At 42.1% G+C, this 144,179-nt stretch overlaps 8 protein-coding genes across 9 annotated transcripts; 4 read left to right on the top strand and 4 right to left on the bottom strand.

Moving 5' to 3' along the window:
• Positions 1 to 34,514: 34,514 nt before the first annotated feature.
• LOC137914435 (5-hydroxytryptamine receptor 1A-alpha-like) lies at positions 34,515 to 35,786 on the bottom strand. Its single transcript, XM_068757985.1, has one exon. It carries the CDS (start codon positions 35,784 to 35,786, stop codon positions 34,515 to 34,517), a length of 1,272 nt encoding a protein of 423 aa, XP_068614086.1.
• An 8,015-nt stretch (positions 35,787 to 43,801) lies between these two features.
• Positions 43,802 to 50,190, top strand: LOC137914442 (regulator of G-protein signaling 7-binding protein A-like). The gene is made up of 6 exons (XM_068757993.1): positions 43,802 to 43,951; positions 45,324 to 45,490; positions 48,141 to 48,271; positions 48,630 to 48,774; positions 48,881 to 48,951; positions 50,099 to 50,190. The coding sequence occupies exons 1-6, from the start codon at positions 43,802 to 43,804 to the stop codon at positions 50,188 to 50,190; spliced, it is 756 nt and encodes a 251-aa protein (XP_068614094.1).
• Positions 50,191 to 51,805: 1,615 nt separating this feature from the next.
• On the bottom strand, positions 51,806 to 58,815 carry LOC137914437 (complement component C7-like). Its single transcript, XM_068757986.1, has 18 exons — positions 58,810 to 58,815; positions 57,537 to 57,598; positions 57,329 to 57,407; positions 57,092 to 57,233; positions 56,857 to 56,998; positions 56,213 to 56,351; positions 55,959 to 56,102; positions 55,590 to 55,833; positions 55,191 to 55,304; positions 54,916 to 55,070; positions 54,583 to 54,811; positions 53,934 to 54,105; positions 53,729 to 53,816; positions 53,227 to 53,359; positions 52,950 to 53,138; positions 52,600 to 52,699; positions 52,293 to 52,477; positions 51,806 to 52,201 (listed from the first exon to the last, which is right to left on the bottom strand). The coding sequence occupies exons 1-18, from the start codon at positions 58,813 to 58,815 to the stop codon at positions 52,017 to 52,019; spliced, it is 2,508 nt and encodes an 835-aa protein (XP_068614087.1). The 3' UTR covers positions 51,806 to 52,016.
• A 6,447-nt stretch (positions 58,816 to 65,262) lies between these two features.
• On the bottom strand, positions 65,263 to 75,442 carry LOC137914444 (PI-PLC X domain-containing protein 3). The gene is made up of 6 exons (XM_068757995.1): positions 75,340 to 75,442; positions 67,828 to 68,084; positions 67,461 to 67,634; positions 66,725 to 66,900; positions 66,201 to 66,302; positions 65,263 to 65,419 (listed from the first exon to the last, which is right to left on the bottom strand). The coding sequence occupies exons 1-6, from the start codon at positions 75,440 to 75,442 to the stop codon at positions 65,263 to 65,265; spliced, it is 969 nt and encodes a 322-aa protein (XP_068614096.1).
• A 3,149-nt stretch (positions 75,443 to 78,591) lies between these two features.
• LOC137914433 (succinyl-CoA:3-ketoacid coenzyme A transferase 1, mitochondrial-like) lies at positions 78,592 to 108,536 on the bottom strand. The gene is made up of 17 exons (XM_068757983.1): positions 108,432 to 108,536; positions 107,698 to 107,806; positions 107,036 to 107,126; positions 105,840 to 105,975; positions 105,090 to 105,239; positions 104,898 to 105,004; positions 103,674 to 103,734; positions 95,163 to 95,270; positions 94,888 to 95,002; positions 93,906 to 94,000; positions 93,364 to 93,412; positions 93,033 to 93,105; positions 91,869 to 91,944; positions 85,547 to 85,636; positions 84,513 to 84,593; positions 79,881 to 79,982; positions 78,592 to 79,776 (listed from the first exon to the last, which is right to left on the bottom strand). Exons 1-17 carry the CDS (start codon positions 108,534 to 108,536, stop codon positions 79,741 to 79,743), a joined length of 1,584 nt encoding a protein of 527 aa, XP_068614084.1. The 3' UTR covers positions 78,592 to 79,740.
• Positions 108,537 to 110,207: 1,671 nt separating this feature from the next.
• LOC137914439 (RAB7A-interacting MON1-CCZ1 complex subunit 1) lies at positions 110,208 to 113,314 on the top strand. The gene is made up of 6 exons (XM_068757988.1): positions 110,208 to 110,301; positions 110,893 to 111,002; positions 111,389 to 111,535; positions 111,862 to 111,993; positions 112,097 to 112,211; positions 112,300 to 113,314. Exons 1-6 carry the CDS (start codon positions 110,208 to 110,210, stop codon positions 112,533 to 112,535), a joined length of 834 nt encoding a protein of 277 aa, XP_068614089.1. The 3' UTR covers positions 112,536 to 113,314.
• A 195-nt stretch (positions 113,315 to 113,509) lies between these two features.
• On the top strand, positions 113,510 to 116,500 carry LOC137914441 (F-box only protein 4-like). 2 transcript variants are annotated; one of them, XM_068757991.1, is made up of 7 exons: positions 113,510 to 113,656; positions 114,057 to 114,322; positions 114,454 to 114,674; positions 115,256 to 115,331; positions 115,426 to 115,601; positions 115,726 to 115,946; positions 116,032 to 116,500. In XM_068757991.1, the coding sequence occupies exons 1-7, from the start codon at positions 113,510 to 113,512 to the stop codon at positions 116,125 to 116,127; spliced, it is 1,203 nt and encodes a 400-aa protein (XP_068614092.1). In that variant the 3' UTR covers positions 116,128 to 116,500. The 2 variants fall into 2 exon arrangements, with proteins under 2 accessions (XP_068614092.1, XP_068614093.1); XM_068757992.1 differs by having other exon boundaries at positions 113,525 to 113,656; positions 115,250 to 115,331.
• An 11,346-nt stretch (positions 116,501 to 127,846) lies between these two features.
• Positions 127,847 to 138,679, top strand: LOC137914443 (growth hormone receptor-like). The gene is made up of 9 exons (XM_068757994.1): positions 127,847 to 127,967; positions 134,306 to 134,435; positions 134,790 to 134,959; positions 135,278 to 135,459; positions 136,075 to 136,228; positions 136,320 to 136,410; positions 136,681 to 136,750; positions 137,591 to 137,808; positions 137,920 to 138,679. Exons 1-9 carry the CDS (start codon positions 127,856 to 127,858, stop codon positions 138,677 to 138,679), a joined length of 1,887 nt encoding a protein of 628 aa, XP_068614095.1. The 5' UTR covers positions 127,847 to 127,855.
• Positions 138,680 to 144,179: the final 5,500 nt, after the last annotated feature.

The following is a 144,179-nucleotide window of genomic DNA, read 5'->3' as shown; positions in this document are numbered from 1 at the left end:
ACACAGCCTGTCACCGATACTCTCCCGCTGCAGAAGCCCTAACACAATCGGAATGACAGGTAACCTCAAAAGCACAGAGAAGGAAAAGCACATTCTTCAAACAGAAGATTATACGCAGGTGTTTTATCTCTTATTATTTTGGAATAAGGTACGTAAGGAAATAGCTGTCAATAATAAAAACAGTATGAGAGGCTTGTAAGGAAAATGGAACAGATACTCCCAACAGCTGTCAAAGGCACTGCAGAGACATGATCAGTGTTGGGGTGCAAGTCATGCAGACTGGATCTGATATTAAAGAGTCGGTCTTCACCAGCTTCATCTAGTTAGCTGATTATCTTCTTTGAAGGAAGCCTCACACTTTAGTAAGGCGGAGGTGTCAGTATTTATTTGTGTGGATAAAGGAACACTGTTTAGAATAATCTCTTGTTTTCTTAACCTTCACATCCAGTTTAAGTAGAAAAAAGAGCATTTGGTACAGTTTGAATTATTTGTAATATTATATAATATACTATAATGTATTTATATTCTATGTTCCATATAAAAATTATTTCATTAACCCTTTATAGGGCGCTCATTGAAATGCATGTAGAAACTCAAATAATCAAAAATAGTCACTCTCCCCATAAAGGGTTAACAGAAATGACTATAGTCCAACAACTACGTAATAATTCTACAAATTTCAATCAACAATTTAAAGATTTTGGAGTTAAATTATCAGGTTTTACTGCTTGGAGAACTTTGTAACTTTGTCTCTGAAAGATGATAAAGTTATAATAAGTAAATAAATAAAGATATTAAAGACAGAATGTTATTTTCAGAATATCATTCATTCACATTCTCTGCTGCTTATCCTTTGCAGAGCCGCAAGGGGGCTGGATGAGGGGGCACCGTGGAAAAGGTGCCTGTTCATCATAGGGCTGGCACAATGAATAAAACAAACAAACATCCACACCCACGCTAATTCACAGACACTAATGCAGCTTCTTCTCTGCTTATTTTTGGAACATGGAGGACATGTCACAGACACAGAAAGGCTCTGGGGATTTCTGGATCCTTCTGGTTTTGAAGCGACTGCACACTTTACTGTGCCACCCAAGAGAACATTATGTTTTTGGATAATGTCCAGTCCAATCAGATCCTAGATCAGGTTAGTGCCAGACATTTCCCATCATGCCCTGAAGTTTCATACTAACTGAAGAGCGACTACTGTGTGTGTGTACAGTGCTTCAACCGCCTCATTAGATTAGCGTTGCTTATGTTTGCATGACATCGGAGCAAGTTGTAATGAAAGTAGTACAGAAACCTGCGTGCATTGTGTGGTGATTCAGTTTGTGCAGTTCTGGATCATTTAGCAGATATTTTAAGATGGTTTTGCATAAGAGCCTTGAGATGTTTGTGGCGTCATAAAAACCACAGCCAAAAAGGTATTCGGAATTTGGAAGATGCTCTTATTATTTTGGACAAGAACATCTTCCAAAAATTATGAGCAGAGCAACAGGTGATTAAAAAAATGCCCACCTGTCTTAAGTAATACATGTTCTGAAGTCTTCACTGGGGCCACAGCTCACAAGCGGAGGAAATAAAAAAATCATCCTTTGTGGGGGGGGGGGGGAAGGGTTAAATTAGTGTCAGTGTAAAATTAAATGGATGAAGCTATAAGTAGAAATTTATCTATTTTCCTGTTCCCACAAATAAACCTTTCAGGCGGACACTGTTATCATATCATCCCAGACATGATTGTGTAAAAGGATGGAATTCCGGAAGAGAAATAATCCAAAAGTAAATCAGGCCTAATCCCCTGAAATGTCTGGAGACAAATCATTGATAAGCAGTAGCTAAAAAGGAAAGTAGATAAGGCCTGCATCTAAAAAGACTACAACAGACCTTTATCAGTAGTATTATAAAACTAAAATGTACTCTTATCGGGGTATTCACTGTTTAATGGCACCCAGTGCAAGGTGAATAAAGGCAAAAGGAAAACGCAGAGCAGATAAAGCAGGAACAAATTTAAAGAAGGATTGCTTTGGGGAAGGTATTCATCTAAATTCAACACTGAGTGACTTTAAGCATAGAGATGAATGCTGAGAAAATGTTCTTCAATTAAGTGGCCAAAAACGGCAGGACATTATAATTTAGACCAAAAATATAGAAATATCACTCAAAACCTCGACTGTATATCGAGATCCTTCACAAACCTAAACTACATATTGATGTGGAACTTTTAACCCCCTGGAATAAAAATTATGGAGGCATATAATCAAATATCTGTCTATATTCTAGCCATGTTAAAATATACACATTTATTCACCGTGATGATTAGTTCTAACTGTAATTTTCGGTCACAAACTGTATTTGCTCTGAAATACTTTTTTGCGGGGAGTTGGAATCTGAAGACGTTTTCTTCAGATGATTCTTTTAAAATGGAGAAGATCTTTTTTGGCCAACAAAAAGAAGCATCAAGGTGCATCTTTCAAGCCTTTGAGTGTTTCTGCAGTGTGAAGCAGACTTTCCTCAGTTACCGTAAAAGCTGGGATGGTTAAAACCTTTCAATAGATGCGACCACACACACATATGCTGCACAACAAGCCTGATTCCACATGCAATAATGGAAACACGCAAGCAAAGCTGCCTTTGGACACACATTTGCATCAGAATGACATCTCCATGGCAATGTTCTACACACATATTTACATCCACAAGGTAATTTCCCTGGAGCATGGTTATCTGCAGGCCTTAAAAACACACAGCTACTGGAACACCTTACACAGCATGATAAAATTAAATCCCTTTCCATACAAAATCAATAATGGCTCGTGAGTTGTTCTGAACAAAAATTGAGCATTAGGTACATTAGTTTCATCTGCTGTGCTCTGCAGACGCGGGATTGAATTAGGCCACAGGAGTGTTCCAGTGTCCAGTCTGGTTTTTGATTATGGTTGGCTCGTGGTTGTAAGAATTGTTCCTAAAATCTATATTATTTGCTCTGTGTGTGTCGATTTCCGAGTGACAGATGACAAACTCCTCCAAAACAGGTCCGTGGTTGGAGTCCTCTTCGTGTAGCAGACTCACAACAATGCAATCATCTGCCAATTCAGGTATATGAACCTGTTCTCGTGCTCACTTTTGCACATTTATGTACAAAATATACAGCGGGGGGGGGGGGGGGGGGGGGAGAGAACACGGCCCTGATGAGTCTGTAGATGAATTATATGTCAGGCTGGATTAGAACGGCAGTTTAATTGCCCCATTACAGCCTCTGGGGTTGGATCGTATTGAGGCCTGAAGAAAACAGCAGCCAGGAGCGTGTCTTGTTTCCTTTTCGATGTTTCAGCAACATTCATCAGAGTGATTATTACTTTCTCTACAGTAAAATGGATGAGGATCGAGTGCCTGCTCGCTTTTTTCTCACACTGTGTTTTAACAAGCCTCTCAGAGGTTTTCATTACGATAGAAATGAGGGCAACTGGTCTAAAGTCATTAAGAGCTTTGGGACTGCTGCCTTCAGGCACAGTGATAACAAGAGCCTGCTTCCACAGGGTGGGCACATGCACGCCGTAAAAACAAAGACATGAAATGATTAGGGAGAAGATCGGACTCAGCCAGCTTACAAATGATTTCAGCAGATTGCCACTGACATCATCTTAACTGGGATTCTTGTTAAGCTTCTTCTCAATTCGGATGAAGCGGCTGTCGCTGTGTTTCCATGCAAGTTTGTTAATTTAATCTCCGAAGTCTAATCTGATCTGATCTCATTCAAACGTTGACGGCATGATTCCCGTCGCATTTGAACCGGTTTGATTTACGCTCCGCTTGATTATCCATATAACCGTCGATGGTTATTAACTGAATAGCAGTCACTAAATCCTCAGATAAAACTGTCAATGATTTAATAACATGGAGTTGATCACTTCTGTCTTGTTTCTGCTCATAATAAAGACACATCAGCCTCTTGACAGACGTTTGACAGTGTGGCTGAAGGTTCCCTGAAGTACCTGCTACTGGAACGTGCGATGAGAACAATGAGAGAGTGAAGTCAAGTGTAAAATCACCGACAAACACAAACATCCCTCCCTTTGTCCTCTCTATTATTTCTCTCTACTGGTGGCTGATTAATATCGGATAACAACATTGTCAGAATTTCTTTCCTCCCGGAAAAAATGGATCATATGGTTGCACTAATGCATTGCACACATTTATTTCCCCCACAATAGGCGTCCACAGCACGAATAGCATGTTAGAACCCCTTGCATTATTATCCCACTGTAATCACTGCACTTTGAAAAGAGAAACTTGGTCGCCCTGATGGAACAACTCACATTTTCCATCCCTTTTTATTATAAGGAGCAACGTGATAGCTTTCCTATTTCCTTGGGATAAAGAAAAGAGCCCCCCCCCCCCCAGCCCTCAGACGCTGATTGACAGACTGCCACAAAGGGGAAGGGTCCTCAGTAAAAGATTTATGGGTGTCCTGGAGCTACAGGATATGTATTACAAGACCCGATTACCTGTAGTTTCAATGTTACATTGTATGAGATTAACAAGTCGGGAGAGGTTTTGAGCAGCGCTGCTGTATGTTTGTGACATTATGGCTCTATATGGTGCCTGATTGATGTGATGTGCATTTCTCACACACAGCAGGGATGTCATTATCCCTGCAGTATGAACTCCGGTTTGTGGCATCTGGTTCTCTCACCTGGAAATCTGGGGATTCTGCTGGGATGGAACGTTTTTGAAAGAGATCTCAGATGTGCGTGGAATCTACTGGAGTTCATCTACAAGAAGAAATACAAACACATGAATAAGAAATTATCTAATTATCTAATTTAATGACAATTTATTTATTATTCAGTTGTACACTTTGGAGAAAAACAGTAAGAACAGAAACAGTTATTCTTTCCTCTAGGTCAGGAAATACATCCTTTATAAAACGCACACTCACCTCCCGTTTTACTTTTCAAAGTTTTTTTTTTACAAATATGATTACATGATATTAGTTTTTGTTATTTATTCGGATGGATGATTAAATATTACTTTCGTTGTTGTTTTTACTGCAACAGTAATGCGTTTCCCACTGTTCTGTGGGAATGCATGTGATCCACGTGTTGATTAATGTTCATTTGGCATACAAGTCCCATCTACCCCGCTACGTGTGAGCGACATTCTTTAGCCTCAATTAGCAGCAAAACTGGCCTTAAGTTCTCTGGCTGTATTTTCAATGCAATGATTCATCTCCACACCTCTACCTCTTCTCCTCCTCTTCCTCTCCACGCTGACGGCACTCTACAAGGCAAAGGCAGAAGTGGTAGTGAGTTTTTAGCGGGGAGTTCATTGGACAGTCATCTGTGATTCTGTGATGAGATGCAGAGGAAGAAGAAGGAGGGCTGCGATAAGAGGAGAGGCAATCTCAGAAGTGAATGCATTAAAAGCTGAAACACTTTGATGAAAGTTGTTAGATGCTATGAAATACATGACAATGAACGGCTCAGCAGTTGGAGCGCTTTGTTGATGACACTGTTGATGACACTACACAGTAGTGTCATCCTTGATGCATCTTTTCATGATGATGAAAACACATTCCCGCAAAGTGATTCCTTTATTTTTGGACCCTTGTTTTTAACCCTCTGCTACAATTTATAGTCAAATGATTGGAATATTTTTCAGGTTCAGATTCAAACTCTTTCTCATATAACTGAATTTGAAGAAGCTCGGCAGCCCTGTGGCAGCTGGCATTGCTCTCGGCAAAAACTGCCCTGATCTCACACACACACACACACCAGATCTTTTTTCCCTCCTCCTCTCCTGTCATGCATCATGTCTACTCAGGCACACATAATTCCCCTCATCAACATTCCCCTTTCATACTAACACAACAATCACGCACAGTGGAAAGACGGCAATTTGTCATTCTTGGTCAGCATGGAGTCGAATCAGCTTTCGAGGATTTAAGGAACAATCACAACCACTGAGGATGACACTTCAGTCCGAAGACACGCACTCTCTTGTGTTTTGTTTCTGTTCACCTCAACTCCCGGCATCTTTAAGACTGCATGTGCTATAAATAAAACGAGAGAGGTGAACATCCCATTTTAGCTACAATACACTCTTTAAAGGGTGCATAAACGGTGTGTGTGTGTGTGTGTGTGTGTGTGCGTGCGCTCCTGTTTGTGAACCGTGAAATTTTATATTGATTTTGAATTAGGCATATTCTCATGTTATCAACAGGAAGAGGAAGTGTCCATTTCCATGCTTCACAGAGGTGGAAATAAATGCTATGCTTATTATTAGAAATACATATGCAGGATGACTCACACACACACACACACACACACACACACACACAGCATGTAGGCCAGCACAGGTAGCAGTCATGTGGCTGGTGGGTAGAGGGATTCTCGGGAATCCATTTGGCATTGAAAGCTATTGAATTCTTATGCACAAGCAACAATACTTGAGCTGGATGTAGTAGAAGTATTGAGTCTTCCTCAGTTCGGCGATATTTGAATACATTTCTCTACGATCCAGACAATGTTGAACTGACAAAGCCAACACAGCTATAAAATGACACGGGATGCTGTGCATCAGGTTTCACACGCTCTGCATCTATGCTACATTCATTATGGCAGCTCCACGAGAGCGGAGCAAACAAAAGCAGAGATTCCACAGCCAACATTTAAAAGTACTTCCAGGTTTAAGATCATACATGGTTGCAGTTCCTAATTTAAACCTGCATGTTTGTCCAATGGCTTCTGCTCTGCTGTGGGATTTGGTTTGATGGTTTATTCTAGAAATGTATTCATCTTTAACTTTTTCATTACCTCCGCCAAGAAGGTTACGTTTTCGGTGGAGTCTCTCTTTCTGTATGTCTGTCTGTCAGCAACATGACTCAAAATGTTACAGACGGATCTTGATGAAAATTTCAGAAAATGTGGGGAATTTTTCCAGGAACAGGTGATTGCATTTTTGTGAGGTGCTTGGCGGAGGTCTGACCTCTCCGAGTGCTTTTCTAGATTTCTCTGGTCATTGTTGTAAATGCAAAACATCAGGAACACTCTGACTCAAAGATGAACCGGTTTGTCTCAAATGTCAAAATCCCTGATCATCTCACAAAATACACTTCTGTCTATATCCCGAGATATAATATCCCATTACAAACATACATACATGCATCCGATAGTGTTGATCATGGCACTTGGATATTTCCTCTAAACTACTAAACTGCATTCCTTCTGTGTTTATCGTTATGTTTTTGGAAACCACATTGCAGCCGAATGCCTATCAGAATAAATAAAGTCTCATTGTGCGCCGTGTTTTTGTCTCTTGCTGTCGGTGTCTGGCACAGCTGCTCCTTCAATTTCAGCAGCTGAACATGCTTCCACGGATGGGTGGGGGCTCGGTTCAGGATCACACCAGTGGGAACCCTGGGGGGTTCTTCTCAAAAATCATCACATTGCCTGCATAGTGCTGTTCTCTTATTGCTCTGAATTAAAAAGATAATTTATTTTTTACCTTATCGGACTTTTGGGTGTACACTTCTTTTTGCTTTTTGTTGTCTCTCAGGTTACGCTTACCAACAGGCTCCCTGAATTGTAACTGGACAAACAAGGAGTCACAGTAATGATGTGATACCTGTATATTCTGAATTATGTCCACTGCAGTTGAAGCATATTGCAGTTTCTTATATACATGACAGTCCAGAGTGTATGTTCAATCGCACCTTGTAAGAAATAATGGTGCAAACGTTCGTCTGAAATGAGCAGATCAATATCAGCTCAGGAGTCCCTTAAGATTGGATCTTGCTTTAGGAATACGATGATGCGTTTGGGATGGTGCATGGACTGTCAAAAGATGCCCACTGCATCATGACGGCGGGCTGTGAGTGAGTGAAGAGACCTTGAAAGTCTCGTCAGTCCATTTTACTCCCTGCCTTCTTCCTCCATTTTTAAGAAGCCACCAGATGCACACGCGGACACGGAATTTTCCTCACAGTCATCCGGACTAATGGTAATGGAAGCAGCCCCTGTCATTATCATTATCAGCCTGTGAGAGTCCGTGTGGTATTCCCACTCAACATTCTCCATCTGCACCGTTACCGAGGGCGAATCGAAGGAGAAGGCTCGAACCTCTTCCACCGCCGGCGGCTGATAGAGCACCTTTACTCTGAGCGGATTGAAGAGTTTGTTGGCATTCAGTGGAGCCAGGTGCAATTCCTGTCCACTGTGTTGGGCTCTTATTACTGCCGGTGATAAATGGTGGTGAAAAGACGTGCATTATGGTAAACACGGCATCACCTGCAGACTGTAAATGGTGTCTTTATGCTCGTGTGGCTGTGCAATGCTCCCGGGATAATGAACTGTAGCATTACTTCTTTCCATCAAGGAGTGACATATTTTGGTACTTGGTAAAAAAAACTAAAAGTTTATAACATGCCACTGATCTTTGTGAACGCATGCTGCAGCGATGGTGAGTATGATGGTTATGTTTCCCAGTTTCCTGACTCAGATATTTCGTGGAGCTGCACAGTAATGGACATTTTCAAGAACTTGCTGGTAAACATGCTGACAGTGATGATCTATTCTTCTCCTCCTCTTCCTCCTCCTCCTCCTCCTCCTGGTCCCGGGAACCTGGAGTCATTTATTACCCGTGATGCACTGTTTATTTTAAATGTGTTTTTATGCGTGCTTTAAACTGAATCTTTCAGATTTGAGCACCAGGACCTGTTCCCTCTGACTCACACACACGCACACGCACACACACAAACACACACACACACACACACCCCTTTCAAGTGGGTGTGAGACTCTGCATCAATCAACAGTGAGCATTCCGGTTCTAGCTTGTCTATTTAGTGTGTGCAGAAGTGTGTGAACACACAGCATCTACACCTGAAGCCCAAGCAACAGAGCTGCTTTAAAAAAATGAAACTCTAATAGTCACAGAAATGGGAACCACTAAACCGTTTACCACATGCGGTAGCACGAAGTGTGTGTGTGTGTGTGTGACAACAACGCCCTTTAATTTCAAGACAGTCACAAAAGCCAGCGTTAATGTTAATGTGCTTGCAGCGCCACTTTCCTGGCTCAAATGACAACCGCTGGTGCCAGACTGAGTGAAGTGGTGCAGCTGAGGATGTGCTCTGTCGTATGTGAGAACATGCGCCTCTTTCTCTTCATGATTTGCGTTGCTTTCATGCCGATGCATTTGGGTTTTTTTCCCAAATGAAAATTCAACTAATTTAGTAAACATCAGCAATTTCTTGTAGAATCTGTTGGATCGTTTCTTTTCAGATCATCAAAGCCCCGTAGCCATCGTCACGCAGCAGATGAACCCCGCTGTCCCGTCCTGGTGGCCCCCTGCTGCTCCCTCTCACCACGACCTCCTACTATGTGTGCCTCGACTGATCCCTAATGCACGAAAGGGTTTCCATAGAAAGGATGAATGGAATAGGAGTGAGAGAGGGATGACCAATGGAATTACAGAAGTGTTACATCTTCAGACTTACGTTTTCTCTTCTCTGGATGAAGGAACTCACAGCCAAAGACAACATGGTCATTTTGTCCTATATTTAGCGCCAATTCCATGCTATTGTGTTTCCAGTCTTAGGTGATGAATATTCATGCATCCATTTCTATAGACCCTATAATTTGGACTAGATTTTTTGAGTTTGTAGATTAGCAGTATTCTACCCACCTGAATATGTGCAGTCCTCTGAATCATATAATGACACCTGCTAGAGTAAACGGAATTCCTCCTTTCAACTTTTCTTTTTAGAATTTGAGCAGATGATGACTAAAGAGAAACACATTTTTGATTTGCTCGTCGCTAACCTTGGTGATTTACACTGTTTTGATCAAACAGCTTTTCCAGTTTTTAAGAATAAAAAAATCTATTTCCTCTTTCTTCTGGTATAATGTGCAGAATAGACCTTTGAGTATTTGACTACCCTCCAATTTATAAAGTTAAATAAAAATAGATAAGGCTATCATAAATGTAAAATGGTTTTCTCTCGGTTCCACTTTTACTGATGTGTGTGACGGATATAACCAAGATAAAGTAGATACACTTCACATATAATTCCTGTATCAAGGTTACATCTCCTAGATGTTGATTGACCTGATCCGTTTTGACTCGTGACAGTAGATGACATCTGTTTAATCTTTTAGTGACAAAACATTGTTGGCTTGTTTTGATTTAATCTTTTCATCTTAATTTGGAACTTTCCCAAAAGTATTCCCCTTTCCGGGAATTCATGGCCGTCATATTTAAGTCTGTTGTCTCAAATTACGCATTATATTCATGACAGGTTACCCACACAGCGTGAAAAACGCTGGCGGACCAACACCGGAAAAACAAGAACCAAGAAACTACCATGATGGACTCAGCTTACAGCCACAAGAGAGCAGGCAATAAACACTCAAGAGAACACAGCAACGTCAGAGGATGGAGAGGCGGCAACAGGAGACGAAGGCACAAGATGGCGCCATGGCAGGGTCATAATGAGCTGACAGGTGTGTCTCGTTGCGCTCTGCCGACGCCCTTGTGGCCGCGCCTATATAATAAAAATACTTGGAGACTGCATGCTGTTGGATAAAAAATGAGAAAAACAAGTAGAAATGTGCTGACTGACATGTTAATGTTGTCTAAGTTAAAAACCCTCGTACTGAATTCCTCTGAGCTTCAATACAGCCTCCTTAATCAGGCTGCCCTGTCGAGTTAACACATCCGGAGAACTTTCTATGAGTGATTAATGCTCCATGACTACATTTATTTTTATTTTTTTATTTAAGTCAGTAAAAAGTACAATGAACTTCTCTTGAACTTTTTCTGCATGTCACCTTTGCTCCTTACCCCAGACACTATAATTGAGGCTTTTAACCAGTTAAAAGTGTTATCTAATTGTAGCAGTCCCTGTGTCAGAGAGAGAGAGAGAGAGAGCCAAAGGGACATGATGATTAAATCTTTACTCAGGCACTTCATTTGTATTCAGGAAAGCGTGTACCTACTAAAAAGTGAGCCCCAGGTACTGTGGAAACGCAGCATGTACACAGTTGACTGCCATTGATCCCTATTGATGGTTTTTGCCAGGGCCTCTCGTACAGCAGATCCTCTTTTCCAGACAGATTTAGAGCTGAGGTTGTTGTCATGTGTCTGCGGGGGGGCGGTGAGATTTGTAGCTCCTGTAGAGTTTAGTGAATTATGCGTGAAATAATTTGCTGTGTGGGTCAGTAAGAAAAACAGACCTGTCAGGCACTGTCGACAGTCTATTTCTCTTTCTGAAGGATCGTATTTGCTTTCACTCACAGAGCTCAATGTGTCTGGACTTTAAGTATGTGTGTGTGTGTGTGTGTGTGTGTGTGTGTGTGTGTGTGTGTGACTTTTTCTGTATGAGCACTAACGCTGGTCGACTGTGGTGCCATTCAGTTGCAAAGATGAACCTGGAGATCTTTTTCAATTTAATTTCTAAACATAATAGACTTTTAACATTTGTGTTACATGTTGAGTGCCATTACCTCACGGATACAGATGCCCTCTTCTTTTGAATTACTGCAGAACTGACATGTAGCCAGAGTCGTAATTAATCTCATCCCTCTGGATTCTGACATGTCTCTCAGCCAACACATAAATCCTCATTTGTGGGGAACCGCATGCACTTGAGCACTGACACAGTGCAAATAAAAATGTGTTCTGTGTCTCAGCCGCCTTTAAATTATAGACCATCAACCGCCAAGAAATGTGACTCTGCCGCATGTGGCGAGATTTCCATCCCCCTGTTGTACGCTCAGATTTACAGCCTCTTGAATGTAATTTGTAATGATTAAGGCTATTTATTAGGCCCCTGACTGTCCTCTAATAATTAGATACTTTACAAGTCCAGCACATTCTGACAAGGTAAATTAAACCTCTGATTTCTCATCCTTCTCACTTTAATATCACTCGTATGTCACACACGGAGTGGAAGAACCAGGCCTTGTAAAAGAAATCTCTTACATTCATAATGTGTGTGATTTATTCATTCATCTTCTTGAAGATGAGCTGATAGTAATTTTCTCGTGCTAAATTATGAAAATATTTACTTTTAATTATAAGTCTAACACTACATTACAGGTCAAGTAACATCAGAATCAGAAGGTGTTTATTGCCATTGTCAATGAGGGTTCACAGTGAAGTTGTGCTACATGTAACAGTAATGACTAAGATACAAAAACATACAAGTTTACATATATAACAAGAATGCCCGAATGATTGTCCGTCTGTATGTGGCCCTGTGATGAACTGGAGACTTGTCCAGGGTGTACCCCGCCCTTAAGCGGTTAAGAAAATGAATTGTTATTATTATTATTAGTAGTAGTAATAGTAGTTGTACTAGTAGTAGTATGTCTCGAGACGTGCTCGTACGAGCCACACAGCATATGACAACTTAATGAGATATATTTCTCGTGCATCTGAAGGTCGACTCTCCTCTTAGATCTCTTAACATGTCCAGAACAGTGTTTGGTTTGGTTTTAATTGGATGGTAGTTTATCACTGTGACTCCTTCACACACTTTGACATCTACCTTTCTCATAGTTGGTGTGATACGCGGATGATCCCTGCTCTCTTAATTGATTGGGATTCATTTATTTTCTTCATTCCATCTCACACAAAAGCCAACACACTGGCGGTTTTACAAATGGCAAAATGAATCGGTGTCACTCGCTCTTATGAGATTATAATGAAGTGACTTTTATTCAGCCATGCCTTTCTGTCCACCCTTGCAGCATCCATCCCTGCTCTCTGACTTGTAAATGGCTTTATCCTTTTGGGCACACATTTTTTGTGTCCCAGTCAAATATGCAAATTAGCACACTTCTAATTGCACAGCATAAAACGTAATTATGTGGTGTAAAATGCTGAATCTGAAGCTTTTTTTGCTTTTAATCTATTCATTGAGAGTTTCTCATTAAAGGCATGAGGAAATCTGGAAACACTTAAGGCACAGATAGATCAGCATTTTCACGCAAAGATCTGAATCAAAAAGTAGGTCCTGCTGTTTGACTCTGGTTGGAATTACTCTTCCTGTTTTGCAAAATTAAAACACACTTAATTAATGCTCTGGCCGAGGGAAGAGGCAGCAGCGCACCTCCTCATTTCTGTTCCTCTCTGCATCGCTCGCTAAATATCTGTTTCTGTATCTCAACAACAAAGTCTCGGCTTTCATATCTCTGGCCTCCACTCGGAGGTGCCTGTGAAATTATTCTAGATGATCAATTTGAAGTTAATAGTCCTCCAAAAATAGTTGCTTTTCCCCGTTTGATACGGTCTGTTTTGATTTGAAACCTTTGATCATGTTGAGTGTATCAGTCTGCCCTAAAAGAAATCAGAGTGAATGGAAGCACAGAACAGAGTGGGAGCTCTTGAGTCAGAGATAGAGTTTTCCTAAAAAGCTTCCAGTGCAAACACCATGGCACAGAACAAAGGACAGACCCAGCCGTTTGAAGCTTGGCACAATCCCTCTTTCTTTCTTTTTTAACAATTGCAGACACACAGTATCCATCCCCATCGCCCCTTCCTCTCTCTTTTAAGAGAGAGGAAGATGAGCTTCATTTGGAAATTTATTGACATTGCCGTTTCAGTTTGTCACAACAATTTTCTTCTCTTTTACTCAGAAAAGAAAGCAGCAAAGATGAGACGACAGCTTTGTCTTTGAATTTGAAACAACTTCTTGTCTAACCTCTTAAGGTGAAACACAAGAAGGAGAAAAAATAATTCCCACAGATTGACTATTCCTATCTTTTGATTTCTTAATTTCTAACAGCATAGACTGCCAAAACAGAAGTTCAGGACAGACAAAAAGACAAATCTATCTGCTTCATCACCACCATGGATGTTTTTAATTACAGCCCACAACTAGGCTGCTAATGTTTCAGAGCCATGTTTTGATCATGCATTCAAAGATGCACCAACTTTTCAGAGAAAGGATCAATGGGTTGGGCAAAATTGACACATGGCCCCAGTCTGTCGCGCTCACAGACTGATGACTCACTCTCAGAATGATATTAAAAAATATTTTTTTTAGAAGAGATTAATATGCAATTGATTACAGCTGTATTTGCTCAAATGACGAGCAATTTGAATATCACCTTAGGCTATTTAAAATGACCTACAGTGCAGGTATTTAGGGCAAGGAGATGTTAAGATTACTTTTAATCATCAAACTATATTTGCAGCAATTTAATAAGACAAATTGAGTTTCGTGGGTATTAATCACAGGTTTATATATTTAGTTAGAATCTGTTTATGCACTTAAAAGTAATGACTGAATAATTATGTTGATTATCTTTTGAACTGATGCTGTCAATTACATGATGTAAAAGTATAAATAAGGTGTAATTTACTATTTAAAAGCAGGTATAGATATATATAATGCAATATATAATGAATTTAAATATTTATAAATATATTTTAGTATTTCTTGTGCTCAGTTTTTATTATTAATAGTATTGCCCACATCTTCTTGGTCTTCTATGCCTTCTAACTGCGACCAGAGTGCTAATTTCATTCCTTTCATGTAAATGTTGGAATGACAATAAAAGATTCCTTAATCACCACCGTATTGCATCATAAGGATGCAATACGGTTTTTGATGACGGCTTTAGCTTGAGTGATGGGATCTATCTACATGAACAGCCTTGTCTGCTAAGACATGTATGTTTTGCATATTGATGAAGAGTGGTTTTGTGCACAAGCAGCATTTATTTCAGCCAGATATTGATTTCTACATAAAGCTGAGTCATAGCCAGTCACAGCAGATTTGCTTATCACAGAGCGACTGTAGCTGCTTCTGTACAGAATATTAAGATGCATGTAAGCGCATTTAGTCGAATCAAGTTCTAAAAAGTAAATGCAATGTAAAATCACATGGTAAGTTCTACTAATAAAAGTTTACTTTTGCTGAACTTTCTGGAACAGTTTGCTTATCAATACAGTGCAGCCTGCATGCGTAACGAGGGAAAGGTTTGATTCTATGATTGAAGTGTTTGTTGAGATGTTTATTGCAAGGCCCTGGAAAAACTAGTGTGGCAGCAGACTGTAATCAAAAGGTGAAAAAAGGTGCTTGTTACCTGGGGGGCTGTGGATCTGAAGTCTGCACAAGATCAGAAAATGTATAATCCTTAAACCCAAATATACATGATTCTACAGTTACATGTCTGATTTTAAAACTTCACTTACATCCATCCAATCCTTCTTCAGTAACCACTTGTCTTTTTGAGTTTAATTAGGATTGATTATATTATTATATTTTCACCTTTCAGTTTGTTGATGCTGGCTTTTAATCCTCCTTGTCTCTTCAACCCTTCAAGCTTGTTTTCATACATGTTGCCCCTCTTAACCTTCACTTCTCAAACTCATCCGATCTTTCCTCCTAACTTTCCAAAAGTATCTCCACTTCCTCATCCTTCCTTTCCCCATTTTTCTCTCCATCTTTCCATCTGCCTTCAAGTGTGAAATGAGAGCACAGTGAGTTGACTTTGAGAGCAGAGGGGCTGAGAGCCAGTTGCTTGTCACAGCAGAATGATCTTAGCAGGTCCGCCTGACCCAAATCCCGAAACCCATCCTCCACCACAAATCCCGCCCCATGACCTCCAGCATACTCACACACTCCCATCCACACAACTCAGTTTATCACACAGAAAATCCTGTATTGACACATGGGCCATGGGTTAGCCGGTTATTGATCACAATCAAACCAATCACCCGGGTAGCTCGAGGAATCTCTGGTCCAGTAGACCTCACATCTCACTGAGTGTCCCCAATAAAGATTACAGTGAACAATGCATAAGCACACACACACACGAGCACACACATCCATGCACTCCCTCCATTTTCAAATTGGTTTACTCTCCTAACTGAAACTCCAATATTCTGACGCAAATTGATAACAAGGAGAAGTAATTGGATTTTAAGGAGAAACACTTTCCACCAAGGCTGTCACTGCTTTAAATTCATTACTTTAAAGCAATAATACATATCGATATGATGTGCTGACTTAACATGTAAAGTTATGAAACGTGAGGTTTGGTAGCAGAATCCTCGCGCCATGCTTCATTCTCCCCACCTGTTGTGCCTGAACAGCTAATCAATACCCATGCCCGAGGTCCCAAAGCCAAAATAATCAATCACACATGAATAGTTTATAATATTTGGCAGACTCTACATTGGGCTTTTTCACAGCATGTGGGTGTTGGTTTTGGCTTTTAAACACACATGCCCTGGGCCCCCGGCAGAGAGGACCGGTGTCAAAAGCTAATTTGCTCTGAGACGTTAGAATCAAAGAAATGAAAGATGGAAATAAAATAGAGCCTCGGCCTGAGAGCAGGAAAGAGCGCACGAGATAAGACTCTGCAGGTAATCTTTACCATCTCCTATTTGTTCCCTTATTGACCTTAAACGAGTCAAAGCGCTGCTGTGTGAAATGTGCAGCATGCTAAGTTCCAAATGGATTTTTCTTTGAACGGTAGTTTATTATCTTGTGCTAAACGACTAATATTAGTGGTGCCGTTAATTCTGAGGTATTTCCATGCCTATTACCTCACCCTTCGGTTCTTTATCCTCTGTTTCCACGTTCATTGTTTGTAGTTGAAGTTCGTTTGCGCTATCATTTTATCCTCCCCTCATTTTCTCCCCCCATTAATTTTTGAGAGCAATCCGGATACCCGTCTGGATACAAAAGAAATCCGGATTTTCCCATTTAGAGGCTTTTCCAAAAAGGTCTACAAGACAGTGGCGAGGCCAGCCATGATGGACGGCTTAGAGACAGTGGCTCTGAGGAAAAGACAGGAGGCGGAGCTAGAAGTGGTGGAGATGAAGATGCTGAGGTTCTCCTTGGGAGTGACCAGGATGGATAGGATTAGAAACGAGACAATAAGAGGGACAGTGAAGGTTAGATGTATTTTAGAGATAAGGTCAGAGAGGCGAGACCTCGATGGTTTGGACATGTCCAGAGGGGAGACGGGAACTATATCGGTAGAAGGATGCTGAGGATGGACCTGCCAGAGAACAGGGCTAGAGCCTGACAGATGTGTGTGTGTGTGTGTGTCTTCTACACCTGACAACTGCTGTTGGATGCCATCCAGTCTGGCCCTCTGTGTGTGTTTGTGTGGACAATGTGATGGCGAGACAGCACTGATGAAATAATAAGCAGACCTCATTTAAGGCTTGTTAAGGATTAATCATTCCGGATTTATTCAAAGTTGAGATTGACAGAAATGGCTTTTGCCACAAGAGTTCTGTGGTTTTCATGGTTGAGGAGCCAGATTGGGATTTAGATATGAGGACCCAGAATATATACCCAGTGGTTCTCATTGAGCAAAGTGTTTGGAGCTTTCTTGAGATTTAAATCCGACTTCAATCTGCGCCCAGAAATATTCTCCTGGAAATAAGAAACAGTCAATGTGAGTGACATCATTCACCTCCTGCAGGAATTCTTCCCTTCCCAACCCTTGGCAGAGTTATGGATTAAATGTTGGGCTGCAATTGTTGAACATACTATATGATGTAGATGCCTAGCTGTGTAAATCAGGACAATACAGCGGAGGAACCACCTCAGTAGCAGCTAATGTTATCAACCGGACAAAACTGTAAAGACAGTGACGCCCCCCAAAATAACACTCTGCTCTTTTTTTGTCTTGCTAGTGCTTTGTCAGGACGTTCATCCTGTCTTTGCCTTTTGTGGTGCATTGCAAGATATAATTAGTTTCACAATGCTGAAGAACAAATGATAGCATTAAAATAGAACTTGTATTTTTAGACCAAATACTCCACCACTGATGGAACCTCTTGTTTTTCCTCATACCTGTCAACCTTTTGACTCCGTCTGAGGTGCTGATTTGCAAATACTTCACATCTCCTTTGCTTCTTTCCAGCCTGTCTACAATTATTTTTCTTCCACTCAGTCCCATCTGATTTTGGCAGGACTTTGAGAATCTCAAGTAATCAGATGAGTCAGGACTTTGAGCCAGCTTTGGAAGGAAACTACGGCAGTAAAAAAAAAAAAATGGCAGCAAAGAGGGATGGCTCAGCAGCAAAGTTCAAAATGTATGAAAGCTGAGATGGAATTATGAGTTTAAGAAAGATATGTGATAAGTGAAGACAATTTGATAGGACCTGCTTTTCCCAAAGTCCCATGTGTTCATACCACAAAGCGCTTTCTGCAATTAAGCATGTTGTATAGCGCATCTTAATGAAGCCAAGGATCTCTGGCCTTTGGAAAGCCGCATTCTCAGAGTTAATCCGCTGTCTATTCTATGTTATCATAGAAGTTTATTCTTGACCTTGGAAACATTACATTTGGTTGAATGTTCTCATTAAGTGTTTGAGGTCATCGCCAAGATAGGGAAACTTTGCACCGACAGAAAACTGTTCTGATGTGACTGTATTCATGACATTCACCTGAACCGCAGATAAACTGATTGTGTTGATCTTACTTAGTACATTACACACATTATCACAGTACATCTGACCAAAGTAAAAAAATATCAGCCCCGGCGATGGTGGATGTTTTAAAAGCTGATTTTAAGCTTTGGTTTCAATGTGATGTGATAAATAAAAGAAACATGGAGAGCATCATTCATTGAAGTGAAAAAAAAAAAAGGTTTTCCTGGATATTCGCGAGCAGAGGGCTTTTAAAAGACTTTCCTGAAGCATCACTTTAATATTAGCTGTGCTGTTGCCTGAATTGTCTAACTGTGGCATGTTACCACATTGTTTGATAGGAATAACACAACGAACAAGAGCAGGAAGGATGTCTTGGTTCCGTATCATGTTATGTAACACTCATGGCCTATTTGTGTGAGCGAGAGACGTAGCGTTAGCATGCGATCTCTGGCTCCTCTTCTCACAATTCTGTTTCTGAGCTGGAGAGGAAGAACATAGACGATACAATGTGACAGGAAATGGGAGCCAAGAATATAAAAGTAATCCAAGATTACAGATGAGAGGAAGATGAGAAGATGACAGAGTCGTGGATTAGATGAAGGAACTGTTAAAGAAGCTTTCTCATGGGCGGAGAGGAACAGGGAGAGTGATGGTGGATGGGGGGCAGAACAAGGAACAATGGCGTCCTCCAGCCTCGTTTCGTTTGGGTGTCGGATACAGATTATCCTCTACGTATCAATTTATATATTGTGTGGGTGTGAGCCTCACATGCTGCACACTACGTACATGTATCCCTGATAGATGAACACATCCATGTGTTTGTGTCTCTTGCCACGCATACTTTTCTATATAGAACAGTCCAGGTGAAGTACGCCTCCATTATCTCTCCCGATGAGTCATTCTCTTCTGTCCTTTCTGTTATATCCACTTTACGAAGGATGTCTTCATGAACTCATGAACTCATTTGTCCCTTCCCGTTAGATTCTCCGTCTTTCATTTAAACTAACCAATAGTCTTGATCCGCCAGTCAAATCTGCATGTGATTTATGAATGAGCTGCCTTGCATGAAAATAGAAATACACTACACAGACACTAAAGACAGAACTAACGACTGAGTGTGTAGTTAAAAGGTATAGAAGACTCATTGTTGAGTCTCTGGGGAAGTATGAACTTCATGTACTCGTGAAACATTAGGTTATTTCCCTTCATAGTTAAATATAAACCAGTTTCAAAATATATACTGTAATCATCAGGTGTAGCTCCTCCATGAGCACGACGTTTTTTTATACACCCAGTAAATAATTAAAGAGCCTCTCTTTTCTCCAGAATACAAAAAATAAAGATTGCAAAGCACTGCTCACCGGTGAACGCTTTTCTTAATTTATATGCATTTGGATACCTTAAATTAAATACATAAAATACAGAACTTTGTCTAGCAGTTAACCAGACAAAACTAAGAAATACGTAACACATAAGCATGACCATATTTGTCTTTCCAAAAATAGATGTAACAATATTTTTCCCAACCCAGAGGGTTCCTGATAAGTAGTAGCAGATGATTAGTTTCATGTGCATGTGTGTGCAATGCATATAGTATGAGTGTGCATCTCCACGAACCAGCCATGGATTAAACATCAAAGGGATTGAGGATTAGAGGGCCTCAAATATAGATTTTTTTTAATAATATGTCACGCTGTAGCCTATAGCGGAGAGTGGAAGGGATCCTATGCGTTAATCATTAATCAGACATGGTTTATACATATTTGATACACATGGCTTTTCAGGATTTTAAGACTTCTACTTCAGATGTTTGATCCCCCGGAAAAAGATGATAGATACAAGCCAACACATCTGTATTTTCCATGAAAAAAATCTGGATTTTAAATAAATTATCAGAGCACTTGTATAAAAGTTTATGGGTTATTTTTGTGTTCTGACAATTACTTCATGGTGCTGGCTTTAAATGGTTAAATCTGTCTGAAATGCTATTGAACATAGAAAGCAGTTGAACGTTATAAAGAACTCTCACCCTGATGAAGAACATGAAGAACTTAGCTAGCGGATAAAGATGAAGAAGGCGGCGGCAGCTGTGAGGGTGAATTCAAAATAATCCAGGGAAGACGGAATTAATTAAATACCTGGAATCAAATTATCCATCAGAGCAGATCCAATTTGTATTAATTTTTTTATTGCACAGGCCTGAACTTGTCAAGAAGTGCTGAAGAACTGACCAAGCAGCTCTCCTTTATAATCCTGAAGCAGCATCATCATCTTCAGGCGGCTTTGGGTTTATTGTTTAACACGCCATCTCCGCCAACCGTTTGCACTCAGAGCTCTGTCTGTCTGTCTGTCTATCTGTCTGTCTGTCTGTGAATTCACCACCACTGATCACACAGCGGACCTCGGAGCAGAATTCAAACCTCCTAGGCCTGAAGTCGAGTTCAACCGAACTGAAAGGGCTACTCAGATGTGCTCCATAGACGGAGTCGATTTTATAGCAGTTTAACATGCAGAAAAAAATGACACAAATATTCACAGATAAATAATAACTAAATATACGAGCTGTACTAAATGGTTGTTTGTTTGAATATTAAACGGGGCAAGCCGTTGGGAACAGATGTAAATTACTGTGCACTGAACCAAAAGGCTTCATTTCAAAATTTTCTGGTCTATAAAAACTAGAATTTTTCCTTGTTTTATGGCTGAATAGTTCAGGTTTTTGTGTAATTATAAATAAGCAATACTGCTTTACTCTGCAATGAGTTCATCGTCCTGTGTGTAATTATACTCAATGAGTCATGAAAATTAAAACAGCTAGAGTCACTACTATGAGCTGTGAGATGTTTTCAACAATTATTACTTTCTAAATAATGAAAATACTACACGCACACACACACACACACACACACATTTGTAAATTATACCTGTTTGAACAGACTTCCCCAACACACTCTTAGACTTTAATTTCTGGTTGTATTTCTTTTGCGCTGACTCACCAAAGGTGATACATTACAGGAAGCAGAAGACGAATGCTGCAGATTCACACCTCACAACTTCACAGTCTCTGGAGCCCTTCTGCATATTTCATAATAAACTTTTCTACTGTCACCAAATATAACCTTGCTATTTTTCATGAACTGGTTATTGCCCATGCTTGCCCGACTCTATATGAGATACCCAAGCCTCCCAATTTAGGCCACAAAATTCATTTCAGTCAGTGAAGACTTGATTGCGCACTTGGTTTATGCACAATGTGCAACACCCGACGGGCCCACGGACGGATCCAAATATATGCCTTGCTTTTGACATGCAGGTAGAACAATTTGAATTTGATATCAGTTTATATTTTATTCTTTTACTACCTTTAATTTCTATACAGTTTGGCCAAATATTACTGCTTGATGTCCTTGACTCCACACACAAATGTGACTATGCTCTGCTGCATGGAAAGCAGATTGTAAAACATGCCTTGCCCTCCTGAGAGATTTTGTGACTTTCTTTCTTTCTGACTGACAAATAAAACCACAGAAGGGCTTCTTGTATGGCAAAGAGTTAGCATTGTCATTCAAGCGTGTGTTTTTACTGTAGATGCTGTAGAGATCCTGGTGAGCACAGTGGTGATCCAGCCAGATTCAGCTCTGAGTCATCACTGGTGTCATGATCCAGTGAGTAGTTTCATGCATTTGGTGTAATTGGAAAGTTATTTGACCTTTGACCAGATTTCTGGCTGCATCCTCTTTAAAAAAAGACTTTCCATATTGTACTAAGTATTGCCCCTTGGCAAATGGCAAATGACAAATAAATTAGGAATAGTTCTCTGCACCAGTTCCACTGAGCCACTTTCCAAATGCATTTTTCGCAAGTGTAAAACAACACTGAAAACGTATGTAGGGAACGGGATTGCAATAAATTTTTCATGGTTGAACTTTGAAGAAGAGTAACACATTTTGGTTATACTGAGATTGCAGCATCGTTGAGAATGAAAATATTCCTGCGATTGTTCACCTCCCTTGGTATAAAAAAAAATGAAAAGTGTGGCTCTTAACAGAGTAATGATGCCATCAAGTTCCAAATGCTAAAATGAAAATGTCATGATCATTGAACATCGATTGCTCTTACAGCTCCGATGTTCATTATGTGCACCTGTAATGCTAAGAACGCTGGTCGACCACACATCTGTGCTTCACACCAGAGCTCAATGGAGACATGGTGGACAGGGCTTAACTCATTTTGCATTCTCGAAGGACTAATTTAACACAAGCATGAGCAAGTAACTTAATTGATTGCAGCTTCACTGGCATCCTGCAAGTCCATGCAAGATGGCTAACTGTATAGTGTGTGCATACAGAAATCAATAGATATACTACTTAAGGATAGATATTGATAAATTGTTGCCAAATTGCTCAATGATGTCTATAATCTAAGAGGGAAGCAGTAGATGTTTCTTGAACATAAAAAACAATGTTGATGTTCAGCGGTATGGGCTTGTTTGTGTGCAACCACCTTTATTCTATTTTTTTAATTTTGATTTTTTTTTTTATAATTATTTATTTAGATAATCAATTAACTTGAATTGCAATGTACTTACTACTCTTTCCATAAATGATGTGTATATAGATCTACCGTTTCTTTATGTCAATTAATTACAATTCCTGTGGCCAATGCATTTAATGGATTGTTTTCTTGACTGTGGTTGTGCCACGTTGTCTACATGAGAGCTAATTCCAAATTATTTTTCCAGTTTTTAAAAATTGTCATGCCAATAAGTAAAATATTGTTTTTCTGAGTAGCTTGGAAATACTGTATAAACAAACATGACAAAAATAGAGATAGAGAGAACTTTGTTAATCACCTGGGAAGACTCCCTCAGGGAAAGGCAGGTTCCAGCAGCATTGGTTAGTGCAGGCTCGGAAGCACACAGAGTATCGAAGGTGGAAAACTTTCAAAATATAAATAAGCATACACATGGAATGTCTAGCAATAAATAAATATGTATGTGACTATTTACGGGCATGTGGTATATAATTAAATACGATACTGGGTATTAGCTACGGCTGTCTTCCTGTTTCTCCTCCTCCCCCTGAGTGAGGAGTTGTACAGAATGATGGCCTGAGGGACAAAGGAACTTTTCAGTCTATTGGTCCTTCGCTTGCAGTCTTGGGCTGAACAGGTTGCAGTGTGCAGAGGGTGACTGGAATTGTCCACGATGTTTTCTGCCACCGTCACCAACCACAAAGCCAGCCCGCTTTATCAGCTTTTCCAGCCTGGCCATGTCCTTTTTTTTGACCAAGCAAGGTCACCTGGATCCTATTTTAATTATGCGCTGTAGAGCAGTGCTCCATTGATTTTTGCAGGTCGTAGAACAAGCACTGTTTTGTGTGTTTGAACGCAATAGTTTTTCAGACCAGGCTGATGTGAGCTGTGGGTTTTTATAACTGATACATTTCATTATGCTTAATCGTGAGATTCAGTGCAGTTTTACCAATAACCCAAGCCTAAGAATCTCTCCCTGCCATTCGCACCATTTATTATGATTGTGTGACTGTGCATTTCAATGCTACAACACGCATCAAAGGCTTGCAACCAATATGCGCAGATACAGCTGTCGTCCTTACTCCTGGCCGACACACACAGCCGAGCATCGTTGCCTTTGTCCCTCATGAAATCCAGGCAATTTCAAGCAGAATGACTGCGTTTATGTAACCGCCTCTCACGCCCCTCGAGGTGTTGCCTGAAGCGGCTCCTTCTGGCTGAATAAGGCAAATCAGACGCCGTCCCCCACCTGTCCGATAAATGCCGTGGACCCAATTCTCTCGCTTTGCTGTTTTATGTTGTCGCCCGTCTTTGATGTCATCAGATAATTGCTCCTTTTAGAACTCAGAAAAGGCCACTCAACGCTTACGGGATAGAAGAGTAGCCATGGTGACAATCTTTGTTATTCCACACGGCAAACAACTGTTTATTGAACCGTGGAGGAGGAAAATGCTTTTGAGCGGAGATGCCGTACATCTGGGGGCCGAGGAGAAGAGAGGGAGACAGAGAGAGAGCAAATTAAATGGATAAAAGATGAGAGGAAAACGAGAAGGATTGTATCGTTGTGTGAGTGACAGAATGGTGCTCGAACAGTCCTAACATGGGGAGAAAGGAGGACGCGATGAGCGCTCAATGAGGCTGCTGCTCTAAAATTTAGAGTCTACAGAGATATCAATCAACCAAGCAGCTACACAACCAACCTACCAATCAAGGTGGAGATATTCTGTCACTTCCTTGGATGATGTTTCACAGGATTAAACCAGGAGCCAAAAACATTTTATGTTCTACAATGTCACAAAGTGACATCAAAACATTCTGATAAAATGCCTTGGCGATTATTTAATGCCGTCAATTCCATAATTCAGAACCAGTAGCAGAAAATTGAGATCACAAAGAGCCAAACCCAAGAATCAACTGAACCTCTTTGAGTTTGCTTGAAGATGTTTCAGCTTTCAACAAATTGACGTCGTATTTCATTTCCAGTCAGACACTGGATTGATGACTCTAATCTCCTTCGTACATATCGTCATAGGGACGGCATCTATTTTGCCGAGAGTTACAGTCAATAACACAATAAAGGCATTAGGTGTGCTCCTAAAGTTCAACTTGGAGCCATATACCTGTGAGGTGGTCATTCGTGTTCCTTGGTAAATGCACACCCCAACAAAGTGAGTGCCTTAATCCCGTCGCTCTGCATTGTCCCTCATCACCATCAGGCCTCTCTTTTCCACTATTAGATTCAATAAGTGATCTAAACTCCGCTATATCTCAAGGCACTTTGAATTTCCATCCTCTTCACACTTCAGTGCAGCAGCTCCCGTTTTGCAGTTATCACCAGTGGATATTACCAAATGTAATTATGGCACAAATTCACGAGCTGCTGTTTGACTTTGACTAGTTGCTGCTTAAACTTTATGATATGTCTTCAGTGAGATGAGAGTCAGGCAAAGTAATGCAATATTAATGCATATTAATGCATATTAATGCTGGAAGCATAGTTCCCAGCAGCGGCCTATGTTCTATGGGGCTGCTGTAATGAAGGTATGTGTACATGTACTGTATGATCAAAATGCTGAATCACTTCAAATGAGAATGTTGAAAGCAGTTCACAGGGAGGTCAGACTTAAGACGAGGTTACTTGGTGATTTTTTATTTTTAGGAGCGGTGAAAGAAGGGATGAACTGCATACATTCAATGTAAAACATGGCAGCCTTATCATGTGATATTGATCCCTGTCTACAGCTTTGTGAGATCAATCTGTCCACATTATGATTCTTGGAGGAATTTTCTTTCTACATGTTGAAAATAATCTCATTTTCAGTTGCTAATTCTGTAAGCTAACCCGAGACCTCCTCCCTCGTGTAGGAAGGACAGATGCACCTTCTTTAAACTGTCCTCCAAAACGAAATGATGGACAGATGGAAGAGGTTGAGGTGGATTGGCTGGTTGACACACACGATAGAGACAGCTGCTGGCTTTCTGCATCCTACTAAGAATAGAGGCAGCTTCTCTGAACCATGACGACACTCGACCCTCGACCTCAAACATATGCTTCCTCTTGTCTGAATAACAAAACATGTCCAAACTTTAACAACATGGTTATTTCAACCCTAAGCAAGACTAAGTCATGTGATTTTTAATGGTTGCCGAGAAAACTGATGTTGTCCTGCCAATAGTCAGATGAAAAGAATGTTGTGTTGTTCTTGCGGTTCCAAACTACGACATTTGTTGTCTAATATGAGGAGTTTAATGCACATTTTTTTATTTTAAAATATTGAATGCATAGAGGCTATCTTAGGCTGTTCAAGTTTTAAATTACTTTATAATGCAATTTAGGTTTTAGGCCATTCTTTATTGTCCAAATACAAAGCGGATGAGCGGGAGGGAGATTTGAGGATAGGCAGTGAAAGATCATCCAATAAGATGGCCTGAAGCAGAATACAAAGAGGGAGGATGAACAGAAGAGAATGATGGGAGATGTTGAGAATTTTAGGGAAACCAGAATAAAGTTGTTTTATGTATGCATATGTGTACTTTTCTAAACGTAACGAGAGCCAAATCCCTCCAAAAGTGTTGCTCTTCCCTCAGGCTTTACACGGTGAATACTTGTCAGTGAATTGTTCACACATGTTTTATAATGCCAGCCTATCCCTGTTGGATTAGACGAGGAGACTCCTTTAAGGTCCTGATGCTCTTGTTCAGAATGAGTGTTTTTAAGAGGTGAGAAAATGGTCTCTTAGCTGGCCGACAGTCGATCAGGTGTACCGATTTATTATGTCACTCTCTGCTGCCTCCACCCATTTTGTCATTGCCACTCAACCCATCTAAAACATGCCCATAATTCTCTTCAAAAAGAACAAGAATAATGTCACATTTAGCCCTTTTTCAAAACGGTATTATATGTAAAGGCCTTTCACATGAAAAGAAACCAATCAAAGAAGATGTGCGATTTTCAATTATCATATTCATGGAAGATCGAGAAACCTGTTTGCATAATTCATATTATTTGAAGCAGGCAATTTTATCACAATATACTTTCACTTTTTTTCTTAATTTTTTTTCTTCCTTTGTCAGAAAGCAAGGAGACCTTTGGATGAGGATTACACTCACTGGCAGGGATTCATCCCTCCCCTGAGGCGATGCATGACCTCAGAAGTGTCGCTATTCCAATTTACTGAAAGTGTTATATCTAATTTATTTAGACCTGCATGCAAGATTCATCTGATCATGGTTTTATTGATATAATGAAGGCTCTACAACATAAAATGCTGAATCCTTAACATCTCCTTGCATGCAATCATTTTGTATGTCACATTATGCAAATCAGGGTGGTTTAGCTTATTTGCTGATTTTGTTAGGATAAACATTCTAATGACATATTAATGACTTTGTAATAAAAGGCTTTTTATTTAACCCAAATAGTTAAACCACATATCAACACATTGTGCCGTGTTCATTGTGATGTCCTGTGCATTATATAAATTATTATATAACATAGAATCACAGCTAAAAATCATCAGTTGACCACTATAAATGTTCAAATGTCTAAATTAAGGCGTTGACAAAACTTCAAAGAGGTGCTAACATGACTTTAATGTTACTTTTTATCTTCAAAAATGTATTCATATCACTGCGTATCATTTAAAAATACGATTGAAATCAAAACCTACCTATTAGCACATCCGAAACGTAACAGTATGCAGTGCTGCTGCAGACATTAGATGACTCATGCTCTCAGGACTTTAATAACACTTTGGTTTGATTGTGAAATAAACTTATTCCTTTGGATTTAGTACAAGCACGACTTCAAACACTACCCAAAAGAATAAAAACCTTTGGTACAATGTCTTAGTCCAAAAGCTACACAGTAACCCCCCTACGATCTAGATTTCTTGTGTCAACAGTAGCAGAAAAATAGGGGTTTGAATTTCCACGGCTGAGATTTAGCATTTTGCTGTTTTCTCCTTCAAATGTGAACGCGCTGTGAAGGTTTTGTCATTTCTCAGTAACTGCGGTCATGACCCTTTCCTCTACGCTTCTGTCACCCCTTCCTCATGGTAATTGACAGGTTTAGCTGTGTTTGCTTCCTCTTCTTATCCACTGCTGTTGTTGTTGTTGTTGTTGTTTTTTATCCCTGTGGCCTTTAGCATCAACAATGCAGGACCGTATTCTGCAATGTTCTCCATCTTTTCCTCTTCAGGCGATGAAACAACATTCTGTTGCATCAAGGGTGCAGAACAATGTGATGATGAGAGCCAAGTCCACATTAAAGATGCATTTGATCCAAATCAGACAACCAGATCAGAGGAGTTCTTGCATCACATCGCATGTTGAGTGAGATGTAAATTTGACAGTAATTCACCTGCTGTTAATTTCAACCCATCACCCCGCAGATGAAGGAAGTAACAGAAGCACCACCCTACCAGCTGGCACAAGAGCCGACGCTATCAAATGTAAATCTAGAAAATTGCAACATTATCAGTGCTTTTCCATGTGCACGTGTGTGCACCAAAAACATGCATGCATATGCACAAACTGCCATCACAGCAGTTCATCTTCAAGCCCCGCAACATATTTTAAGACGGTGCAAGAGTAAGCGGTTCTGTAATGACATGCAGAATTTTGCACTAATTCTGCACACACTGCAATATATTTCTCCTGCTGCATAATTTATACTGAAAAAAGGTATATGTTGAAGACCGTACCATTTCCTATTTGCTCCTATGTGATATTTTTCTTTGCTTCTTATCTGTATTTTCTCACTCTAGCATTTTATGATTCAATTATGGCTCAACTTTCCCAGCTCTATAAGCAAAGACTACATCCTAAATCCTCCAAAAAACAAACATCTTTTTAGTTTTAAATGCTTTTAAGAAGAGCCTTATTGAGGTGAACAGGACTACAGTTCATTTGTAGCAAATATATTTATATTATATTATATATTAGTATATTACCATATAATATATACTAATTCGTCCGCCAGTGTCTGCCTTCCATTGGTGTTTATACACTGGTGGTGGTGGCTGATTAAACTGCTGACACAAAGAAGGCTGAAGAAGCTGATGATATGATGAAGCTGGTGAGTCTGCAAAGACACAAATAAACTAGAGGCACAGAGGCAATCTTTTTTTTTTAAGATAGCAACAAGATGATAGATAATGAAGGTGTGTCACTGAGCTATTGGTTAGATGATAGACGGTGATCAGAACAGCTGGTATCTTAGCTGACAGCCCCAGACAATGACAACAGGAAATTAAGACTGAGCATGCGTGGGAGGTGTAAATGATGTGAGAAATAAACTTTGACCTAAGCACACAAAGGAATAGTTTCATAAATGCTTATCTCTTTATTGCTCCTGCGCTGCTCCGTGTTCTTTAATGGTTCATATATTCCTTAAAAACATAAAATGACAAATAGAATGAATAGACTATGTAAGTGTTGCTGGGAAATACAGTCCCAATCATCATCCATTCATTCCACTCATTTTTCATGACTGCCTTTCCTTTGCAGGGTTGCTGTGGCTCCAGAGACCTTCCTCGCCGACACTGGGTGATAAACAGACACACAAAGTCAGACAGCACAACTAGTCACATTCACAAGCCAAGGGCCAAAACGTCCGGGATCGAACACTCACACAAAACAAACTAGAAAACGACAATCAGAGATTGCAGACCCTCGCCTCCAATAGACTATTCGATCTTGTGAGACAGTAAACGGGGCTTCCGGATCAGAGGGGCCAAACCTGCTCTAGCTTGCTGCTCCGGAATGTACTACAAGCCATCTTCTGGACTCTTTTTCCCATCATGCCATTCGTGTCCCTCCCTCTTAAAGTGGCAGTTTACAGCACAGGCACAATTCCAGATATAAAAATAATTCTAGAATCTGGATCCAGATCCGGATCAACGCCATTCTCGGGGAGGACCGAGCCACGGAGAGAACCTTGCTTGTGTAAAATTTTCAAGTCGATTGGGTTACTAGTTTTTGACTTATGCGCTCGGACAGACAAACAAACAAACAAACAGACAGACAAACAAACGCACCCAATTGCAATACCCTCGCCTCCTCTTCGGCGAGGGTAACAAACGCAAGCACGCACGCGCACACACACACACACACACTGTTTAAGCATTTTAACACTAATAGAAGTAGCCAGTGACAAACATGGCAAGTGGCACACAGCAGGAAAGGCGTACCGTCAGGCAAAGATGAAAATGTTTGTTTTTTCAATTGTACTTATTTCTTTACCAATTTTTAAATCATAAAGTCAGTGCAGTGAGTGACCGTGCTAGCTCTGAGGTAGCAGCAGCTAGCGAAGGAGAGGTGAGGCTTAACAAAGAAAATTAAAAGGTAACCACAGACAAGTACAAGTTTTCTTCTTCCCACTCCCTTTCAGGCTGAATTGGCTTATTACTTATTGTTTAAATGTGGCTCGTGCGATGTGGCACGGGTTGTTTTGTTTTGTGTGCTTTTGTCATTGCCTGAAATAAATACATACCTAACCTAACCTAACCTAACAATATTGTGTTCACTTCAAATTATAAAATATTATTGGAGTGCATCATAAAAGTATTTTATGTAAAGTTAAAAAAAAGGTGTTAAAATGACCAAATTCATTCCAATAACGTAGACTATCTTCTGCCAAACAGCCGTGCCTCTTTTCATGACATCTCACTCCTTCCCTTCTATCTCAATCTCCAGCTCCCTCAACAGAGTCTAAAGGGTCTCTCAACATTCAAGACGAGAGGTCACCTGGCAGGCTCGGCTGCTCAGAAAAATGGAACAAGACCAAAAGGTCAAGGGGCTCTGCCAGCCAGACAGCAAGTGGAGGGCTGCACTCATCTGACCTTTTTTTCTGTTGATGTTAACTGGGAAGTCTATGAGACTAGACAGAGGGGAGAGGAGAATTGCTCGGGGGACAGTGAGCGGCAGTAAGAAGGTGAAACTGGAAGGAAATGGGAGGCGCACAAAAAGAGAGATGGTGTGCAAAGACCGGTTGTGAGGAAAGGTGTGTTCTTCGTGGCTAACTTGACGCTGAAAGCCTCTTTGTTCTTCCTTAAAGTGGATGAAATACATTTTGAAATCTTTCCTTATCCCTTTTCTAAATCCAAGAACTACAGAGCCCACTATGGGACTGGGATTTAGGGCAGTACGTATGATCAATAATACTGAAAAGCAGATTTTGATCTGGATGCCTCCTAAACCCTTCCCTGTGGAGGTGTTCTAGGATTTTCTCCGAGCAGGAAGAGACCTCGGAGACGACACAGAACGGTTTAGAGGGATTACACATCCTGCACGGGAATCCTTCAGATTTAACCAAAATCATCTTCATCAGCATGCCATGCATGACTTACCCGCAGTGGTCTGTTCCTGCACTCGCTCATATACTCTTACTATATGTTAAATGGCACGGTCATAGGATCATAAGATAAAGCCCCCCGGCTGCTGTTAATACCACACGTATCAAATTGGCCTCCCTCAGAGGATTAGTTTGTGAACGATGATGCGTCAGTGAGTTCGTGTCTTCGGATGCATGGGGCTGTAGCGAGGCTGTGACAGAGACTGATGGCTGGTCCTTGGCGTCGGGGCTGCCGCTGCTCTGCTAATGCATGCATGCAAATACACCAAACAAACCAAACACACCTGGGCACACAGTTTGTGTATGATATCTGATAATCCCACACAGGCGAATAGATGTCCTCGGTGTTCCTTCATATAGCCACACTAAGGCACAGTTTGCACATAAACGTGGACAAAAACATACATTACATGCTGCTCTATGAGCAGACTGGATTCAGAGAACAGCAGCTTCCTATTCTCAAGCCTCAGGCCCTTTTCGCTTGGAAACGAATATTCTCTCAGTGGGAGTTCATGAAATATTTTTTTGGGTGCAAGCCTGAAGCCGACATGATATTTGGGCATAAAAAAATAATGTTCTCTCTCTCCTTTCCTTGTTTTTTTCTGTCTTTCTGTTTTTTTTGTTTTTGACTGTCCCAATGTAATTAAGTAAAGAAAGCCATACATTCGCTGCCACAAACCATACTGACCAGTTCCTCTTCCAGAGTCAGGCACAGGGCGGAGTCAGCATGAGGTAGACTAAAAACATGCAGCAGAGAATTGTACCAACAACATTCTGGCATTTAAACATTATAGAATTGTGAATAAATCAGTTGAAGGCGATTGTCTCTAATGCGTTTGATTGTTTGTGTTTGTTTGCTGTTTTCCTCAAACACATGATGCCTGCTCTCCATCAAAGCTGTGTGTGTGTGTGTGTGTGTTTGGATCAACCGACAACAAAGGAATGACACATGAGTTTCAAAATAAAGTCGACAGGAAAAATTTACCATATCTGAAGGCTCCAAACCCTCATTTCTCCACGGCAGAGGGAGCTTTCAGGAACCCTTCTTTCCTGCTTATCTCTCAGGCTCGGGTGGAGAAAGGGAAAGCCTCCGGCTGTGGGCTGTGACATCCTTGCAAAATAATAATAAAAAAAATAACACTGACAGATCAAAAAGACCCTCCAGTGGAAGGGGGCGGACCAGAAGCATCTGTTGTGCTGAGTGTTTAGTCGTCATTCCTATCTTCGTTTGTCCTCCTCCATTTGTCTTCTAACCCCATTTTTAACTTTTTCTGTTGAAACCTGAGCTCTACATTTTCACGTGACTGTTCTTTAATCTGCCGTCTTTACTATAGGTCTAATAATAAAGTTCTGTATTTACAATACCAGTAAAATTCTGAAGAGTTTCCAATTTGTTCAAACTTTTTATGTATGTATATATATATTTGTTTATGTATAAGCAAAATACTAGACATTTTTTCACAGGTTTAGGCCACAGGCTGGCGGAAAACATGTAATAAACCGTCCAATCCCATATTAGGAGTGTCATTTTATATAATCCTCTCCTCTCCTCTCGCTGGGTTTAAGTAGATGTTCACCACATTACACACACCCACCTACATAACATTTAAAAATCCCACAGTGGGTGGGATTAATATTGTCCTGCAATCCAAAACCTTTGATAAAATATAGTTCAAAGGAGGTCAGCTGCTTTGTAATCCCATATATCAGGCCCACATTGTAACGATTCTAATAGTCTTACACCCAATGTGACTCACAGCCGAAACACATGCTCCACCCTGCTCGGGAGTTTGCGTCACATCCTCGTCTGATCTTACGAGAACCCCTGAATTTGACCTACATGTTATAGGTATGAGACTAATTTTCCCTGAAGCCTTTTGAGTGCACCTTTTGATGCAGAGCGAAAGTGACCTGATGCAGAAAGGAAACCCTTGGCATGAAAAGATGGAGGGGTTTGAAGACTTCCTCCTCCCACAAGCATTTCTTCTTATTCTTAATGATCTGCTGTGACATTTGACATCAGTCCTATCTGACATGATCAGTTACATTTAATGAATCTGGGTTAAAGCTTTTAGAACTAAAATGAATGTTGGTTGTGAATTTCATTATTAAGCCCCGATCTAACCTCTGACTTTGATCTAGAAAGTGATTCTCTTTGACAATGTGCAAACCGGTCTGATCGGTTTTCTCCACTAACCATTTTGTTAGAAGACAATGAAAATGTTCAACCATTACCACATTAATACTTTATAATTTAATAATCTCAGTAAATTTGTTATTTTATATATTACACTTGTTTGCATGTTTTTTTCTCTTTGAATGTCTAAGCTTCTTTATTTATTATTATTTTGTGTGCGTGTTGGATTTGTTTGAAGGATAAAGCACAGTGAGACTGTTTCTATTGTGTGCTCTATTTCTCTGACTCTCTACCCCAGATGATTTTAATGTTACACATAGTAAATTTAGCATTGATTTATTTGATGCTAATGAGACAAGTTGTCTTCTCAAACATAAAAAGAAAGAAATATTTGATCCTCTCTTTTAATTCGTGTCTAAAGGAAGCTTACTTCCTCAGCTTGTTGTCTCAGATTTTCTCTCACACACAGGGGACAAACATAAATTAGAAAGATGAGATGGGGGGGCTGTAAGGTGAAAAGGGGAGGGAGGTGAGAATATAACACATCAGATGTAATACCAGGCTCCAATTAGAAGAGTTTGATGGATGGGCAGCATGGTTTATTTAAATATCCCATTTGTTTGTCTACATAATACATCATTAAGTCCTTATTAGTTACATGAAGGTGTATGATCAGACAAGTGGAGCTATTACTTTCCACAACAGGGCCCACGTTTTTGGCTCGTCCCTTAATTCACTGATGATGAATTTTCATTTTCTGAACAAGAATGGACTCGTGCTTCTTGATGACAAACTTTGATGTCCTTTATTGTTTCGGTGCTACAAAGCTCATGAAGTAGGAAGGAACCCCTGCGTGTCTCCTCTCATGGTAAAATGCGTGGAATCAGCACAGGACACGGCTCGCATGACACTACAATGATGGCTGCCGTGGCATATAGACTATATATACTGTAGCAACAACACTGAATAGACATGAGCTTGTACATTAAGAGTGAAAGTTCCGTCCCTGAATGCAAACTATGCTGAATAAATATGTACTTTGTTGTTGTTCCATAAAGTCCGTTTCCCCCGGTGTGACTACGGTCTGTGAAATTTGCATCTTAAAATCTTCTTGAAAGCACTTTGGAAGTCTTTGTTGAAATATGCGTAAATGATGGGGTTGAGGAGCGAGTTGGAGTAGCCCAGCCAGCTGATGACCGCGCCGAGCCAGTCGGGCATGTAGCAGTGGTCTGCGCAGAAAGGCAGCACCAGTGCGACGATGAAAAACGGCAGCCAGCAGAAAATAAAAGTTCCCATGATGATCCCCAGCGTTTTCACCGTTTTGCGTTCCCGAGCCAGCGCGATCTTCCTCTTCGCCCACGTGTTTTTGTCGTTGATGTTGTCGCAGCCGTGCGTCGAGGACTGAGGCGTGCTGGGCAGCGGCAGGTGCGTTTTTGAGTTGCTGATAACTTCGATGATCTCGAGCGACTCGCCCTCCTCTCCGTGCTTCACCGCGCCGTTTACGCACGGAGAGCTGGTTTTTGAATCGGCGCTACGCTTCCAGCCTTTGGCTTCTCCGTTCGTTTTCTTATGGAAGACGGCCGGTGACAAGGTCGAACTCTTGTCTGACACTTTTGCCGTCTCGGTTTTCTTGACAGTCTTTCGAATCCGAAACCGGGCAGCCCTGAATATCCGCCCGTACAGGACCAACATAAGAATAAGTGGGATGTAAAAAGCTCCAAATGTCGAGTAGATGGTGTAGCCCGGGTCCTGGCTGATGATGCAGGCGTCCGGCTTCGCTCTGTCTTCTGCGCTTCTCCAGCCTAACATAGGCGGAATAGAGACGGAGAAACCAATGAGCCAAGTTACGCAAATCAAGATCGCGGCTCGCCTCGGTGTCCGTTTATTTACATAGTCAATAGGGTCTGTTATGGCCCAGTACCTATCCAAGGCAATTGCGCACAGATGCAGGATGGACGATGTGCAACATAGTACATCCAAAGAGATGAATAAATCACAGATCTCCTGCCCCAGCGTCCACTTATTCAAAACCTGGTAGAGGGCTGCCATAGGCAGAACCAATACCGACACCATGAGGTCTGTCACGGCCAGAGATCCGATCAGATAGTTAGCCACGTTCTGGAGAGATCTCTCCAGGGCGATAGCGGCTACGACGCACGCGTTGCCAAATATGGAGCAGAGGATGAGGGCCCCCAGGAGCAAAGAGGTGATAATCTGGTAACTCAGCTCCAGATCTGGAAGAGACCCGGACCCCGTCCCGTTCTCACCCTGGTCCCAGCCGGCACCTACGCCTTCAGGGTGACCGCCGGTCGGGCTGCTGCCGTTGCTGCTTGTTGTTATAAAATCCATAATGCGTGCACGCTCAAAGCGCAACTTTACCAGAGCAGTTGGGGACACTCCGCCGGACAGATAAGCAGGACGCAGTCAGCCCCTCAGACTGCTGCTGCTGCGCGTTTTACCGGGGTCCATCGGAGTTACCGCGCTCCTGCAGCCGCTCTCAGGACGCATGACGCAGCCGTGTTTGTGAGCGTATGCGTGTGCGTGTGTGTTTGTGTGTGATTTAGCTGGTGTGTGTTGACAGCCAGGTGCGCTCACTGGTGCTGCGATCATCTGAGCTTGATGACGCCGTGAAGTCATTTATACCAGCTGCTTCGGGTACGTCAGACCGCGTGGAGGTCGCCCCGGAGTTTTGTGCCTCTGCTCTCCTCGCTGCTCCATTTTTCATCGCAGACAGCCGAGGAGGGTGCAGAGCGCTCCTCTCCCTGTTCTCTCGCACAGCAGGGTTGATATCAGTTTAGACTAAAACGATAAGTTGTAAGATTTTGAAAAGTAAGAGGAGCGGGGGGGGAGGGGGGGGGGGGGGGGAGTTGGAGAGCTACTCGACGTAACAGAGAAAATATTAAAAAATATATTTCTGAATTTAAAATTAAACGAGATGAAGATAATTTCATTGAAGACAAACGTTCATAAAATATTGAGAGATGTGCATTTCGAGTCGCAAAGGATAAAGCGGTAACGCGCACAGTGTTTGGAGGAAGGCTGATTTCAGCACCAGGGTCAGCTCCGCGGCATAACAGAGAGGAGAACTGCCGCCATCTGCTGTTCACAACGGGTACTGCTTGTGTGAAGCGAAGGAAGACGCTCTTTCTGGTGTGTGTGTGTGTGAGAGAGAGAGAGAGAGAGAGAGAGAGAGAGAGCGAGAGAGCAACTGTTGCTTTTTTCCGACATGGAATGAAAGCAACTGGTGGTGGAGAACAAACCTTTCTTTGCAGAGTGGTTTGCTTCAGGGTTTTCAGCGCTCTAGAATCTAGATTGGAGTTCGGAGGATAATTTGACAATATCTCAAATTGAATGGGAAAGACACACAAAAGTTACCTCTAAATTTCAGTTATAATATTCACAGTGAGGAGAAATGTTACTCCTAGTTTGGCGAAGTTATCATAACTAGTTGAGGATCATATTCAGTGTTAAAGATGCATGGATACATTACAATACATTACTCTTAAATCCATGCAAGTGCAGCTGCAGAAAACGCTGTTTCTTACTGTGCGTTATAATCAAAGTACTGTATTGCAGTACAAATAACTACAGAGTTTTGGCCAGAGAAAAGCTGACGCAGTGGGAGTAGACATCAGGGGGTAAAAAAAAGTGGCTCTGGCTTTTTCACTTTTTCACTAGCAGTGTGGTGTCTATAGATTCACACAAGACAATAGTGAGGCCATGAACTGCACACCTTTTGTGCAGGGGCTTACTGTGGAATGTCCCAGTGGGGTAACAGGGGTAGCACAGACCAGTCCAGTTAGCTGCACCACTCACCTCCTCTACACTGGAACAGTCCTCTCTCTTTAATAAAGAGCCTGAACCACGGCATCCGGGAGTTGGTGGCAGAGAGAATATCTATGGAAAGATGAGAGGGAAGACCGGGCTGCCTGGTTGAAACGGCATCAGATGCACTCTGCTGGCAACTCGGCAGCCTCGAGCGCACCGTCATGAGCACCGATGCAGGAGCCTCTGACGAGAATGACTCAGGCAGGCTTGAGGGTCACCGAACCGAAGCTGTTGGTGAAGAGAACAACAACAACAACAGGACTTACACGCCATGCTTAAAGGTGGTGAGACCAAGACTGAGGAGCGCAAATCCAGCTGGAGAAGGAAGATCGAACCGCATGGAGCAACTGGTGAGGCCTGCTTTACCAGGGAGGAAAGCGCACAGGAAGACCTGCAGCGTGGACAGCAGAGGAAGATTGAGAGAGGGAAACCAAGATAAGGACGAAATCAGGCTAAATGCTGAACATGTACCGGGAAGGGAAAGAGGAATGCTAAGGATGAGAAAGAACCGCCGAGGAAGAGGATGCAAGGAAAGCCTGTCGAGCAGTAGTTCTGACATCCAGTCAAACAGCACTTTGGAAGCTGGAGAAGGCTCAAACTCACATAGAGGGCAGACAGGTCTTAAATCTCAAAGTAATGGATGTGCCTCAACGAACGGAGCCAAAATGACCCCCCAACACCCTCGACCAACAATGCGAACCATGCCTTCCCCTTCAGTTCAAACCAGATCCACACCTCTGTCACCTCGGAGTCCTCCGCCGAAGATGACCACAGAAGATCAAGACCTCTGCTCCTTTCGGTCGCCCAGAGCAACATATTCATTCTGGGAAGAACTGAGCTCAGGAGGAGGAACTGAGCTATCTTCACAAAACCACCATCAGACACAGATTTTATCTCCCACCACCTTAGAACCAGGAGATGAAGACGAGGAGGAGGAGGAGGAGGAAAAAGAAGATGAGGATCTGGAAGAAGAAGAAGAAAGTGATGCTGTAATAGTGATAATGAATCAAACCGTGACTCCAGCATCAGTGCCGCCTTGTGTTCCTTTCGGAGAAGCGAGGATTAGTAAAAGAGAGAGGAACAGGATTAAGTGTCTGAGGAGGAGGCAGAGGAGAAGGGAGCGGTGGAGGGAAAGTCATCTCCAGGGGAGCAGACAGGTGAATCACACTTTCTCAAATGCCCACTTTTATGATGTCTATCAAATGCAAATCATTTATGAACTTTTCCAAAAATTTAATTTGTAATTATTATCACTTTTTTTTTTTTTTTACCATTTATCAAGTATTCATGTATTTCGCTGCAGTCTTTCTAAGTTAGCTCTACACATATGGATGACACATGGATGTTATGCCCTGGGGTTGATAATGATGGACCTGCATAACAGACCCATTTAAACCATATACATTTAAAAATGGGAGACTAATTTAAATAATAATGATAAAGCAAACGCCAGTATTGGGTGTGTTTGACATAAAATCACCAAAGAAGACAAGATGCATCTCTTTTTATCTGCATACATTTGGGCAATTTAACGTTTGCTTCATCTGGAGCCGTCTCAGCACCAAGCCCGTCTCAATAGCCTTTGTCTCTGTGGTTTCAAGTGGGCCGACATCTGAATTACTTGCACTACGAGGCTCGGGTGGAGAGCCCTCTAAAACCGTTAAAACCAGAGAGCAGATTCTATTTTCACTGACTTGCAGATCTGGCAGGTTGGATTTATTCTGTTTGTTGTTTTACTAATGAGTACCTAAAGCCTGATTAGTTCTGTGACATTACTATTACGCCACAGCAATAAGTAAAAAAAACTAACTCCAATCACTACAAATTCTTTTTTCAGAATCTTAAAATTATAGCAATGGATGATTATATTAATTGATGTACTAACTATTAGTTAAACTGGTTTGTAGTTTTGTCCTGTCTGATTAAATCTGGACGACAATGTCCTACTCCACTTCATACGGTGCACAACAGGTTAAAAAAAAAATGAAGCAGGTGTTGTTATCATGCAGTTTCCCATAGGAAGTGGTTGCATCCTGCATGATCCAAAGGTAATTAGTGCGGCATTGTTTACACCACCCAACTGCTCTCATTGCTGGTGCACATAAGATGGAAATAGGTCAATGTGTTGGGAAAAAAATCAAATTTGATTCTTTCAAAAAAAAACTTTAGATCAGCAAAGCAAAAGTTCCATTCATTTATAGTAAAGAGAAGAGGTTTTCTCCATGCCTGCAGAAAACGTCTCCGTGATAAAGAAATGGCACATGGGTTTATTTACGTGCACATTCTCCTGGGCAAAACGTCTGTCTTACAGTTGCAGCTTTGCAATGGGAGAACCTTGGTGCCAGCGGGTTAGTGGGAGGATTGCAGCCAAAGTTTTCTCCTTTGTGTTAAGAATGACACACCTTGGGAGGCAGGGCTGGTGCAACACCGAAGTCTCCGGGGCTCCCCCTGGTGAAAGAGTGGTAGTTCATGAGGAAGCACCTTAAGGCTGTTTTGAGACTGGAGCTTCAGACGCCAGTCCTTTGGGGTCTGCAGACGAAGGTCTGAGAAGGAAGTGAGGGGCTTTGGAGACTACTCTGTCAACTAGTTTTTGTACTTCATCTGTTACAAGTTGTATATATACAAGTGGTTGTAGATGTACCATGCATAATAGATTGAAAGGACATGTATATGCAACATAAAAATAATACGCATGGATTCCTATAGGGCAGCATTTTAGATCAGGGTTAGTTTCTCCCGCATGCATTACAGCAAGTAATGTTTAAGTTGGTCTCACTCTGATTGTGTTCATTGTTTTCAACGCCGCCTCCTCACACTTATCACACTGTGTTGGTGAGTGGCAATGACATTCACACTCATCAAATGGGGTGCAATAAAAAAAAAAACATATTCTCAAGAGGGCCACAAAAAGAAGACAATTTCACTTGCATTTATGACAATCTGGTGTGTAATGTATGCTCAGATCCTGAAGTGTGTGTGTGTGGGGGGGGGGGGGGGGGGGTGTTTGTGTGTGTTCTTCTGAACTCTTTTCTGTTAACCTTTTGCTCCATGCTGAGAAGTTGGCCCCTTCCACTTAGAAATGGGTTTGCATTCCGAAAAACATTTTACATTTTATTCTGTCAACGCGGCATCTTGATGTTTCCAAACACCACATGCATGTAGTCCGGTTGCGATGTAAAGTATTTAAGACAAGGTACATTTAAACAGATCTTAATATGTTATCTAAGATAGAATTAGAACTCATAACGCAGTCATATCGGCGACCCCCCTCCCCCACTCTGGCTTTTCTCTGCCTCAGAGTTCACCGGGGACCCTGTCCATCAGCAGCAGCGAGGATGAAGAGGACTCGGGTGCCGGGGACAGAGAAGGTTACATCTGTGCAGTGTGTTTGGATGTCTACTTCAGCCCGTACATGTGTCACCCCTGCAATCACATTTTCTGTGAACCCTGTCTAAGGACGCTGGCAAAGGACAGCCCCACTAACACCCCCTGCCCCCTCTGCAGAACCATCATCACACACGTCTTCTTCCAGAAGGGTGAGCTAACGGTGCACAAAGTGATTGTCGCACAATTCACCTGATTTGAAATACTCAATAAGCGCTTCTTCTGACGCTGCTCAGCCTCTACAAATCCTCACCAGAGAATATGTGTGCAAAGGGTGTCACTTTCCAGCCACATTCATATACACTTTCTTTTGTGACATCTGGGATGAGATTGTTTGGAGGGCCACAGCTGCAGGTGTCCCATAGGGAGAAGAGAATGCCTTTAGTTTGTCTCTGAGCAGATGAGTCACCCACACCTACTGCAGAAAAATCAACAGTAACCTGGACCTTATGTTGTATTTTCAGATGAAAATAAGAAATACTGTTTCTTCGGAGTGTAAAAAAAGAAGATGTATTTATATCAGAATGCCGCAGAAAAAGAAGCAATAGCCTTACGTATAACATCTCAACAAAACTATTGTTAAAACTGTGGGCATATCCTGCATGCATGAGGCTGAATGATGGTGGCTATGAAGGCTGCAGGCACACTAAGGGCTCTTGTGAAACATTAAGTAAGAAAGATTGTAGATTCTCATGTCGACTGCCAAAGGCAAGGTCACGTAAAAGCAGAGCAGGGAGAGAAGGAGGGAGGCTGCCGATGCTGCGTGAATTTGTTTTTTAAGGGACAGAAAGAGATGAAACAGTACCTGTCCAAGACCCAAACGTATGAGTGAAATGTCAACCTGTGATAATATTTGTATCCCCGCCTTTTTGACAGAGTTAAACCAAAGTGCAAGGACGGTTTTCCCTCAGGAATACCTCTCTCGAAAACAGAACTTCCAAAAAGCAAGTTGCGCGAAGTGGCCTCTCCCAAGCTGTCGAAAACTCTTTCGCATCTTTGGAGGCAAGTTTCCATAACGCACCATCTGTCTGTTTCAGAACCCGTTCATCTGTAAAAAATCACTGGAATACACATTTGAAACTCATCTTCCAAGTAAAATACATTTTACCTGTTACCTTTTAACAGTATTCGGAGTTGTTGGGACAGTAAGTCACAATAAGCACGTAAACGTAGAATGCAAGATTCTCCTGAAGTTGTTCCACCGTGTAAATTAGTCTCTGTTAGAATCCTCAGATTAATAGAGTAATTAAGAAGGGCCTGCAGAAATATTCTAACACCAGTGTTGATAGATTTGGATTCCTTTTTTGCTGAGTACAACTTGAATTAAAATGAAAAGATAAGATTCCTCATTTGTAATCCGACCCAGGCTTCCAGAGGCCACCCAGTCCCGTTCCTAGACGTCCGGCCCCCCACATAGCAGGATTCCATCTAGACGCCATGGACTTTCAAGATGACTCTCGAGGCTGGCGCCTCGACATGAACATGGTCATCATCTACATCTTTTCAGTCAACTGGGTCATAGGCTTCTTCATATTGTGCTTCATTTGCTACGTCTTCTACCCTTCTTCGTGACAGCTCTGCCTCAGATAACGGAGCAGCATGACAAGGAAAGGCTAAAGACTATTTTCATGGAGGGTAAATCTGAGCTGCATGGATGTAATGAGAAGACAATGCGGCGTGAATTCCGCGCAGTTGGGATGGCGTGCTGTGGTGAAAACAACAGCGGGACCAGCTTGTTGGCTCCCATTAATAAATGATTTAATTGGAGACATGTATAGGGGCATGCTTGGGAATGCAAGGTTCTCTGCTCCCTGTCTCCAAGTGATGCACATTAAATGCTGGTTGCAAAGATGTTTTGTATGGAGAGAAGCCCTACAATACTTCAGAATGAACACAAGTGTTAATCCCATTATAATAAAAACAAAAACAAATGAATAACATGTGATGAGTTTTAGGCGGATTTTTATGCGCCGTGAATAAAATGGAAGATTTTTCATCATTGAAGTTGATGCCATTTAGGCTAACACGTTCTGAGATGAAATAAGGACACTGATCAGTGTCCTCGAAGGACACCGGTGTCCCAGCAGGGACAGTTAACTATAACTAACTGGACAGTTTGAGGTCAAAATCAGTTACTTTTTTTGCGTGATGATTTTTGTCTTTGCAACATTTTGTTTTCTCAATGGTAGAGAGCTCAGAATTCTATCAAAGCCTCCCCTCTTCACATTAGACCTGATGCTCTTTGTAAACTATATTTAATACAACATTTAAAAGCATCCACCGGGATGTTGAACTAATCGATGATGCGCATTGGCTGCCAAAGGAGGCCAGTGGGTTTCATGGTTGGAAACCAACTGCTCCAGTCCTTTGGGTGCGCAGCGTTGCCATCTATTGAGCCACGTCGGGCCTGTAGCAGCAACTGCTTGTCTTGCGTCCTGCCTCTCCAAGGTTAGAGGCCCGCCCGACGCACTGGCATCCGCTCGAAGGAGCAGACGCAGGCGGGCTGGCATCACGACCGACACGCAGGAATGAAGTTTTCTTGAACAATCACACTTTCTTTGACACAGAGGTGTAGGTGCGGAGCGCAGAGGAGAAAACGATCGTTACCGTCCGTCTTTATTGGTGCTTAATGGAAACGCGTAAACATAAGAAATGGTTGCATTTGGAGAATATCAGTGAACGCGTCGGTCTTCTTCCGGCATCGGTGCGTCAGAGAAGACGCCTCAGCTAGCTGGACGCCGGGTTTGGGGCTGGGAAGTCTTCACTGCGCACCGTGCGCTGCTGCCGCTGGAGTGAAGGTGACTTGCGCCCCGTCGCAGTGAAGGCAATGCGGAGAGGAGTCGCAGGCGCTCATCCGGTGCTTCCGATGCGCGCTGAGGCTCGTCTGGGAAAAGATTTGCTCCGTCTCCCGCACTAGAGGGGAAGGAACGCGAGAGGGACAGACTGAGCAACAACCGTAATTGAGTTTCGACCCAGCCAGGAGTTTGGCGAAGGTAAATCGAGCGTAGACAGAAGAATAGGGTGAACAGTCGGTGCAGGGGTGGCGCGGAAGGAAGGAAGGAAGGGAAACGGTGGCGGACTTTGTGGGGTAATAAGACAAAAAAAAAAAAACCGTTCTGCATTAGGGCTGTTTTCTTAGTGGATGTGTATGCATGAGTTCTGCATCGAATGGGCGCAAAAACCGCCCCAGACCCGCTGGAAATCTCTTCCAGATCGGAAAGCCCCCTTCCCGAGACGCACAGAGGAGGGAGAGCACCGAAAGTACCCGCAAAGCCCAGCGCGCCGTGGCCGACTGCAGAATGGTAGGTTTGCGGCACGGCAATGCCCGCATGGTGCCTCTGATCGATGCTGCGTTATTCTCTAACCCTTCTTTGTCCTAAGACCGTCCAGCATCCCATGCATGAAGGATGCGCAGGCGACAGCTGTTAAAAAAAAAATACTATAAGCATAAAAATAGGCTTTGTGAATTTGCATCGCTTTATCGGCAGTGAAGCCAAGCAGATCGCCTCGGCGTGGACGTGGACGTGGACGTGGAGTGTGTGGTGAAAAGCTCCTGGTGGAGATTTGGGACTGATTTCTGAAATTCCGTGAATTGCACCATCGCCTCGGAGGCGTTCGCGCTGTTGGCGCACGAGTCCCGCGTTTTGACAGATGCAGGCAGGAATGCTCGTTTGTGCAGCTTCACGCTTTCATCCATCAGTGAACGTCATGGAGCCTCGCCGCCTGCCGACCACGAGCACGAGGCGGATGTTATGCCACGCAAGCTGCGCACACAATGCGTCTCAAGCTCACGCAAACATCCAGATTTAGTCTATTTGGGACCCATTAAAAAAATCTATTAATGAATATGCGCTATAACCGAGAACTAATTGATGGCAATGATTCATATTTTATCAGAGATCAATACGCTTTGGTGAACTCAATGTTTAAGTTGCGTCTAGTTGCACCAGCAGTGACGAATCATTTGTCCCCAGTGTGGAAAATAATCATCATAGTATTGCTCAGGGGTTTTGCTGGACGTCGAGCTGTGCTGGGCCACGTAGGCACCATCACTAAAACTCAAGTCATAAAATGTGTTTTACTTTCTCCGAAAAGAAGTACAGACAGAGATAAACGCGAAAAGAGATTTATCTTCATGAAAGTATTTATTTCGGCTTCTATTGTGGACATTATGTTTTGTAATGAAACCGTTATAGTGTGCATACAGAAATAACTACTAGTTATTCAACTATTGTGAAATTATATGCTTCTGCATTTCAGATTAAATATATCGTAAAAACATACCCAACACAAAGTCCAAACTCGTGTTCATTTTCTGAGTCTCTTACGCGTTCTATTGCTATGTGACATCACAACAACAAACATGTAAATAAAAATTATTAAAGTGATTATTTATGGTGGTGTAGTGGTAGGCTCCAGCAGACCCGTGACCCACAAAGTGGAGAAATGGCTTTTTTTAGCTATCATTTAAATCGCTTCATAAAAATGAAAACAAATCAAGTGAGATATTTTATTATTTGAGCCCCATTTAAAAGGGGTCTAGGTACACCCCTGGTAGTGCTGCCTGGCATTTTCTAATCTACTGCATTGACCACAAAAGGAACTTCTTTACAGGTTCTCTCCACTAGTTCTCTGGGAAATAATATATTTTTATGCTGTTTTAATGTGATGCAGATCGTCCAAGAGTTTAATACACTTGTGGCTCTGTACCGTGAACTGGTCATCTCAATCGGCGAAATCACCGCCGACTGTCCCTCTTTACGGGCCGAAATGCTGAAGACCCGAACCAAAGGCTGCGAAATGGCGAGAGCGGCACACCACAGCCTCTCCTTGATGTCAGGGTGAGTGGGTACACTGTCACGGTTGTGAAAATGAATGCCTTACAAATTTCTCTCAGGGCGTGCAAATGCAGCAAAAGGGGTGCGCTGCAAAAATGCTGCATCTAAAGTTCTAAAGTTTCAAATTTTACCTCACAAGCATCCCTTAGTTTAGGCTCATGTGTAAAGCCCTGTGTGCTACCTTCTAAAGAAATCACCCAGGACTGTGACAACAGTGAGAGAGGAATGGGGCGGGGGCGGGGGGGAGGTTGAGAAAACCGAATGAGATCAGCTTTCACTAACCACAATGTCTCTAATTGCTAAAGTAGGTGGGAAACTGCTGCACCGTGAATCAATCGCAGCGGCACACTGTAACTGACCACTTGCCATTAGCAGCAGTTTAAGATGTTCGTGTCTGAAGTGGAACGCTTCCCAGGATGAAAGGCCGGATAATGTGGAGCTGAGGAGGTGGATGTTGGGGTTTAAAATGCACTGGAAGTGTGGCGCCGGTGTCTGTGTTCGGTTACTGTTGAGAGCATTTAGATGCCAACATGCTTTGTTTGTTTTAATAGCTGATGTTGCGTGATCATCCCTGTTAGTTTGTTTGTTTGGCAACAAAATATCTTGAAAAGTTGTCAACAGGTTTAGATTGGATTATTGTGGGTGGATTTTAAGTCAGGTTGTGGATGCAGATTCTGGGTCTTTTTTTTTTTTTTTCACACAATGACACAATTGCATAAAGAATAATGGGCTAATCCAAACAGAAATAGCCAAGCAACGAACACTGACAAGCTCTCTCCCTTCGTCTTCCCTCTGAGGCCGACTGGTAAACAATTGTTACAGGATTTTGTTTTGACGTATGCTGGGAACTATTTTCCTATTGTTTGGGTTTTAGTGACAGTGGCGTTGGCGGCGGTTTGCCTTCTCTGAGTGCTTTCTCGTTGTTGGATGTTATTGTTTTCCACTTTGCACGATATTTATAACAATCTAAATCCTTGTTTTTCATCAACAAATATAATTGCAAAAATACTGTGTATTATGTGTCTCGTTTAGATTTAGGGTTTGGTTGAAGATTTGCGTTAAACATCAGTGATAGTAGCCTCACGTTCATTGGCTTGGCCTGCATCCTCCTATGACTATTGAATATAGAGATTTTCTAAAGCAGACTAAAACCAGGCACCAGGTTTACTCCGGCTAGCGCCCCCTTCTTGACCGACCTATGACATCACTGAATGCTGTCCCATTAAACTTTTCCCGTAATGTTTATAGGGATGGGCTCAGAATATTTCAGCTCTATCTTCTGTTTCCGGGCTCAACAATTATTCCACTTGCTATATCTGTGCCGCAGTTTAAGAATAAATATAGATTTCTGCGTACATAAACCATCTCTTACATGCATAATAAAAACAACCCATAAAGTATGGATCCTTTATACCAGCCACAATAGTGTCTGCTGCGTATTTCCTGTCACGTGCAAACATGAATCACACAATAACCTCTAAATAGATGCTTTTTAATAACAAGTCTCCTTTAATAGTAGCTCATTTCAATCTTTGGCGAGACAGTGCAGACCCATTATGCCCTTCCCTGTTCTATTTCTAATATGTATCTTGTAATTATAGAGCGAGATGCACTTATACACTTGCAGTGTATAAGTTCTTGAACTTCCTGCTGTTGATATAGAAATAGAAAGGGTGCAGCATCTTTAGAGGGAACTCAAAGTTCCCCGTGATAACAGCAATCACAGAATGCTACCCCGTTTAACAGGATAGCGCTGATGACAGCTGTGCTTCTGCGACACATCTATAGCAGGCAGCACTGTGACAAAACCAGGATCGGAAGAAGACCAAGCTCGCCTTTGGAACAGAAATGCAACGGCACGATTCGTGTGAGAAATATTCATACCAGGTGGAAGCTTCACGCCTTTCAAGCGCTGTCACTTTCACATGTGATATCACACCCACTGAACATCACCTGCTGCAGTTTCCCCTTGAACAACAGATATATGGATGTGAAGCTGCTGTGGTGTCGATCAGCTTTAATGTAATACACATTTATTGTTTAACGTATTAATTAAATAAATTACTGTTAGCTCATGATTAATGGAGACTCTCATTTAATGGTAGAATTCACATGTAGGAGAGAGGTGTAACACCACAAATTCCTCCAATCACAAATTAATTAATGAGTAATTATACTCATTCTGTGCAGGCAGTTGCCTCACAGCAAGAAGGCCATAGGTTCAAGTCTAACTTGTGGCCTTTCTGTGAGGCTTTTGAGTGTTCTCCCCGTGTCTGTGTGGGTTCTCTCCGGGTTCTCCGGCTTCTTCACACCGCCAAGAACATGCAAATTAGGCAAATTGGTTACACTAAATTGTCCATAGGTGTGAGTGTGTGTGTAAATGATTCTCTGCCTTTGTGTGGCCCTGCGATGAACTGGCGGCTTGTCCAGGGTGTACCCTGCCTCTTGCCCGTTTACTGCAGGGATAGGCTCCAGCATGCCACACCACCCGGTAACGGACAAAGCGGTTCAGAAGATGAATTAATTAATTAATTAATAAAGTCAAAATCAGTAAATTCTGTGAATTTGTCTTTATGCCTTAATCTGACTTTTTGCTCTGTTATTTCTAAATGTACGAAATCATGCTCATCATTGATTGATTGATTGATTTTAGACCAGCGGATGCGGAGATCCACCCTGAGATCTGTAGGCTCTTCATCCAGCTGCAGTGCTGTCTGGAGATGTACATCACTGAGATGCTCAAGTCTGTCTGCCTGCTGGGCTCCCTGCAGCTCCACAGGAAAGGTTGGTGTAGGAACAAGCCTCATGGCATCGCTTTTTATCAACTTCACAATAGAGTTAGTGTGTAACTTTAAATAAATGAAATGAATAGTATCGGCTCTCCTTTGTTCCAGTCATGAAATTTGAATGACACCAGCAACTTTCTTAATGCGCACTTCCCAACCAGTTTCTTTATTAGATCAGAAATTAAAATTATTATTATTATTATTATTATTATACTAATATTATAGTATTAGTATTTAAAAAACATTGCATTTTTGTGAACAGTTGTAAAAAAGTACTTTAGCCCATGTATGCTTGGTACGTTTTAATGCATGCAGCGGTGATACATGTTAAAAGCTTGTTACACTTTACATGCCAGGTAAGGATCCCTGTGGTCCTCCGGGGGCTGACAGTAAGACCGAGGACAGCTCAGACATCCCCATCCTTGAGGACACCTCCTCCTCCAACACTGACTATCCTCACCTGTGCTGGCTGGTGGCCACCGACATAGAAAATATAGAAAGGTAGGCGGATGAAAAACGTCCTGTGGCTGATGATGTGTCCTTTACATCCATTTGTTTCTGCGAAATAGACACAAGAACATATAAGACCTGACTTGTGTGGTTGCAGGGATATGAGGGAGATGAAGAACCTTCTCAGTAAACTCAGGGAGACAATGCCTTTACCGCTGAAGAACCAAGGTGAGGTGGAAACTCAAACTCACAGGTTTGAACTTGCACATAAGGGGTCCACACACCACATGATTAACCACTACACCAGTCTCGCAGCCGATATGCTTGCGTTTTGGGAAGGGTTTTTTTTGCATCCGAGTCATTTGATTTTGAACCGATACCGAGTCCCGATCTGTTACTTCTATAATACATTCTAAAAACATTTAAATTAGAGTGAAGAAGCAGATCCAGGATGTCCCTTATTTTTTTGTTTTATTCATCTTATTTCAACATTTAACTCTTAAACGGAGCACTTCTGTGGCGCAGCTTGAACATTCAAGTAATAAATGAAATACTTTTTTCACTTTGGACTTGGACTAGTGCAACAGGAAATATTAAATACGAATACTTTAAATAAATTGAACAGCACCTCAATCGCAAGGTTTTTGTCATCCACTTCAATTTGACGGCATTCAACCAATAGTAAGGTGTAAGGTGACTTTATTTGTACCCGAAGGCAGATTTGGTTTACAGCAGTTACACTCTGCTGCTGGTTGCAGCGTGCGCAGCGCATGCAATGTGGGTGAAGTGTCTTGCCTAAGGACACAACGACAGTGTATCTCCAGATCTGATAAAAAGTAATGGAAATAATAACTGTAACTTGTGAAATATGGCAGTAAAAGCCACGTTGCGTGAACATTGTTAGAAAAGCATGGTTCAAAATTAACAATATAAAACAGATACGGATTTGACCGAAGCACATAATTTCTTAAAGGAAATTTAAAAAATCCCTTACGTAATGAAAATATTAATATCTTTTAATTACTTTTTTTTAAATGTTTAATTGAGTCCTGATCAGGAGTTAACCTTCGATTCCAATCGAGTCTGAACGCACGCGATTGGGCCCGATTTCTGAACACGTGATCGGATCGGAACATCTCTATCTAATAGTTTTGTTTCAAAGTTTTTAGTGTGACATATCCAGTTGGTTTACATTGTGATACTTGAAATAATGGCAATGTCATGAGGCAAAACACAAAGCAAAGCAAAAGCTTAAACGCTAAAATGTGGATCTCCAAAGATAAAAATTAAAATAAAAATGAAAGAAAGAGTGTGTTGTTCCTCAAAATATAAAAATGTCTGATTGGATGTTGTTTGTTTGCGGTCTTGTGCCCAGATGACAGCAGTTTGCTGAACCTGACTCCCTACCCACTGGTCCGACAGAGGAAGAGGCGGTTCTTTGGGCTCTGTTGCCTGGTCACCAGCTAAGGGCCTTGCCTTGGTGGGTAGAAGGCAGCAACAAAGACACCATTACCCACTGTCCTTCACCACTTGTGTCTCCCACCAATCTATTACTGCCATTTTCAAATAAATTGTCTTTATTTCTCTCTTTTTTTAAGGCTCTCCATTTTATAATTTTATTTTGTAATACAAATAAGAATTGTAACTGCATTGTAATGAAAACAATAGTCATGAACATATATTTTAAAATATTTTGCAACAAATTCTACTTTTTTGTTGAATGAAGTCAGATATCTGCTTGTTCAATGTAAAAACGAATGAGAGGTCATTTGAAAAATGTTAATGTTCGCTTACTTAAATGAGTGTATGAAATGAGGATTCGTGTTTAAAAAGGGAATTTAATCATTTGTTTTTTTCAGATTTAATGTGATAACTTAAGAATATCATCCGCACATTCGAGGATGGCCCTTATAATAGCAAAGTTATACATTCGTCCAAGCTGAGAGGACAGGTTTGTGCAGTTTGTTGTGTATTACAGTCTCAGTTTCTTGTCTTTCTTCTCAGCTTACTTTATTTTGTCTTCCATAAACTAAGAACCTGTACCCAATTTTTTTTTCCTTTCCAGCTTCATAATAGAATTCACGATGAAAAATAATCAAAAGGAAAACCTTCTTTGCACACAATATCTATCCATAAATTGAGATATTATTCCTGTATATATATACACATGGTCTTTACGCAAAGATCTCCGGATTATGTTCAGAGTTGGTGAACAAAGATTCTATTGGTTGGAATAAGCAGGGATGCTCTTCCTGTGTCTCAGATGGTGGATGCAGACAGACGGCTGCTCTTGCTTCTGAATGCGCAGAGTTTAGGGCACAGAAAAGGTACATTAGGCAAGCTGAAAGAGGTCATTTTACATTGTTAATAAAAGAACTTTTGTTATTGAAACAGAAGAACTCTTTAATTTTTTTGCATGTGATGTGAAATGTCCACTAGATGGAGACAAACTATATCTGATTATTATTATTATTATTTTTATTTTTAAAGCTGCGGGTCTCATTGACGTGACTTTTCGCCACGAATAAAACATTACATATTTAGCAAGATAACTCAAGAAGTTCTGGACCGATCTTGAACTTTTCAGTAGCTGTTGGGAATGGTACAGGAACAGATGATTACATTTAGGTGATGTTCCGGAAGAGATCCTGGATTATGGATCAGTTTGAAAGTTTCTGTAACATTTCAGTCAATGGAGCTTCAAAATGTGTTCCTCAATATCTCAGTCGATTATTGGCCAATGTTTATGGGATTTGACGCAATCATGTACGGTGGTGATCTCGATCTCTTCACTGAATTAAAGTAAAAAAATATATGTAATTTTAACATTGTAAACTCAATTTACAGATTCAAAAATCAGTGACAAATACAGAGCAACGCCGATTCACATGGTTGGTGTATAAAGATACCAAGAACAATTTAGAATATTTTGGTGTTCTAGTGGACAGTGTAAATTTAATTACCGGTATGAGGGGAATGAGCTGCTTGGCAAAGGGCTGCGCTTCCATAAAAAAAAAAATACGCAAAATCTTAAGCCGGATACCATACCCGACGCAAGTCTCTGCATTTATCCGGGCTTGGGGCATTTGCTATTTATTTATTGGCTTAATGTTGTTTTACATAATGAAATGATACATGCATGATACTGTTCACTTACTGTGAATTATAGTAATAACATAAAACCATTGATACAAAACAAATTTAGTGGGAAATGAAAAGAACTGTTATAAAAGATGAATGGGTCAAGAAATGACAAGAAAGGGTTATAATGGTGAAGTCCTCCTCCAGAATTCTCAGGAAGTGCAAGGAAGGATGCTAACAACGGACACCGTTTCCCCTTTACATCTCCGTAGTCCCGCTTCGCATTCGCTCATGGTCCGGACTGCCGTGGTTGCGTCGTCCCCGACACGAACACACACACTGATTCCTGGGTTTGAACAATCCGCAGAATCTTTACAGCGACATTCATTGGTTTGATCTGAGGAAATGATGTTGAAGCAAATGAAAACACTACAAATTGAAAGTACCATCTGTCATAATTGATACTGTGTAACTTTGGTTGTTCTAACCATTGCAGGTCTCCCACATGTGACATTTAGTGCATTCTGTTGTGTTGCGCCCTGGCCATGTGCAGGAGCTGTCCTCAGCTATCGTGTGAATCCTCCCCATGCACTTAAGGGCATGCATTTTGCACACATTCACAAGAATTGATGTTCTTCTCCCAGCAAAAGTGGCGCATACATCTAAAGATGAACTGGTGACAAGAAAAAAGAAAAGAAAAATCATCACCAAACACTGCCGCCGCATGAACGAGACACTCGGGCCAACATGTATACCGTCACTGGACCAGTAAGATGGTTCCCAGTATAAACGTACCCGCACTCAAAAGGCATTTTGCAAACACATTGTCCTCTGGAAGGCTTCTCCCATGGTTCACATTGCACCGAGTGATCGGCGTGTTGTTGGGGCATTTGGACTGTAGGATATATATATATACAATTGATTATTACATATTTCTAATGCAGTACCTTCAAACAAAAAATAGCATACAGTGAACAGTGAGGAATTAGAATATATGAAGCGAAACCAGCCTGGCAAACCCACGTGGACACGGGGAGAACATACAAACTCAGCACAGATGGGATTCAAACCCAGTACCTTCTTGCTGCGTGGTGACAGTGCAACCCACCCGCCCATATTTATGTAAATCTTTAAGTGCAATTCACCTGGGCTGCATTTGATGTCTGCTGGGTCTGGTGAAAAATGAAGACTGGGATCACATATAATTGTTGCTTCACCAAGGAGCTGTCTCCCCGCTGGACAGGACAATTCGACTGCCTCCCCTACGCCATAGGCCTGATGTAAAGGAGATGCTATGACATCTTCAGCAAGGGACTCAAGTTTGCAGCTTAAGACTGGAGAAAAAGTCAGTGTTAAACAAGGGAACACTGCATTTCACTGTCATGTGCCTGTAAATGTTAGACAAGGGATAGTGATTCTGACCCGTACACAACCCAGGCCTGCCAGACCAAGTCTGATCGGCAGTGCATTCTAGGTTGTTCAGCCCAATAAGATGGAAACCGCCAGTGCAGCTGTACTGGACTCTGCTCCCGACCAGGTAAGTGTCCTCCGGATCCTGTGGAGCACACAGGAGCAAAAACAAAAAGGATGAATAAGTTCCTTCCTTTAGTTTTGACCTTTTTATAGAAAGATAGTGTGCAAGGCAGCTTCGTAGATAGGTCTGAATGTAAATATAAATCATGAGTGGAACATATTTATATTTACAGAAATATCACCTTATTAGATTAACCACATCACAAGATTGCTCCATATTAGATCTAGGTGTGTCGGGCTGACTCAAGTAAATGAAACTAGTTTTCAGAGCATTAACAAAATAACCAGAAAACTTGTCAGTGTAATTCTATAGATATTAAATTACTCCAATGTCCCCCCGCCGCCCCCTCCAAATATTGCACTTTAAATTGAAGTTTGACTTCATCTTTACCAGGATGTAACCATTGATTAGAGCCGGTGGGGTTCCACATCTCGAACTTGCTTGGACCATTTCATTGAAACACTGAGGTTCCATGGTTCTGTATCAACATAGTCAAAAATGGGATGATGCACATTGTCAGCACCGCAAAGCTTTGCCCGTATTGAGAATCTAAAACAATCAACAGTCAGAAAATGGTTACAAAGTCCATACTGACTTTAAGTACTCCAGATTTTGGTCTTCACAGTCAGATGTCTCAGTAGATTCCCCGATGCAGTCTTTACCCCGATTCTGAGGAGTGGGATTAGAGCAGGTACGACTTCTGGACCTTCGAACCCCAGAGCACTGTGACCAGGCAGACCAGCAGGACCAGCTACCATGGATCCCTCCTTGATCAGCAGCAGCAAAAAAGGGAGAAAGATGGAGAAAGGGAGGAACGTCTATGTGTAGCCATTAAAGGGTTATAATATCCTATTAGCCATATTGAAATATGTAAGATATGTAACGTAAGAACAGCTTTAGAGATGCTCGAATGTAGATTTTATATAAGATTTTACTTTACTGTTTCCCCATATTTATGTTAAGATAAGAATAAATGTCCAAAAAATCTAGTCTTAATTAACAGTGGTTTTCTGGTTTACTGAATTGGAATAACTTTCCAGGGTCTCAAATGATTTTCACACTTAACATTTGCAAAGCCTAAACAATCTATCCATTTCCAATCTAAATGCTAAGCCAGGTTAAATGTCTGCCACTGATAGCTTTGTGGGCTACAGACAGGAAGGTGGTAAAGACCTTCTCATCTCAAGTTATTCTTCTTAAGATCGACCCATCTTCACCAAGACCAAATAACATGTGACACCCACCTTGCTGATCCTCCAGATCAGCTCCGTGCTCACAAGCCAGCCCAAACGTGCCAGGTTTACAGATACATTTACATTCGTCTCCATCCATGAAAGACATGCCGTTGTTGGTGCAAGGCCGGCAGTGGCAGGAGTCAGCCTCAGAGAGGTACTGCTCTATGGCCCTGCGAAGGTAGAGCTTCTTCACCCCGGCACACTGAACCTCCTTCACCAGCTCAGACAGCGGTCGCAGCTGCCAAAAGAAGCATTGATACAATAAAACATAAAATAAACTAAAATTTATAAAGAGTGAATCCAATATTTAAAGTTAAAAGTGTTTATCATGCATTCCTTAACCTTTTGCTTTGTGACCTGTGGAAACAACCGAATAGAGTCAGCCCAGTTTGAGTAGGATTCCCAGTTCTTTCCCGCATCACCTGGCGCCATGGCCTTCAGATTTGCCATGTTTGAAATGGCTCCTCCCTTCACATCCACTCTTGTCAAAGTGGTACCTGTAGAACTGACTTTTTTTTTTTTTAAAGATGAGATGATGGATCACAAGATAGATTTAAGACAATTCAGATTGTTTTAACAGCGAGTGAGTGCTGCTGACATGTTAGGACAAACTGTACCCCGAGATGATGAACTTTGTCCGTGACTACTGCTGCAAACCTCATGGGTAATGGGGAAAAAAAGAATCCAGCGTTGAACCCTTTCACATTCATGAGCATGAGAGCGTTCACTGACTTAGAAAACCATCGGAAGAAAAAAGAAAAACAAACAAAGGTCCGTGTAAGTTAACAGCAGGATTGAGGGAATATTTTAAAAATGCAATGGCAAATTTATCACACTGATGTTCCTCGTAGGTTTATGAAAATAACTATAGCTGCATTAATTACCGTGTAATGTGCTTTTTCGAAATACATCAGAAACTAAATTACCGTTTTATTTCCTATTCATTGCATAAAAGAAAACAAAAGTATGCATATGTGTTTCTGCCGCTCAGTGGCTGCTGGCAAATGAATGCTCACAGAGTTGCTTTTCAGTCTCTGCATCGATCTTGACGACGATCTTGAGGGAGCCTCCGAGGCTTCCTTCAGCCAGGTAGTGTGTCCCAAACCTTTCCAAAACCTTCCTGTAGGCAGCAAAGTCATAGACTGATGGGAGTTTGACCAGTGCTTTCCAAAATTCTTCCGATATTGGGATGTACTGAGGAGAGTTGCTCTGGAATTGAGCTACCTCTATTTCACTCTTTAAAATCACAACTTTCTGAATCTGGAAGAAATGGGAGGAAAAAAGAATTATTTTCCCTAAATTACATTTAAGAAAAATTACTTTTATGATTATTGTTTCCAAATAAGATATGCGTTACAGTGATAAAAGTGTGTCATCCAGCTCACCTGACTTGTGTCATATGAATCATGATAGTCATAGTTTCGATATCCTGTTGTGGTTCCAAACACTCTCTCTCGCGTGACAATGTCCTTTGCATAGTGCCACTTACTGGTGAAGATCTCATCACTGAAGTCGTTCTGAGCCTTCACCTAAATATAGCATGGTTGTGACAGTTTGAAGGTTTAATGTTGTTTCATATCCACACATTGGACAAAAATGAGTCCAGCTGAGATGCTGAGTCTTTGAAGGATTGACCAACCATGAAGCTGTACTGGATAGTACTGAGCGGGAGTCTGTAGGGTTTAAAGTTAACACCGCTAAGTATGGTTCGACACTGGCCCCCAAAACTCTTTGTGTTGATGACACTGGCCCTCAGTTTCCCTGACACCACATCAAACCTATTAAAGGGCAGAAGTATCAAACTTTTAGTCACATAATACCTGCTTGTATAAGTTCACAAACATCAGTAGGTGTATTCAATTCATTTTTATTTCTATACGGCCAGATCATAACAGAAAGTTATCGCAAGGTACTTTACAGGTGTAGGAGGGAAAGACCTGCAGGGAAAGACAGAACCCCACTTGTCCCACAAGAGCAAGCACTTTGGCGACCGAGGCAAGGAAAATCTTCCCTTTAACAGGCAGAAACCTTGAATAGAACCTAAGACTCATAGTGGGCGGCCATCTGTCTTGACCGGTTTGGGGGAGGGAGGGAGAGAGAGAGAGAGAAAGGTCTTTTAATTTATATAAATTATTTTATATTCAATCTGTGGTCTAATAGGAAGCCAAAGCAGAGATGCTAGAACAGGGGAAATGTGTTTTCTCAGTGAAGGCCAATAGTTAGCTTATATGTCAGGAACCATTGTTGGTATTGTTGTTGTGTATGTCAAGTTTTGTTGCTTGCCCAAATCCTAGCAGTTCAATGTTTGGTGGCAGAGCTGAAGCTGTGCAGACAATATATTTTTGAATGCCACATTTTTCATCCAGACCATCCTCTTCACAGTCAAGGTCTCCGTTACACAACAAAGATCGGCTAACACATTTCCCTGAAGGCCAAAAAGACAGTTGCGTTAGAGATTTTTTTAATATTATTATTATTCATGACAATGTGTATGTCAAACTTAAGTTTTACTTCTAACCTGACCGACAGCGAAACCGGTCTCCACATCCATCCTCTAAAGGGCAGCCTTTTGATGTTTCGCATGGCCTGGTCTCAGTTCGCTCTCCATCGCAGGCGTTCCCTCCAAAGTGAGGATGAACAGCCATGACTCTGCTCCTTGTCTGTGCCATACCGCAATGACAGAAGAAACTGTTCAATTTAAAATAGATCATATCTGAAGCAATTTTGCTGGAAAATTTGCATATTTTCATCTAACCTGTAATTTTGTGCAGCCATCGCACTCTGACCACGCCCCATATGACCCCCACTGGCAGTCGACTCTCTGCTGGCAAAACCTTGGAAGTTAAGTTGATATCAGAGCAATATAAATTTAATATAAAAGTGAAGCCAAGAGGTCACTGCTTAATTGAGTCATATATATAGAAAATGATGCAACAGTTTATTAAAACTAGATCTATATTTACCCTTTCCCCATGAACAGTAACTGCAACCAAGGTAAAATGGATATAAGGAGTTGAACGATGTTCTGAAAAAAGATAAAATTAAAAATTAAAACTTGAAAAGCACTTGGAGAGCGCAGACCTCCGCCGAGCACCCCAGTCTCCCTTTAATTGTGATTTACACCAAAAATAATGATCTTACATTTATTTTATATATATTTTTAGATTCCTTAACCATGAAACAAACATTTAGCAAATGGATTCACATTGGTATTACAAGTTTAGAAGTTATTCACACTTTCAGTAATGGCGGCTTCTTCTGGATCTAGATCTGTAGCTTTTGAAGATACAACAAATCTGTTTGCCCACTACTAATTCCACAGTGTCTTGATAAAGGCCAGCAAAAACAGAACCTTCTTTTTGGATGCGATTAATATTATTGAAAGAAAATTTAACCTGATTTCAACTGGGTCTATTTACTCAGGTATTAAAGATAGAACATGGGAATATGGGACGACACATGGAACGGGAGAGCCTGAAAATACTCATGAAACAGAGGCCATTCTGGCAGAGAACTGTCCAGAGAGACAGGCCCAAAGAGGCAGGAGCTGATTGGGTGAGATGTGTAACAGGTGCGTCTCGTTCAGTTCAACATGCCTCTGCAGCTGTGCAGGGCAGAAATCAACCTGCAACAAAAGTCACCATAGCAACCCTCATAAATGGAGTTTTAATGTTAAGATTTCATATTTTTTCCTGACCTCATTCTGGATCAGAGCCAGAAGACATTTTGCATGTCAGTTCACATCAGACCCCTTTATGACTGTGATTTTTGGTGTGTGAATTGAATGCATATTTTCCAATATATGTTTTTGGGGTTTTTTTTTAAACCTCCCTTATAAATGAATGGAAAAATCCAGATTGTGACAGTATCCACAATCCGGATTAAGATAGAGGTCCCCACCCTACATGACTGTCTCAAATTCCATAAACATCGGTCAATAATCAACCAGGATATTGAGGAATAAATTTTGAAGCTCCATTGACTCCAATGTTAACTAAAATTTGTTCCTGGTAAGATTCCAAACATTTTCTCAACATTTCAACAGGATCCATCCAGAAGGTTTTGAGTTATCTTGCTAACAGACAGACAGACAGACAGACCAACGACATGGAAAAGATAACCTCCTTGGTGGAGGTAAAGAGAGAACATGGGAAAGACAGAAAGATCATGGCACACATTAAATACTATATTAATCATTAGAGCTCAGACTATATCATATAATTAAAATCTACTTGCCTTCATGGTGACTGAAGAGCAGCAAAGAGGCCTCAACAAGCTCTGACGCTGCTTACTCAGATTTTACCACGGTCTGCTCTCATAAGAGCAAAACACTTCTCCTGAAATTCCAGGGAATTTGTGTGTGTGTGTGTGCGCGCGTGTGTGTGTTTGTGCAAGACAGGGAGGACTCTGCCAAAAAACATCTGAAGGATCATTGCGAAACCAAAAGCAAAGATTCCTGTTGAAGTGAGAACCTCCATGTGTGCTTCTCCTGACTATTTATCATTAAGCACATACATCACACAATAAGCAGTGTTTCTTTTAATGTATACTGTAAAAAAATAAAAATAAATCTACTTCTTTCTTGCATCAGAGCATTTGTGTACTTCATTCCAAACCACTGAGCACATGCAGTGCTTCTCTTCTGGGTCGGCCTCAAAGCTGAGACTCTTCCAAAAACCAGAAAGAACTGCGTATCCCATCTTTGGTACATTCACAGAGCCCTATAAAGAAAACGTTAAAATTAAAATCTCAATCACAAATGTTCTACAATGTAGTCTTACATCTTTAACGTTGCATGACTTTTAAAGCTTTGACAATAACCCTTCCAAATTTGTCTAAATTATTATTTTTTCCATCTTTAATCTGTTGAAGGAGGGATTTTTCAGCAGATGAAAGCTTTTACAGATACAGAAAAAGGGAACAGATACCATTTTAGTATAAGATGTGATGTACTCTAGCAAGCACTGGAGGGCAATAAAGACTTCAGAATGACTCCGTCTACATGGATGAAAGGAGAATCAAGGCTGAGCACATTCAAGGATACAGTAGTGAGTAGGAGCCCTAAATGCTTAGAGGATTAAAACAGCATCTGGGCTTCATGATTTGGACAAGGATTAGACTACATGTATTGCAGATCAATGTTAATGATTTATCCATGTGTTGAGAGGAGCAGAGTATACTGATGATGATTAGGTTCATGACAATGTCAGCAGTGAGATGTCTTGGAGTCACACTGATTTTCCGCCATATAATTATAGTACGTATAGTATTCCCATATTTGTATTCATTTTAGATGGGCAGCTGGCACTGGTAGCTTCATGTTTGATAATGTGTCTTAATATCTGCATTACTGTATAAATTACAGAAAATAGCAAGAAATCTTGAGAGAAAAGAAAAAGCAAATCGAGCAGAATATCAGCTTGCATCGTAATAAATAAATAAAAAACCATTCTGCACAATCTAAATGTGGTCGAGCGTTAGCTTTCGGTGTTCCTAAATGACTCAGTGACTGTTCCTCAGGAGGCAGCCAGACCAAAAGCCTCCACCAGTGCCGTTTCTGTGGGGTCTCTACATGTTTGAAGGACGACTTTGACATTGTCATCTGCAATGGAACATTAGTCTGCCTGAGAAAAAGTCTGCGAGGCACAGACAGATAGACCTTTAATCTCTCTCGAGTCAACATCATTTCAAAAAGTTCAGCAATGATATTCATGTCCCGACAACCCAGTGCTTAAAATACATACTGCACATAACAGTGACGTCCCCGACTTGATTCACAAAGCGTGGCCTTTATTTCAAAAGCCTCCTTGTACGCCACGTCAACAGTCTGGACATCAAGGTGAGGAATTATATTTAAATCCTGCTTTGAAATCTACAACATGCCTGCTTGAGGTAAATGGATAATGCATTCCCATCCTACCTTAAAAATGTATTAATTATTGCTCAAGCCTATTGCTGGCATTAGCAAGAGTGTTTTCTGCCATTCCTATCGCATTTAGTCCCCTCCCCTCCCATGATCCTCCCTTTCTCCCCCGGCATCATAATCGTGGTGAGGTTTCTAGTAAACAGTGCAGCCTATCATTTCACCCCCACCCCCACCCCCCCAATTTAACGGCTGTGATATAAGCTTGGTCTTTGGTACCCCTTTGTCCACTGGTCACCTCGACATGTCCAGAAATAGAATCACACAATAGACTCACGACTCCACGGTGACTGCATTAGTCTGCCCCCCCCCCCCCCCCCCCACTCCCCCACACCTCTCCATCTGGTGGCAGGTTTCTTCTTTTAGAGGAAAACGGTAATTCCCTCCTCCTTGGCATTGATTATACAGATTTGAATGACGTCACTTCCACTGTATTGGTTGGATCTTTGCACCACCCACCAACCTATTCAACACATGTAGGGGTATAAATGGAGCACTGCCTTTTACAACCTCCAAAATCACTTTGAGTACCCAGTTATGTCTTTTGTCATTGCCAGCGCTAAATCAGGCTGTTGGTAACAATGCGCTCAGCGACCTGCCAGCCTGCTCTGCCTGTGCCTGCAAGCATCAACCTCCAGCTGGCTTGTTGCACCCCCCAACCTATTCCCAACTGCTCCTGCTCTCATGTTGCTGTAGAGTAGACAATGTTGCAGGACTTCCCTCCTACCTTTGAAGGTAACGCGACCGCATGTGTGTTTGTTTACTGCCTTTTCAACCATTCTGGAAGTTACTGTAGCTCTGCTGCCCGAAAGGCAACACGTTGTGTAAAGATAGATAGATAGATAGATAGATAGATAGATAGATGTTTCACAGTGATTATATTTGAGCAAATTCTGCTGTGATTAGATGGGATGTACATTTCAATATAAAGAAGTGAATCATGCATGCTTGTCCATCATATCAACACAGGGTGGTGATATGATGGACGAGGTCATAGCAGCGGTCATTTCTGACTGATGGCCTTTTCAAAGAGAATGATGGGATGTCAGCATAACCTCTACTCTCTTTCTCTGTGTCCCTCTGCCTCAGTCTTTCGCTCTCTCTGGCTGCACCCGTGGGTCGTTTTCTGCTTCCATGTCCGTGTTCTATGTTTCCTGAGTGACCATCTGGAGTATCTTTGACTCCTGTTGTTCGATTTGGTACGAGGGCTGACAGTTTTTCTTATTTTATGGAGCTGTTTTATGTCTCCATGCTGTCTTGGGCAGCAGGGCGGATAGCACCGTTGCCTCACAGCAAGAAGGGCGCAGGTTCCAATCTGACTTGCGGCCTTTCTGTGAGGAGTTTGCATGTTCTCCCCGTGTCTGCGTGGGTTCTCCGGCTTCCTCCCACTACCAAAAACATACAACTTAGGTACAGGTCATTATTGGAAAGAGAGAATTAATTCTCAATTAACTTTCCTGGTTAAGTAAAATAATCACTGTAATATTAAATATTATTGCAGCTTCTATTGGACAAATGGTCAGCCTGGGTCATTTATCCTCATCGCTAGACACAGGAGTGGTGAGAATACTCCTCCTCCTCCTACTCACACCCGAAACTTTCCTGAAACTACATTTTGTTACTGCCTCTCTTTATACTGTCTGAATGCCATCATCCATCTCTACCTCCTACATCTCTAAATCCTCCTCATCTGTGTGCTTGCTTGTGTTTGCATGACAGAGAAGGGCACAGATAAGCACAACAGAAGCATTGTGCATTTGCATTTTCTTTTCTCTTCAATAAAATCCACAGACATACATTAGTGCATTTTCTTTCCCGTCTCCACAGAGAGCCAGACATCTACTTGGAAATGGAATTTGAGAACATTAATTTGCTGCAAAGATAAGATGCCATTTTTAATCATTTTCACATCACGTGCACGAGAGTGGATGAATTGTGCTTTTCCCTTCCCTCGTTTTACAGTAAGGAGCAATCAAAGCACTGAAAGCCCTTAATGCCCATCCACTCATCCAGCCACAAGAACAACATGGCTGTGGCACTGGGCAGCATGCAGGTATCTACCACGATGCTCAATTATTCCAGTCTCGAGTGTGAAGCAGCCTTAATATGACCATATCTTTAAACATAAGATCATAAATATGTTTTAAAAAAACACAAATTGACCTTTAAATGTAATGAGACTGACGCAGAACACGCCGTTTCCTCTTTATGAGCAACACCTGGCTGCAAATGGCACACGCTGAGCAACAAAGCACAGTCACTCTGGGTGCCGCTGCCCACCCACTTCCATCTACATCACCCTGGAAACGGGATGCTTCCAGGATAATCCTCTGCACAGATCATTAACAGAATGCGGCTACGTTTACGTTTGCTGCAACTCTACTTTAGGTTTGAAGCACTTGACATTTGTTGACTGAATTCAATCACAATATGACCTTTTGAATCACGCAACTAACTAAATGGTTACAAATCGTCAATTCCAGGAACCATTTCTAAAATTACACTTCACTTAGTCACTTATTCGGCATAGTAGCTTTATTTGAATGGCCATTTTTCACTTAGAACAGAGTCACCTTCATCTGAACAAAGGTTTCGGGGTTTTACAACAGCAAAGAACTCGTTTCACAATAGAACATAAAGGCAACAACAGTAGATCGAAGCAGGGAAGACAAAAATGTCCTTGTAACACACTTTGTAAGCCTTCTAGACTTGTACATTTATGTGGATTCATTTTAAATCTGCATGGGGTTGTTCAACGTTTGAAAAATAAATAAATTTTGAGATTCGTCTCACACTGTAAAAACATTTGCAGTTGACATACACCCATGCTCATAAGAACAATATGCAGAAAATAAGTGTAGAAATGCATAAACCTAATGGACCTTGATAGTTTACAATAAAATGTAGAGATAGAACCGATTGCTTCATGCAAAAAAGTGAAAATATGAAAAACGCAAAGCGGCAGATTCGCTCAGTTATGGTGTAAGTTTAAGAAATTGCTATCAATGACTCTATAATGACTTAAATAATTTACAATATATCTGTAGAATTCTATTTGAAATTACAGCATGTACAAACTTTCCACGATATATAAAACATTTTAACATGATACTACACAAACATGAAGCACACAATAAAATAAAAAAAAAGACTTTACAGCTGATACTCAGTCGCTCGATCGCATGAGACTTTTCGAAATGGGACAGTTATTCACAAGACACACGTTGAAATTCCTGTTTTGATTTTACATTACCAAACTAGAGCACAATGTCATAACAGAATACATTCTCTGCAGAAAATGCCACACTGACCATCAGTCGTGCGGATGTTTGACTATCTTTTCTTTTTCTTTTTTCCCCTCCATGCATAATGTTTAAAACGTTACAATAAAAATATTTCCATTGTCTCTCTGGGTTCCATTTCAACTGTAGTCTAGCAAAAGTAAAGAATAAAAATATTATATTTAGCGATATACATCATGATATTGAGAAATGTTGATATTCTGAATGCATTCAGAAACATGAAACACCTAATAAAAGTAGACACCTAATAACTACAGATAGATCTTGATAAACACAAAGACCTCTCGACTGTGAGGTGACCTCTTCGACCTCTGTGCCCTTTTCTGACTTCTGACGGGTCTCCGAGTGGGCATTAATCAACTGATATTATGAAGGATAACACCGTGACACATTTCGTGATGACTCATATATATCCTGTACTACAACAGTAGGTAGACACACAGAGGAAAGCGTTCAGCAGACACTCTTGCACCCAGATGTAATCTATTTTTATACTCGCCTGTCACGACTACACACCCACCACAAAACCTAAAAAATCTGTCACGTTGGATTCCTGCACGTTAGAAATGAGTCGTGTCACTGATTGCACTTCTAGCTGTCCTACACAAATTACTGTGTGGAAGGTAACTTTTAGTTAATGCATGTTTTGAAAGTTTAAAAAAAAAACACTGACAATGTGAAAATTATAGTTCGCTTTAGGTGCACCAAAGGCAAAGCCCGCTTGGTACATTTTTCTCAGCTTACCCCAGCTCTACTTTCTCGGTTTGGAATGACTGAATCAGGGATTTCTTTTTTTTTTTTTTTTTTATCTACAATTGGTGTCTGATTCTTTCCTAGCGAGCTGACTTGACGTATTAATGGGCTTCTATTGAAAGGAAACAGCTCTTATTTTTCAGAAACCCGTGCAGTGATCTGACTTGGGATGCATGTTATTAGAAACAGTGCTAGCTACTTACACTAGCCTACATTTTAACTGGTTTACAGCTACACAAACTTTTTGTTACGCAAATTCAAAAACGACTTCTGGAAAACAGTCAATGTCACTAGAGTACCAGGAATGTTGGAGTAACACGTTAACCAGAAGATTGATATGCTCTGAGGAATTTACCTTGAGCGGCGTGGCGGGACTGAAAACGGCGCATCCGCTCCGTTGAACTAGCGGTTATTTTTTTACAGCCCAAATAAACATCTCACTTGAAGAAAACTATTCTGATCCCTAAATAGGAAGCAAACAAAACCTCATTCCCTTTGTGCTACAACCAGACAACACCGTCGCGTCGCTTCGCCTCAAACCAGACTCTCTTCCCTCAACCCCCTTTCGTCTTTTGACGTCTCACTCTCTCACTGTAGCCCTAAATAAAATGAAAGAAGCAGTGCAGCTCCCCTCCTGAAATAAATGCCAACGAGAAAAGAGCGAGAGCAAAGTCAAATCTGACTGTGCTCCCCGGCGCCCCCTGTGGTCTCTCAGGTGGCGTCATCGTCATCGTCATCCAGGTGATAGTTGAGGGTGATGACGGCACTGATAAATTCGCCGAGCTCCACAAAGTCAGCTGTGATAATGTTGATGCCGCTCTCCCCGGGTCGCTGCGATCTGATCCACTGCATCATGCCAGGTAAGGCCCTGGGAGGACACACACATCACGCAAAAGAGAGAACGGGAGGGGGGGGTGAAGTCACTAAGGATGTAGAGATGAACATGTACAAAAGGACGATTCACGGTCGACTGGTTGAACAGAGAGGGTCACGCTGTGCGTAAAGTTCACTGCAACGCAGCGAGAGAGTTCTGAACGCCAGACGCCAGCTGCGAGGATGACACTGAACACACCGGACACACTGGTTCACGCGACCCACGCACTGGGGAAGGGTGCAACTCCCGCAGAGGCATCGCCTAGTTTTATTCACTCGCCTCCTCCTCCTCATGCCGGCTTCCTTGTTCTGTCAAGACCGTGACTTGCAGCCCGTGCGGCGAAGCGAATGGAAGGAATTTTGAAAAATGCCTACATGAAAGTGGTGAATGCCTAGTGAGAGTGATAGTGAGGGCTGATGGCGGAGTTATAAAATGAATAATTCATGGCAGGAAAACGCACAGTTTTGCTGCCGAGGCTTTTGAAATTGTGACATTAAGAAGGAGTGAAATATAGACAAAGCTGAGGGTAAATCAGGAAAAAAGAAATCTGAACGGGAACTGAGAAAGGGAAAACATGTCCAAAAAAAATACCGAGCATACCGCATAAATTAGTTTTAAAGGCGACAATTAGTCTATGTGTTCATGATCATACCCATGACTGCAGTATTATGTTTATTCTATAGCTTTCAGTGTCTGAGCTGATGAGTGTCTCATCAGCATTGTATTGAATGTGATTATAATTATTCTCATTCACGCATAAAACAGGCGTACGCACCTTTCTGTGATTGTCTCTCTCAGTCCACTAGCCACGCCCTTCATCACAGTGCTGGCCTTCGGGGTCAGAACCACCTGAGAGACAAAGAAGGTCCCCTTCCTCCTGTAAAGGACAAAAAAAAAGAACAGTTTGGTTATGTTGCAAGTAATTATTTAATCTGATTATATATATAAAAAGATAGATTTGTGTCATATTTTTCAGAACAATTTCCAGTTACTGTCATCCAATTTTCTAAAATCTATGAATGAATGAGTTTTATGGGATAACGAATGTAATAATGTGTATTTCACGCCACTTCTCATGGCTATTTTGATGGAACAGCAAATTAAATTGTTATAGTTGGTGCCATTATGGCCCATCAAGGTCGGATATTTAGACAATTGTGGCTCTGTCACAGATAAAACCTCCAAGTTCAGTCAATAAAAACAGAATTTGCGCAAATGGCATGACAGCATAAAGAGCTTTTGTCCCATTTAGCCTAATGTGTTAAAGACTCAGAGTGGCCACAGAGGAATAAGGCAGACCTGCGATCAGTGACAGAAGCCTGGAGAAACTGAATCAGCTTCTCCGGGTCCGTCGTGTTGGCCCAGGGAGAGGGCATCATCTGGCCTGGCCACAGAAAGGGCACCTCCAGGGCCATGGGGTGGTGGTAGAAGACGAGCACCTGATACTCCTTCTCCCACAGATACTGCAGAGTCACCTATGAAAAAAGAGGCAGGAGGTTATAGAAGGAGAAATGACAAAGGGAGAAAATATGTTGGGGGGGGGGCACTGTAAAGGGGTTGCAAGAGAACAGTAGAGTATTGATAGAAAAAGGAATGGAGGAAACACTGACTCTATTGAAAGGCCTGCGCTGGAAAACAGGTGCAGAGACACACATGTAACTACAATCATAGCGTGGTGGCAGCGGAGTGGGACACAATGACCTCAGTGGGAGGGGGGAGGGGAGTGGAGATGCGCCAGGTAGCGCAAGGTGAAAGGTAAAAGCAGCATGATGACGAGCCTGAGAATGGCAGAGCTTTCCTACTCAATGCGGCAACAAGCCGGGACGGGATAACGGTCATTTGCATCTCGCGGGAGCAAAACCCGGGAGCAAGTGTTGTAGAAAACAATAATCATCAAGAGCCTCGTCTTCCTGCGTCTTAAAGGTGCAATAAGCATCTGAAATAGGTGTTTCAGCGTTTAACTTAATAGCTTTGTTTCTTACACACACACACACACACACCCTTTGACATTTAGTGTTTTTGAATTGCACAGTACCTCTTGAGCGAAGACAACTGGGCAGAGTTTCTCGCCAAAAATCACTTTCAACATGGCCACCAGTTTTTCATGGTGCATGTTCTGCACACCGTAGAAGTGGTTGAAGTCCAGGAACACCACCTCTCGAGCGTGAGCCGACAGGAAACTACTGATCTGCTCTAAACCCTCCCGCACCTTAGAAACACAAATCACAACAGCATTAATCGTTTACTTCACGGCCACACAGGCTGTTAAGGACGTAAAGTCTCCGGACCTTGAATCACTTGCACGCACACATAAATATGCTGACACATGCAGAAGAGCACAAACATCACCGAGCAACCACAGGCGGCGCACAATATTGATTACTTCAAAACGCCATGCTGACCGTTGCACTGAAGAGCCCGTGGGCGAAGAAGAGCTCATTGTCGGGGTCACGAGGTTTGGTGGAGATGCGCAGGTCAAAGAAGCGGACCCCGGCCTCCATTTGGCTGGTGAAATTCATCGTCTGCGTGGCTAGCCACTTCCTCATGAGCTTCTTGGCCACTGTGCCAAAGACAGAAACAAAGTTCTGCACGGTCTCCGGCTGCTCGGGGCCCACCGGAGACGACTCGTCGATGTAGAAACTAAAGGAATCATGGGAACCTGGTGGAGACAGAAAAACGAGCCTTCAGGCAGCTTGTTTATTTCATTGGGGGGGGGGGGGGGGGGACCTGCTGTAAACCTGTTTGCACAAATGCAAATATACACTTTACAGTGGCTAGCATGGCTTCGTGTTTTCCCAGTGATTCAATAAATCCATATCAAAGCCAATTTAAATTGAAAAGTAAAAAATATAGATTTTTCTGCACAGTCATTTGATTAATACAACATTAAGTCGGCGTAGGAAGTCCATTATTGCTATGATCAATTCTCTGGCATAGAGGGCCCATATTATAAATATCCTAACACAACAGTAACATGGAAAGGAGACGCTGGTCAGATGATTGAATAAAGTAAGGAAATATATTGTTATATTTATTGGGAAATAGAGGAATACTGTTTTTACTAATAGATAAAAAATAATCAGCCTTATGCAACATCATGTCACTGGTGGTGGTTAGGGAAAATGAGGCATCGACTAATGTTTAATGTTGTATTATGTCAGTGTCAAGTGTTTAGTGGTTTGGATGAACCCGTCTTCAGAGAGCTGCAACACCAGAGGCTGACCGACCCAATTTTTAGGCACCTTTTGAAAGAACACTTCAACGGTGCTTTCTCTCCTCTTTTTCTCTCCAATTCAAATCACTCCCACTGTTTGAGAGAAAGAATCATGAGCCGGCTCATTTAACCAAAGCACATTGTGTTTCTCTGATGCATTTGATTAACAGAACCACACAAAATTAGCAGTTCTAAGATGATATCTGAAAAAAAAAAAATAGCTGTAAAAAGCATTGATGAAATTTAGTTTAGGGGCGGATCTTGGGCAGAGGAAGCACGGAATCAATTTTATGGAAGCCAGGCAAGGATGTGGAATCTGGGTCACAAATATAGAAAGGTGGGAGTGGGACCTTGATTTAAAAGAAAAATATTTTAACAATATTGTGTAAAAAATATAATGTTCTACCGCGCTGCACAATTAAGATGAGCTTTTATTGTAATTTATATGTTTAACACTTTTTACAACAAAATTCCATTTACAACCTAGTACAAGGGTGCCTTGCTCAGGGGGACCTCAGCAGTGCTTTGATGGTAAACTGGCCCCTCCCTAGCAAGCAGCACACATTCCACATTTAGTCTGGGCTGGGAATTGAACCGGTGGACCCACTGAGCCACTAAACAATGTGATGCTATGTGATCAAAATGTATATTTGAATTGAGTGACATGGCAGAGACATGTCTGACACCAATATGTAGCTGAGCTAACATGCTAATTTGACTGTGTAAAGTAGGATCTTAAACATGAATGAAAAATACATCCAGATCCACCATCGTGGAAAACCCTACTTGTGATGATCACTATTGAAGCATTAATGATAGACAGACACAATTTAGAAGGAATGAACCATAAAGGAATCAAATGATATTGATTTAGCATCCGAGTAAAGCAATGCAATCATCATGACATCATCACAGTGTGTGTGTTACACCCTGGGCACAGTGACGCAGCAATCGATGATCTGACACACTGATTGTTCTGTGGCAGAGGCCTGTTCGTGTATTAGTGGCAGTGCTGTCGGCAGCGGTACGAGCTCTCCAAGTGCTTTCGAGTTCCATTTGTGGCAACCATTGGATCAACTGTGAGTATCAATAAATGCATTCCTTGGTGGCACAACAATAATTTCATGTCTGACTGAGAAGCACAGAGGAGCTGAAATGTGCCTGAAACCTTTCTGTCAATTAAGCCGACAGTAATTCTTGCGTCCTGCTCTCATCACTTCAAATTAATTTCTCATCCACTTTTTTGTCCGTTCATCACATTGGTTCACGCTTTTACACAAATAAGCACACACTCACACACAAAGGGAGACAGCGAGCCGGAATTAACCTCCAGTGCCGGGTCTCTGTAATCGGTCCGGAGAATAACCATAAGCTGGGCAGACAGCTGCATCCTCGGGCGGGATGCAAAACAGCCTCACTGCAGGCTGAAGCGTATCGCCAGGGTCACGGCATCCCGGAGTCTGACTTCAAGCAGCTACAACCGCTGGCTACGCTATCGTCTTTGAGAGAGGCTCTGAAGGTTGTGTCACACAATTACTTTCATTGCCCACAAAACTATAGCAGTTTATTTCCACACTCACTACTCGGTCTACGAAATGTCAGAAAATTTGAAATCACAATTTCCTAAAAGGCAAACACGGTGTCTCCAGCTGCAGAGTACAAATTTCACAACACTGTTGTAATATGTCTAATTGTGCGTAATTGTATGATGCACGCTTGCGACATTAAAGCTTCTTCTTCTTGTTCTGCTACTTGTTTCAGCCAATGTGCCAATTATTTTATATGATATATAAAAAAAAGGAAAGGAAGACATTCCTCGTGTCTGAAAGGCTGAAACTAGGTGACGTTCCAATTTATTTCAAAAGAAAAGGCAAATCTGCTGACAAGTGATCTTTGTGCACAGGAAACAAAGCATACGTATCTCATGTTTAATCATGTTTTCTGTCTCTCTACACTTTGTATAACAGCAAGGTGTTTTTCCAGCATTTTTTTTTTTTTAATGGCACAAAACCCATTTATTTGTGCAAATATGTTGAAGTGTCCTTTCCCTCTCTATCAAATGCATATCTCTCCTTGATAAAGACCTGCAGAGTTATTGTGTTTAGATCTCTTTGAATGACTTCTTCTTGTAAACTGAACTGAACTGTTCACTCTAAGGCTGTTTGATGGTTTTAAACTGTCCCAGCAGCCACACAGAACAAGACCTGAACAACAAGTGCAGGATATGAACTCTACTGCAACACAATCATAGCCTCTATTAAGGGCATTCGGGGTGTACACAGCCTCTCACCCCCCCCCCCCCCCCCCCTCTAGATGGATAGAGCATACCGGTAAGACATGACGAAGGTGTGAAGATCGCTGAAAAAGAAAAGCAGAGAGACAGATGATGCCTGAAATCAACGGAGGCAAGAATGTTGTGACTCATTTAAATACGATGATGGAGATAATGAAGGCAACGAGGAGGTTGTTGGTGGTGGGTGATGACTCCTACCTTAAAGAGAGGAGTGGAGAGAGGAATACAACAGGGAGCAAAGGAGCTAAATGATACCGAATGACGGACTGCATCCTCTCTCCTCTGCGCTTTCCCTGCGTGGATCTCTCTATGTGATTATATTGTAATTATTCCACCTACTTTATCCATCCCTCTATTGTCTGAACTCTGATCGCCTGTCCACTTTCACTGTCTTCCCATCGCGCTGCTCTTTTCCATACAACAGTGCTCATATGCTTCTGACCAAATTGAATCATTAAAACAGAATCTCTACACTATACCTCACGTCCAGACTTTATTTGCTTTGAGTTTCTTATTCCCTGCCTTTCATTGGCTTTCAGATACCAGATTTCATGCCCTTTTCCAGTGTTTATTAGGGCATTCGATACCATTCAACTTCCTCGTTGAGCAACTGAAGTCACAGCGGAATGATTCTTGAGAGACCGATGGACAGATTCGGCTAAAGGTCCCGCACGGGTATTCCTTTTCCTCTACCTGCAGGGACTCCACAAGCCTGAAGATGTCTCTTTGGCACTGACTCGTTTTCATTAACTGCAGGGCCATCTTTATTTATTACAATACACATGCATTCCCCCTGGAAGGACTAAAAGGTATGATAGTCATCCCTTAACTCTGGTGAAGCCTTAAACTGTTACCATGATTCTTTAGAGAGAATAAGTACTCAGCATCTTCATCTCCACCACTTCTAGCTCCACCCCCTGTCTTTTCCTCAGAGCCACTGTCTCTAAGCCGTCCATCATGGCTCTATTCCTTGTAACTTCACTGTTCCTCCTTTTCTAGAGCAGACCTCCACTTCTCTAAATTATCTTCTACCTGCTCTCACTGCAGATCACAATGTCATCTGCAAACATCATATTCCAAGGGGCTTCCTGTCTCACCTCATCTGTTAGTCTATCCATCACCATGGCAAACAAAAAGGGTCTCAGAGCTGATCCCTGGTGCAATCCAACCTTTACACTACACTCACTGTCTATTGTATACTTAATGGTATAAAGCAGTTTGTTAAGAAATGCTTCAGGCATCTAGGTCTGAGCACCCTGATGCTGAGTTCATACTCAGTGTGCAACTATGTTGACCAAAAATACACTCAAAAAAGTATACACACAAGTATACCTGCACATTTGTAGCTGTCACTCTGCTAGTAGAGAATCTGGTCGACCATGCAGCTCGTACACGCTGATACAACTGATGCCAACACTGGGCTTATGAAGCTTTGTAACATCTTCACTTCTGTCCCACTCAGCATGCATTTTTTTCTTCCTCATCTTCCCTCTGAATCCAGAATGCGGCTTACACCAAGTTTTATTAGTCCAATAACGATGACTGAAGTTTGAGCACTTTTCTTCACGGATTGGCTTTGACTTAAATGATAAAATGAAATCACATTTTTCTGCACATTACTCCTTTAAGATGTGCGTGATGTTCTTTAGCTCTCTCCCTCTAGAGCTACTGAGACCTGATACATCGATTAGCACTTTGAGGAGAAGTAGAATAAGCTTAAACTCAAAGTAGTCAAGCCAGACACGCTTGCTCCGAGCACCATCTGCTGGAGTCATTCATTCTGACTGGAAAAAGAGTAATTGTAAATACATTTTGTTGAAAATTGCAAGACCAGTTAACCCAAACAGCATTTAGAAATCTTGAATGCCTTTAACTATTGTACGGAAATATAGGACTCAGACATTTGCTTCTACTCCAAGTTGTACACCTGCAGGAATAACATTTTTTTAAAATAACATTAAATTGACATACTAGTGAAATTCTCATGAAATTCTGCCATTACTGTCTCCCCACTAAAGCTTGTTTCACGGTGACAAAGCCACAGTCTGACATTATCTCTGGCAGCACACCTTTCCCGGCCACCATGCAGTCAGTCCGTTTTGCAGCACTCACCTAGCAGATCTAACAATAGCCACAACAAAACAGATCTGCTTGAGGAAAGGAAAGCAGTGCCTGCCCTGCTCCCTCCTTCGTTTCCTTTAATGGCCTCCATCTTTGATTTGCAACCACTTCCTTTCATTTTCCACTCCTGCCCATCCCTTCGCCCGTTCCCCTGTTTGTCATTTGATAGGTATAACTACACACGAAGGAACTCAATTGGCAGCAGTCGTGAGGTGATGCTGCCTGATCAAAAACGAAAACCTCATCTAAATCTGACTGCGATCAATTACGGTACCTCATATCAGCCCTTCTTTATGGACAAATATCAGTCAGGCATCCCAAAGCCCTGCACAGGTTGAGAAGTCATGACATTTTAACAGAATTCAATTTCAAGGTCTGTCTATTGATAAACGTATTGTTACATAGAGTCCATGCTGTATGAAGGTTATATCTTTGATTATATGATAATAATAATACATGTTATTTAAAGGGGCCTTTCTCGGCACTCAGATTATATATATATAGTTTTAAGCAGATGTGTTTTGAGATGTGATTTGAAATGTGGGAAAGAATCGATGTTTCTGAGTTGGGGTGGTAATGAATTATATAGCCTGGAATATATGTGTGTGTGTGTGTGTGTGTGTGTGTGTGTGTAGCAGGTGTTGTACCTTGACAATCTATAATGTCTTTTGTCTGTAGCCACATATGGTATTTATTTATTTACCCGGATATACAGTTGCTGCTAAAACATGAACGTCAGATTATAATTAACTCCTCTCTGTCAGAAGGAGACCATAACTTTTATTTATTGCCAGTCATACAGATAATTATGTGTACTAATGAGTACATCAGGGCAATAAATGCCATACTGGCAGCACTCTAAATGGGGATCTTTTTTGTTTTCTCTCAACAGCTGAGAAATCACCAGGCATCACATCGACACTACGTGAGACTCCAGACTGACAGAACTCTTTGACCAGGATCATGGAAGCCACTGGCTGGTGAGGCATAAACAAGGAGGATCGTCAAGTAGGAATCTAAGGCGATGAATGAAATAATCATCCATTCAGGTGGAAAGTCGCATTTACTCGTCATCTACCCCAGATTAAAATGAGACAAATAGATGTGACATAACGCACTAATGAAAGAAATCAGACACACGCCAGTAAGAACATGGTTGTCACTAAATAAGATATTGTTAAATGCTCTGGAATATGACATTTATTTCAACAAGGCTTGTGCTAAATGTACACAGAAAGTACACAGAATCGGAGAATGTTTTATTTGCGGAATCTGTGCCAGAATGGAGGATAAGAGGTGTGGTTGGGCTGTAGGGGGCGGGGCCAAACTCAAGTAATGACAGCTAATTAAATGCAACAGATTATCAGTATGGATTAGCTGTAGCATGACACAGCACATGATCCAATGAAATCACAAGCATGAAGCAAATCAGGATGCAAGTTTGTCCTAAAGCTGATATTTGATTCGAAAGAAAGGGACACTAAATTCCTGACCACATCCTTAAGAGCTGTGGTCAGTGCTGGTGGACGTGCCACGCCTCACTGGACTCAGATGCCATCGATGCACATGGCAAGCCTAAACCCGCGGTCCATCGGGGCAACAGCCAGAGAGTGAGGAAGAGAAGGGGAAGGAGGTGGAGAGCACATGTGATTAAAATACAAATGATTATGACCAGGCAGCGGATATGGAACCAACTGGCTGCTAATAAGCCATTCCATCAGTGATGGGCTTCACAAGCAGCGTTGGAATCGACCTTATTGAGACCTGTGCACTGATTGGCTGAAGGTCCAACAGCTCATTTTCTATGAGACGCAGCATGTTAAATGTGGATGCACACATTGGACTCATCCCACTCAACATTCTCTTCTCATTTGGCCACCACCCCGGTGCAAAGAAGTCACACACTACACATCACCGAGCAGCGGCTCCTCTGTCTGCTGTCTTTGCTCTGGCAGTCGCCATTCTCCTCCTTTGGGGAAACTGGGAGAAGCCACAAATCATCCCGGTCATATTAATAACACCCTTCAGACGGCCGACCACAACTGAGCCAGCGTGCACTCCACTTGCGCAACAGGTCTGGCCAATTGTGCGTTTAAGGTTTACCATTGCATGACAGCAGAATCTGAAATTGCAGGAGTTGCACGGGGCATAAAGAAAAGCACCAAACTTTCAAATATTTAGCCTACTGACGCAAATACTATGTATTTATCCCTTTACGCATGAGCGAGGCTACATGAAATCCACGCGGACAGAAACACGCTCCTCACCAGTCACACTGGGACCTACCGGGAATAGCCAGGTTGGTGAGCGGAGTCGTGTGCATGCTCCGGGGTAGACTCGCCATCCAGTCCGCGAACCGCAGGTCGCTTCTCCCGTGAGACGCAGCCATGCTGTCGCTGTGCACAACGCGCCGTTCTCCCGGTGCTCAGTGCGCCTTCAGTGCGCCTTCAGCTTCTCTCTCTCTCGTCACACACGCGCGTGCACACGCACACACACGCGCGCGCACACATCAGAGCGCCAGTCAGTCCACGCCTCTTGAGCTGAATCTGCGGGTAACACAATCATGACTTCTTTCTTTTTTTGACAGATCTAAATATGGAAACATTCCGTGGAAAGCTTCACGGCGATGACACTGCGAGGAGCACATTTCACGTTGCCTTCAGAAACATTACAACATGAGATTATTTCTGTGAAAGAGACATAACCATCGGTGGGGTTTACACCCTTTTTTTGGGGGGGTAATAATCATTGTTATCGGTGATGGTTCTGAAGCAGCTTCGTGGGACTGTTTAATGTTCACGTTAACAGGTGACGCTTTATTGAGGTGTTGCTTTCGGGGCGTGCGCGGACAACATGCGTGAGACGAGACTGCTGGCCGTCTGCTTGAGCTCGCCATAATAATTCACTGGTTACTTTTATATTCATTAATTTTTTTACACATTGGACTTAAATAAGAAACAGGATCCTAAAATAGAACACAGATTTTTAAATATAAATAGCATTAAATATGATTGAGCCAAACGTAGGATCAGTAGGTTTATTCAGTGTTTCATGTTGCATACTTCTACGCCATATTTGGTTGTTTGGTCTGTGTTTACCTCCAACCTAGTTACACAAACACACCCAGTTCATTTCCACCCATTGGTCTGGGATCTTTACTTTGTCGGTTTAATTACAACTCCTCGTATGAGCCCAGAGACCGGCCCGAGCTTTCTGTAATGTCTACAGTCATACAGAAATGATGATGATGATGATGATGACATTAATAATGTTTTCAGCACAATTCTCTGCCATTTTTTATTTTACCTTTATTTAACCAGGTAATTTAATTGAGAATTAACTAAATAAATAAACATGTGTGTGTGTACTGTGTGGTGAATGTTGGGTGTCCATGGCATTTTAATTTCACCATTTGGGGATTAATAAAGTGATCTATCTATCTATATTTCTAATTATCTTTTTCAATAACGACCTGGACCTAAGTTGCATGTTTTTTAGTGGTGGGAGGAAGCCGGAGAACCCGGAGAGAGCCCACGCAGACACGGGGAGAACCCAGAGAGAATCCACGCAGACACGGGGAGAACATGCAGACTCCCCACAAAAAGGCAGCAAGTCAGATTTTGAACCTACTTCGTGTATTCGTGGCATGAGAAAAATGCCGGGGGGGGGGGGGGATCTCTGTGCCCCCCTCAGAGATCTGACCCTAGAACCACCCCTGGTCAGAACTATCCAATTTTATTTTTCTCCTTTACCCCCCATGGTGGCCAGAGCAACCGCCAGCATGTTAAGCAATCTTGTGGAACGATGCAGCTTGAAGGGTGCAGAGACTCGACGCCCACATCAATAAGAACTCTGTTCCTACATAAAAATCTACCTGTCAGACCCTAAAAGTACATGAATTCGTGTCTTCAGCCAAATACGCACACGTCCTCAGGTGAGACGCGTGTATATATCATTACACAGGGTGGCTTTACAAATGAAGGACTTATTGAAAGCACTGTTAACTTCAGATGCTGATGTTAGATCGAATGAATCGACCAACAGGAGCACGTCAGGGGTGATGCACGAGGATGACTGAGATACACACTGCATGGTGCTGATTCATTATCACCACGATATCGTCGTGACAGCCACATAAAAAGTCACGATAGTTCAGAGCAGTAGAATGTACTACAAATGCTTTAGGTATAAAGGTATGCTTCATATATTTGCATTTATGTAGTACTTAGTGTGAGAACAGATATACTGCAGTAGTAAAGGTTTGTCATATTAAAGTAACCATCGGTGCATAAAATTAATGTCTCATGACCACAAATTAAACTAATGCTTTTTCTATAGATATCAACACTAATCATGGTTCATCATCATCACTGATCACCTTGCTGATCAATGTCTCAATACTGTAAATGTTCAGATAATGGCAGGAACAATGATACAACTCTGCAGAAAAGAAAACTCCATCCCTTCATCCTTTTCCTATGATGGCTCATCCTTCCTTGGTGTTTGGGTGTCCTACCCAACACCGGGTGATAGGTGACAAACACCCCGGACAAGTCGTCAGTTCATCACAGGGAGATGCAGAATTCAACCACCCATGCTTCCATGAGCAAGACGAGAGTTACAAAGTCACCTTTAATGCATGTTTCTGGGCCGCGAGAGGAAGCTGCAGCAGGCGGAGGACGCCCACGCGAACACGAGCGCAAACAAACTCCACGGTGAAAGACCCTTGGGGTTGGACTCGAACCAAAAACATTCTTGCTTTGCAATGATTGTACCGTCTGCAACCCCCCAAAGCAAAAATCTCATACATAAACAAGCCTAAGAATGACTAAAGCCGGCCCTGATTGGGTGACACTAAAAATAGTGTTAGTGCTGGTTTGGTAACTTGCTAACAGTCCAGCAGTTTGATATAATTAAAAGAAAAAGTTGATGCCTGACTGACTATAATGGTCACAACGAACACCCAATTAATCAATCAATCACTTCAATCTGTCTGCTACTTCTTGTAGCCATTGCCATTTTAACCCTACTGCAGTTTACCATGTCTAAACATGGATTTGGCTATTCGTTTGTGTAAAAAATCGGTGACAGTGTCCTTTAATAAAAAAAAGGAGGTTAATAAAACAAGCTTAAAGGGTTACACTCTGTTTTGACTCATGAAAGGATGCGGTGGGCTAACATAACAGCCGGCGGCAACAGCCCCTGTCACTTTATTCAATTTTTCTGCTTGATGATCCCATCCAGTTGATCTTCTTGAGCCCAAAAGCACACTGGTTGAATCCTGCTGTTATGCAACGGCCCTCGGGTCATGGCAGTGCCTCTCTACTTGAGTGGAGAAATCACATCAAGAATGTCAATGCCAGTGCACCAGCCATATATAGAAAGCCATAACCTGTGGAGTGTCACAAGCAATCACCCTCAAAGTAATGTGCTCTCCTTTAGTGTCATTTGGTGAGAATATCAACTGTTGTTGGTTTTTATAATAATTTTCATTAAGAAATCACGAGTTAAAGGAAAAAAGAAAATTACTTGCTTCACTCAGGACACAAGATTGAATTTTATTTAATTCAAAAAGGCAAAAGGACAGCAAATGTCTCACAAAAGTGTGTCGTATAATCAAATTTGACGTAGTTGCTTGATTATTGTAAATATATAGTAACAGTCAGAACCGCAATTTTACAGTTACTTTATTTTCCAGAGAGAAAAGAAAATCCTGAATTAGGTGATCAATCGTTATAAAACATGGATCTTAGTTCACACGTGCAATCCCATTTTAAAATTACGGCGACTCTTTTGCATTTAACGTCACGAGCCGCATCTCAAGTAAATCCTGCTACTTTCATCTACAGAATCCAAACAGCCCTGAACGCAGCACTGGCATTGCTTTCTGCCTCAACCTATGACAATGCGACTTTACACCACACAATTCATTCATTCACTCATTCATCTTCTACCGCTTGGCGGGTCATGGTAGTTGCTGGAGCCTATCCCAGCTTGCGATGGGTGAGGACCCCGAATGTGTTGCCAGCACGTCGCAGGGACCACACAACCGTTCACGCACACACTCATAACCCACGCAGACACGTGGAGAACATACAAACTCCGCACAGATGGGATTCAAACCCAGTACCTTCTTGCTGTGAGGCGACAGCGTTAAAGTTGATCAATGCAGGGAAAAAATCTTGACAGATGATTGTGATTTCAATTCCACGCAAAAAAAAACTCATTTTGTTTTCTAAATAAATTAAAGCATCTCGTCAAATCCCGTTTCAGTAACAAGTCCTTCAAAATTCACGGTCAAATTATGTGTTTCGGGTGGATCACTTGGTAACAGCTGCAAAAATATTAGGCAAATCTTATTTGTGTAATTGGTGACAATGTTTCCTGCCTGTTAGCTCAGATCAGGGAAAAGAGGACAATGAGTTAAGTTAGGAATAAATCTGCTGATCACCCAGAACCCAAAGCAGCATGTATGTTTCATCAGCTGAATTGGGAATTGTTTGCTGATGCTTTTCATGAGTACATACGTATATATCTCTACAGTTATTATTACCAATTGTTAGTCTTCCATGCTGCTGCTGCACAGGCCTACAATTGCCCCTTGGGGATAAATCAAATCTTTTGAATTGAATTGACCGATGGCGAGCTGTTTCCAACGCAGATGTCTCAGCTCCATTGCGAGCTCCTCTAGGTCTGCTGCATGGTCCTCAGGTTTGGAGACACCTGGACGATGGCGGACAGATCACAAAGAGGAAAGACAGAACACACGGTTATGGTGATGGAAGTAAAGAAAATAACAACAACACGGTGCTGGGAGCCAAACTTACCCCAAAATCTGTGCCGGTGCAAGTCTTGATATCCTCAGGAGTAAGCCCCTCCCCCACTTCTATCAGAGTCAGGCCTTTTGTCTTATCTACATCAAACACAGCCTGGCAAACAGAAACGGGGTATAAAGGGAGGGAAGGAAAAAGGGACGACATGTTTAGAGCGAGACAGCGATGGCGATGGGCGACGAGACGGAAATACACAACAGGACAAATAAGTATTTATAGTAATAGTACCACGATGCGTGTTCACAGATTATTCAAGTGACGAAATGTCAACCCCTCTGAAAATACAACAGGGGGGCAGAGAGCCACTTCAATGTTGCCCATTAATGACAAAAATACTGCAATAATATTGCTTGCTCCCCCCCCGAAAGAGCCCAGAGAGCCCAATTACATTTTTACTGCTGCACTACTTTCGGACAGTTTCAATAACAAGGAATAATTCAATCAAGCGCAATGGACTTGGAATATAAAACGTTGGATGGCTGAAAGTCATCTATCAACTATTCAGCTGTGGTTACAAATAGCATTGTGCATTACCATGGTTACCTGTTAAACTGCGATCGCACTTTGCAACACTACAAACCAAGAGTTTGTGCTTCTGACCCACGAGAAGTTGTTCTCACTATTATTCCGTCACAGGCAGAAACGAGAAAGTGGAAATCATCCACCGTTGCGCCGGTGCGCTGAGGGCAGCGTCGGCTACGGTGAAGTTGCCGTGATGACGTCCCTGTGATGACCTGCCTCAGGCCAAATGAAGTAACAGCACTTAATGTCTTGACTCAGTAAACCTGCTCCCAGCATTTGGAATGTTGTTCCCCGTTATCATGACTTATAAAAGTATTACTCTCCACAATGAAAGATAAGGATTTATTTTTCCTATTCTTATCTATTGCAGATTCATGAAATCCATTTGAATGACTGCATCGACATGATCACAGATGTATCATGTCTCTACCATTTCTATCAGTCAGATACGATACGCTCCAAATATCTATTCTGCTCTCCCAAATCTAGATAAGAAGAGAGTAGAGTAGAGCAGAGCAAAATCTGTCTGTGCCATTCTTTTTTTTTCCAATATTGACCGGCTTATCTTTGTTTGTCAAGATGTCAGTGAATATTTTCTTTAAAAATGTGTGTGTGGTTATTTTAAAGGCTCCATCTTGCAACGCGAAAAAAGTTATTCAAAATCTGATTGCGACTCAGATCCACCTCCAAAAAGTTTCATCAACTCTTGCATGGTCCAAGAATGGTTATCAGAATCTGCAGAAACTCTCTCAGTTCTCTTCTTGTTGATTCACCGATTCAGGATTTCTGCTGTCTGTACAACGCTGCAACACGCAGATAGCAGCAGGCAGAAAGCAAAGCGCCCACTCCCAAACTTACAATCATCCAACTAATCAAGACAATGCCAACAAATCAATAGAGTGATGTAGCCCAGTATCCGGCTATAGGTGGACTCGGTCCATTGTATTGTTAAATACTATGAGATGTAATGATGGTGTGAATGGAGACATTCATCGGTCATTTCAAATCTGGCTAACAGAGCATTTCATATTTATAGCTCTTGGGGCAGATCCCAAGTGAAGCTCCTACAATAAAACTTTAAATACATATCTGGAGCTGAACATAGAGCTGCGCCGGTCCCTGCTGCTTCCCTCAGCAGTGACTGATAGGCTGAACCACAGTCGCATCGAGGAAATGCCCGTAAGGACTCTGAGCTCATTATGACCACACACACAGTAGCAGGGCAGGAGGCAGATCTCTCACTCCAATATATCAAGACAGATGGAATGTCACAAGGAGCAGGGGGCGAGGGATAACACAGACGGTGATAGGAATATCTCCAATTGTGACACATGTCATAGGTACAGGAGGAAAAGAAAATGTTCGTCCAAAAAGGTAGTCACCGTGGCTGCAACAGCGGTTTGGCTCATTATACGGCGGGTGCAACGTACCGCCAGCAGTTTGACATGCGGCTACTAAAAGGTAAAGACCAGACACAAAAGGGTCCGGATAAAAGCAACGAACAATCAACGTAACCTTGTGTGTGACAACGGAGCAGCCTTTCTGTTGTGAAACCGTCGAGTCACGTTTCTTCACAGGCATCATCATCATCATCATCAACCACACTGACGCAAGTCAGGCTTTGAGAAGCCGCCGGCCCACCTCGCGCCATCTGGCAGAAAGCGGTCACCTGACAGCAGCGTGCCATCGTCACACATTTAGGGCTACAGACGGAGGCGAATCTCATTCACAGAGGGGACAAAGATGGGGAACATTCTATCCTGCAACTAAATAGATTTCTTGAAATGCATTACAGTAGGAGTGGATTGTGAGACTTGTTGAGTTGCATGGGGACGTTTGAATAATCCTTCAGCTCCAGTCTTTTACTAAAACAATTCTCCCACAAAACCGAAAGAGCAAACACGTCATTGACTTTGCAGACAGACCTTTATGATGGCAGGAAATCACTGCACATATAATGAGCAGAAAACAATCAATTTCTTCAATGACAGTGCTGCGACTGGACAAACATGTGATTACGGGCGCTGTGGTTAAGAGAGCAGGATTAGTGAAATGGCGCCTACAGCGGTCCGGCTGCACGGGAGGGGCAGCAGAGACGCTGCCTGAGGCGACAGGTTTCCAACCACACCGGGCCTGAAATCATAGAAACACTCTTCAGGACGGAGCCTGAATCACTAACCCTTCTAGCCATCATCAGCCAACAAGTATGCTGCGTCTGTGATGATATATCGTGCATGTCAGCGTGGAAGGAAAGCAATGTTTCATTGGGGGGGGGGGGGGGGCAGATTATTAGAGACTGAAGTTTCTGCTCTCGCTTTTGAAGATTTAAAGATGACAAACCGAAATGAAGGATGTTGTTGCGGAGGAAGGGACTTCGAACTGGGTTTAGAGTCCCTCTTCTCGCCGGTTTCCTCCGGTGATCACACAGAGTTGTGCATTCGCTCAAGAAATAAAGCTCTAATTATTATGGGCTGTTCTGCTTGACATAAGATATACATTCCTAATTGGCTTTGTGGAATTGTGGGATATTGCAGCCAGTCAAATACTGGCTGGAATATCCCACAACACTTTTCCAGGTCTGTGATATTGACCACCGACCACAAAATAACTTACTTTCGTCAGCACACTTTCAAAAGCATGTGAACTTTTTGAGTTATCTTGCTAACAGACGGATGGATGGAAAAACGGCGATTACACAACCTCCGGCTCACCTCGGCGGCGGCAACAAGCCGTCGGGTAACCTGGGTATTAATTAATATGAGAGCCTCAATCAAATCAACATATTTGGGCTGTTTGACAGGAGAAATAGAAACAAACATTTTTTTTTTTATCAGTGCAAAAGACATTTAATCATAGAATCAATTCCATGGAGATACCTGCGGCGGTGGGAAGAGCGGTATGGACAAAAGGATAAAAGGAAATTGTGTGTGGATAGAGATGGAAAGAAAGTACTCCAAATGAGAGTCGGTAGGAATTGAAGTTGTTACGAAGGCAGTAAAAAGCTGCAGATGAAATAAGAGAAGAGAGTACTAATGGACAGAAAGGGAGAGAAAGCAGCAGGAGATGAAATGGAGATGGTGACTGGGTGCTGGGGGGGCAGGAGAAAGAGCTGTAACCTCTATAAATATTGACTTAAGTCTCCTGGCTGAGAAATGTTGCACAATCACAATGTCAGCTAAGCAGAAAAACACAGACGAGGGAAAGAAATAAAAATGAATAACTTTACCACCGACAGGAACCAGCAAATGCACGAAACATTAGGGGGATACAAGAAATTGGGCCGGGCACAAGAGGGCATGAAAAGCACATCTTGCCCATGCATTACTGCGTCGCTACGGATTTGATTTCTTTTCTCTCCCACACCTTTTCATTCCAATCAGCATCCTCTCTTCCCTCTTTCCTCCATCAACACCCTTTCCAACCTTGTACTTTCGATTATCTCCTGATTATTCCAATTCACTTTGAGAAGAAAATTCTACCTATTTTAACACAGCAAGCTTCACCTTATGTTGGTCACAGTCGTTTATAAGTGGCAGCCTGGTGCTGCACATTCACTGTAAAACATCCGGTGACCAAAAACATTCCGCAAAGCAGACACAGAAAGAGTCCCTTTGCTCTGCTGCAGGGGTGCAAACATTATGTCCGACATTGAAATTGTACATTTTGGTTTCAGTCAGTCACTTCTGATTGGAAGGTGAACAAACCAGCCCGAAGCTCAAAACATTCATCAAGATCTCGAAATCAATGTTGCACCAGGTTATTGTTTCCAGTTGTAAGAACCATTAATGTCCTGAAGTTTTAACCTCAAGGCAAAGGCCCAGTAAGTCCAATGTGTTTAATCAATCAGACACAATGATTGATGAGGTGGCTTGATTGGAGGCCAGCCGCATCTGGATACATTTCCAAGAACATAGTATTATAATAATTTACAATATTATATATATATATATATAGTAACACATTGCTGGGCCCCGGTTTAAAAAGGTTCCAAACTTTAGATGAACTTGTGAAAGGTTGTTTAGGTGCATGTGCCTCCCCAGGGCAATATCAGGGTTAATGTCTGCATTAACAAGCACTGGCTATTAGAAACCAAGATGAAAGTACCTTTTCTGTGATGATCCGATCCACACATTGCTTCCCAGTCAAAGGCAGGTTGCATTTGTCCAATATCTTGTGTTTCCCCCCCTGAAAGAAAGCGATATTAGGTTAAGGAAGAAGTCTTGAGCTGGAGGCCCATCACCGAACTCGGCCAGTGAAGACCGTCAGTCTCCTTTAATCAGAATCAGAATACTTTAATTATCCCATAGGGAAATTATATCAGCAACATCGCTCCACTCAACAAAGAAACAGAATAATTAACAGTATGTACATAGTGCAAAAATAAGAAAGAAAACAATAACATATGCAATGGTAGTTTAATACTCTCAGGGATGCTTCTTAAATGTTTAACATATCCATGATGCAGCTAGTCCTCCTGTCTCGGGTTCCCAAACCATCTCTAAACTCCAAGAGCGGCCTGAACTGCACACATCATAGATCACACCTCCCCCCCGTCCTCATTATTAACAAAATACCGGCTTCAGGACAGCAAATTTAAGCTCACCTGCTGAACCATCTGGACAATAGTGGGGCACCAGACAGGCTCCCATGAGCTAAGAACAGCATGCTTCTGTGGACAATGTTATGATGCCCTTGCCTCATATTTTTCTGGACTTTTGAAAGAGTCAACTTGTTCCATTACCCTGTGGCATCATCATCATCTCTAGCTCCAGAACCAGCCCCGCTAATCAGCTCTTTCCAGTGGACTGAGATTGATCCCAGGCTTGTATTCCATTAGCCATTAAAAAAAAATAATATACAAGAGAAAGTTTTGTGTTCAAAAGCTCATCTGGATGAGCGCATGCTCTATGGTAAAGTGGCATTCAACAAGCCATTAGCCTAATTATCCCTAATCAGTCCTAACACAACCACTCAGCGTTGAAAGCAGATACAAGGTACGCTGTGGAAGGTACCAGCATGAATGGATTAATTATGGATTGTATTAATTCTGATTTCCTGAGAATGGAATCCATCTTTTTAAGGACATTTTGTTAACATGTAGTAAAAGCACACGCGACTGCTCGAGCATGAATACACACCTTAGCCGTGTGCTCCATGGTGACCACCACCTTGGTTCCAGCACTGGCCACCAAATCCATGGCTCCTCCCATTCCCTTCACCATTTTACCCTAAGAATGGAAGGTAACAATTTTGACAATGATGTTTAAAAAAAAAAGCCTTCGCGTTAGGAACACGTGAAAACAATAGCGCAAAAACTAAAATGGCAACAAATAAAATGACATCAGAATGTTTTTCACCCCAATTATACTGTAGAGGTAGGTTTTCTGAAAAACTCCTACTTCATTAAATATACATAAATGCGTGAGAAGCTTAAACTCCTCACTTCAGTACAATTTTCTAAAGCTTGGTAGAGCTTAATTTTATTCTTTCACTAGTTAGACCCAGAAACACTTCACACTCTGAGATAACACAAAGAAGCGATTAGGCTGGATCTCCGCTCTTAAAACTGTGGCAGCACTGCAAAGGTTGAAGTCCATCAAAAATATAAATAGTATTTTTTTATGTGTTTTTTCCGCTTGGGGAAACTTTTAGCAGTTTTTGTCTGTTACTCCTATTGCAATGGTTTTTCCACAAAAGGTAAAACTTAATTGATAAGAGAAGTGAAACAACCAGAACATCATACAGACTAGAAACAACTTCAGGATAGCAAATTCAAAACAAACATTCAAAATGGAAAGGAAGACCGTGAACATATCCAGTATCGCTTAAAATAATCCACTACACTGCGAAACAACTTCTAATAGGGTCCAATTTCTGCAGCAGAAAGTAATTTTGCGGAAAGCACTTTCGTTGACGGTATATTTGGGGATTAACCAGAGTAGAAATGAGGCTGCTTCAGGAAAATGTTGCTGTTTAATGTATTCAATAGATTTTATTTCTAAGGCTCGGATGCCAAAAAACTAAATTGCATTCGGCGCCTTTATAATGAGGCACCAGCAGTAATGTCACGGGTAGACATGCGAAAGGCCGAGCAAATGAAACTAGAGTTATCTGCATGAATACGTACCAGTGGAGGCAGGTGAGAAAATACGCCTTACATGATTGCAAAACCGTATTTGTGTGAATAACACGGCTAAAGCTTGTATTTCTGTTAAAGGTAACAGTACTTAATACTATTCAGATGGATTATAACCATAACAGGTGCTTGGCGCTTTCCTGGAGCGTGAACTCAAATGCTTGTCACAAGCCATCGAGCATCTGCTCCGCACGAGGCATCCATGGATCGAGATGAACTTTTACATGCAAAGCTTGTGCACAATGTAGCCTTACAGACTGGGGCAACAACGGAATTATTTAATCCCACTTTGCAGATTTTTGGGAGCATATGCAACTAATGAAGTCACACCATGGAGCCCTTCAAAAATCGTGTTTAAAGATCAGCTAACATTCACATTTTAAACGAGTTGATTGGATAAAATGCTTAAAAAAATAAATAAAGGAATTCTGAAAGAGCATCGCAGCATCTGAACTGCGAGCAGGGTCACAAATTATTTTCAATACAGAAGCTTTCTAAATAAGAATGGCTGACATGCATATCTGGCTACAGGGTGACGGCTGAGTAACTGAATTAAAATCCCATTTGCTCATCAATCAAGTGAAGAGCCTGCTTTGCTTCCCTCGCCACTCCATAACCAGAGGATGTATAAGCCAAGCGTGGGACATCATAAGGATGCGGGTTTCCTCCAGGGAGGCCAGCTGGGTGGAGAAGATATCAACACGGTGCAAAATGAGGATTGGGAGTAGGGAGGTGTGGGGGGGGGGGGGAGGGTCGCAAAAAAAAAAATACATGGAGAGTACAGGATATGAAACAGGCTACATATAATTTTCAACTAATTTGTTAATGAACTATCTTTATGAACACAAACTGAAAGTGGCCCCTGGAACATCCTCAGATACAACCACCAAAATCTGGGTTTGGCCTTTCAACACAACCTTTACTTTTTTTCCTTCAATTAAATTTAACACATTAACTTCTGAAAATAATATGAAATAAACTGATGCGGCTTAGGTCAATACACGATTGCGCCGATTGACAGCCTCTGATCTCCATCTGTGTGATGTAGAACACAAGCAGGATGAGAAGCTGCCATCCTATGCCATCCTCCTCACCCGAATTATTTCATTTAATCTAATCAAACCTTGGGTTGGTTGTCCTGGTTTTCGTCAGAATGAGCTTTGGTTGCTAGGTTTCTGTAAAGCGGGTCAGCCGACCGCCACACACTGGATCCCTGTTGTCTCTAAATATCAGAGGTTATTGGAATACTACTCTGCTAAATCAACAGCTGCACGGAGGCCGCGGAACCAGGAGACTGTAGGAGCATTTGGCTTTCGGCCTGGTCGGGAAGGCAAGTAGACATTTAATTAACACAACTTTGATGATGTTAACCTTTCTGGACTGGCTGAGGCAGCGCATGTTTTTAATCTTCCACCACTCTGATGTCCAATTGGCTGCTATAATCTGCACCACAGAGACCACCGAGAGTCTGCAACTCGGCACAGACGCGAGAACCAAATTAAAATGTGAAAACAAACTGTGGATCATTTTGTCTCCTAAGTAATGCAATCTTTTTCCTCATCGATGACATTCATGCCATTCCAAAGGGAATGTGATCATTTTTTAGTAATACTTTTTGATCTGGAAAATATATATAATATTTCATGATCAACTTCATTGATTACTGTATATATATATGCTTAATCTGAATTGAATGCCAAACAAAAATAAACAGATACATTGATGATATTATCAAAAGTAAGAAAGCGTTCACGAGGAAAGTTAGGGTGAAGCATGTAAAAAATCTTACAAGGATTCTGGCAAGTTTATCTAAACTGCTGTCTGCTATTAAATGCATTTTGTTTGAAATTGGCAGCATTCTGTTGTTTTTTTACAGTGTTTCTCACATTAGGGCTGTACACAGCTTATCAAGTGAGCTGTTGTATTCTTATGCAATACAACCTAGAAGACCTAATTCAATTTAAATGCACAAAATATGCTCAGTCACAGTTAGGTGAAATAATCCAAACACATTTATGCAAATGTTGTAGCTATTTATTTTGCTGCTTGACTTTAGAGCCAGTAATGAGAAAATCTTCCACAGATGTTCCTTTTTTTTTTCTTTCCGAAGCAGCAACAATTTCATTTCATTTCATTTTCATCATTTTTATATATATATCTTTGAATTAATCCTTGCCTACAGCGATATACAGTAGCCTACCCATATGCTAATTAAATGGGTGTTTTATAAAATTAACGATAGAACATGCTGTATATTCCTATGATGGCTTACTGATATGCAGTACCCGACGCGAATGCTAATCAGAGTTTGAAACGGTACATCCATTCTTATAATGATAATGTCGGGGACTGCAGGGGACAGCATCAGCGGCGCAGAACGAGGACAACGCTCTACTTATGGTAAAGCTCTGCTCAGATGCCGCCTCTCATAACATGGATAACACAATGACACACACACACACACACCATAACTAACGTGGTGTGAGGCGTTTCATGGGCGTCAGAATGGAACAGAAATGAACCCATTTCATGCTGTGATTTTGTACTGTTGGTCTTTCAGATTGAATCAGAAGCCAATTGTTTCAGTGACATACAGCAGGACGAGCCTTCCAAGATATGCTGCTGCAGCACTAATGCATGATGAAAGCATCATGGAAAGCACAATTTGACTCGCAGAGCATTTCCCTCACTGGCCCGAGCGGTTGGATTCATTTCTTTTGTGTGTTGCCATGGTGACAAAAAAAAAAAGCTTCCTCACTTGTTGCACAAGTGTTGACTTTACAGTCTGTGGTAGAAACAGAGGAGAAATAAAAGCCCCTTCACAATCCATTATTTCATATTCGCCAAGTGGCCTCCTTTCTGCCCCACATGTTCACTGACAATGTCTGTTGTCTGACGCGGTTCTTTATTTAATAACCTAGCGTTCCTTAGCCAGACAGCTAATGACAACAATTAAAAAAAATAGAGAGAGATACTAGACTGACAGGAAGATGGACGGAGAGTTCAAAGTAACTGGAACACTTTTCAGCATATGGCAATGATGACCAATGACCTTTAAATTAAACTGAGCCATGGTCATATTAACATTTCCTCACAAACATTAGAAAATATAAATTCTAAAAGGGCTGAAATGTGTAAAAAAAATAAAAATAAAAGACAATATAGATCCAGATTCAAAAGATTATTTGCAGGATTTTCATGTCATAAATAAATAAATGAACTTTGGTGTTAAAATGCTGCCTTCAAGGTCCTAAATGGTGAAATGATGACAAAGTAAGTGGGGGTAAAAATAAATAAATAAATAAAAATCCTTCATCCACCAACTGGATCCACTAATATTCCAAAACCCTCCCACCAAGTTTCACTAAAAGCTGTTCTTTGTGAAATCCCGCTAATAGTCAAACAAGCAAGTAAATAAACCAAGCAGATTACTTCACCTCCTCGGAGGAGGAGGTAATTAGAGAAAGCGTCATTAAATACTACTGAAAATGATCTATCAGCCGATAACAGATCAAAATGTTTTCCAGGCACTAATAATCCTAGAAGCGTTAGTTTAGGCCTAAATGGTCAGTGGCGCTCCCCATGCACCCACACACACACACACACACACACACACACACACACACAACTCCTGTAATGCATTTAAAAATACACAGAGACAGTGATCGGTAGCAGGCCATATTTAACTGATATAAACTGACAAACACGTTGAGGTAAAAAACATTTATGATGCAGAAGGAGAGCAAGTTCAGAGGCAAAAGGCACTTAAGCAGCTCCTTCATTGAAGATGCCATCAGGCCATATCATGAGCATCTGCTCAAGTAACTGCATTTTAATAGTCGGCAGCTCGAGCTATTGCAGCACTTACGCTGCAGTTAGACCGAGCCTCCGGGGACTGGAAATCTATGTCTTACGCAGCAGCTTGTTTTCTCCACCCCGAGACCATCAAGTAAATTCTGTTTTGTTAAAGACAAAGCTGGCATTTGACTGAGCAGACACAACTTCATTGTTTAAGTCAACTTAAATCTATTCAGTGTTCCCCTCCCTCACTGATGACATCTGCTTATTACTGCGGCGAGGGAGCAAGCGAAAACTAAAGCGGTCAGGAAAACAAAATCCAAGTCAATGCGCGTCAAGTGCAGTTCTGATTTTTAAGTGTGTGTGTGTGTGTGTGTATGTTTGCAAGGCGGGATCCGTGTTTGCCTCTCCAGTGAACCGCTCAGTGTGAAAGAATCCTGCGATTAGAACAACTCAATTCATCTCAGAACAGCTACAGGACAAAATAGCACAACAAATCCAAAATGGCACCCTTTATTCTATTATCCCTTTCCACCTATTGTTTTTCCAGATGTTTCAGGCTGAGTGGGGATGTAAAATCATTTCAAAGCCTTAAAATCGACATGATCACACTAAGAGTAGCGCAGCCCCACCCCCCCACTCCCACGTACTGCTTTTCCAATTTCACGCCACGTACCCATCTATAGATAGTGGATAATTTTCATTATCAGGAGATGGCGTTGAAATATAATTCTCTTCATCCATCCTTTCAAAAGAGGAGACAATGAAGATGGAGCGTAGGTGCTGATGGGGGGGGGCGTGTGTGCTGCAGCATCATTTTGCTGCTTGAACTGTCCGACACGAGAAAAACCGTATAAGAGCTTTCAGTATCTGCATAAATTGCTTATTCATGCACCGACTGACGTGCAAATGAAGAGGCAAAAAAGAACATAAAAACTGGCATTTAAATATTCAGAGATCATCACCTATTAAAGTATTCCTGCTTAAAATGATTCATACTAGATGTAAGGTTTAAATATTCATCTGAACATGATATTTATCGCCATGGTCTCTCAATGTTAGCATTTTCATCTCACTGTGTATCCACTTGGCTGCTTCGAGGAGATGCATTTATAAAATGATGTCCTGGCAGGGGCAACCTTGAATGCACACGTCAGTCAAGCAGAAAACAACTGTGTGCCGGGGGGTGGGGGGGGGGGGGTCATTCTGAATAAGCCCTCCCACATTTTGAAAAGGCTTTTAATGGGTTATTGACCTTATTAATCACTTAGAAGGACTGTGGCCTAAAGAACAATTAACCTGATGAGACATTTGATGATGGCGTCCACCCATGATATTCTATACCAGCAAAGCAACCGTTCGAGGAGACCAAACGGAACCGCAGTACAAGCCTAATATCACCAGAGACCAAGCATGAACTTCACAAAGATGCATGTGGAGCGTGTCTGTTCTAGTGATGATGCTTTTAGATAGAAAACCTGACTTTGGTAAAAAGTAATAGATTGTGTCATCACAACCAGTCTTACTGGGATCATCCAGTTGGCCAAGTCTCCGTATTTTGAAACCTGCATGGCTCCCAGCATTGTCAGGTTGAGGTGACCCCTAAAGAGAACGGCACACCAAAAGAAGACAGGTGTCAAATTGTGAACTCATCAGATCACTTTTTTTTTTTTAAACAACAAAGTCAAACACACAGTACTGACCTGACAGACGCTCAAAAACGCACATCTTTCTCAATGACGACCCCTTTCCTTTATCTCTTTTTGAAATACTAGTTTTTGTGTGTGTTTCTTTACCATTACTCATCATGATAGGTGGTTGAAGTCTCACCTGCTCCTGTTGCTACATTTACATAGCAAATATACATGAACTGCATTAGCAAAATATGTCAGTTATTTCATCTCTGTTCTCATGTGAGCCGCATCCTGGGCAAGCAATTCCATTTCCCCATTTCTTCAAAATGGTATTTAGAACAGGCAGGGGAATTTACGAGAAAGATCTCAATAGAGTAAGGTAGATTTAAATGAGGCCCGATGGACCCTGCAGAAAAATCATAAGTGTTTCAGGATCTCATTTGGAAACACAGCAGATGTGAGGCAACACACAAACAACACACAGAAAGACAAAGAAGTGATAGAAGAAAGAAGAAGTACACGTCATCACAGTAAGAGATGGCGCTAATGCAGTATTCAAGGGAACTTGGCTTACAATCAACCAAATGTTGACTTATTCTCTCTCGGCAAGTCTGGATTCTTTACCACGTTTGCAGACACACACACACACACACACACACACACACACAAATTTCCGTTTGGACCCTGCCTGTGTAACTGGACAGCTCTATTTATGAGTACTATTGAATTTCCACTGGGTGGACAGACGGAACTGGTGTTTCAGGGTGTGCGGGTGGGCAATCCCAGACAGCTGGCAAATCAATGAGAACCAGGGACCTTTGGGCGTATTGGAAAGGCCGCTGTTAATTTGAACTGGTGACAGCAGGTATTTGTTAAGATCCAGTAATACAAAATCATGGATATGTTCTGTGGTCAAGTGCCTTTTATTATTACAGAGATAATTACTTCAATAAAAAGCTAGTTAATTAAAAGGAAACATGCTGTTAAATGGTTGTGTGTGTTTTTTGTTTTTAATTTTTATAATCCATAAGAAAAACGCATGTGCTGTGGTCTTACCCTCGGATCATGCCAAATGACTCATCACTGGAGAAATAGGCAGCTCCAGGAAGCACGGTGACGGTCTCCTTCCCTGCATGGTGGACATGTTTGATTTCAGATTTTTTTTTTTACTTTGACAGCACAATTATCAAAAATTAAAGGCAATATATAATCATAGATCAATGAAATGTCATTAAAAAATATGAATGGATGAATGAAAAAAGAGACTGAGTCCACTGAGTGTCGTTGTGAGTGGGGTGACTGAGATGCCAATAAAATGGTTAGTACAGAAAAGACATCATATTCATCTTGCCTCCCAGTTACACGAATGCTTTCAGAGCTTTCTCACCAGCGTTAATCAGATCTGCATCCACGACGTCCTCAGTGGGGTACGGCCCCTACACAGGGGTAAATAAAGGTAAGCAAGTAGCAGGCAGTCACAAGAACACAGGCTAACCTTGCTCTCTGCAGGGAGGGAAGGACACACTAGGACTTTCTGATTAGATGGGGCATTGATTTTCTTAGTGTTCAGCGAGGAGAGGAGATCATTTAAAGCGACAGGCATAATTAAAAGAGTCTTTGACAAATAAGGCACTGGTGACTCCGTCCTCCTGCCAACGCGACCGGTGAGGCAGTCATTCCACAGCACAGTCAGCAGCCAGCCTTCGTTGAAGGCTCGGCCACAGAATAATAAGGATTGTGAGAAAGTAAAAGACAAGAGAAAATATCAAAACGGCACCATTTCAAAACTACAAATGACATTGTTCAAATGAATGCCTATTCATCTTGCCTACGGGCTTTAAATGACAATTAGAAAATGTGGTTCTTGTTATAGAAGCTTCATTAGTTGAGATTCAAACCTGATGTGGAGCAAAGCTCTCTGTGACTTACCAATCCCAAAATCCCATTTTCACTTTGGAAGTGGACGGTGATGTCTGGTTTTATGAAGTTGCTGGCCAGCGTGGGGATACCAATACCAAGGTTGGCTGGATGTTTATTTGTTAAAGATGGTAATGTAGTGGAAATCTAACATCAAACCATTTATAGTATTATGTAGAATAATTTAACAAGCGTTTACGCACACTCAGGCTGGTGAATAATCAGAGAAAATTTGATGCGTCTTTGATGCAACAGAAATTATAGATCTCCGATCGCTTAGAAATCAAATACTTCAGGCCGAATAATAGGGGAATGAGAATTAATAAAATAAGATAAAAAATCAGCAGTTAATTACAGAACAGCCAGTCAAAAGCTAATCTTTTATGAAGATGGATGTTATTTCAATAACTTATTGATGTAAAATGCTGAGAGAAAAAAGTATCATCTCCAAGACAATCCAGAGACTCTAATTAAATATTTTATGACTAAGTCGTTGAAAATTCCCATAGATACGGTAAGTAACATTTCCTTTCATCGGGTACACCGGCTCGGAGCCCATAGAGGTGACAGGCACCGTCCTATTATCGCTAAATTTGAACACTTTAAACATAAAGAACTGTTTAAGAACAAAGGATAAATTATATATCGACAACCAGCTATACCGGCTTTCATCAGAAAAAAAGTTTGTTTCCCGTTTATGTGGTTATGCAAATCTACAAGGCTGTGTGCAGATGTAAATTTGTCGCATGATAATCCTTCCCTGATTGAAGTTTGTCCCATTGTTCCTCAGTAAGATATTAATTCATAAAGAGCGGGAAAAAAGGATGTGCATAATATTGTAAGTCCAAGGTTATAATTATTCATCGTCTGCATTGAAAATAATTTATGAAAAGCACAGCTCTCCTTTTTGTCCATGGCTTCCGGCCAGCACTTTCTTTCAGTGGACGTAAACACAAAGTTTTATAATTTTCTCATGCCTAGTTCAAAAGGATACCGTACATCCCATCCTCGAACTCCAGAGCGGCTCGGCGAATGATTCTCTCTCGAACAATGTCAGAATCCTTTTTTGGTTTGGGTTTCTCCTCTTGGCCTTTCTTAACTGTTCGTTTCTGGAAGCATATAAATATATGAGAAACAGGGAGGTAGCTTCAGGTCGAGGTCAGCCATGGTTAACAGCCCGTATGCATGTTTCTGAATGACTTACTTGTACCGGTATTTACTTCAACAAGGGTTCAGTCAGAAAGTGTTTATAGCTACAGTTTTTTGTACCTCTATTCTTTTCTCATAGCTGTCTCCCTGGACAACCCTGTGGACGTAGATGCTAGGTATGTGGATGTCCTCTGCAGCGAAAGTTCCGATATCCACCACCTCCTCCACCTACGAAGAGACAGAAGGATGAACTTTTTCTTGTCACTGTGAAGCGAGCGACTGAACAGCACTACCTGTGAGCTAAGCAGGCTAAGCACCAGGTATCACCTTAATTTTAGATCATCAGGTAGTTACTGTGACATCAGATATTTTGCGCCAAATATGACCTCACTGGTTTCACATTTTTATTCGAACCATTCATTTTTTTTAACAACTCCCCTCCCCTGACGAACCACGCCTGCGGAATGTGGCTTGATCCTGGGCTCAAAGGCAATGGGGAGATTTCCCCTGTTTGGAACTTAGAGAACTCGGGGACAATACACAAACTACACACAGAAAAGCCTCTAGTGGATTTAAACCCGGGACCTTCTTGCTGTGAGTTAGCAGCGCCATCTCGGGTTGATTATTGACCAATGTTTATGGAATAGACACGGTCATGTAGGGTGGGGGGCCTCTATCCCACCACAGAATTTCATCTGAAGCGGATCCAGAATGACATTAGGAAAACATATTACATTTTAACATTGAAAACTCCATTTAAGGATTCAAAAATAAACTCCGATTCACTTTCCATGGTTGGTGTATAAAGATAGCAAGAATAATTTAGAACATTTTGGTGCTGTTCCAGATCACCATGTGGATGTTTAAATCTAATTATGAGGGAAATGAGCTGCTCGGTGGAGGAGGTCTTTGCTCTCTGAGTGCTTTTCTACCTACTCCTGTATTTCACATAACAAAAGAGAAATAAAAAAAGCAAATAAAACCTCATGCCTATTTTATGGGGGGGTGCCCCACCTTTATGAAGGAAATACCTACCAGAAGATTGGCCCACACACGAGGCAATAATCTTTCAGTTAACAGAACAAACATGGAAATGGCTATGGATTTTACGAGACTCGGGTCAACATTACTGATATAGAAATCCCAGAGCAAATGCACCTGCTACCTCCCTCCTTAGATAACATTAAGAACTGGGTTAAGCCGAGCCTACAGCCTCCACTTATACAGATCTTCACGAGAGCTGCACTGCATGTGTGGGCTCCAGTGAAATCGTGCTGCTCATTTTAGTCTGTTTGAGCTCCAGAAATGTACAAGTCAGGTTAATTTTACATTAAACTGTATTATTATGCACAGAAGATTTCAGGCATGCGTCAAAATCAAAGTACGGTGGAAAGAAATCAGAGAGAACTGACTTTGTTTTATCAATCACGAAAATTCAAGAGGGATGAGCTTTAAAAAAAAAAAGATTTCTACCTTGAGCAGGGGGGGAAAGCGCTTGAAATGAAAATATTAGAAAGGAAAAAGAAGTACCATAATCAAAACCAAATGGGGACTACGATAACAATTCTCACGCTCGCTTCCGCGTTTCTGTGCGTCACTCCTGTGTTGCTCAGAGTGTAACCTATTTATTCAATTTACATGAGGGGCAAGCAGCCATTCGGAGCAAATTTAATTGAATCCTTCCTTATCTCCAGTTCCTCCCCTCAGCACTGAGCGCTGACTGAGAGGAATCAATGGCTAAGAGTGAATCCCATCTTAGCGTTGTCATGGATACACAGGCTTTTGGTCTGCTGTGAGCTCGGGCCACTCAGGACCATAAAGTGATTTTCAACTCTTTCTGGTTCCTTCGGTCGGGTTATGGCAAGTCCCTGATGCCTCACGGTGAAAAGGAGACCAAACAAGATGAGATTGGTGGCGCAATAGAATTGATAGAGCAGTCCCACACCGTTCTCTGGAGGGCTCACTCTGCCTTTTGTGAGAATCGTGATTTCCATACACATCCTCATCAAGGAACGCTGATCACATCTGATTATAAATTAGCAAAGAAGTGAGGTTGCAGGAGAATCACTGCAAATATTTGGTGGCATTAAATCCAAGGTTTACGCTGAACTGATTGAACCCATTTTTTGTCAAATTGTATGAGACCTTTCCCGTTTGCTGGTCTCTTTATATGACATACAAACAAACAAACCGTGTTTTGGCTCAATTTTCAATTAGATGCCTAAGTAAGAGCACAATAACAGGCTCATGCAATTTAAATGTTCTGCGCATATGAAAAAGCCTCCGATGCTTTCATCTAGGTGAGGCGACCCAGCTGCACTGCTGCTTAGATGCAACTCAGACAGGAGGATCAACGGACGAGGATCGATGAAACATTTAAATATAATGATTAAAAACACAGACAAATGAGCAGGTGTGGCAAACGAGTAAAGAGGCGCATGCACGCACACACACACACACACATTGATGGTCCTTTTTCTGCACAGGGATTTTCACATCAATAAGAACTGGGCAAGGCATGAAGTGAGCTGGTAGGAGGATAGAAGGAATCAAAGTGCTCTCTAGGGACAAAACCAGTTTAATTTCTTTTATTTATTTATTTTTGTACCTTTTTAGACTGTGGAGCTTTGTAAAATCTTGTTAACCCCACACTGATTGAATCACATTGCTCCCAGATTCCAGGAATAAAACCACCAACAGCTGCGCCGCAGACAGTGTTGTCTTTTCTAACCATGAAAAATAAGGTGCTGGAGATATGCCATGCTTATAACAGTTGTGCTCATCCAACACAAAAATAAATAGTGCTACGTTTACAGTTTAATGACTCTTTAAAAAAAATATTAATTTAAAAGCAAATGTGATCAGTCGATGAAAAATAGAACCATGCAGAAAAATTAAGAAGCAGAATGAATGCTCTCTGAGAGACGGCATTAATTTGAGCAGATTATAGACCGTCTGGTTTACATTCCAGTCGGTCGATTAATAAACAAGATCAATTGTTTGCGCCCCCCAAAATGGCAATGATACTGTAAGTTAAAATGAATTTTGGCAAGCCAACATCTCATAGCGGCTGCCATGTTCATAGCACTGCTGATTATAAAGGCAGCAGCCAGGATGGATTTAGAGCATCCGAGTGATGGGTGTAAAACTAAACGGTGGGGCCATCTGGTCACTGTAGTCACAGTCGCTCCTCGATGTTTCCTCCTTAAAGATCAGAAACAGGAAATGTAGGTCTTACATGATTATATTAGTGTGCCCCCCCCCCCCCCCCCTTTTATAGCTGAAAAACACTTATGCCTCCCACCTATCAATATTATAATAAATTATTAAATGTGGTAGAACAGAATGGGGATTTATTTTTTTCAATAATGTGATGGAGTGTTTTCGCTAGGAAAATTCAACCGCTAGAATGTGGCAAGATGATAATTGGCCATTTTTATTTCTGACCAAGGTGTCAGGTTGACCCACTTCTCTTATAACTGACCTTTATTAAACTGAACTGCATACCATTTTTCATATTGTAGTTCAATTTGAAATCATATTATCATATGCCAGATATTGCAGATTGTAAAACTGAAGTCAGTAATAATATACAGTAATTATGGTGTTTCCTGAGCTAAAAATAAAATCCACCCGGCCAATGTTTTATTTGTGTGCTCATATTTTGTGCACGAATTAAGATGCAATAGTCGAGAGAAAGAACGGCACGTCTCCAACAACATAGCATGAGGATGTCAGCAATGCCACACTCATTATCCTGTGTATTTTTAGCCTCCCCATCTTCCTCTCAGTGAGTTTCTGAATTCGGGCAATTGGCCATATACTGCCTCCAGTTTCGGGGCTCGTCTCTGGCTCTATACTCTAACCCAGAATACTCACAACACAAGCAAGCTGTTCCCTCTCAGTGGAAGCTCGGATGGTCTATGACAGCTTCTACGACATCGGGCGCCAGCCAGCCAATGCGAACCTTGACAGCATTACAGGAACTAAAAATACTTTTCTCACAAATAACACACACACACACTGCACAGATATCTGCACTCCCAGCCAAATCCTTACTCTCTGAATAACGCATGAAGCTCCGTGCAATGTGCTTCAGATGATAGGCAGTCTGAACTTTGAGTATACAACATGCACCCTTATTTTATGTTTATCAAGAGCACAGATTTATGCACCAAGGTTCATCGAAATAAATAATCTTAATATACTTTCAAAATATTTACTTTATTATTAATGTAACTCAACCAGCAAAGCAGACTTTCAGATATCAGAAATATTTCCACAAGTCATACTTCTTTATTCACCAGAGTAAATTCATGAGTGCAGCTATTGGTCACGTCTCTCTTTTTTTTTTTAAAGGCTTACAACAAATAAATTGTGTTGCCCTGTCTCGCCATCATGTATTATTTATACACGAATTGATCCGAGGCCTCACGTCTCAGTATGGTCCTGTTGGGATGTCTCAGCACATTATTGACCCTCTGTTTGACGGAGACACATCTGTTGCAGCAAGTGTCTTGCGGTTGTTGCCCCAACAGTGATGCGCTTACCACCGTTTGCTCTTGGAAGGTTTCAGCTCATAAATAAAATAAAAACACAGAACACAGACTTTGTCGCTGTCTAATGCTATACAGGTGCTCCTCGCTTACCGACGTACTCATTTAACGACAACTGGGGGGCTACGACGGGCTTTTTGGAATGTAAAAGTATGTGTTTAACGACAAGGAATCGCTGTTACAATGAGCGAAATGCACTCGCAGCGGAGTTATGAGTGTGTACGTATGTGCAGTATAAATGGCCTATACGTATGAAAATATATATTTTTTAATTCATTCATCGATTTGTTTTCATGTCCGCTCTATCCGCCTTCCGGCCCTTAGGTGTTGCTGGAGCCCATCCCAGCTTTTCTATAGGCAAGAGGTGGCGTCGCAAGCACACCGCTTTTTTTGATGATATTCATTCTGCAACTTCTGCACATCAATTCATAATTCGCTTCAGGTAGGAAATGATGGCGAGAATGAGTGGCTTTCTAATGACTTGCCAACAAAAGCTTGAGTAATGGAAGGGTACTGAAGGGCACAAGTCAAGAAGAAGGCACAACAACTAACAAGTAACATTGTTGTGAAATAGTATGAAAGGTGTGGGTTACTAGTACCAGAATTACCTTCAGGATAAATAAAGCCTCCATCCATCTACGTATCTAATAGGAACTATAGCAGCACACACTGTAGGCAATAAATGAGAAACATTATCTACACCCTAGTTCAAATTCACAATCAATGACTAAAATCCAATCCGTTTGAGTTCTCTTTTCTAAATATGTAGTTTTCTGGCTGCTTTTGTGTCGAGACAAATGTCCAATGGAGGCTGAACCCCCCCCCCCCCCCCCCCCCCCCGAGGCTAGAGATCATTCATATTCAATCAGGCCTCTATCCCGGTAAACAGAACGAAATGCACTCGCACATACATTCGTTCGACTCATGCGCGACTGCTTGGTTGTGCGTGCACACCAACGCCCACAGCAACGCTGCACTGTCACGGTAACAGAACACAGTCGAGTCATTTACGGTGACTGATGGTTGAACGACAGTACAGAAAGCACCGCTTTGATTACGCCTCTGGTGCATTGTAGCCCACAATGCACTGGGATCTAATCAATATATCTGCGATAAAGGAATATCTGGACCAGCTGTGGAACATTCGACAATTGAATAACAGGATTTGGTAGCCTAGCAACCGTGGCCATTGCTGGTGAGGATCTGGTACTTTCCAAAATGCTTTTTTTTGTTATCTCATGCTGTGACACCCCTTTCCTGCCGCTCGTAGTTTACATTCAGCACAAACATAAGTGGGGGGGGGGGGGGGCAGTAGGAGGATGGAAATATTCATTCAGTCATTTTCTAATGCTTTTTCCGGGTCATGGGTGTTGCTGGCGCCTATCTCAGCTTGCTTTGGGCGAGAGGCGGGGCACACCCCGGATGCATCGCCAGCGCATCGCAGGGCCACACAGAGACAGACGACCATTCACGCACAAGCTATGGACGATTTGGAGCAGCCAATTTACCTAATTTGCATGTTTTCGGAAACCAGAGAAAACCCACGCGGACACGGGGAGAACATACAAACGCCGCACAGATAGGATTCGAACCCGTTACCTTCTTGCTGTGAGGTGACAGCGCTAACCAGACTAAACTAAAATGACCCGTTACCATGGAAACCGCTCATTCATAGATTCCAACTGTATTTACATTTTGATTAAGTTACTGTGTATAGTTTGTAAGATATGATCCCGACAACGATTACAGGCCAATGGACAGATTGATACTACTCTGATAATTTTAATGTTGGGGGGCAGGGACGAGGGGGGGGGGGGCAAAACTAATTACACACATAAATAACCAGAGATTGTAATGAAATTATGACTTAAAATCTGACAGTCCCGTTTGATATACTGTTAAATTAAAAGCCAATAGGACGGTGGTTGCCAATTGTATACAAGGATTCCGTGTTGCTGACACAAAAATAGTGACATACAAAATCTTCAAAGACGAGGCTGCACTCACGCTGCAGTTTGACACAAACTCACTACGGCATCACGTATTAGAGGGATTCATTTAAGGTGGAATGCAAAGGCAGAGCTTTCCTTCCCCAAAATAACATGATTTGTGTCACACTCTGGAGCTGAAGTTAATTGCCTGGCATTAATTCCTTTACAAAAATAGGCAACTTTAATGATGTCTTCAGGCTGCAAACATGTCTTTCACCAAAAAAAAGAGGCTGTTGGTACAGTGTCCTTATTTGAAAAATCAAGTCAGGCAATCAGTTCTGTGTTCCATGCCACTCTTCAAAGGCTGAGAAGTGTACGAAACTTTTCTCAGCCTTGTTAACTGAAGTGTGTCAGGTGAATCGTGGAAGCTTGTGATATTGTGGGATCTAAACCTCCCTTTTAACTTGTCGTCTCTTTGTTTCTGTCTCTTTCTTTTCTATCACTCCTGCCACGCCTGACTGTAAGCAAGAAGAAATGCCCCAAAAACTATTTTAGAAACGCACCTAGAAATTGAGAGAAAACGTCTCCAGCCTACTTCTCTAAACCCATTAAACAACTGTTTCATCCTGTCCACACACCCCCCCCCCCCCCCACCCCCTCAAAAGCAGATGATTTCGAGTGCAGAAAGTTCAGCATTAAATTCATCCAATTATTCTGGCATCTCATGAAGTGGCGCTCTGTGCAGAGCTGCATATCATTCATGTCTCAACCGTCTATGTCTCACGCATTCGTTGTTGCTCTCGCCGCTCTCGTTATACCTGCAGAAGGAAATTGGGTAATTTCTCCATAAATTAAATTTGGAGGGAAGCGACATCCATCACGGTCGTCATCAGCAAAATACTCTGGATTTTGGACAATGAATCTATTGGAGTTGGTGTACAGGATTAAAACTGGTTTACGCTGTTGCCATCTCTCAGAATAAACCAAATTACAGTCCACAATAGCTCTGGAGTGATAGAATGTATTTCCCACATTTAGATCAGACACTTATTCAGCAACAGCAGCCCAACTTCTCAGGTCCAACAACCATCATATAAATTGCAAATGCGCTTCGTGGAACGCTGGTAGATGTGTGAGGAAGGCTTCACTACTGATGTATTTTTAGACGCCACCTGTGTTTTAATGCGTCCAACGTGTAGTTTTCCCTCCCTGCTGCTCTGTGAATCAAACAGCATCTACATGGGAGGTGTGAAGCATTTTGTGTGTTTGTAAAGGGGTGGCGGGGGAGAAGACGCACACACGCACGCACGCACGCACGCACACACACACACACACACACACACACACACACAAGGCTGTACGATTTAATGATGGACAAATTGAAAGACAATCGGTGGTAATCAGGCAGCCGAGGGACAGCAGGACATTCTCACTCCATTTTTGGACCCACAGACGGAGGATAAATTCTGATAAATGATCATCTATTAATAATGTTGGAGGTTACAGGGTTACTTTTGGAGGAACGGAAGCTATTAACAATTCGAGGGACATTCTTCAGCCCACTATTACAAACTGGCATGGAATCGATCGCCCATTTCTAACACTGCTTCTGACCTTGAGGGGGGTTCAGCTGCCTGCCTTGTCATTTGAGGACAGTTGGATTCGGTACCACTGATTTGAAATGTGTTTATTTGAGTCACTGGCAATATTGTGTTTTGGTGACTAGCAGATTAGAGTGGTTGGGGTCAAATGCTTGAATTCTTTACCTGATAGAGCCAGTTTAATTTGCTTGCATCACCGTGTGTAATGACAATAAAGTGCTATTCTATTCTAAAATGTGACCAAGTCCAGGAGGCTGTTCCAGGTGTTGAAAAATGGATCTAATTTGCACAGCACGTGGAGTACATGAATTATTTGTGTTTCACTCCAGCCGTTTATCAAATTTTTACACTTTCCCTCGAGGCTAAAGGGGTCAAAATAACTCCATTTGAAAATTGAGTGAGTCAAAGTAGAAATAATGCATGAAAATGGGTAAAGGACACCTCCAGTGAACACACTTGAGGTGCTGACTCGTCTAACTGATATGTATCAGTGGATACTTTCAAGGATTGTAAGCAAATCACAGTGCTACTGGAACTGCTTACCTCAACTATGGTGGTTTTGGCTGCCTTGCACATGGGCTGGTTGAAGTTTCTGGCTGTTTTCCTGGTACAAAAGAGCAAGAAAGACGTGATTTAATACAAGCAAAAGTTGAGGAAATAGAGCCTAGATTCCGAAAACTTTGGGCTACTGTGGAAAACAAAAACAGGAAGTGGTTATTTCCAGCATCCAGAGCTGGGATAGGCTCCAGTATAAAAACAGCGCAAAGATAATGTCACCGAAGTTTGAGAAATCTCCACAAATAAGAGGCAAGAATGAAGATCAATACTTCCCTGCATTAACAACCGACAAGAGTCCATAAAGTATACTGCACTACTACTTGGAAAACAGTCAGTAAACACATCTGAACAATGCATCCACAAAATAATGTTAAGTCTCTATCATGCAAAGAGTAAGTATTGCATCCACAACATCCTCACGCTGGTGTCCTCTGGGCTAAAGGCAAAAAGACTGTTAGCAGCACTAAAGTCAATCACTGATGATGCAGCTGATGGAAGAACCTATGGCCTGGGTAACTTTCGTAATTTATGCACCATTAATGCTGGAAAACAATAAAGGTTTTGTAAAAAAAACAAAAAATCATGCCACCCAGACGACGCTTTACAAAAACATGGCTTCAGAGTAAGAGTCCAAAACTGACCTGCCCCCCCCCCCCTTGAAAATATGTGGTGCTGTGGTTGCAGAATGACCAAGGTCATTCATCGATAAAGAATAAGATGAAATTCTTATTCAACAATTAGTGTCTCCCCCCAAATGCTTGCTGAATGTTATGAACAGAAAACGTGAAATGGAATGGTAAACGTGAATTTTCCCAAACATGTTGCAGGTATCAATTTAAGAATGTAAATGGTAAATGTTATATATACACAGTATATAATGAAAATTCCAATTTGAATTGCAGATGTATTATTATACAGAGAAAGACGAGGGAAAACAGAAGCTCGCTGTATTATCCCTGAGCTGCCAGTTTACTGAAAGACACCGCCCTCTGGTGGAAGAAGACTTCACTCCATCCACATCCATCAATTTCCACCACTCAAATAGGTTACTTATTCAATCAGACTGCCTTACAAATAAATAATAACAAGGATTTCCATGAATGGGTGCAATGATTGTTTACATCTTTGTAACAAGTCTGCTGTTTGAATTGTTATATTTGGAAAAAAAACAAAATATTTCTTTCTGTGAATTCCAGTTTCATCCCATACCTGAAAACAATGTTTCCAGCCTTGTCAGCTTTCCATGCCTTGACTAATGCAAAGTCTCCAGTGATGGCCTTTTCCATGATATAGTGTCTGCCATTGAACTCCTTCACCTGCGCAGTGAGACAGCATATTAAAGGCTGAGCATGTTCTAATGGCGTTCTCAACGTGCCAAAGGAAACCAAAGTCACCCTTCACCTCTCTCTTCTCGCTGGCAATAGCGATGCTACCATCTGTATTGTACTTGATGGGAGAACCGCCTTCTTGGATCAGCGTGCCGTAGCCAGTGGCCGTGAAGAAGGCCGGAATTCCTGCACCCCCGGCCCTGATCCGCTCTGCAAGAGTACCCTGTGTAGAAGACAGGTGAATATTGATATATATATATATATGAAAAAAGACTGACGTATTAACGAGGGATGGGCCATTCAAGTTATTACATAATGCTGAGCACTCACGTGAATTGGTTTAACTTGAGTGTTCTTAAAAAAAGACTAAAAAAGTAGTCCTCTGGACTTCACAGGAGCCAACAGCAGCAGCATTCAGCATTCTCATAGCGAGCTTGCAAGTCTTTTCTGCTCTCGTAAAACACACGGCAGCGCATCCGTTCCACTGCTCGCTAGTGAGGTGGTTAAAGATGACCCGTTATCCGTCTCGCTGGTTTCTCCCTGTGCTCATAATGTTTCATCTTCAAACTAACTACCTCCGCCGAGGCCCCGAGTGCTTTCCTAGTGAGTAAACGTACTATTCATACACAGTTTTCCAAATGCTAACCACTCTTATCTACTGGTCACCATGCTGCATGAAAAGATTGAACGTTATCTCGTGCAGATCTATGATTTTTGCAATATGGGTCAATTGATCTAAAATATATATTTAACAAATAGAGTACAATACGGTGGCTGAAGACTGACATCCAATCAAAGTCGCCCCACTTGTTTCCTGACTGACCTGTGGTGTTAGTTCCACTTCCAGCTCCCCGGCCAGATACTGTCGTTCAAACTCGGCGTTTTCCCCGACGTACGAGGAGATCATCCTCTTGATCTGCTTCGTCCGCAGCAGCAGGCCCAGGCCAAAATTATCCACTCTGAAGAAGAGACAGACATGCAAAGTTCAATGAGGAGAGTGCACAAACCGATCTGTCGACCTCTAGCCCTGTTCCCTGGCAGTTCCCTCATCAGCATCCTTCTACCGATATAGTCCCCGTCTCTCCTCTGGACACGTCCAAACCATCAAAGTCTTTGTCTTAACTTGGTTAAGGTCATAAAACAGCTTTAATGAAATATCGCCTTAAAAAAAATAATATCGCATAAAATTTCTTATTAATCACAATTTCTGATGAAGGTATCTAGACCCAATGTGTGCAGGATGCCAAAGAAAAGAACACACACACACACACAACACTGGCTAATTAGAACACAACATAGGTCATGCAATTATTGTGTGCATGGAACTGGTGTGTAAATAAATGCTTTGTGCGAGTACTAAAACCCAGTCAACCAGTAGCTATTAACCCTTTCATGCTGACTCTCCTATCTGTCCTGAGGCAAACGTTAAACAGAAAGTTCCAGGAACTTCAGCTCGGCCACAGATCAATCATATTTTCTTGCTTACAACCACAATCCTTCAATTTCATACTATGCTGAATAAAGAGCCTGCTGTATTTGGGTCCTACAAAGTCAAACGCCAATGCATCTCTCTCTCCCTCTCTCTCTCTCTGATCAACCAATCGCAGAGAGACACAAAAGGAAAATATTTCCAATAATGTCACAAATTCAGTCTCACCCACTTGGCGAGGAGACCTTTTTGTAGAACACGCAATTGGGGAAAAACCAGTTAGATATCAAAATGGTGGAGCGACGACTGTTCAGGGGAAATGTCCCGGCTTAAGCAAACAATCAAAAAGAATCAACATTCAACAAAAATCGAAGTCCGCTTCAAAAATCCAAACGTGTCTTTGACAGACATGTTGTCACAGGTTCACACCCCGCATCCTGATATGGACGGACGCCACAAGCCCTTGTCAGGTTGGTCCCAAATTCCCTCCACAGAAGTGTTGACAAATGGATTTTTCTTTTCTTTTTTTTTTGAATCTCCACCCAGGCATGATATGTCTGGGTGGAGATTTGGTCTCTTCCACACCTTACCCTGCATTGTTGCTGACAGCAGTGAGACCCTTCACGCCACTCTTTAGCAAACTGTTGATAAGATTCTCTGGGATGCCACATAATCCAAAGCCTGTGGGGGGAAATGGCAGCAAACAAAGAAAAACAGGTATATAGGTGTAACAGGTATATAGTATTGTAGTAACTGTTGGCTCAATAAAAAATTTACTATATGTGTATAATGTGTTTATTTCAGTTGTCACAGCAAGAAGTGTGACCCTGGAAAATATTTTAAATTGATTAGGCTTGTAGGGGGGGGGCAGCACGGTGGCACAGTGGGTGGTTTGCATGTTCTCTCCATGTCTGCATGTCTCCAGGTTCTCCAAGTTCTTCCCATCAACACAAACATGCAACTCAGGTGGATCGGACTCTCTCTTTGTTCCCCGCAAGAGAGATTTGAGCTTCATGCACTGTGCGTGCGTGACCTGGATGACTAAACCTCTCCACAAACATTTAACAATGGCACTCCGAACATGCGGTGGAATCCGTGCGTGCTCTTTATGTGGATGCCACCATGACGGATCCTTTGGTTATAAAGTGGTCAATGTCCACACATTGCTGAACGTCTTGCAGCAGAAAACTAAACCGGTTTTTCCAGCACTGAACCCGAGGTGCATCCTTTATGATTTTGTCTGTGAAATTACCTCCCACCAGAATTGTGGATCCATTTGGGATATCTTTAACTGCATCAGCAGGATCCGAGTAGAACTGCAAGCTTCGCTGGCTGGAGGTAGAAAAGTAACAGCCACAGGTCTGCAGGGAACAGAATACAAAGTTGGAAAACATCCTTTGTTTTCCTGAACATGCTCAAGCTGCAATGAAAAAAGGCTGAGACGACAATGGATGGACAGAATTTATAGTATATATATATATATCTTTTAACACATCACTTTTTCCGGAAACACCTTTTTGGCCAGTTGTGTACATGACCAAAAGAGATGCATCGATGCAGAACAGGCAGTATTTACATCACAGAGCCGGTGTTTGTTTTTGTTTGGGAGATCATTATGCAAATAGTATGATACTGTCACATTTAAAAACAGCAATGCAGTCATATTGAACCTAATAACTACGTATGAAGGTCCAACTATGGGTTTGACCAAAGTGCCTTTTGCGTCAATGGTCCATGCAAAACATGACCTCGAAAACCTGCAACCAAAATGTCTATTGCTGGCTCGATGAGGTTAAGAATCTCTGGGATTCGAAAAGTTCACTTGAGGGAAAACTACCGACAATTAAATTCCCTTTGTTCTGAAAAGTTCGACCTCGTGTGAAAAAAAGTCTTTATAATACAATGACCTTTAAATCTAGCCGAGCCTTTTCTCCTTTCATATTCATTATCCTTACACCCGGTGCTCTCTCCGTTTAAATACCTCACCTTGTTCAATCCGGGATATTCCAAGGTTAATTTGACTCTGCTAAAACCTGAGAGGTTTCTCAAGAATATATCCCGCGCTCTGTGTAACGCCTTGAAGGCAGCCATGGTTAATCTAACAGCAATCTAGATTAACGCCGCAGGTTCTCTCGCCGGAGAGCGGACTGCGCTGGACTGCATTTTACATACGCGCTACGTCGACACCGAGGCCCGCCCTCCTCTTCCTCTGATTGGTTGCGCATTGTTAATGACGTTCTAACTTGGCCACTCACCGCTGCCCATTCACAGTTGCGTCGATGACCTTTGCACGACCGGAAGTGTTTTGCTGCTAAGCCACGCGAGACATTCCCGTTTTTACTTGGTGCGCGTTGTCAGGAACAAAATAAAAGTATCGTAATACGGAAACAGGAGCATAATTCGATTCATTTGACTATACATTTGAGTTTTAACAAATTAGTGGATTTGAATCCGTTTTAGCGCAATCGCTTCTGCGATATAAACAATGTAATGAGTGCAATTTTAACTGAACTATGAGTCCATTCTGGCACTTTTATTTACATCATCCGTAACATCTAACCTTTGCATGGTTCGGGAGCCTTGCCCATCTGGAGAAAGGGGAGGGGGGGGGGGGGTACATCCTGGAAAGGTCACCAATATATAATAGAATAGTACTTTGTCATTACACACAGTGTAGCACTGAAATTAAAGGGGCTCTGCGCAGTGCACTGCAGGTCAAAACAATACAAATACACACAACGGATAATGATAGGTATTAAGGTGCAGAGTGAAAAATTACACAGTTATTGAGGTAATTGTGTAAGGTAAGGTAAGTCCTTGATTGTGATGTGGATGAGTTTGATGATGATGATGAATATATGTATTAGATAGAGTGTTAGAGTACAAGTACAGTCAAACAGTAGCATGTATTACAGTACAAGTACAGTCAAACATCCTGTCTAAGAGGAACATTTCAAAAAAGCCCTTGCGGTCTTGTTTCCATTGAAAGTCTTTCGTACATAAATCATCAATGTTTAACAATACCAATAAAAATAAAAATAAATTACTCCACAGATGCAAAATAACAATAACTGAAGAAGACACATATGTACAACGTAGGTGGACAAAAAAAGGGGGGGGGGGGGATTGATCCGGAGAGAGTCGTGATGACTATCTCCGTTTCTGCCCCCCTGAAAGGTGAGTTTTCAGGGCCGTTCTGAAGGAGTCCAAAAAGTTGCATGTTTTGAAGGCAGGAGTCAAACAGTTCCACCCTTGGGGGGCAGTATTATAAAAAGATGATTTAAGTCCGAAAGGAGGCTGTAACCAGGTTGTTGTTTGAGCTCCCTCTAGTGTTGTGGCTGTAGGTGTCACTAAATCTTTATTCAGGTTGCATGGATTGAGGGGCCTGAGGGCAGAACTGCATTAACTATTTTAAATACCAATCCCATTTTGAGTTGTTTAACCCTGTCTTCTACCCTGAGCCAATTGTTAATATAATTAATTGTTATATAAGGTTAGTAAGTATTGGAAGGTTGGCCGTGAGGTGCAAAACACATTTACAAAATCCCGAAACACTTTTACACTATTTAGAAACAAAACAAGAACAATAAAACAACTTCAAAGTGATTCCGATTATCAAATGGCACGCGCTGTATCAATAGCCACGTCAGAATTGATAGATTTATGATGGGCCTCAGGTGCGTTGGACGCAGAGACGCTGCTCTCCGTTTTCACGAGCGCGTGAGCGATCCCGGGCTCACGTCACGTGACAGATGCCGAGTCATGGCCGACGAGTACAGGCGACAAGGTTTGGAGTTGGAGAGAAGGATATTTGAGATAGACATCAAGTGTTCTTCTCTCAGATCCGAAAAGCAAGGTATCGATAAAAAAAAAATGTTTTTCTTTTTTTCTGACTTGTCGCTATTCTACACACTTAGTTTGAGCGGCTAACGTTTTTCCATTTTTTTTTTTTTTAGCCCGATAGCATCTCAGCTAACGATATCGAGCGAAACTTAACCGCCGCAGTCTGTTAGAATATTGCATGTTGCCAATAAATGCGTATCTATAATGAATTATCATTCGTTAAAATAACACGCTAGCGTTCACTCGCTACTTATACGTCTGATTATCAAAGTATTCGAGCTATTGGCTATCCGGGAGTTTGCTAACATTAGCCCAAATGTGATTGTTGACAAACCATTAGCCGCTGCTACTTATTACTTAGAAAATTTGCTATTACGCCTTTATATTTTCCATTAAATGCTAACATCGTTACGTTGTAGCATAGCATCTTTGCATATTATGTTGTCGTTTAATTAATTACCGTGTTCGATTGTGGCGTAGGTTGAATTGTTTGTGTAAATGCGAAGCGAAATTAATCAAATTAATAGCAACATGTAAAGCCGAGGAGCGCCCTCTGTATCTAGATACGCAGGCGATAATATAATGCCACATTTCTCCTTTGCAGATGATGACTATTTACAGAATGCATCTGCCATACTAGAGAAGTTGAAAAGCTATTACAGACAAGGAGTGGAGAGTACCAACCTTTCCAAGGTGCTGCAGGATTATACACAGGTATGTATATATTCACATCAAACTGTAATTATTGTATTCAGCTGCGGTAGATGACTTTAATTTGTTATAGATGTATAAAAACATCATTTCTATTATTTCTATTACTCATTTGGTTTATGAAACATCAGAAATGAGTGAAATCACCCACATCGATCCTGTTTCGCTTGATGAATGGTTAATATACACTGCCAGTAAAGATTACATTTTGAAAATCATTACCATGACTTTAAAAATGTAGAGGTCAGACAAGTTGCTTACATTGAGGAAAATTAATGCCAGTGAGTCCATGGTTGGTAATGGTTAATAAAGATAAAATAGTGCATAGATTTTATTCACATAGTATCATTTTTTTGATGTGGGTGTATATTTGCTTTTCATCCTTTTAGGTAATTCTAGACATTACATTTTATGAAGAGAATAAACTGGTGGACCAGGAGTTCCCTGAGGATTGTTCCCCATTTAAAATCCAGCAACTGCTGCAGGACCTGACCGAGCCAGAAGTTTTGGCTGGGAGGCTAACATCAGCACAAGAAGTGTGTATTTCCAAACTATTTTCTATGGTGATGCAAATGTCTGTCGCTTTCATTAGCATTATTTGACAATGAGGGAGACCAACGGTTTGTGTGTGTGGTGAAATTTGTAGCTGCATATCTAATGTGAAATGTGCACCGGTGACACACAAACACCTATTGGCCCTTTGAAAAGTACACCCCCCCCCCCCCCCCCTTCTATATTTTGTTTTCATTGATTGTTGGGTATTTATAGTCTAAAACATCTGTTGTACTTCAGTTTTCTCATTTATGGTTTTACTGCCGTGTAATTGTGTGACAGCCTTATTAATGTCTCTGGTCCATTACAGGTACAGTCTGTGCTGGGACTGGAGCTATTGGAATGCCTCTATTGGAGACGGGGAGCTCTGCTGTACATGTACTGCCACACCCTTCATCAACGTAAACAATGGATTAAGAAAAACAAGGACACATTCCTTAAGGTATCACATTGTGAACGGTTGACCACTTCTTTCATGCATTGTTGATGTTTTTGATGTACTGATGTGAGGTGTAGCGATCACCTGCCTCTCCTATTTTTAACAGTGTATTCAGGAAGGGGTGCGCTACCTGATGCGGATGCTGCAGGTGAGGAACTCTGTAAAACTCAATGATGGGGTAGTGCTCCATGACACTGCTACAGCAAACTTCCTTTCTGAAGGTAAGCATGTCATTTCAGCCGTCTTAATGTGAATTCAATTCTGTAGGTGTTTTTGGTCATGCTCACGACCAGTTTGTGTTTTTGCCAGGCATCTTCTCAGACACACACCTGTTGACAATGATGTACATCGGTGAAATGTGTTTCTGGGCTGTCAAGTATGAGGACTGCAGTGCTGATACTAAGGATTGCAAAGGAGATCGCCTCCAGTTTCGGGACATTGGCACACAGATCCTCAACAAATATGTGCTTGCCTGTGAGGGCCCTCTGCAGGGTCAGGGTTGGAACACAGAGAATGCCAAGGAAATCCTTAGTATTTTACAGTGAAACAAGCTTTTGTGTTGATGTTGCCCCCAGGCACAGATCTAAGCTCAGTATTAAAACATTTGACAATACCCCCCCCCCCCTCCAAAAAAAATAAAAAAAATGGAACCCTTTACGTGGGGTGTAATGTCGTGGAAAGTTAAGGGGAGGCAGAGGTATATGAAATAAAAGAGATTGGGTCTGTGTGTCAGCAGGCATCCTCTTCCCACGCCAAACAGCTTAGGCAGAAGCAGGTCAATAACAGGTCAAAGTGTGAGACTGATGGTGTAAACTGGCAGCGGCTGCAGGGGAGATGGTTGATTTTGTTGTTTGTTTGCCCTGTCCTGTTCAAAAAGCAGTTATCATCCTGACTTATGACTGGGGGACATATTTTGTTCTGAGAATGTTATAATAATAATATAAAATGTGTATTCATAAAAAATAAATTGACTTTTTATTTTTTAATATTGTTACAAGTTTGAAGATAATCCATCTGGAAATGAGACGTTGCACATTAATACTTTATTTATTGTTTTGTTGCCCTTTTGTTATGCTTTTAATATAATTGCATATATTTTATATGTATAAGTATAAACATATGCTAATGGTAAGGAAAGATATTTACAGACAGTTTGACAACGCTGTATTAATGACCATCTTGAGTTTAAGATCTGTTCACACTAGCTTCATAACGCACCACTTGTATTCTTTTGAAAAGCCCACTTGAATAATCTCGATAGTATAACTATTATAGAGAATATGTGTTGTTTGGACAAAAAAAATAAAGTTCTTTTTTTTATGTCTTTGTTGACAATAAACACACGTTGTTTAAAAAAATAAAAAGTTCATTTTCACCACACTTCGGGTTTGGACGTCTGGCCTACAATACCCACAATCCTCCGCTGCCGCCAGCAACAAGGAAGTGACGGGACCAGAGAAACGTCAACGTCGTAGACTCGCCTCGTCTGTCTCAACGTTGGTTTTTCCCATCTGAAGTCATGGCAGGAGAGACGCAGCAGCTCAAAATGTCTGTCGTTGTTTGCGGACTCCAGCAGTTCAGAGAGAAATATTTCCGAAAAGTTGTCAACGATGACTCGAAGCCTCTTGACGTGCGAGAAGAGCTTGGATTTCTGGATGGTTTGCCGGTGAGACAAATACAAACACAACTTTTATTTTTCTCAAATGCCCAAAGTCTACTTTTGTAGAATTCCTTCTTTACTACCTGAAGATGTCAACGTCGAGTCGGAATTAAACGTACAAGTACAGACTTCATACTTGATTCATTTATTGTACTTCATACTATTTAAGAGGGAAATATTCTGCTTTTCCTTTCCTACTACATAAAGCGTTACGCTTCCCAAGTCTGATATTTGAGTTTATTATAAAATATAAAGTATTAAATTACCCCAGTTTAGTAAAGTCTCAGACAACAGAACCTAAATATCCAAACGGAGGCCGAGCAGTAGAGATATATTTGGGAAATACCAGATTGTTGTTACCTTTTCTATTTTATACTAATGGGGGATCACGTTTTTCATCCTTCAGGTGGAGGTACAGTTCCTGATACTGACCTTTCTGTCTCCTGCCGATATCTTCTGCCTGGGAGCCACCAGTCATTACTGGAGAGCCTTGGTCAGAGATCCATTGCTATGGAAGTACTTCCTGCTCAGGGACATGCCGTACTGGCCCTCCATCAATCATGTGACCATGCCCAAATTGGATGCGCCACTAATCAATGAAGATGAGCGTGCGGATGATAGAAAAGAGGGGGCAGACAAAGGGACAGACTCAAAATGCGACTACATGACAGAGTAGGTATCGTTTTCTTGCGAGCTGTGACCTGTTTTTTTATACTGCTGTCCTGAATCGAGACCATCCGGTTAAAATTTGTCAGGTAGGAATATTTTACCGCTGTTCTGTTTTTTTTTTTTGCTGTGACCAGATACCTGAAAGGCTTCCCATCCTGCAGACAACAATGGGTTCCTTCCCAGTCAGCATATGAGGTTGTGAGCTCGTTATTTCAGTCTCTGGTGGCCTCTGCCAAGCCGCGTTATGCCATGTTTGGCCCTGGCTTGGAGCAGCTGGAGGTCTCTCTGGTTGGAAGGCTCGTTCATGCCCGAGATATTCTTCCTATGGCAGACGATCAACACAGACAGACAAATGGTGAGATGATGGGCAAAGATAAGTGACATTTAATCCTTTCCTCATCAACAGTATGCCCAGAACCTTCCTGAATGGTTGATTCTAAAGGTGCCTGCCTGCCAATCACGCATAAATTCAATAAGAAAAATAAAAGAAAGCTTCCTCACTTGAGGCGGCGGCCGCGGCGCAGTGGTAAGTGCTGTCGCCTCACAGCAAGGAGGTCGCGGGTTTGAATCCTGTGAGGAGTTCGCATGTTCTCCCCGTGTCTGCGTGGGTTCTCTCCAGGTTCTCTGGCTTCCCACCATCAAAAACATGCAGCTTAGGTGGATTGGTGGCACTAAATTGCCCGTAGGTGTGAGTGTGTGTTGCCCTGTTATGAACTGGCGGCTTGTCCAGGGTGTACCCCGCCTCTCGCTCATTGACTTCTGGGATAGGCTCCAGCTTGGCCCAGACAAAGCGGTTGGAAAATGAAATGAGCTTCCTCACTTGTTGCAAATGTATTTTTTCCACCTCCAGTAGGTGGCAGTATCAGCCCACAAGCCTTTCAAATAGACAAGTTGACAAAGACAATGTAACCCCTCTCTCCTTTTTTCCAGTTCAAGGTATCGGGTCCGGAATCAGTTACATGTTCAACAACAAGCACCAATTCAATATCTTGACCCTGTACACAACCAACAGGTGAGCGTTCGGTCCCTGCAGCTGGTCCTTTGTTCTTTGTTCCCCCCCGAGCGTTCCCGTTAATAAGGCTGAAGTCGTTCAACTCTTAATGCAGGGCAGAAAGGGAAAGAGGCAGATTTCTGCAGCAGTGGAGCGCCAAAAATAGACTGTTTACCTTTGAAGGAACAGATGACTCGGGCTACCCAATCTACAGCCCTGCTCCTCAAGTTCAGCAAGTGTGCCAGGTGGCGGACGGATTCATCTACGTAGCCAATGCAGAGCCTGGGAGAGGTGAGATAAGAGAACCGCTCTATTTCTTCGTCTGCACCGCTGCTACCAACCCTGTTGTCTCGTGTACTTTGAGTTATTTAAACCATCAGAGGATAACATTTGCATGAAACTTTACGTTGAACAGGTGAGGGGGAGTCTGAGGTGGCCCAGATCCGGGCTGTGCTGAGTGTCGCCAATGGTTCCAAGCCTCTGCTTGTTCTCTCTTGTATCTCCCACGAAGAACCGGAAGCAGCCGATCCAGCGAGTCTGCAAATTATTACCCACAAAAAGAGGGCAAGAAGTCGAACTCCGTGTGTTGACATTGCAAAGAGGCTCGGCCTGCCCCATCTGGTTAACCCCTGGATGGTAACTGGCTTAGGTTTAACCACCTGAAAGGCTTCATCCAGCTGGTCTGAGAACATCTAAACCTGAATTTATGTCTCTCTTACAGGTGCAGGATACAGTTGCACTGTCCCTGTCAGGCCTTTTGGATGGTCTTTCCTGGTTGCTGAGAACTTCTGGAGTCAGACTGTCTGGCAGCCGGTGACCACACGAGCTCAACCAACAGGCCTCACTGATGGGCCATCCTTGCAGCGAGACTCTCTGTAACACACTTTCCTGAGTAATGCACTGTTTATCTATGAGCGCTACGAGATCAACGCCTGGAGCAGGGGACACTGACAAGAGACCCGGTTTTCAGTTTATCATCAAAGGGGCTTGACATGATTTAAATTGTTTCATGGACATGTTGATGTTCTGCTAGTATCTTAAAATCGTGTTGAAGGTATTTTATTTACTTGCAGAATGTATCGTTTTTGTTCTGGGAATCCTGATTGCATATTTTTTTTTACAATGAGGTGTCTTCTTTCCAAAGGGGCAACTGTGTTGCAAAGATATGATTCACATGACTAAATATTATTACAACCAATACTAGTTTGTGCTTCATTTCTTTGTATATGGCATGAAGAAATGTTTACTTTTGATGATGTTATGTATCGTTTATTTGTGGCGGCTGGGATGGAAGCACAGTCAGGGTTGTGCTGTTGCCTCACGGCAAGAAGGTGTCGGGTTCAATTCCGTCCTTATCTCCATAAGGAAGGAATTGAACCCAACACCTTCATGTTCTGCGCTCGTCTGCATGGGGTTCTTTCCGAGTTCTCCGACTTCCTCCACCTCCAGAAACATGCGGCTCAGGTGAATTGGCCTCGCGAAATTGTGTGTGTGTGTTGCCACGTGATGAGTTTGCATCTCATCCGCACTGCTACCTAGTTCTATAAATATTTCAGATATATATATATATATTACTTGTGGTGAAAGAGTCACTCACAACTTGCTCTTGAATGTCTGTTAAATGACCAGGATGTGACAGAACTGCATGCAAGTCAAGTTTTCTTTAACTTGCTTTTCTTTCTGACTCATGCGCACATTTCACACGTTCTAGACCCCGTGAGCCTCTCTTAACATCGGCACATACTGTCACTTTGTAAAGCAGTAAATGCAGCCCTTAAATGATGTTTGTGTGTTTGATGCTGCATTTGTGGCGCCTGCTTGATGGCAGCAGTGTTATATATAATGGCAGCATGTAAGGATGACAGGATAATGCGTTTCACTGGGCTGCTGTTGTTCTGACCCCCCCTCCCCCCTCCCAGCAACCACACACCTTTACTAAAAAAAAAAAGGTGCCCTAATCTCAACAGTAATTTTCGTGGATGTACAGATTTACAACAGGACCATGGTTCGTGTAATTTACATGCATTGACCTGAGCCGACTACTGGTAGAGAGGAGAATGGTCCTTTTTTGTAGTCCCTGAAATATGATCAGAATTGATGGGGGGGGGGGTAAAATGAAATCTGAATTTTCATCTCAACACATCTCTGTTCTCTGTAAATAGGACGCCCGTCTCTTTGGTCCTCCCTCCACATCATCCTCCTACATTGTGTGTGTGTGTGTGTGTGTGTGTGTGCGCACGCACATGCAAACACGTGCTTACACAGACTATCCAACAAGGGTATAGCATATAAATCATGCAAAGCTGTTCTTAGAGGCGGGATGTAGGTGCCACTATTGGACAATGATGTGATACTCTGTGCTCCTGATGGAGGCAGAGACTGAACAAGGACCATCAGTAATACAGAGGATCACGTTCATCTGTATCACACGGATGAAGATTAACTATGCACCAGTGTATGGAGAAGAGGAAAAAACAAACCAACAGGAGGAATAAAAACTACAAACTGTAGATGGTTGCTCAGATACATGAGTAGATATAACAATAAAATGCAGAAACAAACGAGACAATCGTTCAACAACAAAATAAAAAACTGACGGGTTTGGAGCCAGATCTCTCGTATAGGATGCTTTCACAAACTTTCATTTGCACAAGCTCCTTACATCACGGTGGCGCTGGAGTTTGGTAGGGGCGGGCCATGTTTGGGAATGCTGAACGTGAACCAGGCCTCCAGCTGCCTCTTGTCTTACACAATCGAAGCGGGCCTCAGGGATAGGATATCGCCAAGAACAACCCCCCCCCCCCCCCAGTCGTCTGCTTAAAGAGCTGTGCTGCCAGGGTGTGAGTTCATTGTTGAAAATCTTAACAATGTTTTAGTTTGAGGTGGGGGCAGAACCTTCATCACCATTGATGTGAGATCTGCATAGATAGAGGAATTGAAAGAGTGGGGGTGGATGTAATGATCCAAGTGGCTACAGATAAAGTAAAGCGCAAAGTGCCAGCCACTTAATCCAAGGTGTAGTTGTTGTCGCTTTGTCAATACCTGCTGAACTAAAAAAAAAACAAGCTCAGGGGGTTAAACGCAGTAAACACCGGAGCCGGAGCCGAAGCTGTTGACTGTCTTTCTCAGACCTCATCTCCCATCTTCTGCCACCGCTCTTCCTCACTGGTTGTTTCATCCCGCTCTCTTCAATCTATCCTCCTTTTATTAAAGTTAAGTCCCTGATTTGTATTCTATGAGAACAAGTAACAATAAAGCAGGCATTTAAAAAAATAAATAAATGCATAATTTGCATGATGCATTCAGCGATTAGGCTAAGCGTCCTTCTTAATTGTGTTGTTTTGCGCATTGTGGAGCGCTCCCGCTGATACTCTGTGGATTTTACTCATCCCAAGCAATTTCATCAATTCACTTCAATTTCCTTCCCCACTTCATGACTTCCATTCCACCTACTTCTCCCCACCCTCCTGTTGTTATACATACATACAGTATATATAAGATGGCTTTATTGAATTTGAATGTTATTTTTGATGGCAAGTTAAGTTTCACAAACACAAGTAAATCCAGATGGAGCTTCTTCCAGTTCCAGCTCAGATCCATCTTTAATAATTAGGCATTTCCTATCAGCCTCTAATTGTGAATGACTCATTCCATGCACTAATCTCATCCAGGCTGGCTTCTCTTTAGTCTACAATCTTCTAGACTTTAGAACCCTCACAGCACGGTTCCATCGGATCCTTTTAAGATGGCTCTGGCTTATTTATTCAAACACAAAACACAGAAAGATGAAAGGCAAGTTGGGGGGGGGGGGGGGGGGGGGGGGATAAGCTTTTTCTATGACAGTGCATTCCCAGAAGTTGCCTATCAGAGGCAGTAAAACAGGCAGCGCCTGTAGATTAGTTTGAATTTAGGCCCTGTGGACTGTTTGAATACAAAGTTCCCTTGCTGCAAACTCTCAACGGCACACTAAATCCAAAAGCAGTCCTAAATAAATAAACTGTTTACTTCAGAAAATAATGTTTGCTCGGAGCTGCTGTTAAAGGAAATGATTCAGGCTGAATCATTTAATTTTAGATTCCGTCCTTATATGCTCAAGAAAGAGTCAAAGATTTTTGGTTATGTTCTTGTCATATCCAGCAATTATAGACTACAGCCAGCCTTATCTTTAAATATTGATTGTTGTACAGTTGCAGTGAAAAAGCACAACAAAAACAACGCCACGACGATAACGACGACATGTTCACCGAGCGGGTGTAGATGAGGAAGGGACCCACATCAAGAGCTCCCACTGCAGGCCCAGTGGCATCAAGCTGCATTGTTCTGTTGTCACATTTAATACAGCATCGGTTCACATGATCACTCAGCGCACACAATCACAGGAATGAGTATTCCATAACAAAGGAACTAATTCAATGCACGCCCAGACTCTCCTCCAATCAGAACTCCCTGTCCCATAGCTGACCGCCACAGGGACGTGGTCAGGGCTCAATAAATACAGATAAATTATTTGTCCGTGTGAGTGTATGTGTGGTCAAAGCATCCCAAGTCTACTAAAAGGACGTACATTTAGAGCAAGTTGGTATTGCTTGAGTTTTCCTTTTGTTGAAGCATGAATCTAGGAAGGCCTATCTCTGTCAAACCCTGGCCTTCCCTTTATATTAAGTTAGGACAGAATTCAAAATCCAGCAACCATGAAAATAAAATGTCTTCCCTCAGGAAGCAATGATAATAATGCTTCATGGATCCAGCCCTGTTTTTGCCTTATTGCAACCTCATGGGGATCAAACAAGCAGATTATGTGCAACTGGCTAAACTGGTCCCTGTTTCATAATGTTCAAAGGGTAGAAGGAAAGAAAAATTCTGGACCTGCCCTACATCTGGATTCACTCCAAAATTATACGGGTTCTTTCCTGTTTTTATGATCAACCCCCCCCCCCCAACAAGTTTCCTGTGTTGTAATTCTACAAAGTACAAACAGACAAACAAACATCGGCAGAGGTAACAGGACAAAGATGGTTACTATACGACACGTCCACACGCTTCCATATAACATGGTTCAATTATAGACCCCCCCCCCCCTCCCACCACACCCCATTCCACTTGGGTGTTTGTATTCGCACTGCCATGAGCCATGCTATAACGTGTGGCTGGCGGGAGCCAGAAGGAGACGGGGATGCTTCATCTTAGCGCAGGCGGAGCGACTCCCATTTCTTTCTCTTTGCGTCACAAAGTCAAGTCAATTGTGCATTAGTGCCATGCCTGACCCCAAAAAATAAAAGAATACAACTTCAACAAGAAATGAAGGGGCGCCAGGCCCCATCCCTGTCGGCGCATTTAGCCTGTTTATCTCTTGGATAATATTTACATCCGACCATGTAAATAAGACCGTTCATCTTTGCTCTGGTTTCAGAGCTGCTATCCATCACGAACCGGAGTGGGTTGTTTGGTTTTTTTTGCTCCAGGCTCTTCAACTGGTTCCCTGCTCTGCAGAGTGCGACTGGCTCAAGGATAATGGCTGTGCGCTCCAACATGTTTTAACTGAGATATTACATACGACGCCGTGCCAATGTGTGTTTATCTTAGTATGATTCTTGTGTATTCACTGATTTAAGCTATTATATAGACATCTGGTTTACAGACAGAGGGTCTTGAAGTTATATCTGTACTTTCTATTAGTGCTTGTTGTTTCCTTACCATTGCTGGTATATATGCTTATTAACATTGTTGGTATATGTTTATTACCATTGCTGGTATATGTTTATTACCATTGTTGGTATATGTTTATTACCATTGCTGGTATATGTTTATTAACATTGCTGGTATATGTTCATTACCATTGCTGGTATATGTTAGCGTGATTGTTTAAACAGTCATCTGTTACCCTTGGTAACACCATAATGAAAGGAAAGGGGAAAAAACAGCACTTTTTTTATTTATCTACTGTTTCATGTTTGTTGTATTCTGCAAAATCATAAAATCTCTTGTTGTTTGATATATTTTGTAGTTTGTAACAGTGCAGTTTATTATGTTTATATATTATGAGAAATAGGGGTGGGATTAAATACGTTTTCTTCTTCCTACTCCCTTTCAGGCAGAGTTGGCATATTATTTGTTTAAATGTTGTTCAGTCATCTGGTTTCGATCTAGCGATCTTCGGTTACTGCCCGATATAACATGTTTAGGTTTACAGCTTCCTTTTCGCGTGTCTGTTTGGCGCTTTGCGTTGTTTTCAGGATGCTTTTATATGTGCGTACCTTACGTACGGCGCAGGCTACAAGTTCAAGTTTCCACATTAGTACGAGAAGGAGGGACGGTGGGAGGTGGTCCAGTGGAACCTATTCATTTAGGTAGGTAGGTAGATAGATAGAAGTGTCTTCGCTATAAATAGTCAAATAGTCCCATGGAAAAGAAACAAACATGAACGCAAAGGTCCGATTCATGTTTATGAAATAGGAGCAACAGCATTCTTGTGACTTGCAATCAAATTGAATATATTTTTCAGAACGATGCGCAAACAAGTCAGGATATGCTGTATAGAAGCTTTTAAAACATATTACACACTCACTACCGCAGTGGGGAAGTATGTGCCGTGTTCTGGGTGCATCGATATTCAGAAACAACTAATGATTGTTTCAGGATCTCGTTTTGACATTGCGGGAGATTATATTACAGTTGTTCAGATTTTAGTAACAATGGCGACGTTTGTGCTGTCTTTTTTACACCGGATGCCATTCCTGACGCAACTCTCTGCATTTATCCGGGCTTGAGAGCGGCACAAGGGAGAAACTGGCAATGCTACGTTAGCTCCTGCTAACCGCATCACCCATGAGGCTGCATTAGGAGTAAAACGTGTGTGTAAATGAGAAGGTTTCAGGGGAAACAGTGAGGCTGCAAGGAATAGACGTGAAGAAGGTAGAGGACTTCAGGTACCTCAGGTCAACAGTGCAGAGTGATGGAGAGAATGTTGAAAGGAGGTGAAGAATCGTGTGCAGGCAGGCTGGAGGAAAGCATCAGGTGTGCTCTGTGATAGGAGAGTGTCAGCGAGGATGAAGGGGAAGGTCTACAAGACAGTGGTGAGGACAGCCATGATGGACGGCTTAGAGACAGTGTCTCTAAGGAAGAGACAGGAGGCGGAGCTAGAAGTGAAGCTAGGAGTGAACAGGATAGGATTAGATATGAGCCAATAAGAGGGACAGCGAATGTTAGACGTTTTGGAGATAAGATCAGAGGGACCAGACTTCAAAGATACTGGTTAATCAAGCTATTTGCTGCCAGTCCAACAGCGGTGATGGAAACTGACAGGCTGAAATCGGTCCCACGCTTTTCAATGAAACTTTGTGAATCACTTCATTTGTCAATGAAGTGATTGACAAAAAAAAACCCTGCCTTATAATATAATAAATATACAATAACTCACTGAAGGAGAAAACAGCCGAACATTTCATGTTGTCATCAATACAACTGAACAATAACGTTCAAACGGTATTAGAGTTGACTTCTGAACATTAATATAATGCGTAATGCAGTATTAGTCACTTTAACAAGTATTTCTGCGCGTGTTTTAGCCACATTGTAAATGTATGCCTCCCTTCCTTAGTAGATAAAGTGACTGCTCGCCGTCTCCTCCGTTACGCACTGGCTTTTACCTGAGAGCGCTGGGCGCTCCGTCGCCAGTGGGGGGTGTGGGGGGGGAGTTATTCTGGAAGTTCGGCGTGGCCACTCTGCGTCTCCGTGGATCGTCTGGGGTAGATGCGACTACTGTTGGCGGATGAGGGCGCTTCACCGCCATTTGAAACGCGCACTGGGTGAGACGCAGCGAGGACGAAACAGGCAACAGAAAAGCTGCAGTTCTGATCGGACAGATCTCAAAGCAGGACTTTCCGTGCGTGTCCGCGCGCTCTCGTCTCGCTGGAACGTCAGATGACCAACTTGTGAAAAGTCGATCTTCTCCGTCCTCGCGCTTTTACGGAGACTTCGTACCGGGTAAGTGCGCTCATGTTTTGTAAAGTGCATACTCTTTCTTGACAGAACTCCGCGGTTTAGACGCAACCTGGGGGGGGGGGGGGGGGGGTGATCACTGAAACTGCGTGATTGCATGCTGGACTATTATATTACATTGCAGGCTGCGCGCTGCACACAAAGTGTTAGTGCGCGTAAAGCCTGTTGCTCGACGTCAAACTTCCAGAGACTCGAGGCTGACTGAATGCGTGCAGCAAGTCCGGGTAGTAAAACTCGGGAGAACTGCTTATTCCACGCAGTAATGTGAAGTATTGTTGCTCTCTGTGGCGTGTTTGTCAGTCGGTCAATATTTCTTGCTTGCTTTTATTACTATGGACGACATGACGAGTGCAGCTGCTTAAAAAAAATGTTTTTTATGATTATTGTAGTCGATTTTGCATGTACGGAATAAACACTTGTGTTTATTCCGTACATGCAAAATAATTATTATTAGGTCAGTATTTATGTTACTATGAAAACAGAAAAGTTGCAGGCATCCTTTTTTCTGGTCGGATTTGAAACCAGATCAGGTTTTTTTTAATATATAAAACCAATGACAGAATTTGCTTCCAAAGCGTTAGCTTCCCCCCCCCCTGATTTATATTATTGATCTCTTAACTTTACAGCAGTGCTCCCCTCACATCCCTCCTCTGCGGTGGCTTCAGATCAATTACTATTCTTTTATATAGCATTTGATCTACAACCTTATGAATGTGGTAAATCACGAGAACCGAAATCCGGATTAGTCCACATGTGACTACTCAATTCCGATTAGTTTGAAATTATTAACAGATTTTTGTGGGCAGAATGTCACGTGACCGCTTTGGTTCTGTGACAAAGTGCTGCACGCCTCTGCGAACACAGTCACTTGTGGGGAATGCTGCAAAGCAGAGCTTCCACTAAGACCCTAATTTCAGATCTGAACCGCGCACACACCTTTTTGTCAATGCAGGACTCTTTTCCTTGCACTTTCTTGTTTCATGCGTGTATACTTGTCTCACAAGTGTATACTTGTCTCACAAGTATACACATCTGTCGGCACAAGTAGTTATTCTTTCGTTCGCTTGCTCCCCACTGTTTGGAGGGTTTGCAGATGTGTTGCTGATCTGCTTCCAGCACAGGCTCTTCTCATGCCAGCGTGCTGACTCGGAGTTTTCCACTCTCGCTTATGAAATAAGAGTCAGAGACACTGGAGCCATCTAGTAGCCAGATCTGAATGCCTGAAAGCATACACACGTGCACACAGGATAAAAATGCAACCTGTTTCTACACGCAAAGCCTCTCCAGCAACACACACACACAGATGCAAACGCTAGATTAATGTGCATAAAAGCAACTGTCAAATGCCCCTTAGCAGCAGCGGGTGGAGCTGCTCTGACTCTGTGTACTCTTCCTCACCATCTCTGATGTAACATGCTGACTCATGTCGAAGTCTGCATTATGTTTACTCTGATATACTGTTGATTTTACAGAAGATATTTGAGGCTAAGGGGCGGGTAAGAGGCATGAATCTATTTGCATAATTCTTGTGTAATTATTGAGATGCCTAACTGACGGACATTGGACACATTTTTGCAAACGTACTCAATCATTTTGAAATATTGTGTTGAAACAATAATTTTTTGTACTTTACCGTCTACAAGCATACAGCTTTTCAGAGGGCTCAGTAGTTTTCACGTTGTTGCTTTAAGATTGCAATGACAGATAGGCGTCAGGCAAAGTGAACACAAAAACACTACCAAAGAATGAACAGAAATAACTATGGGGCCGACTGGAATCCGGAACTTGAAACAACAACAACAACAAAACACAGCCTAAAACCAGGATAAGGATAACAATACTAAAAATTGATGGGCTGGTGCTGAAATCGGGAGAAACACAGCCAAAATAAAGTAAACCGAAGCACAGGTGAGTACGGACAACCTGGAAAAGGCCAATAACGATGTGATGGGATCATATGGTAATTTAAGATGGGATAAGCACTTTTAGATTTAACCATCAGGGTATTTGCAGCATTAGACTGCAATGAACGAGGCATTACAGAAAAAAAAGGTTCATAATGCAGAGTAGACAGTGAGCGAGTGAAAGGCATGAAAGATCAGGAATGCACTCACTAATGGTTCAAGCTAAATTAAAAGCTTGGATTCTTCCTTCAGGCACTGATAAGGTGCATTTACAGCGTCAGCCTCACTCCTGAGGTTCAAACTAATTGGAATGAGCATTGCGAAGATACTGGAAGAAAACGAAAGAGAAAAAAAACATCTCAGTTTTTAAAAAGTCAAATAGGTGGTTAGGCTCAAAAGGAAAATCACACTCTTTTTGTGATAATTTTTTGCCGCAGATTGTAGCAGCAGTAAAATGCATGACCCAAACGAATCCATGCTTCTCTGCTGCAACTAGACTAACATGATTATGTGACCTTTCACCCCATACACTTTTTTTGTTTAGCTCCACCCTTTTATCCTCACCTCTAGTCCTACCCCCCCCCCTCTATCTTGTTTGCTTTTGAACAAACATATTATTAGAGACTAGAGGAAACAAGGCAGCATGGAAGAGCAATGAAGGGCCAAGGTATATATATGTATGTGTGTGCCTGTGTGAAATTTAGAGCAGAGGTAGGGTGGGGGGGGGGGGGCTGGCGTTGACCACAGAGGCTTTAAATGTTTACCAAGAGACCCCAGGGGGCCTGGGCTGACCCTCCCTCTATGCTGATTGGCTTATGTCACCTTCCTGTGAGTGTAACAGCTTGTAAAGAATGAGAGGACAGGGATGGGAGGAAGTAATCAAGATGAAAGTGCAAACCTTGCCACAACTTTAAAATGGGGGGTGGGGGGGGGGGGCAATGTTAGGGTAACATGAGGCCACATATTGGCGGTGATGTTAGGCGTCTTTTACGGTTAGCTTTTCAACTGATTGAAAATGTTTGAAGAAAAGACTATGGGGAAAAAAACCAACAACTTCAAACCCTGTCCGAGTTACAAAGACGGCTGGTTTGAAAGTGCTCATCTGAGGGTTATTAAGATAATTAAAAATAATGGTGCTTCAGCTTTTGTAGAGGGAGAAAAGCTAGGACTTTTGATGGATTTCGAATCTTGGGACTGAGACAGAAAGGGTCAGAGGAAATCCAAGGAAACAAGGGCAGAACATGTCACTTGCAGAAAACGAGCAATAATTGATTTAATGGATAATTTTAGTCAAGTCAGACGAGCCTACTGTTTGACGGCTCTCTGCCAATAAGCCTTTCATTGTGTAACGTTGCTTTAAGGAAAACTACATTAGGTTGTTTTTGTGGCAATCAAACTTAAGAAAGGATGACATCTGCAGCAAACCTAATCCAAAGTAAACAGACGGCAGCTGTTCTTATTGGAAGCAGGTGACGGTGTTAAACGAACAGCCATGTGAACTTTGCCCAGACATTTTCTTGCAACGCTCTTCCTAAAGGTGGCTGCCTTTGTGTGGCTGCTTTGTGCTTGTGAAAGTTGCAGTTCTGGAAGACATTCTTTTTTTTTTTTTGCTTACTATTCCTAGTGACCAAACATCTTTTCCCCACAAGACACAAAAGAATCCAGTGTGCTGCTGCACACTATAGTTAAACGGGTTGAAGGTCCTCAGATTGCGCCAGATCTGAGGGAAATGGTGCCAGCGTTTCCCTCAGAAACATAGCCTCTACATTTGGGGTTGTTGGGAGAGTTGTTGTGGAGACAACGCTGTAAATAGCCAAAGGGTGCAGACAGAAAGTTAAGCCTATATTTAGAAGTAGGTCTTTACTGCTAGAACTTGTCCACCAACACTACCTTATAGACTGCAAAAGATTATGTCGCAAACCACATACACTTTAAAACAATATTGCCACAAGGTGAGCTGAGACTTTGGACACAGGTGTTGGAGACCGCAAACAGACAGGATCAATTCGCTATTTATTTGGAGTAACATGCCTAAACCACAGAAACAATGACTCAACAAAGAGGACTCATAAAAGTTGAACTGAAAAAGTTGAATGGAAAATAGAACTGAAAACCGATGGGGTGGATAATGGTTAAAGCCCAGGGGGAAGAAAATGAGGTGTTGAAACAAGGATGGTGAAGACGGGACAGGGCTGACATGGCTAATGCAAGGCTAGTGATCGGGACCAGGATGGTGAGGGGAGGGAGACCAGAGGCTCACGAAAAGCACCGGCGATCACAATGAGGGAACAGCCATCGCATGACACATCTTTTTTTGTTGTAGATAAGGTTGATGGGCCTGGATTGGATTTGCAGACAGATCATATATACACAGAAAAAGATGTGTCGAACTTTATTCTTACAAATACTGCAGGATCAACCAAACGTGATCAATAATGACGCCCTGTTCTTTGTCAGATCTAACAAACTGCAGCTAAAAGAATAATTCACAAATCTCAATCGGTCCTCCTCGTGGGGGGAAAGAGCGAAAGAACGAGCAAAGGAGGCAGCGAGATGTGAAAGAAGGAGGGTTTTCATCATGGAATCAAACTGGTAATAATGTCTCCCTCGCTCATTCTGTCTTTGGTCCCTCTCCCCAGCATCATGGCTGCCCCATCGCCCTCCAGGCTTGTGCTCCTCCTGATTTCCTCGCTGGGTTGGTTGTCTACCCCTGGATTTGCATTTCTGATGAACTGGGACCAGATGACAACGACAGGTGATTTTTCTGCTTTACGTCAGGGCAAGGAAGCAGAAGGAATCGATCGAGACAAATAATTCTTCCGTTTATCAGCCCCTCTACTTGGAGCTCATCAAACATTAACAAATGCGATTCAGGTTCTTTGCTCGACACGCTGTTGACACTTGTTATCACATCTTATGTCAGACATCTGTTGCAGAATGCTGTGTTTACTCAGATATATGTAGAAATGTTCGCTATTGAGCAAACGCCACATTTTCCTGGTTTGGCTGGTAAAACAGGATGGTGATCAATAGAGCTAAGGTAAATATGTGGTGACGTCTTCTCTGTCAAAGTCCAGGGACAGGATGTCGCAGGATGTTCAGCCAGCTAATCCACCTGTCACTGAACTGTCATGAGGGAAAAGAAGATAAAATTCTACTTTGATTTGCAACTCAAAATTGTTTTTGATGTGCTGTAGATTGGCAAAATAGGAATTAAAATGCTGAGATTTAGCATCTTCCTCTCTAGCGGGTGAAGCCGCTCCTGCTGGAGATGGGTTAACGTGTGCAGCCCTGCAACCTTAGCCACAGGACTCATTTAAAGGTCCCATATTATTCCCTTTTTCCACAAGTCAACGGAGTTCCCAGACACTTGTATGAAATATCTGTGACAGTCTTTGGTCAAAATAGCAAACAGATGCTGCAGGACAGCGTCCCTCATTTCTGTCTCAAACAGCTCTGTCAGAAAAGCCTCTGAAAACAAAAGCCTCTTTGTGGTCGATTGCCCAGACTCCTGCATTCAAAAAATGGACTGGTCATGAAATAATAAAACAAAAGCTTCACCAACAATTAGTTGGCTAAGTCGAGTTTTCGGGAAAATCGATGTGGCACTGAATCTTCAGAGCGGCGGTTAAATGAAAGTGTTTCACGGAGCGACCGCGCTGTTCTTTCACCGCTGCGGTTTCTCATTTTACATTCATTTTGGCCTTTTCAAATGAAAATAATTATAGTGCTGGTACAGAAGCAGCCAAAAATACTTATGCTGTTAATCAACCTTTCTCCTGTTTGTTGTTCGAGAGTGTCAAAGTAGATCCGTGTCAACATTGTAAGTGGATTAAGCAGTCATGGTTAACGTTGGCATTAAGATCAGCAGTTACTGACGAAGCTGTGTAGCTTCGGTTTTTGAACAATATTATGGACCGTATTATGTTCGACCACCAAGGTTCCACTCTATTTGTATAGTGATGACAACAATAGGCTGGATATCAGAAAGGTATTGTGAGTGACTTCTTCATTGCTATTGTCTTCTTTGCAAAGCTGAACAGCCCTGAACCCAAGGACAAAGCGCTGCTGGAGCGGTGACTAATTTACCAGTCAACCACAGCGCAGAACACACACAACCCCCATTAACTGCTGACTCAGGTAGCCTTTTTGCACATTGATAATGGCTGTGTTTGAGTGATGGCTGTAGAGTCGCTTACTTGTGTATTCACTGATGAATGCGGCAAGCCAGCTGCCCACGCATACATCCCGGCTGGACCTACAGGGCCGTGTGTGCAGTCACAGGGTATGTTTGTGTCTTTATAAAACCAATGTGTCTGCATTGCACAGTGAATTGATAAGTAAAGCATGCAAGTTCCATGTCTTTTCCCCTTTTGACGTTGTATTTGCTCACAAAGTGTGTATCTCTTGGTGATACGTTCTGAGACAGGCAAACCATCGGATACTCTGACTGGCACGGTTTCCTCAGTATTCCCTGTCAGGCATAATTGGTAGGGGATCAAAAATGTTTTTCATGTCATGGAACCCCAACAAGAGAGTTTTCCTCATTCAGTCTTTGCACTCAGTCTCAGGTTACTATAAACTACAACAAATCACAATAGCTAATTCGGTATCTTTTCTTGTTCCAACTTCAAAACATTTTGGATCATAAAAAAGATCCTTTCACTTCTTTTGCTTGGGATCACTGTTGGTTCCTGTTCCAACCATGGCATCATGGCAGTCCAGCCCTGGCTTTCTTCATCACAAAGGAGCGACTGATAACATAAGCAAATACAAAACAGTCTGTGCCTTTTTAACCTTTCCACTGTATAAACCCCAGGCCTGACACTGGCTTTCCACTCTGCAATGGGCTCTTTGTACGTTTAGCGGAAACATTTCTCTAATTTCTCGCATCTAATTGGTTGCATATATCATTCAAACTTGCAGTGCATGTTGTCCTTGGTCAACATTGTCCTCTTAGTCTTGTTAAAGCCGTTTGGCTGTTCTATCTCAGGACTCAGCAGAATCCACCAGAAATGCTGTGGGTAATTCTGGGCCTGTAGTATTTTAGGCCTGTTGTAGCACCAGCCGCATAACAAGCCAAGAGCAGAAGTTTGGAGTCACTCCTATGTATTTTAAGGCTTACCAGAGCGATCATAGCCTGCGGTAGTTTGTTTGTCTTCATTTGTCCTCAAACAGGCACACTTTCAGTTCTTCCCTCAAGCTTTCCTGAGCGTCTGACTGCACGTCTGAAGGCCCATAGATTGATCGTGTTTTTGGCCACAGAGGTGGGAACCAGCGGTAAAGTGCTGAGGTTTCCATTTGGCAGCCACATCTGCTTCTAAGACAAACAGTGGGCGTATTTGCTCTGAGCAGCAAAGTTGGTGCCTTGTGTGAGCTATGATGTCTCACGTTAAGGATAGTTCAACCTTTTTAAGTGGTTGTTTGGTGCTCTAATCCATGTTCAATATATAACCAGTGTAGAACCTACAGTAAATGGTTGACATGCCTCCAGATTGGAGTGCTGGAAAACCGGTGCAGGAATAAAAAAAAAGACCCACATAAAACAATTATTTTAAGCAGCATTCACACGCTGTCCATGCTGTCAAGCCAGACACCCCAGAAATAATTTGACATAACTAAGCTGATGTCATAAACTGTAATTGCATTAGAGGAGCTTAACATCATTAGCTCGCTCTGGCAATAGTCCCTTGCTGTGACCTAAGAATGCTGTTAGATTTCAAAGTGGTGAACGGAGTCATGGGGATGGGATGGACTGAGCCATTGTCATTCTGTGATCCAGAACAGGGAAGAAACACCACAGGACCCATTGTGTAACTGGGAGGAAAGGCAGAACACATTCAGACAACTGGACAATGGCACTTTGAAAATCTTTGTCGGTTTATCTTTTGAAGGCACAAGCTCTCGTGTGTTACCAGTTATTTATATAACTTGTTTCCACTCCCTTGTTTGTACTGTATCATGTTGCAGTATCTCACCTTTCTCACCATCATTTCTGGCTCTGTCTGTGCCACATGACCTGCTGACTTGATCTTTAGTCTCCACTATGAAGCTCTGATTAAAGGTTTTAATCTTCTTATCTTCAGTCTAGTTTTTGTTAATTTCTCCACATGTAAATAAATGCATGTAAACAGTCTTGGTGCTGCAGATCATTTGGGATGGGTGCTGCAAAGGCAGTCAAACGTTGCTGCCTAAGATTACCTATTAAAAAAAAGAACGTAATAAATGTTCACAAGAAGTATTTGCCTCCTATATAGACATGAACCAAGCCTGAGCTGTTGATTTGTGTGATAGTATTACCATGAAGATGCGTTTTACTCTACACGTTGGGATGAATACGTGGCAATCGAGCATTCAGTGTCTTTTTATTGCGTTTCCTTTGTCAGCAGGCAGAGTACAAGTTAGTTGAGAGAAGTGCTCAGGGACATCAGGTTCTACTGTTAAGCATCCCGGTGTGTGTGTGTGTGCTCTCACCCAACACAGGGCAATCAAGTCAAATCAAATCCATTATGTGCTGCACCCTAGATGAAGAGACACTCAGAGTTCACGTTAGGTGTGTTTATGTGTCTCTGTTCTTCTGTATTTATCTGTGATATGGAACACCATGGTAACGCAAGCAAAAAATAAGATAAAAAAACCACTCCCTGAATTCTGCACAGCACTCTTGAACTGGACTCGCAGTCCGAAAGTAACAGATAATCACTTATGTAATCCTCTAAAAGCAAAATCAGTCAATCAATCAATCAAAGTGCTTTACACTCAGGAAAATCAGCAATTGATGTGAAATCTTCCTCCGTCCAGACGGCACTCCAGCAGCAGGGGCCTTCTGCACTAATAGAAGACAGGAAATACCACGCATCGTGTAATGGGTAGTCAAGTAAAGGATACGAGTGACAACATTCTTCATGTAGGATGAGGGAAGGAAATGTCTATTTATGGAATTGTATGTTTTTTTTTAACAATTTTGTGTGCGTCTGATTTTAACACACCCTCTGATGTAGAACTGCAACGGCTGTGAAAGGTCCCCTTTCTCTACGGAAGATTCAGAGTAGTGTGCACCATTCAACCTTTCGTCTTCCCAGCTATTTCTGTGCTGAACTGAGCTGGTTGTTACAAATGGTAACACATCAGGGACACTTCCTTCTACCCAACAGGGAGAACTGACTTTGTGTCTGATCTTAAGATCCTTTAGCTTGTATAAAAAGAACCTGAACAGACCCACCGTTGAACCCTGAGGGAGTGGCTTGTGTGTGAAGACAGCATATTCTGAGATGTGTCAATATTTGTCAGCTGAAAGAGTCTTTTTTCTTCTTCTTTACATCCCCTCCCTGCTTTTAGCAGCCTTTTGAAGCATTATTAACATCAGTGTTAACTTACTGTCAGCTGTACTCTAGTGGATTTAAACCTAAATAACTGAGGCGCACGTGTCCCACCCGAACCAACACTTTATTTAAATGAGGAAAACGGAGTTGTAATCTTTTCAAATTGAACTTTTCAGGTCGAAATATTGCAGGTAGTTCACAGTACAATAAATGTAAAAAATCTGCTTGTCCCCCCCCCCCCTTGTGTGATCGAGTATTACACCCCCGGAAGGCTCAGCTTGAGGCAGACATAATGGTCTCCCAGCTGCTAGGTGTGGACCAGCGATGACCCTCAGCTGCACACGAAGCCCACAAGGCCCAACAGATGCATCTAAACATTTCAGGGCGTGACCACACATAAACAAACACACGATTAGATTGCTTCTTCTCGCCAAAGGCTCTCAGTTGCTGATCATTGCAGTGGCAGGTAAAGCCTAGATCCAGCTTCCACCAGTTAAACTGGATACATTAGAGTGCGTCTACAGATAAGGGAGCAAGGCCTTGCGACAACATTACCAGCCTATGCACGACAGGCAATCAATATCTAGCTGTCAGTGGCATAGGAATGCAATGAATTATGAAGTTTCACTGCTGTCAAATAGAAAGCAGAAAAAGTAATTAAAGTAATGTTGTTGCCCCCCCCCCCCCCCCATTTGAATAAATGATGAGTATTTTCAGACTGCTCTGCTGCATTCTGGGCGTATTTGTGTTTTGTTGTGGTTAGATGTGTGTTCACGCTGCTGTTGTGCTTTCTCTTTTTACAGTGAGGTGGAGCAGCAGTCAGTGAGTCAGTGCAGGGATTACAAGTGTTCCTATTGTATATAAATGCAAGGCTTGCCTAGCCTATGACCGAGCCTCGCTACGTTTGCAGAGCGTCGCTCCGGCACGTCTTTAAATCCCTGCTCTGTGTTGTGAAGCATCTTTATGTTCTGGGTCTTTGTGAGATTTATGCTGCAGACACCGCTGGAGGAGAGCAGGTGGAGAAGAAATCAATGATAACTGCAGCTGCTTATTTATGGTTGCACCAAACTCTGGAACTCTCAGCTAGATGAGAAATTGGCCTCTGACAGGAGAGCGAGGGGGGGAGGGGGGCGATCTGTAATGAGGAGTGGCAGGCTGCCCGGAGGGAGGCAGAAAAGGGCTGAGTCAGGGCCTCGGGGTGGGGCTAACTAAGGCATGGTGACTGATGTGCCAGCCTTTCCAAGTCGTATATTTATTTGTTTCACAGCTTCACAGACGACTAAAGTCAATTTTAGATGAACGGAAGCTCTCGACTTTAGATAAGTCTCATCTCCTGGAAGCTGAAATTCTTGGCCTCACTGATTCCAGAGCTGTGTGTTTGGTTTATGGCAGCTTGCAGACTTAAAATAAATCAGTGTAATGAGTTGCACAGAGACACGCATGCTTGTGTCGGTAAGGTAAAGTACTTCAAACTGCATGAGTACATCAGATGCAGATAAGTATGACGAGAAGACAGTGCACAGCACTGCAAGCGCTCAACTGGCACATATTATTGATGGGAAACAGATAGTTGATCGAGTTATTATGCATTACATTCCTATCTTAACGAATTGCAGTTTCCTGCTCGTAATACTGCTACTATTGTGAAAAACTGTCTGCTATTTGAATCGTTTATCAGAAGAAATGCTGATGCGAGTGGGGGTTCATTGTGATATCGCTTCGATAAATCGAAGTGATCCGCGTTCTTCCATTTGCTCTCACCGTCTTTCAGCTCCCTCGGAACCTCACTTCACGCAGTGCCTATCGAGGGACCAGGCGACGTTCCGATGCTGGTGGAGCCCGGGCAACGTCACCGACCTGTCCGAGCCCGGAGCCCTCAGGGTGTTCTTCCTGAAGAAAGAGTGAGCGAGACATTACATTTCCATGCCAGCTTTGAAACGTTAAAAACCCGTAAGACTTTTCAGTGGGGTTTTATGCAACTACAGATGTCACTGCTGCAATCCTACGTGTCTCTATAGTTTGGCGAGATGTAAAGATCCACTGTCCAGCCTTTAGTTAGATAACAGTTATTTTCACTCCTAGTTTCCCAGCTGGCTTTGCCACTCAGTCTGACAGGGGCCATGTTCCATTGAGAAGGTGGCATTACTGTACATCTTCTGTTTTCCCAAGTGTGTGGTTCATGGGAAAAATCCTACACCCTTAATTTCTTCTTTTTCTCTCTCTCTCTTTCTTCCTTCATTATTTCCACCCATCAGCTCGCCCACCAGCAAATGGAGGGAGTGTCCAGAGTACATCCATTCAAGGAGGGAGTGCTTCTTCGATGTAAACCACACATCGGTTTGGGTTACCTATTGTATGCAGCTCCGCGGTCGGAACAACGTCACCTACTTCGGCGAGGACGACTGCTTCAGGTTGGAGAATATCGGTTAGTAACGAACATTTGGTTCTTATGTCCACTAAATTGGGGGAGGACTATCTCAGGTGGGCTCGTTGCTTGTGTTTCTTCCACATGTAGAAATTTCAGACAGCGAGAAGCATGCACTGTGAGATGACAGAAAAAAAGACACCATCTCTCCTGGGCCATCTGCACCCCATATTCAGTCATGTTTATTTATTCATTCTTCTGCACTTGATCAAGTGCATTGAAAGCTATTTATTTAGTTACAATGATAAGCTAAGCTTTGATTTAAATCTTTCATTCTGCTCCAATGGAACTCCCCCCCCCCCCCCCTCTTCCTGGCAGTGCGTCCTGACCCACCGGTGTCTCTTAACTGGACCCTTCTGAATATAAGTCCCTCCGGGCTGAGTTATGATGTCATGGTCAGCTGGAAGCCGCCGCCCACTGCAGATGTTAGAACAGGCTGGATGCGTGTAGAGTATGAGATCCAGTACCGAGAGAGAAATGCCACCACAAGCTGGGAAGCAGTGAGTCTTTGTTCTTGTATTCATCCTAAATTCCCTGTTTGTGGTTTTATGCTCAAATGTACTTTGAAACGCGACAAAAACAGGTGCAAAAACGAATGCAAACAGTCGTGCCCCGTCTTTATAGTAAATCGTGGGTAGGTCAAACAGGCACGGTGCTGTGCTTCCATCCTCCTCCCTCTTGGACACTTGTTGTTAAAATGCAGCGTAGCCTTGTTGGCAAGGCAGCGGAAGCCCGAGCAAGGCCCTCTGGGAAAACACATCCCCTCTGAAGGAAGTGATGGGAGGGATCTGTAGGTCAGAGGCCATGGGACCTTGAACAGGCTCCATATTCACTCCTTCCCACTCTGACAAATTCAACCTTGGATCCTGTTATACAGCCCTTCACGATAACAGTATGTCCTCAGGATAATGGAACTATTACAATTTTTAAAAGGTTGTGCAAATACAAAATGTTAAAAAATGCTGTCTTGAGATGCGGTTCTGCTCCAGACAGCTTCAGTTGTCGTTGTTAACTTTATGATTCATTTTCTGATTAAAACATGACACAATTCCTTTTTTCTTTGTTTCACTCACTGTGTTTTTGCTCTCGCTCTCTCTCTCTCTCTCTCTTTTCAGTTGGAAATGCAGCCACACACCATGCAGACGATCTACGGCCTGCAAATAGGACTCGAGTATGAAGTGCACATTCACTGCAGGATGCTAGCGTTCACAAAGTTTGGAGAGTTCAGTGAATCCATCTTCATTCAGGTGACCGACGTTCCTAGCAAAGGTAAGATTCACGGCGGGCGAGTTCGAGCAATGTTTTGCTAATGCATCTACAGTCATGACAACGATGAGCTCTCTTTCATCTTGTTTTTCAGAGTCTGACTTTCCTTTCACACTGGTTCTTGCCTTTGGGGTTATGGGCATGATCATGCTCATCATACTCATTTTCGTCTCCCAACAGCACAGGTAGGAAAAAAGAATCCCTCATGCACATACACACTTCATATCCAAAACACATTCAACCTCCACTGTGCTAACGATGGCAGCATGAGTGTGAGAGGAGTTTTAGAAATGTCCACATTGTGCAGCTGCAGTGTTGCCTTTTTTTTCCACACACACACACACACACACGTACAACGAGAAAAGCAATCGGAGAGCGCATAAAGTATAACTACATTTTAAACGCAAAATGAAAAGTATGTGAGTCCGCCTCTCCTGAACTCCCTTCTCCTGCAGATTAATGATGATTCTGTTGCCACCAGTTCCTGCTCCGAAAATTAAAGGCATCGATTCAGACCTGTTGAAGGTGCGTTCAAGCTCGCTGTTGTTCTGCCTATTTTGGGATTTGTGTCTGATTTTTCTTATGTGAATATACAGTAATGTTTTTGACCCTGAGCTGTGTATTGGCTACACGTATGTGGTTCTCCGTCTGTATTTTTTCAGTATTAAATAAGCGAAAGTTGTCAAAACCGTTTTTTCTTTTTACTTCTTGCGTATTTATTTAAGAAAATAACAGCCTCTGTATTGTAATTTTGAAATCGCATAAATTGAATATCGTTCAGGCTTACACACACAAATGTGGTTTACTGCCTAAAAGTGAAATTATGAACAACAGTAATTCGTGCAAGCTGACATAAGGTATTGAGCATTGTTCGTCATCCCATAAAAAATGATTGTGCAGCATAAAGTCTTGTATAAAACGGATTTTTAAAATTACATTTCTATTTTAATTCAATGTTTATTAAACCACACGCAGCTAGGTATCCATATGAGTAAACTCTTATATAATTTGTATCAACTATGAAAAAAACGATAATAATTTGAAAGCAGGAGATCCTGCCTTGTGATGGTAAACAAGGACAGGAGGACCATTTTGTTGTGTGTGGGGGTGGGGGGAGTATTATTGACAGATAATGCTTGTTTGCTTTTAGCAAAACAAGAGAACAAACTCACCTCTTTACCTCAATCTGATAGGGAAAAAAATAATAACAGAGCTGCTGTTTCATGACAAAGTGAAACACAAAGGGTCTTGGATTTGCTACTGAAATGTCACAATATCGTAAAGAAAACATGCAAAGGCAGGAGTTTTGTTATTACATGATTTTGTGCATCCTAATGAGACACTTATCAATGTGTGCATTCTCAGAAGGGGAAGCTGAACGAAGTAAATTTCATCCTGAGTGGTGGAGACATACCGAGATATGCCCCGGATTTCTACCAGGACGAGCCGTGGGTGGAGTTCATCGAGGTGGATGCCGATGCTGGAGAGAAGGATGAGAACCAGGGCTCAGATACCCAGAGGCTACTGGGTCTGCCCCAACCTGTAAGCCGCCACCTTAACACGGGGTCCTCGGATGCTATCAGGTAATGTACCGATTCATATGTAAAAGCCATGTTTTCATGCTGCCAGATGGCTTCACAAATATGAATACTCATTCTTCCCCTCTTTATGCTCCTGATTATTTCTCCCCCCAGCTTCCCTAATGGTGACTCTGACCAGGCCAGTTGTCATGACCCAGATTTAGCAGACCAAGACACAATGATGTTGATGTCCACGCTGCTGCCAGGACAACCCGAGCTCAGAGACTCGTCCTTCGATTTTGCAGAAAGATCCCCATCTCCGGACGGAGGAAATGGACCCCTCATTCAAACCCAAACTGCAGGTCCCCAGACATGGGTCAACACAGACTTCTATGCCCAGGTCAGCAATGTGATGCCCTCTGGAGGTGTGGTACTGTCCCCTGGTCAGCAACTCAGAAGAGAGAGCACCTCGGCCACAGAGGAAGAAACGCAAAAGAAAGCAAAAGAGCCCACTGAGGAGAAGAAGAAGAAGAAGCAGAAGGAGTTACATTTTCAGCTGCTGGTCGTGGATCCGGAAGAAGGCAGCTACACCACGGAGAGCACCGTCCAGCAGATCAGCACTCCCCCTAGCGCCCCTATCCCTGGGGAGGGCTATCAAACTATCCACCCTGACCCAGTGGAGACCAAACCTACCGCCACGCCGGAGGATAACCAGTCGCCTTACGTTCTTCCTGACTTTCCCCAACCACAGCTTTTTGCCCCCGTTGCAGACTACACGGTAGTACAGGAGGTGGACAGTCAACACAGTCTGCTCCTCAACCCACCTCCCCACCAGTCCCCTCCTCCCTGCCAGCCACAGCACCCCCTTAAGACCCTACCTGCTATGCCTGTCGGGTACATCACCCCAGACCTGCTGGGGAACCTCTCGCCTTAAAACGACAATGCCAACGAGACCTTTAGGGTGGTAAGATTGTCCAGGATTTCCCCCTTGCCGTTCACAAATGCCCTTGTCTCCTTTTTATTCCTGCTGGAAACCAAATAACACACAGCACCCAGTGTGGGTGGGAAGAAACCGCATTTATTTTTGAGAATGTGCTGAAAGGGCGGGGTTGATTGTTGACTCTTTTTACAGCTTCTCCTTTCATGCTGTGAGCTGAAGGCAGCCAAATATAAGCACCGCAAGCCAATTGCACAGTTTGCCCTCCTTGTTGGCGCATTACACCTCTGATTGCGTTAAAGCGGGCAGTCAGGCTGTGAAATGTCGCCGTGTGATTGATTTGGGGAAGAAAAGCACATTGTGGTCCTATATTTCACACAGAGAAGAGCTTTGCTGCACAGTTGTGGCTTATTTTATATTTGTCTATTTCTTATTTCCATCATGTCAGCTTTTACGCATTTCACTAGTGATATATTTTTATACTGAAAAAAGCATTAATTGAAGGAGAAAAAGAAAAAAAAAAGCCCAACATGATATGATACTGGCATTGTGAGGTTCTCCTTTGTATTTCTGGCTTCATTTTCAAAATTATGTTTTTCATATTTTCATGAATTAGCAGACAAATGTGAATTAAATGTAACGTGATTTTTTTTTTATCTCTACAGCCGCAGTGGCTCTTATAGAGGGGGGGGGGGTCAGATTAAACATTGAGAACATTAAAATTAACAACACTTAACAGCAGTAAGGAAGGATCTATGAGATCCATTGGATGGAATCTGCTCAGTACAATCTGCAGTGTAGCATACTGAGCATCACCTACAGTGCCTTGCTCAAGGGAACAGAAGGGATGCGGATGCAGATGCATCGCCAGCAGTTCAGTGAAAACCAGGTATTCCATGTCATCCCAAAAGTACAACCCGGACTTCAAAGGTGATAAACTGTCACTTAATCTGAAAGCTTAATTATTAAACATTGTATTCTTTTCTTTTTTAAATGTTTTTGCAGGGAAATGAAACAATTAGAACGACTGTGAAAGTGTGCATCATTTGTAATTAGCCTACATTTTCTACCTGTTATCTGCCAAGTATTAACAATCTGTGCCTATAATAGTGCTACCAGCTTGTCATTTCTGTGCTAAAGAATTCTTATGTGCAGTAAGTATTAGGATTTTGAGCATTTTAGGCTTTGCCGCGTACAGGTAAGCATTTCTATGCATCAGCAAAACATCTCTACATAGACCCATCCTTATAAACCTACACATGCATTACATAGTAACATGTATATATATAGACTACATCTAAAACATTTACCTTCCTGACGTAGTCACACAAATTGTGAAATGAAAATGAGCTTTCCGTTATCTGTAACTGCTTTTCCTGCCACCTCCCATATTGTTTGAAAGGATGACAGTTAAGGCTGTAATTTGCACATTTCCATTCCTGTTCATTGAACAGGCTACAATTTTGAAGACAAAAGCTTTGACCAGAGTAAGTACGAGTTTGTTCGATCGGCAGCCGCTGATTTAAAGCAGAATAAAGAACTCCTTACTAGTTCTAATAACCACATTTAACACACACGCGGTTGAGGTAGAATCTGTTCCTTAAATATTTAGTCACATTAACTTTTAGTTTTAGATTTTTAAATCTTTTAAAATTCTCATGCTATGAATTCTAAAAAACATAACGATGAGCCTGCATCAGCATAGCATGAAAGAAACCTTCTTAACTGCTAATCAATAGAGATCGTGCCGTGTGTGGTTTGGTGACATATTTACAAAATCTCTTCTCAACAAGTCCCAGAATGAGTCAGAAGCATCGTGTATGTGTATGGCAGCCTCTCCATAGCTATGTTACACAATAAAAAAAAACAACCTCAAAAGGTACCTCAGAATGCTAATGGAACTCTTAATCGAGTCATGTGGGAGTCGTCCTCGTGCATCGCTCAGAATCTTTTGTATGAGACAATCTCATAATGGGACGAAACAAAGAAAGAGCCATTACTTACGTTTCTTTTTTTTATGTGTGAATAGTGATAGATAAAAGCTATGTTTCTCTTCTATTCTCTCCTCTTTAGGAGGAAGCTGAGTGTTCGATTGCCGTTGCCTAGCGCTGATAATAAAAGCGAGTTAATGCTGTTGCAAAAACCTCTTAATATATTTGCTAGTGCTGTAAGATTACAAGTAGCCGATATATTTTTTTATGTGATTAATGTTACTAATCACAATGTATTGCTGCTCGGTACACGTATCTTCATGCATTCAGCCGTACTGCAGTGGGAAGGCGTCATTCAAGAGTACCCCCCCCCCCCCCCCCTCTTGTGTAAATGTTTGTGATGAAACATGCTAATTGAATGAGGCTGATATCTGATCTGATATTAAAAAAAAAATCCCTGGGAGAAATACGGAATGGAAAGTGTGACTTCGTTTTATCCGTTTGGTCGGTTGGTGGCAACAATAGCGCAGATTTACTGGAAGTCAATCTGAAATGCAGTCACATGACGCTCCAATGTTCAGTGTTTACAAAAAAAAAGCCCAAAGATCCCCAGAAGTCTCTCTGTGTACATGAAGGATAATGGAAAAGGCTCTGTTTCAGTTGTACCGCGGTGATTGTGAATGTGTGCAAACTGGAATATGCAATGCATGGGTGCAAAAAACAAGCAAAAAAGTTCAATCACTGAGTGTTTTTTAAAGGTTTCTGAAGGGATGATACACTTAAGGATGATTTTTTTTCACGCTTACTGTACAGGTGTTCACTACATTGTGACTGCATTTCTTTCTCTCCCCGTTTCACAATGAACTCATTCTTAAAAGTAGCGTTGAAGTTTTGCAACCGTCATTTCAAGTTTATAAATGCTACAGACACTTTAGAGCAAGCACTTTTTACACAATCTGATGTTAGAACAGTGTTCAGATTTATTTTTGAACTGAATCAAGTTTTTTATAAAGCAGCATTGTGTGCATTTTTATTTTTTATCACAATGAGGATCCTTCAACATCAATAAGCTTTTAAGAGTTTTGAGTACAAGAGTTTACTTTTATTCAAGATACTTTACGGGACAAGATTGATGGCGTGATCTATGATAAAGGAGTATTTAATGCTTCTTGAATGATTTATGCCCGAATAGCTATAATTGTTCATAAAGCCATGATAGAATGAAATAGACAGAAACTCTACAGTCATATTTCTCCCGCTGTGGGATTTCAGCATTTCATTATTGAAACGTATGTATGAATAGACTGCATTGTTGTATGTGTTTTGGCCTCCTGCCTCTTGGTTTTGCATCAGCTCAAGGGGGCTTTGGTCCGTCTTCCAAGCCTGGAAGCACGGTACCGGTAATCTTTTTGTTGTGGAATTTGTCCTGGTTTTAACTCTTTATGTTTAAGGAAAAATACTGTCCTGCTATTCAGATATTTTCTTCAGCTTGTTGGCAATGTAGTTTAATTCTTGATATCAGTACAGAGTCAACACCCGGCTTGCTACGACCCAGTTCATTGGCTTCACTCTATGTCTAGCCAAATGTTCTTTACCGGTATTTGTCTGTCCTGAAGTCACCCCCACCTTACCTGAAACAGTGAACGGGACAGCATGAGTAATTTGGGCCGTCTCCCCTGACATGTTTCATCCACGCTTATCAAACTAACTTAAAAGTGTGTGCTCTACATGCCCGAATAAGAAACTTGTATTGTGGTTGAAAATGTGCAAAAAACAACAAGAACTCAAAACAGTAATTTATCCATTTGCATTGGATTTATTAATGAATGTGACTTCACTTTTTTTCCATGCCTCGATCATATTTCAGATCATCATGACCTTGAGTGTCCTTGTCTGTCGGCTGCTGTTTTCACTCGAGGTTGATCTTTGATAATGTGACATCGTTCTCTTACTGGTTGAGCCCTTCTGCTGTTTGTGTGTGAACAATAAGCTCTCTACACGACATATACAGCATTTCAGCTTGTATGTTTTGTCATCAGTTGTCCTAAAAAGTGAAATAAAACATTTAACTGGTATTTCTTCATTATGTGTCCCAAGAACATCTTCATATGCTTCTGAAGCCTCCTTCCCCCCCCCCCGCTTAAGCATGAACAAATATTACAATCAAAGAGAGATGCAAAAGCATTTTCACTGTACTATCAGGAAGGTGTTCGGATTTGTTTTAAAATTAAATATCAAATGTAACTTGCCAAAATGGCTGTCGTGAAAATAAACAAGCAGCACACACTGAGGTCAGCCCAGACCAGCGCTCGCTGGCAGAAAAAGGATGTTGGTGAACAAAATGTGCAGCCCACTGTGGCAGAGTTCACGTGCAAATGGGGTTGTGTTTGTTTGAGAGGGGGGGGAAATAGGAGTTGTGCGGTGACTAGTGCACATTCGTTTATGAGTAACGCAGAGGTGCTTTGTGCACATGGAGGAGTTCACACACAGAAGTGTGTGTTTCTCCCTGTGTTTCCTTTGCTGCTGCACTAAATGGGGAGGAAATGGCTGCAGAAACAGTTGTGCATCATGGGTAAAGCGTAATGGACAATTAAGAGAGAAGCTGCGTGTTGCACTCCTCCATGTGGGGCTGATTGAATCAGAGAGACAACCACTCACAGCTCTTGGTCTCAGGACATTGCTTGTAATTACCCATAAGTCACTGCTCCTCTATATTGGATCTTTAGCCCAATTACGCCCACCAAGCAGTGCACCTCTGCTTCATTTATTGCCTCCTCTTGCTTGTTGACCTTTTCAGACACACAGTCTGACGGGCAATTCAGACGCATTGAACTGAGCAGAGGTTTCCTACTTAAAGACAAATTCACAGGAACATTTGCTATTATCACATAAATCCGAAGCCATTCTAAATAAAAGCACAAACTAGTGTTGTGGTCGAGACCAAGACATTACCGAGACCGAGATGAGACCGAGACCAAGACATATATCAAAGACAAATCACAACAATACAGAACCTGGGTCTTTTTTTCATTAAGTTTGCAACAAAAACAAATTCTGCTATGTTGTTTTTGAACCAGCAAAATGAAACAAATCTCAAATCTATATAAATTTGTTTATGCCAAAGGTGAAAGGTCACCTACAAATTACACAATCATACTTATTAAAACTGAACTGTCCTGACAAGCCACGATAAAAGTCATTTTACAAAGAAAATGTTAAAGAAAAAGTCAGGAATAACGCTCAAGTATGAAGTGAGTGAAAAAATAACAAAAACATTTCTTATCAGCTAGGTTCTTTTATGTTTCTATTTAACCTTTATTTAACCAGGTAAGTTAATTGAGAATTAATTCTCTTTTGCAATAAGCTGCATGTTTTTAGTGGTGGGAGGAAGCTGGAGAACCCGGAGAGAACCCGGAGACACGGGGAGAACATGCAGACTCCTCACAGAAACGCGCAAGCCGGATTTGAGCCTGTTGTCATGTTCTGATTGTACCTTTCCCAGTGTAGCTGAGTTCACGTTACTTTACCTGTATCTGACGCAGCATTTGAACGGTGCAGAGTGTCCT

The sequence above is a fragment of the Brachionichthys hirsutus genome, unplaced genomic scaffold (assembly GCF_040956055.1).
Source record: "Brachionichthys hirsutus isolate HB-005 unplaced genomic scaffold, CSIRO-AGI_Bhir_v1 contig_696, whole genome shotgun sequence".
In the NCBI taxonomy this organism is placed as follows: Eukaryota; Metazoa; Chordata; class Actinopteri; order Lophiiformes; family Brachionichthyidae; genus Brachionichthys; species Brachionichthys hirsutus.
The sequence above is the reverse complement of the archived record's forward strand: the minus strand, read 5'-3'. Positions and strand labels throughout refer to the sequence as shown.

Coding starts and splice junctions, on each gene's coding strand:
- LOC137914433 (XM_068757983.1), bottom strand. CDS start 108,536: ATGGCTGCCTTCAAGGCGTTACACAGAGCGCGGGATATATTCTTGAGA. Junction 105,240..105,839: donor AAGTGGAACTAACACCACAG/GTCAGTCAGGAA, acceptor TCTTCTACACAG/GGTACTCTTGCAGAGCGGAT. Junction 94,001..94,887: donor GTTCGAGGATGGGATGTACG/GTATCCTTTTGA, acceptor ATAAACATCCAG/CCAACCTTGGTATTGGTATC.
- LOC137914444 (XM_068757995.1), bottom strand. CDS start 75,442: ATGGCTGCGTCTCACGGGAGAAGCGACCTGCGGTTCGCGGACTGGATG. Junction 66,303..66,724: donor GCTTCTGTCACTGATCGCAG/GTCTGCCTTATT, acceptor TGTCCTTTACAG/GAGGAAGGGGACCTTCTTTG. Junction 65,420..66,200: donor AGAGAGACAATCACAGAAAG/GTGCGTACGCCT, acceptor GTGTCCTCCCAG/GGCCTTACCTGGCATGATGC.
- LOC137914437 (XM_068757986.1), bottom strand. Junction 55,071..55,190: donor ACAAAGTTCATCATCTCGGG/GTACAGTTTGTC, acceptor TCAGTTCTACAG/GTACCACTTTGACAAGAGTG. Junction 52,202..52,292: donor CATGTGGGAGACCTGCAATG/GTTAGAACAACC, acceptor TCATTTCCTCAG/ATCAAACCAATGAATGTCGC.
- LOC137914441 (XM_068757991.1), top strand. CDS start 113,510: ATGGCAGGAGAGACGCAGCAGCTCAAAATGTCTGTCGTTGTTTGCGGA. Junction 114,323..114,453: donor AAATGCGACTACATGACAGA/GTAGGTATCGTT, acceptor TGCTGTGACCAG/ATACCTGAAAGGCTTCCCAT. Junction 115,332..115,425: donor ACCCTGTACACAACCAACAG/GTGAGCGTTCGG, acceptor CTCTTAATGCAG/GGCAGAAAGGGAAAGAGGCA.
- LOC137914439 (XM_068757988.1), top strand. CDS start 110,208: ATGGCCGACGAGTACAGGCGACAAGGTTTGGAGTTGGAGAGAAGGATA. Junction 111,536..111,861: donor GGCTAACATCAGCACAAGAA/GTGTGTATTTCC, acceptor GGTCCATTACAG/GTACAGTCTGTGCTGGGACT. Junction 111,994..112,096: donor ACAAGGACACATTCCTTAAG/GTATCACATTGT, acceptor TATTTTTAACAG/TGTATTCAGGAAGGGGTGCG.
- LOC137914442 (XM_068757993.1), top strand. CDS start 43,802: ATGAGTTCTGCATCGAATGGGCGCAAAAACCGCCCCAGACCCGCTGGA. Junction 48,272..48,629: donor CCTGCAGCTCCACAGGAAAG/GTTGGTGTAGGA, acceptor TTTACATGCCAG/GTAAGGATCCCTGTGGTCCT. Junction 48,952..50,098: donor TTTACCGCTGAAGAACCAAG/GTGAGGTGGAAA, acceptor TCTTGTGCCCAG/ATGACAGCAGTTTGCTGAAC.
- LOC137914435 (XM_068757985.1), bottom strand. CDS start 35,786: ATGGATTTTATAACAACAAGCAGCAACGGCAGCAGCCCGACCGGCGGT.
- LOC137914443 (XM_068757994.1), top strand. CDS start 127,856: ATGGCTGCCCCATCGCCCTCCAGGCTTGTGCTCCTCCTGATTTCCTCG. Junction 127,968..134,305: donor GGACCAGATGACAACGACAG/GTGATTTTTCTG, acceptor ACCGTCTTTCAG/CTCCCTCGGAACCTCACTTC. Junction 136,229..136,319: donor GACCGACGTTCCTAGCAAAG/GTAAGATTCACG, acceptor CTTGTTTTTCAG/AGTCTGACTTTCCTTTCACA.